This window comes from Bos indicus, chromosome 24, assembly GCF_029378745.1.
Source record: "Bos indicus isolate NIAB-ARS_2022 breed Sahiwal x Tharparkar chromosome 24, NIAB-ARS_B.indTharparkar_mat_pri_1.0, whole genome shotgun sequence".
Taxonomy (NCBI): domain Eukaryota; kingdom Metazoa; phylum Chordata; class Mammalia; order Artiodactyla; family Bovidae; genus Bos; species Bos indicus.
Genome location: NC_091783.1, coordinates 26,394,131 through 26,538,309, shown reverse-complemented (window position 1 = coordinate 26,538,309; position 144,179 = coordinate 26,394,131). Strand labels below are relative to the sequence as shown.

Here is a 144,179-nt window from a genome sequence, read left to right as displayed (position 1 = left end):
GGGGTCCTTATAAGCTGGAGGCAGGAGGGTCAGTTAGAGAAGGAGAAGGGACACAAAAGCTAGAAGCCTCTAGAAGCTGGAAAAGCCAAGAACTGAGCTCGCTCCTCCAGCCCCGAGCAGGAGCTCAGACTTTGATTTTAATCCTGTAGACCCATTTCAGACTTAGGACTTTCAGACCATAAAATAATGAGTTTGTATTGCTTTGATCTACTAAATTTGTAATAGCTTGCTGCTGTAAGCAATAGGAGACTAATACAATGGGTTATATTATTTGGTATAAGAGAATAAATCAAGTATAATATTGAGAGCTCAGGCTCTGAATTCAGACAGATGGAGTTAGAATTTGCTTCTATGCCTTTTGTCATGTAAAAAGAATCTTTCAACAATGCAGGAGACCAGCTTCCTTCTCTGGGTTGGGAAAATTCCCTGGAGAAGGGAATGGCTACCCACTACAATATACTTGGGCTTCCCAAGTGGCTCAGCAGTAAAGAATCCACTGAGGAGGCTTGCAAGAGCCACAGGAGACATGGGTTCAATTTCTGCATTGGGAAGATCCCCTGGAGAAGAGCATGGCAACCCACTCCAGTATTTTGGCTGGGAGAATCCCATGGACAGAGCAGCCTGGAGGGCTACAGTCCACAGCGTCGCAAAGAGTTGGACACAACTGAAGCAACTTAGCACACACGTGCACACACCCTGGGCTAGGCAATTAACATTGTCCAGCCTAAATGTTTCTTGTTTATAAAATGGATATTAAAGTAGGGCTTTTGTAAAGACTACAGGAGGTATTTATAAAGCACTTTAAATAGTGTCTAAGTCTTTAGCAAGGCCCTGCTTCTAACATTAGCCACTGTGATCACATATTATAAATACATTAGCACAAATTTTTTGCCAGGCATTCAAGAGAGGTTTGGTTTTTTGTTTTTTTTTTTTTACTATTTTCAGGTGAGAATTGGAACCACCTTGTCTGGGTAACTACTATTATCTCTTCATTGCTGTGAAGGGAATGAGACTTCAGAAATTGAATTGAACCAAGTTATCCTGAGCCATTCTCACAATTTTATGGTTAAATATGAAACAGAAGATAGAAGAGCTGATTCTGAGAAATATGATCCATCTATAACATCGCAAAATGGAGGGAAGAACAGATTAAATTGTGACTTGGATCACATTTTTTTAAAATATTCCTTTCCAGAAACAAAAGCATAATCAGGCAATTTGTAGTCAGCTTTCTATTATAGATACCAAATCATAGTCTTGGAAAGCTTGAAGGTAATTGACTTTTTATTCATTTTTAAATACCTGAAGTCATAACTTTAACCTACCTTATAAAACAAATGTGGCTTTTTATTTTCACATCAGGATATTTTTAAAAGGTTAGTGTGAAGTGCCTATAAATATGCAAAGATTTCAACAGCTAAGACAAACATCTCAGTAAATAACTTAATTGAGCTGTGAATATTTAGTGATTGAAATCCGATTACTTTGTGGCTTAATTTGTGTACTGCTTGACTGCTCTGCAGTTTCAGGCAATTTAACAATGTAGACAGTATATGAAGATGGAATGTTAAATAGTGAGTGAGACATTCAAGGCAAAAATGTCTTGAGTTGTGTTCATTTTTTAAAGCATCTCGCTGAGTGAGATGCAGGCTCGATGTAAAGACTCCAAGTAGGCAGATTATATAAAAGTCAGGGAAGGCACAGGTTCTTTCCCCCCACATCTCTGGATAATTAGTTTTACCCTCTTGTTGAATTTTGGTGCCTATTAGGCTCATAAAGATTAATAACATGGCGCACAAAATCACCTTCCCTCCTGTAAACTGCATTTCTCTCTATGACTGCAAATAAGAAGAATCAGTGAGTTTTTGTGATGATCTAATGCTATCAGAAGACACATAGAGTACAGGCCCTTCTGAGAGATCCCTTGTCATCCTAAAACCCAACTAAATGGGATTCTGATATTTCATAGAGCTCTATTCCCATAAACAATGAATTTTAAGAGATTGATAAGTTGGGTCAATAAAGAAAACAAATTTAGATATTGTGTGCCAAACACTGGAGTTTCTCTTCCATATGTCTTTTAACAAGCACATTCCAGAATACTGCTCCTGTTATCTGTTTATTTTATTCTACCTTCAAAATAAGGCCATCAGTCTGTCGCTCTCCACCCTCTGCACTCACACCTAAACCACTTGGATTAATACAAGAATCCCAATGTTTCTACATCGATCTCATTCCCCCACCCCAATTCCGTTCTTCTCACAGAAGTCAAATGAGCCCTTCAAAACCTAGTTATGTTACTGTCATCTCAAAACCTGTTGATGTCTTCTTGGGCAGTTATAGAAAAAAATGTCCTTACTCTGAGCCTCAGGGTCCTGACGTTTTGACTAGTGCTCACGTCTTTATTTACATCAACATATCCACACATAATTATTTCAATATGTAGCCAATATGACAGTAAGCTATTTCATACATCTTTGGTCGTACTAAATTATCAAAATCTGAATCAGCACTTCTCCATCCACATCGGTCACATGTCTAGCCATCAACAGGCACATGTAATGCTTATGTGGAAGTCACAGTTCTAGAAAACTAATCCATTAATATCGATGAAAGTATTAAATGATGAGAAACATAGGTCACTAAATAATTGTTTCCTTCACAAACTAGAAAATATTTTTCCAGAGTCAGAAAAAAAAAATCAAGTAAAAGCTTTCCTCCAAATTGTTAAGTATTAATTTCTAAGTTAAGTATTTTATGTTAATATAAATTACTCTTAGCAATTTAATAAATTCTAATATCTTAGATTTAATAGTTGTTCTTTTGATGAGTATTGCCCTTTTGCTTTGTAATGATTACATAATAATGTAACAAATTATGAAGTTTCAATACAAGTATCACATACTGAATGTCTTTACCAAGAAGTATTTCATGAAAACCATTTTTGGCATTTATAATCAAATTAATGCGACAGTAAACTCAGCAGCAAGTTCATAATTACTGTGATAAATGTGGAATAATTGTAGGAGCCAATAACATCTATTCTTTGAATAGTGTAACTTAGCTATTGAAGGGACTTAAAATGGATTTAAACATTTTCTAATTTTTATTGTCAATAATTTAAAAAGACAGAAAGCTACAAAAATTGATTGCAATGTGAGCAAAACTACACACAATTAATTCTGCCCTAAATTATCTTGTTGTCTGGTTGATTATACCTTTTCGGCTTTTATATTACTGAGAACCAGGCCATTGTTCAGTCATGAAAGACTATTTAAATTCAATATTTTTAAATGGTCATTTGGACTTACTAAATAAAATCCTGAATGCCAAGGTCTAAATTGCCATAATCATGTAGCAACTGACTGATGGGTCATCTATTCTCATAGCAGAAATATCTCTTCAAATTAACCAGTGGTCACAGGCACAGACAGAGGAATTTAAGTATAATTCCACTTACACTATACCCCAAATGCAGAATTAACATGAATCATTATTTTCTGAAATGAGGAGCTGTTGTTGGCAAGTTACTAGAAAAGAGCCAGGTTATAAAAGTTCAGTAAACTTTGCTTTCTCATTGCTTAAAATGTTTTAGCTCCAGCCTGGTTAAGCTGTGTCTTGAGTTCTTGATAAAACAAGGTTATCTTTGTCTGTAATTCAGATGTAACTTCACATTTCAAGTAGAGACTGCTTTCCTAAAAGCCACCTGACACTCCAGGCTGCTAGTGTTCTTTCCCTTCATTATAAATACACAATCTGATGAAGTTATCTTTCCCTGTGGTCTTGGCCTAGGTAAGTTTCATTATCACTCTTCCAGGTATTTCTGGTTTGATTCTAATATCTTTTCAAGCTGCTGTTCAGCCTTTTAGATCTTCAAACGATATTTCTAGATCCTTCTCCATTTCTGTCTCCTATCTTAATTCCCACTTCCTTTCCAGGAATTATCTCAGTCCTAAATTTCTGCCTATGATCATTCTTTCTCCTTTCAATAGGTTTTTGTGATATTATAGAAATAACATTCCCAAGATCAATATGTTCATCCAGATACACATGAATATACTTAATATTCCTGTTAAAATATATATATTTTTTATATATAAATATATATATATTTTATATATATATAAATATATTATTTATATATTTATATAATATATATAATATATATATAATATAAATATATATATATTTATATAAATATAAAAAATATACCTGTTAAAACAGGTATCTTGGTTTTCTTCACATGGTGAGGAAGAAATAAAAGTTCCAGTGTCTACAAAGCAGTACTTCTCAACCCCGGTTGCACAGAAGAATCACATGGAGGGACTCTGATCAGACCTCAGAGATTCTGATTTAAATGGCCTGGGAGGAGACCCAAGCATCTGTATTTATAAAAGTAATTCTAATGTACATTCCAGCATAAAAACCCACCCTTAAGTGTCCGAGAAGCCTCGAGTAAGGAAATTACTACCAGCTCAGGCACCATGGAAAGGAAGTGCTGAGAAGAGATGTTGTGAAGTGGACTTGCCTGGGAGGAAGGATCGAGAATAGCCAGGGAGTCTGGGAACCAGACAATGGGGAAGGCTGTCTATGTTAGAGCTTGAAGGCCCTTTGCAAGCAATTTATACTAAGAATTTAAAAGAGAATTAGAAACATAAAGACACAAAGTGGGTATTTAGTGACAAGCTAGCAGCAGGACTTCCCTGCTGGTGCAGTGAATACGAATCTGCCTGCTAATGCAGGGGATAAGGCTTCCATCCCTGGTCCAGGAAGATTCCACATTCTGAAGAGAGACCCATGGGCCCCAACTACGGAGGCCCGTGTGCCTAGAGCCCGTGCTCTGCAACAAGGAAAGCCGCCGCAATGAGAAGCCTGAGGGCTGAAACAAGGAGCAGCCCCCGCTCGCCGCAACTAGGGAAAGCCCTCACAGCAACAAAAGCCCAGCACAGCCAAAATAAATAATTGTTTTTTAAGAAACTAGCAGCAAAGTATAAATCAAAACACTGGATCAGGCCAAAATCAGTTAAAATGTACTTTTATACGTTAAACAGAGATAATAAACCAACTCTTGACAAGACACATGGTCAAAATTAACATGCAAACAAGTTAATGTTTAAAAAACCCTTCTCTGAATCCGAGAAAGAAGGGATATATGTATATGTATGGCTAATTCATTGTGCCATGCAGCAGAAACTAGCACAGTATAGTAGAGCAATTAGTTAGTTAGTTAGTTAGTTCAGTCGCTCAGTCGTGTCTGACTCTTTGCAACCCCATGAATAGCAGCACGCCAGGCCTCTCTGCCCATCACCAACTCCTGGAGTTTACCCAAACCCATGTCCATTGAGTTGGTGATACCATCCAGCCATCTCATCCTCTGCCGTCCCCTTCTCCTCCTGCCCCCAATCCTTTCCAGCATCAGAGTCTTTTCCAACGAGTCAACTCTTTGCATGAGGTGGCCAAAGTATTGGAGTTTCAGCTTCAGCATCAGTCCTTCCAATGAACACCCAGGACTGATCTCCTTTAGGATGGACTGGTTGGATTTTCTTGCAGTCCAAGGAACTCTCAAGAGTCTTCTCCAACACCACAGTTCAAAAGCATCAATTCTTTGGCGCTCAGCCTTCCTCACAGTCCAACTCTCACATCCATATAATAAAAATTAATAAATAAATAACCCCTTCTCTGGACCCTGTGACTACATCTATCTAAATAGGTAAATGTAGTCTCTTCCGCTCACTGCCACTCTGAAGCCACCTTCAACCTGATCAATAGTGACTCTTTATTGGTAAATCCCATGGGCTGCTTTCAGTCATCTTGCAGGGACTCAAGCAGGTTTTGACAGAGGTAACCATTCTCTGAATATTCATTGGAAGGACTGATGCTGAAGCTGAAGCTCCAGTGCTCTGACCACCTGATGCAAAGAGATGACTCATGGAAAACACCGTGAGTCTGAGAAAGACTGAAGGCAAGAGGAGAAGGGGACGACAGAGGATGAGATGGTTGGATGGCATCACTGACTTGATGGACATGAGTTTGAGCAAGCTCCGGGACATGGTGAAGGACAGAGAAGCCTGGCATGCTGCAGTCCATGAGGTCACAAAGAGTCAGACGTGACTGAGCAACTAACAACAACAGCAAACCATTCTCTCAAACTCCTGTCTTTCCTTGGCTTTTGTGACACCATCTTACATGGACTAGCCTCCCGTATCTTAGAAAATCTTACTATTATTTTCCTTTGGTGGTTAACCTGTCCCTCACCATCCCATTCTTATAGCTCTCAGGACTCCATCTTTGGCTATAACCACAAATCACACTTTATCCAGGTATTTCTGTCAACTCTGATGGTTTCAGCAACTCTCAAGAGGCTGATGATGTAAACATCTTTGTCTCCTGCCCAGATATCTAGTTCAAGCTCTAAAACCTGCATGTTCTTTCATAGTTTTCCCAGGTACATTACATGCAATATGCTCAAAACTGAATTCATGATCTTTATCTCAACTTTTAAACTTTTATTACCAGATTCCTTTAGTCATTGTAGTCTGAAATAAGAACCCATCCTTCACTTTCTTCCTCTTGTGCCCTATAAAATACATCATTTTACTCCACAAAAAATGGTCTGAAGACAGCTGAGAGCTTGTTAGAGGTGCAGAATATCAGTCCTCACCCTAGACCTAGCAAATCAGAATCTAAAGTTTTTGCCAGATCCTTTGTTTATTCTTATGTAAAGTTTTAGTAGCATTGCTCTGCAATTCACACCTTAAAAGCTCTCTAACCCAGCTCCCACTCTTTACCTCCACCCCCACAATCATACTCCAGGACCTAACTAAAATGAGCTGCATATCACAACACTTGGAAATTTTCTTTTAAGTACCCACACCAGGTTCTACCTCTGGAGATTCTGATATAATTCATTAGAGTGGAATTCAGGAATCAGTAATTTTTAAAAACTCCCCAAATTGTTTTACTGTGTAGCCAACACTGACAGCTACTTATTTAAACTATCATCACCCTTCAAACAGACTTTTTAGTGAAAGTGTCAGTGTGTTAGTCGTTCAGTTTTGTCCGACTCTTTGCGACCCCATGGACTATAACCCACCAGGCTCCTCTGTCCATGGAATTCTCCAAGCTAGAATACTAGAGTGGATTGCCATTCTGCTCCACAGGTTCTTCCCAACCCAGGGATCAAACCCAGGTCTCCTGCACTGCAAACAGATTCTTTGCCAACTGAGCCACCAGGGAAGTCCCTTAAACAGATTATTATAACATGATAATCTCCTAAATGGTCTCTCAGTCTTCTGTTTTTCCAATTCTCCTTATTCGCAATAAAGTGATCTTTCTTAGAAGCTGTGTTTCAGCAGTTAATGTTGACTCCAGCACTAAGCCCATACCCTAAAGCGTGACAGACACACCCTGCAGTATTTGTTCCCAATTCATTCAGCCAAAGTCATGTCTCACTATAACCTCTCCTCCCCTTGTGCTCTTCTGCATCACAGTCCGACTGAATTGTTTGCAGTTCACCAAATGGACCGTGGTGTTTGTAATTGTTTCTGCTCTTTTAACAGCTATACTGAGGCATAGATGATATGCAAAGCACTGTAAATATTTAATCTGCACAGTTTGATGAATTGGACATTTTCAAACATTCATGACAGGCTTCCCAGGTGGTGTAGCAGAAAAGAATCCACCTGCCAATGCAAGAGACACAAGAGATATGGGTTCGATCCCTGGGTCAGGAAGATCCCCTGGAGAAAGAAATGGCAACCCACTCCAGTATTCTTGCCTGGAAAATCTCATAATTATAATGTTAATAATTCTTTATAGTCAAAGGATTGAGTGGTTTGATCGCCTTGCTTTCTCATGATCCAACAAATGTTGGCCATTTGATCTCTGGTTCATCTGACTTTTCTAGACCTAGCTTGTACATCTGGAAGTTCTCAGTTCATGTACCGCTGAAGCCTAGCTTAAAGGATTTTGAACATAATCTTACTTGCATGTGAAATGAGCACAATCAAATGGTAGTTTGAACATTCTTTGGTATTGCCCTTCTTTGGGATTGGAATGAAAACTGACCTTTTCCAGCCTGTGGCCACAAGCTGAGTTTTTCAAATTTGCTGACATATTGAATACAGCACTTTAATAGCATCCTCTTTTAGGATTTTCAATAGCTCAGCTGGGATTCCATCACCTCCACTAGCTTGGTTTGTAGTGATGTTTCCTAAGGCCCACTTAATTTCACACTCCAGGATGTCTGGCTCTAGGTGAGTGATCACACCATCGTGGTTATCTGGATCAGTAAGACCTTTTCTGCACAGCTCTTCTGTGTATTCTTGCCACCTCTTTAATTTATTATGCCTCTGTTAGGTCCTTACTGTTTCTGTCCTTTATCGTGCCCATCCTTGCATGAAATGTTCCCTTGATATCTCCAATTTTCCTGAAGAGATCTCTAGTCTTTCTCATTCTATTGTTTTACTCTATTTCTTTGCATTGTTCACTGAAAAAGGCCTTCTTCTCTGTCCTTGCTATTCTCTGAAACTCTGAATTCCGTTGGGTATATCTTTCCCTTTCTACCCTGCTTTTTGTTTCTCTTCTTTCCTCACTATTTGTAAAACCTCCTCAGACATGTACTTTGCCTTCTTGCATTTGTTTTTCTTCAGGCTGGTTTTGTAACATGTACGTATGTTACAAACCCCTGTCCATAGTTCTTCAGGCACTCTGTCTACCAGATCTAATCCCTTAAATCTCTTCATCACCTCCACTGTATAATCATAAGGGATTTGATTTAGGTCATACCTGAATGGCCTAGTGGTTTTCCCTACTTTCTTCAATTTAAGCCTGAATTTTGCAGTAAGGAGCTGAGGATCTGAGCCACAGTCAGCTCCAGGTCTTGTTTTTGTGACTGTATAGAGCTTCTCTATCTTCAGCTGCAAAGAATATAATCAATCTGATTTCGATATTGACCATTTGGTGATGTTCATGTGTAGAGTCATCTCTTGTGTTGGAAAAGGGTGTTTGCTATGACCAGTGCATTTCCTTGGCAAAATTCTGTTAGCTAGCCTTTCCTACAGGAAATCAATCCTAAATGTTCATTGGAAGGACTGATGCTAAAGCTGAAGCTCTAATATGTTAGCCACCTGATGCGAAGAGCCAGCTCATTGGAAAAGCCCCTGATGATGGGAAAGACTGAAGGCAAAAGGAGAAAAGGGCAGCAGAGAATGAGATGGTTAAATAGCATCACTGACTCAATGGACATGAACTTAAGCAAACTTCAGGAGACAGTGGAGGACAGGGAAGCCTGGCATGGTGCAGTCTATGGAATCACAGAGTCAGACATGACTTAGTGACTAAACAACAACAATCAAGGGATACTGGCCAAATGGCATCTGACTGATGCTGTCCATTAGTGGTATTAATAATCTTCCATCTTTCACTCAAGCAAGAACGCGAATTATTGTAAGATTAAAAATTCACTCAGTCTTTTGATGCTGAAAATTTAGAGACTTGGACACATCTGGTTAATTCACAGAACTTTTACTTTTCATCCAGATGGCCTGTCATTATAAATGTTACAACGTAAACACAACAAAGCGTGAACTACTCGAGCTTCCCTAAATGGACCTCGAAACACTCATCACTCTTTCAGAAGTGTAACAGTGACTGATACACTACCATCTTTTCTGTGATGTCCTATAATTAAGTGAACATGGTCTCATTACAAAGATATGAAACTAGGAAATAGAAAGTTGAGATATCTAAAGTTGATTGCTTTCTGAAGAATCTAGAAAATGGAGAAATACCACCGGTGTTGCAGGCCCCTCTGGGGACTGAGGAACTGATGGACAATGCAAGCACCTGCATGTTTTAATGTTTTAGTGTCTTAGTGTTTCTGTTCAGATATTCCCCCAATTATACAAGAGTTTAGGGTCCAGCCTTCTCCCAGCAGTGAGACCATAGGTCACGATGTCATTATATCAAATAGTAGCCAATAATTTTTTTTGTTTTCATACAGACAGCTTGAAATGTAAATATGATGAGCTTTATTGCTCTTCAGACACATTTAGTATTTATGGGCCACATTTCCACATGAAAATGGAATAATAATACCTGCCCATGTCGATACTCTTAAAGAGCTACCATCAGCAGAAAAAAAAAAAAAATCTATCCTCTTACTTCTTTGGGGTAGGAACTTTCATTTTAGCTAATAAACATTTTATACTGATTAAGCTTTTAGTCACATGCATCATCATTGTGCTGGGCTTAGTCACTCAGTCATGTCTGACTCTTTGTGACCCCATGGACTGTAGCCCGCCAGGCCCCTCTGTCCATGGGATTCTCCAGGCAAGAATACTGGCATGGGTTGCCATACCCTCCTCCAGGGGATCTTCCCAACCCAGGATCAAACCTGCATCTCTTACATCTCCTGCATAGGCAGCCAGGTTCTTTATCACTAATGCACCTGGGAAGCCCTCATGGTTAGGATGAGATAATGGAGTTCTATGTGAAGCACCGATAGGCTCCTTTAGAAAATCAGACGGATTGTAATTGGGAATTATTGAGATATTTTGCAGAACCATGGAGCCTTCTGGGTCACCTTCTGCTTGTTCTTTGGGACGAGCCATTCACATGAAGCAGCTGGAACTCCAAAAGGATATTTGACTGGTAAATTGACTTGATTGATTCAAATTTGATTATATACTGGAAACACATTTAGTTCAAGTTAAGCACATTAATATATATCAGTTAGAATAAAGACCCAAATGCTCCTTTGTTATTCATTAATGAAACTTAATTACTTCAACAAAACATTAATGAAGAAAATATATTGGCTTGCATAATTCACTTGGAAAAATTAATTAATTATTGTATTAAGGGCAGCCTGTTCCAAAAAGTAATTACTGAGGCTTTGATGGAGAATTGTTTTATGTTATTTATTTAGCAAGCTGTTGTTTACCTTTTTCATTTTACATTGATTTGTTGTGCATATTGTTTTTTTCTCCTACAGAAGGAAATTAATTTGAATGGATGACTGTAAGTATGTACTTATAATTGATAAGGTAGCTACATTTTAATATAATGTTTACTAAATTCAACATGCAATACAAAGATAAAAGGATTATTTAGTGGTAATATCCTACACAATTAGATTTTCAACACAATATGTGACAGATAATATTCTTATTTAGTAGGTAACTAGAAGGCAGAAATGGGATAAAATAAACTTCAGCAAGTTAGCATCAAGGCTTTCTTTTTCACTAGGCAAAGTCATGATTTGTAATTGTTTTAACACAGAGGTGCCAGATATAAATATTTAATAAGAAAATTTAATGTTTTTTAAAATGCAGTATCAATGGCTATATGAATGAATAATTTAACATAAACCTGAATCAATAGTTTAGAATTCTCATTTTCTTTCGACTTCTGTTTTCTTCTGTGACTTTGATCTACATACTAAACCTCATCGTATCTATTTATGTAAAACAGAAATATTAACAGAAAAATTCTTGATTAGGGTTTACTGGCTAATGACTTTAATTGGTTTGACAATTAATACAATGGTAAGATGATTATTAAGATGATCCTTAATAGAATGTTCATTAAATTATCTTTTCATTAGCTGCAACTCTGAAAGAGCAAGTAATTTGTTTTAAATTTATAAACAAGTGATCAAAAGCTACCCTTCTTTTAGAAGATAACTCATTATCCACTGTGAATAAATGAAAGTGTTTCTACATTGAATTGCTTCAGACAGACTTTCATTCCATTACAGGGTAGATTATTTTGCAGGTAATGGCCAGGCCACTTGCATAATAGTACCATGTTTCATTAAGATAAAAAGAAAAAGATAAAACCTGCAGGATTCACGTTCCAAAATAAATCAGCCCAGCTCTCAGCTGATGGGCTTCAGCTTTTTCATTACCATATGGATATGATGGATATTTTTCAGAACCTAGTTTAGACAAACTGCTCAAAAAGAAATGAGTTCTCCTGATCAAACCAAAATTAAGGTGAAAATTGATGTCCCTTTTCCCTCCCCCTCCCCGTAGAAATATTTAAGAAGAAGAGACAATTATTTCTCAGAACTGTTAAGTCCTCTGAGGATTTGTCTCCTTCATACATTATGCAGTGACTATTTCAAACTCAGCCTATCTCTGAGGGGTGAAAGAGAGAGAAAATAAATGAAGGAATGCCATCAATATCATTCTTCCTGGAGACAGAAGGCACGTGCGTGCTTGCGTCTCTTGTCTCTCTTATTTCACAGAAGCAGATAGCTCAAATCATTTATTTAAACATTACACTTCTCCACTTTATTCATTTCTCAAGTAACCACCGGATGGCAGCATAGGACGATAAATCAAGATTGATTCCTAATTCAGAAGCACCCACCAGAGGTTATTAATCAGGCGTGACTTCTTTCGTGCCTAACACATGGAACTGGTAACAGATTTATTCAGAGCGAAAACCTGTGTGGTATTTAGTCCCACCGCGCGTGGTTGCGGTCACACTTTACCAAGTAATTTCTCAATTTAGTCCAGCAGAAACCATAGCTGAATCTTTCATACTGTAGTGTTCCCGTTGGTAACATGAATTTGTAGTGAGAAATAGGAGAGCTTCACAAGAAAATGTGAAAAGTCCATAACGGCCTGAGAATTTGCTTTTTAAAAACCCATTCCAGGTTTCCTGTTTTCAGCTCCGTGTCTCTAGCTCATAAAGAGGGAAGTAAAATGTACAAAAATCCTTTTGGAGTATATCAAGTGATTTGGGCTCGTTAACACAGGCTTTTTAATAGTCCCATTATCTTCTGCAGAACCGGATATAATTTATCTTCAGACTGGATGAACCAGCCAGTGAGTTTTAGGGATTGTTGATTTCCCCCCACCCACCCCTACCCTGAGTCTCAGGATGCCTCAGAGGGTCCTCCACTAACTGTTTCTCTTCTGTTTGGGAGCCATTTTCCTCATTATCTTGGCTCTTCTCCCTCCACTTGGATGCCTTTGTTTATCAAAGATGCTTGGGTCAGCTCTCCCTCGGGTCTTAGCTCTGAGTGCCACGCCGCCCCACCCCACCCCCACGAGTTGGACCACTTAGACGATCGTGACTGGCCATATTTTTTCTTGCTGCCAAGCTGTTCTTTGAGAGTTTACACCTTTTTTTTTTTTTTTTTAATGAATGGAGATATAACTGACATATAGCATTATAATAGCTTCAGATATACAACAAAATGATTCAAAATTTGTGTATATAGCAAAATGCTCTCCACAGAAAGTCAACATCCATCAACACACAGAGTTACATTTTTTTTTTCTTGTGATGAGAACTTTTAAAGAACTCAGGTAATTCTTTAAAGCTTAAAAATTGCAATATTTTTTAAAATTAAATTTAGAATCCCCATTCTATATTTCCTTGTTTTACATGTATTTCCTATTTACTCACATGCCTACATAACAGCATTTTCATTGGAATATTGTGAAGTACTACTTCCCAAGGAAATGTTTCTCAAGAGGAAGTCTACTTGAGGCATATTATATATGATTTCTTTTGGAAAGAAAGAATACATATTAACACATGAAGTCTCTGAAAAGTTACACAAAAAATAATTATTTCACCGTTTATAAATCCAGCTTTTTAAACCCTGCTATTAACCTGCATTAAGAAACGCTGACTTAGAACATATGAACCAAATCATTAAGATTACATTTCAAGATCTATAATATCTTTTACATGCAAAACTGGCATTTGACCCCACAAATACTGAGATTCCAATTCAATTAGTTATTAATACAGAATATTTGTTAACATTGAAAATACCATCAAATTCCTGAAACAACAGTTTTGGCTTATTTTAAAAGTTTCTCATGTATCTTAAATGATGTAAATCACTCAGTTAGCTTAAAATAAACCTTCTGTATGAAAATTGTGCCCTGTGGAACTCTGACTCGACCTGTGAAAAATCATCTAATTTAGCGATATATATTGCCATCTAGTGGCCATGTGTTAAATCACAGTTTGAACTCAAAAAGAAGTGGCCGTTTGGCTGGAAGCTGTCATACACGATAATTATATTCAGAAATAGATTATCACTAAACTTTCCTGGTGACTCAGACGGTGAAAAATCCGCCTGCAGTGAGGGAGACCTGGGTTCGATCCCTGGGTTGGGAAGATCCCCTGGAGGAGGGCATGGCAACCCACAGTCCATGGAGTTGCAGAGAGTCCAACACGACTCCAAATAGAAAAAAAAAAAAAAATATAATATATATATATATATATATATATATCTGTATGTCATCATCCCTTTGCTGTCTTTTATAACTTCTTGGACCCAAATGCTTTTAGGATATGTATTTCTTCCAGTGAATGCTGTTAACATGTTGTATCTCTTTATGTTTATGAAACTCAGGCTTGGTTATATTCCAGTGATATCTGCTCCTCATTTTCCCCAGACTGAGCACACTAAACCAGCCAGTTCAACCCCAAACGTACAGAAATGTAAGTCCACTCTCAGCCACATGCTCGGTACACCAGGCATGCAGGAGTCGGCTTGGAGCCTCAGGTGTTGGGGACATTATGGAGCAAAGATTTTGATAAGACAATAATTGTGGTATGGCCTTAAGACATGGATTGGTTGTTGATCCCACTCACATTTGAATGTGGAATGCAAGTTGTTTGGGGGCATTTTCATGGGAACAAAATGGTTTTCAGTTGGAGTAAGTGAGTGTTAGTCACTCACTCACGTCTGACTCTTTGCAACCCCATGGACTGTAGCCCACCAGGCTCTTCTGTCCATGGGATTTTCCCAGGCAAGATAATTGGAGTGGGTTGCCATTTCCTTCTCCAGGGGGTCTTCCCAACCCAGGGACTGAACCCCCTATCTCCCTCATTGTAGGCAGATGCTTTACCTTCTGAGCTACCAGGGAAGCCCTGTATTTTATTTTTTCAGTTGAGGGCTCTGGATATAATTGTGTGACCTTCTGCTCAAACTACTCACAACTAGCCCCTGGGAGTCTCCCCACACAAATACCAAAGGGCTGAGTGACAGTGGTAACACTCAAAATGATGCTGACCCAGTATGGATGACTTTATTTATTGTATCCAAGAGTGTTACCCTCCCTTCAAAGATAGACTGAGTATCTTCCTTCATTGTAGCCAGTAGTAGTAGGGAGTGGAGAGAGAAAGAGAAAGTAGAGTTTTTACAGCTGGCTCACTTGGAAAGAAGTTCAAAAGTACCTGGGGAAATAGATGCATCAAATATCAAACGAGAGGGGGGAAAATGCATGTGTGCTAAGTCCCTTCAGTCGTGTCCAACTATTTGTGACCCTGTGGACTATAGCCTGCCAAGCTCCTCTGTCCATGGGATTCTCCGTGTAAGATTACTGGAGTGGGTTGCCATTTCCTTCTCCAGGAAATCTTCCCGACCCAAGGATTGAATCCACATCTCTTGTGTCTCCGGCACTGCAGGCACATCTTTTACCTGCTGAGCTATTGGGGAAACCCAAATATTCTCATTAAAAGCCTTCAGTTCTGATATAAGGGGACTGATAATTTGAGTGAGCAGACCTGGAAATTATAAATGAAAAGCCACTGTGAGTAGAAGTTCTTGGGGTTCACCTTGAAACCTCAGCTTTGATAGAAAGATCAAACGCAGCTTTTATCTTTTGGGACACGAAGCTGTGTGGATGATGAAATTTTGCTATCATAAGAACAGAAACGACATTTAACTGTGATAGTTCAGACTGATATAATTTGGGGATGATATGTATTTTGTTATTTGTACTTTCATGTCAATGTTTATATTCTTGAATAATGAGTTTGCATCATTTTTATTATGCAATACTTATTTTTTTAAGAAGCCAGAAACATAAAAAGTATAATGGAATAATCAAAAATATTCACAAAACACAAGCACTAGAAGGTTTATCATGATATTAGCAGTTATCATCTCATGTGGCCTTTACTATTTTGGCATGATTTTTTCTTCATTTTTATTTTATATTGGAGTGTAGTTGATTAACAATGGTGTGTTGGTTACAGGTGTATAGCAGAGGGATACTGTTATCCCCATACCAGTATCCATTTCTTTTTCAAATTATTTTCTTATTTAGGTTATTGCAGAATATTAAGCCAAGTTCCCTGTGCTATACTGTAGGCCCTTGTTGACTATCTATTTTAAATATAGTTCTTGGCATGTTCTTACAGGCTGTCAAAAACTTAAAACACCTTATCTCTGTAACGTTTACTCTTTCTTCGTTAAAAGTCCTTGGTTGGTCATTCTCTCAAAATGACCCCTTTATTCTCAAAGGTCTTATTTGAACAAATTTTCAGCCATGAAGCACTTCTTAGTTAATTGAAAAGGTAATTGAAAGTAAAAACCAACTTTGAAACCTACTTGTGAGGATATCTCATAATTACAACATTAATTGGGTTGATTAAATCAACACAATGTTGAAAATTATCTTCACAAAGACAATTCCTATGTCCACATATTACATTTTATCAGAAGAGAAAGATCATTCTTTGACAATGAAAACCATAAGAAATCTCCAAAATAGGATTTTAAAAATGAAGGCAATGATACTAGATATTTTAAATTGCACTTTAAAAAGCAGAAACCACTATTCCTTGTTTTAAATTGATAGCAAACAATTTTATGACGAGATCAAATGTGATACTTGAAGTATATAAAAATTTAAAGATATTTACCCACTGTACAGGGAAATCAAACATAGCACCATAAGATATTCTATATAAGCATTACCCAAGTCAGAAAAATTTTATAAATATTTTTATGTGCAAGTTCTCTCATTGAGCCTGAACTATTAGGATTTAGTATGTTACTTATAACACAATGGGGGATAAAACTCAACTTTCAGACAATAAACAATGTGTTCTTTAATTTTTTTTCATTCCTTAGCCTGTCTGGCAAATGAAATGCCAGAAAGTGGGGAGAAACATGGGGAAAATTGGCATCATTTGGGTACTTACAAACTCCGTAGACTCTAACATCAGAGACAGACTAAGAAGATCCAAACTCTCCTTCCTACCTAAAAACATCAAGAAAACAACCAGAAGTTATCTACACCAGCTTTGTAAGAGTTCTGGAAACAATGGTTTGTGATGTGGCAAACAGCCAACCATGGAAAAGCCATCTCCAAAGTGGCAGGAAAGTTTTTTGGGGATTTTGGGGAGGAGGGGGCAGGGGGTGATCATTTTAAATTTTCCATTTTATTTCAAGTGTATTTATAATTATTCAAGTAATATACACAGATGGTGTTCTAGTAAAAAAAAAAGTCAAACCTTCTAAATAAAGTGAAAGTTCTGTCGAATCCTCATATAGTCATATTCTCATTCTCAGAAATAACCACTAATATAGCCTACTTTCTGCATGTCTTGACTTTAGTGTATTAACTTACAAGCATACACATATCCTCTTTTTTTTTTAGAGTAGCTTTATAGTAACTATGGAAATCAAGCAGTGTACATCCTCCGAACTTGCTTTCCTTTTTCAAAGTTGCTTGAACTATTCAATTTTCTTTTCACTTCCACATGAATTTTAAAATCAGATATAATTTTTCAAATGTCCATTGGGATGTGGATTATAATTACATTTAGTTTATAAATCAGTTTGGGGATAATTGACATCTAAACAATATTTAGCCTTCTGATCCATTAACACAATATATTTGTCCTTTTATTTTTCTTTAAAATTTTTGTGCAGTGTTTTTCAGTTATCACTGTACAGGACATACATGTACTTTGCCAACTTTATCCTTATTTTTTTTTTTTTTTTAGTGCTATTGTCAATGACTTTGTCTGGATTTCTACCTTTAACAATTCTGGTAGGAAAGATGTATTGGTAGTGCATTCTTTCAGCTTTTGTATATCTGGGAAAGTTTTTATCTTGCCTTGAATTTCAAAATGTATTTTTGCTGAGCACAGAATGAGAATTGACCTTTTTTTTTCCCCTTCATCATGGTAATCTTCTCTGTATCATTTCAATTTTTTAGTATACGTGCTGCTGAGGCAAGCAGTGTGGTGTTTTCCATCCACCCTCACCTCCTGCCTGGTGCAGTGGCAGACTTGGTCTTAAGCAGCAGCAATCCAGTTCCCACATCTTTGGACTGGAGGGAGCAGAACAGACTTTATTTGTAAGTTACTATGTACATGCTGCTTAGTTGCTCAGTCGTGTCCAACTCTGCCACCCTGTGGACTGTAGCCGGCCAGGCTCCTCTGTCCGTGGTATTTTCCTGGCAAGAATACTGGAGTGGACCGTCACTTCCTCCTCCATGGGATCTTCCTGACCCAGGGATCAAACCATGTCTCCTGAAGCTCCTGCATTGGCAGATGGATTCTTTACTGCTGAGCCACCTGGGAAGCCCCAAGGTATTGCATAGGTCTGTTCTAATCTGGTCGGAGGATATTTGAAGGGCAGAGTCACTAGCCTCTGTCTCACATAACTTGGAATTCAGGCAGGGTCAAGTGCCAGACTCCTCCAAAGAGCTACAGGGGGCTTTAGCTGCTGAGCTACCAGGGAAGCCCCACAAGGGGGCTACAAACTTGCAGACACCTGGAGTTCAGAGGTTATGGACAGACACGCACTAGACCATCGAAGGCCTAAAGGAGAGTCTGGAGTGAGGCTCTGGGAAGTCAGGACGTCCAGAAGCAGCTGCTTATAGGGGACATTCCAGCACATCATGTACATGCCAGATGACAAGATGCAGGCTCAGAAGAGTCATGAGGAGACCTTAAGCTTTCACTTTGTGCTGATCCACGAAGGACTATCTCAACAAAAAGCTAGTCTGAAAAAAAGGAGAGATAGTTGCTGGGTTTTTTTCATTTTTTCTTTTTGGTGTATTTTTGTTTGTCATTGAGATATGACTTTACATCTGCTGAAATGGCTACAGTCAAAAAGCCTAAGATAATAAGTATTGGCAAAGACGTAATGAAATCAGAACCTTCATACACCATTTGTGGTCATGTAAAATGGTACAGCTGCTTTGAAAAACACTTTAACTGTTCCTCAAAAATTTAGACACAGAATTACCACATGATCTGGCAATTTCACTCCTAGCTATATAACCAAACAAAATGAAAGCATATGTCCACTTGAAAATGTGTACATGAATGTTCATAGCAGCATTATTCATAATAGCTAAAACGTGAAAGCATCCCAAATGTTCATCAAAGATAAACAAAATGTGTATAGCCATACAGTGGAGTATTTTTCAGCCATAAAAGGAATGAAATAATACACATGCTACAATATTGCTAAACCTTGAAAATATTATCTTAGGTGAAAGAAACCAGTTTCACAAAAGACCACATATTATATGGTTCTATTGAAATAAAACATTCAGAACAGACAAATCTGTAGAAACATAAAGTAGTGGTTAAATATGGATGAGGATACAAGGGGATTGTAACTAATGAGTATAGGATTTCTTTGGGGGAGTGATGAAAATTGATTGTGGTGGTCGTTGCACAACTTTGACTATAATGAAAACCATTCAATACATTTAAAGTAGATGAATTGTATGGTATGTGAATTACATCTCAATAAAACTGTTAAAATAAGTAAGCTAATTGATGAGCAGATCAATAAATAAGTAAATGAAGAAAACTGATTCAGTTCAGTTCAGTTCAGTCACTCAGTTATGTCCAACTCTTTGCAACCACATGGACTGCAGCACGCCAGAATTCCCTGTCCGTCGCTAACTCCCAGAGCTTGCCCAAACTCATGTCCATTGAGTCGATGATGCCATCCAACCGTCTCATCCTCTGTCGTCCCCTTCTCCTCCCGCCTTCAATCTTTCCAAGCATTAGGGTCTTTTCCAGTGAGTCAGTTCTTCGCATCAGCTGGCCAAAGTATTGGAGTTTCAGCTTCAGCATCAGTCCTTCCAATGGATATTCAGAACTGATTTCCTTTAGAATGGACTGGTTGGATCTCCTTGCAGTCCAAGGGACTCTCAAGAGTCTTCTCCAACATCACAGTTCAAAAGCATCAATTCTTTGGCCCTCAGCTTTCTTTACGGTCCAACTCTCACATCCATAGTAGAGATATAATGAATTTTTTTTTAACTGAATTGATGCAAATGTAGCAAGAAAGAGGAGTAAAGTAACAAAAAACAGATGATACCAAAAGAGAACCAAGCTCCTCTGTCTAAGGGATTCTCCAGGTAAAAATATAGGATTGGGTTGCCATTTCTTTCTCCAGGGAATTTCTCCACCCAGGGACTGAGCCCAGGTCTTCTCCATTGCAGGCAGATCCTTCACCATCTGAGCCACCAGGGAAGCCCATGGTATACTCTTAGCAAACTGTCTAGTAAAAGAAAGCTGGTATAGCTGTAGCACTATTAAACAAATCAGAATTTAAGGCTAAAAATATTATAAGTGATACAAAGAAACACTTCATAATGATAAATCAGTTAAACAGAAAGATTAAATTTTCGTAATTCCAAATATGTACAAAATTGTCAAAAAATTTAAAAGACAGGCAAACAATCATAGTTGGAAGTTTTAACATACCTCTCTCAGTACAGATGTGTGATACCATGAGCAAACCAAATTTGAGGTTAAAAAAAAAAAAATATTTGAAGAGCCTAATCAACCAAATTGACCTAGTTAAATTCAGTCGCTCAGTCATGTCCGACTCTTTGTGACCCCAATGGACTGCAGCACGCCAGGCTTCCCTGTCCATCACCAACTCTCAGAGCCTGCTCAAACTCATGTCCATCAAATTGGTGATGCCATCCAACCATCTCATCCTCTGTCATCCCCATCTCCTCCTGCCTTCAATATTTCCCAGCATCAGGGTCTTTTCCAATTTTTTTTTCCCATTGGAAAAAGGGGAAATGATTGACCTAACCAACATATATAAAACTTTACTTTCAGCAACTTCAAAAAACATATTCTTTTACATTTTGAAAAGCAGCTAAGTAGAATACTCCAGTTTTTAGACCAATTTCAAAAAACAAAATGTATTGTGCATTGACTTGAGAAGTTTTCTATGTGATTTTCAGCATTATAACTACTTATGAACAAAAAAACATAGTAGAAATTGAATAAACATTCTGAAGGAAACAAATCGATGTATGAATTTAAGCATCTCCATCTCTTTGCTCCCTCATATCTCTACGGCTCTGTGCCAGTTCCTGAATTTCTGGCCTTAGGCTACTTAATCTACAAAATAAAAATAATAACATGTCAGAATAGAATTATAAACCATCCAACATGTATTCAATAATGTTGGTTTTCTTTCTTCCTTTCTTCTTCCCAATTATCTAAAACAATACAGATTCCAGTTATAATCTTAAATTCATCTAGATAGAGTAGTTACAGCAGGAAATGTGATGTGTTTGCTATACAGATGTAAGATGTTACATATGAAAAAGTACATATAGATGAAAAAAGAAAGAGATGTTGTTTAGTCACTGAGTCATCTCTGACTCTTTTGCAACCCTATGGACTATAGTATACAAGGTCTGCTGTCCATGGGATTCTCCAGGCAAGAAAACTGGAGTGAGTTGCCATTTTCTTCTTCAGGGGTCTTCCAGACCCAGGGATCAAACATGCATCTCCTGCATTGGCAGGTGGATTCTTTACCACTGAGCCACTAGGGAAGCCCTGAAAGAAATGTATCCCTCAGTAAATCATTACGTAATTTCCATCACCGGACCTTCAGTATGAACATAGAAGTCTAAGTCAGTGGTTTTCTACTTTTCCTCTTGAAATTCATTAAAAAATAGAGCAAAATAAGCATGAACCCATGAAGCTCTATTTTGAGTGAAACCAGGAGACACCCTATAGTAACCCCCCCGTGGTTTCCCACTTGCCAGCATCTACATCTTTGTGGCATCCCTCCCTTTGAATGCATGCTGGACTTGTGATTTGCTTCTAGCAAATGGAACATGGCAAAGGTGATGATATGTAACTACCATGATGAGGGAGTTACAGTAAGAGACTCCAGTTTAGCAGACAAACAAGCAGCTGGGTTGAAGAAGCCCACATGGCAAGATACTGGGGAACTTACTTGGCCTGAAAGACCCGAGGGCAACCTATAAAGACAATAGTCAGCAAAACACAGTGATTGGCTCCACAGCCGTGAGGAAATGAAGTCTGCCAACAACACAAAAGAGTGTGGAGGTGATGCTTCCCGATCAAGCCTCCAGATGAGAGCACAGCCCAGCTGACATCTTGAGCGCAACCTTGTGAGACCCCAAGCAGATAACCTCTCTAAGCCATGCTCACACTCCTGCCCCATGCTACTGAGATGACAGAGGGGGGTTGTTTTAAGCCTCTAAGTTTGTAGTAACTTGTTACACAACAATAGAAAATGAATCCACAGATCTAATTCTCAGGCAACAAAATATATACCACAGTTACTAAAAAGCAGCAGAAGTCAAGTAGAAACATTCCAAGGAAGAAAGAAGCACTGAACTGAAAGTGTCAGTAAGGGAAAATCTAAGAATATACCAGTTGCACGTTCCTTGAAAGTGAAAGTTCATCCTAAAGTACAAAAGCTTTTGAACTTGTTAAAAAAATTGTATAGGCTCTGGCGTCAACAGTTACCTTCGAGGAACCAGGTTAGTTCGCAGATGCAAGGAAGACAGGATTATAGAAAGCACAACATGGCTGCACTGTAGGAAGAAGCTGAAGGGCATCTTCAGCGGCGAAGGTGATTGTTTTCTCCCTCCCATCCTCAGGGACCTCCTCATCTAGCTGACTCAATACCTTCCCTTTTGTTTAATGCTAATGGAATTTATTCTTCTCAAAGAACAGAAACATCATTAGCTGCCTGGAAAGAGTCAGGGATATTTTAAGCCAATAAAAGAAAACTAATCATCTATCACTTTAGGGCATAAACAATACATGACATTCCTTAAAACAAAGCCTCTTCACCCAGGTGCTGTGCCACTCAAGTGGTTAATCATTAAATAGTTTTTTTGTTTCTTTAGATCCTGGGACAACTAGGGATAAGACGCCAAATTGTCAGGTGGTACAGTGGAAAAGACTCTTCCTGACAACGCAGGAGATACAAGAGACATGGGTTTGACCCCTGGATCAGGAAGATCCCCTGGCGTAGGAAAAGGCAACCCACGCCACTACTCTTGCCTGAAAAATTCCATGGTCCAAAGAACCTGGCAGCCTATAATCTATGGGATTGCAAAAGACTCAGATACAACTGAGCCGCTGAGCACACACACACAGTGATAAAAGTTAGGGATCCAAATGGAACGTGCTAATTGATGCCCCTTGATGTATTGGTCGGAGTCCAGATACTAAGGTCACTCAACTCACTGTCAGGGCCTCTCCAGTATCGTAAGTTAAGGGATTCTAGAAAGTGATGAAGCTGGGAATTCAAACCGAAATCTCACTCTAGATGTGGTCATATTAAATAATCAGACAAATGCTGACATTCACTGAACACTCTCTCAGTGCCCGGTAGAGTTCTAAGTACTTCACAGGCACTGGCTCAGTTCAAGCTCAGAGCAGTCCAGTGAGGTAGGCACATCTCATAGGTCTCCCCTGATTAAAAGCCACCAATGGGTTCTCACTTCGTTCAGAGTAAAATCTCCCACAAGAAATTTACAAGAACTGTATATCACTTCCAAAAGAATACTTTGCAAAATTCATCTGAAAAATTTCCAGGTCAAGAAATCACTCCAGCTTGTCATGTAATGTTATTGTTAAGGAATAGAAAAGAAAGCTTCCCATTAAAATTGCCTCAAATAACATAACATATTTGATATCACTAATAACTGTCCATTATTCCTGCCTCAAATGTCGTAGTGAAATACACTTGGAAAAAAATCCCCACTGTCCAAAATGCAGGGATTCTGAAACTGCCTAAATTTGAAGGGGAAGGGAAAAAGTCACCTCATCAATGAATGAGGTATGAGGTATGAAATGAATGTGGTCAATATCTACATGTTTAGAAAATCTTATTTTAGGAAGAAGGGCTTCCCCAGTGGCTCAGCAGCAAAGAGTCCACCTGCAATGCAGGAGCCGCAGAAGATATGGATTTGATCCCTGGGTCATGAAGATCCCCTGGAGGAGGGCATGGCAACCCACTCCAGTATTCTTGCCTGGAGAATCTCGTGGACAGAGAAGCCTGGCAGGCTACAGTCCAGAGGGTCACAAAGAGTAGGACACCACTGAAATAACTTAGCACTCATGCATGCAAATTTTAAGTAGAAAATAAAGGAACAGGGAAAAGCACCACTTATGTGGGTCTCTATTCTGAAATCTTAACCTTGTTAATTTTAAAATAGAATTTTAGAAATATAGACCAGAGCCCAAAACTGGAATTTTCACCTAATGTTGACAAGGTATGAAAAATAAATTAATTTTCTCATGGAAATCATCTCCAGTACATTTATTTGATTCATGTTTGGTATAAGCAGCAGCAGCAGCAGTAGGAAGAAAGCACTTGTAAATAGCTATCTACCACACATGAGCTGCACTGTTTTTATGGTGTGTGAAATAAAGCATTTGGTTTTAAACAGAGAAGAGGAAAGGGGGAAAAAAAGAAAACAGTAAGTTAACTGCGAGTTCAGGTAGAGCTGACATAATTAAGAATAAAGTGGATTTATAATCACTCTATTATACACTAGTCACGTTGGATGCCTTTCTAAAATTATCTAAACATTATTTGGGCACATAAAATAAGCTCAAAGATAAAATTAGCTCTGTAGTAAAGCAACTGGATGAATGCCTGATCTCTTTTTATAGTGAACGTCAGTAATCATAATTAAGGTGATTTTTAATTTATAATAAAAGTTAGATAAATTGCCAAATCTAATCTCCTTGAGATCCTGGCTTTAACCTGCCGAATCATCAAGAAGATGGTTCTGTATGTTTGTTTGTCTGATAGGCTCCTTGGATCATACATATATATGTCCTTTACCTTTCTTACTAGTGTGAAAACTTGTCGGACTGTTGATGTACAGATAAATCGAAAACCTACTGTGGAATATGGAGAGCCCAAATCATGACATCGGATTAGGAAGGACATGCCGGCTCTGTTTAAGAGGAATATTTTTCAAGCATTGTAGCAAAAATGGATCCACCTGGGGTGGAGACAAAATGTTCAAAGATGAGGTAAGCAGGGCACACATCAAATCTGAAATCAAACCAGGCTCGTGTCTGTAAAGACATGTTAGAAGACAAGATTTAGATTTCCAATGTTAAAAGAGAACCAAGATGCCAAATGCTGATATTGGCAACTTCGGCTCCCTGAAACACTTGCTGGGTCACGCCTTTTTGTATACTCCTTGTGATATTCCAGAGTCACTCACGTGGGCGCCTCCATGGTGACACGTGAAGGAGGGCATCTGGCAAAGCTAGGAGGCCACTCAAATCTAACTTGGGGAGGCTTTATAAGACAAGGAGAAAGAGGAGCCAGCGGGAGAGGAGGCGGGCAGGAAGAAATGAGAAAGAGGGAAAAGCTGAGAAGAGAACTTTAAAAAAGACAAGAAAGTGAAGAAGGAAGAGGAAAAGAGGAGGAAGAAACCCCTTTCTATGAGTCCATCTCACCTGCGGAGTAGGAACTGTTGTTCTAATTCACGTCTCTCCTCTTCTGAGAGCCCACCAATGGGCTCTTGCCTTATTCAAAGCAAGACCCCAAACCATCCTCATAGGTTCAGAGCCCAAAGTGACACCTCCTCTTCAACCTTCCCACCCTTCCTCTCTTGCACTCAATTTCAGCAGCACCAGCTGTATGGAGCACATCATCAAGCAAAATCCTGCCTCAGAGCATCTGTTAGCTGTCTCCTTTCCCCAGAACATTCTCTGCCCTCCCCTGCCCTCTCAACAGGGCTTTCCTCATTCACTTCCTCCACGTTGTTGCTCAAATATCACCTAACCATATAGACCTTCTCTAACCACTGTTTAATAAAATAAAAATCTCCCATATTTCTGTATGCCCTTTTTCTGCTTTTCTTTTTTCTTTACATCATTCATTGCTGTGTGGCCTGTATTTCTACACATATTCTTTATCTATCTCCACTGTCTTCTTGGGATTGGTCATGAGAGCACAGACTGGCCATTTTATTCACTGCTATATCTTTTAGCACCGAGAATTGTGCTTGGCATGTGGTACCTGATCAAGAAATCATTGTAAGTGATTTAGTGACTGACAAGGAAGGAAGGGAGGGAGGGAAGTGGGGAGTGAAGGAAGGGATTTACTTTAGACAATCAACTGGAGCACAGTGAAATTAAATACTTTGTTAGGGTTACATGGCAAGCTAAATACTTTTCCTGTAATGAGCCAATAAATCTTTGTAGAAATTTAGAACATACATTGCATCAAATTTAAACCTGATGTTTTCTTTGTGTATACATGTGTGTTCCTGTTTTATTTTCTTGTGCTTCCCTTTGGCTCATCTATCAGGACGGTAATCTTATTCCGTCACTACATCTTTGGTGTAAGTGTTGGTATATAGGTTGGAGTTAGAAAATTAGTCTACTGAAAGCCTGAAATAGGCTTCCCAGGTGGCTCAGACAATAAAGTGTCTGCCTGCAATGTGGGAGACGCTGGTTTGATACATGGGTCAGGAAGATCCCCTTGAGAAGGGAAAGGTGACCCACTCCAGTATTCTTGCCTGCAGAATCCCATGGACAGAGGAACCAGCAGTCTATGAGATTGCAAAGAATCGGACATGACTGAGCAGCTAACACTTTCATTATTTCACTTTCACAAATCCGGTCAGAAAACAAGCTAGAGGCACTTACAACTTTTTCAAGGATGAGCAAAATAGCTTGAAAAACTTAGAGTGTACCCTGGATCTGAAGATCTCAGGGAGAGAAACCCTTCCTTCTGATCCTCAATTGCTTGAAGTAGCATAAACTCTCTGAAACTTGGACAGGATCCATGAATAGATGAGTGAAAGAGAACCCTCATTTTAGTCTGAAAAAAAAAATGTTCATTTTTATTTTATTATGGTCAACCAGCTAACTAAGCTGTGTGGGAAGTGTGAAGATAAAGACAAATTATTAATTAGTTATGAAAAAAGTTGACATATTTTCTACATCTGGATTTGTGATCATGCATATTAGCTGTATCCTAGGTTTACACATATACAACAGAATTCTTTCGAAATCATGTAGGATTTTTCTGAATCAAGGGGGTGAGGTGAATAAAGCTTCCTTTTGAAGAGTACAGTGTTTTGAGAATTGGACTGAGAAAAGTATTCAAGTTTAATTCTGAAGACATCAAGTTAAAAGTACAGAATAAAAAAATGTGACTAAACCAATGTGCTTCTAATAAAATTCAGATCACCTTTTTTTTTCTCTCTACTTTGTTTTTTTTTCTTTCTATGCATAATAGATTTAAGCAATTTTCTTGTATTTCCCCAAATAAACATATTATTCTCTATCTACTTTACTATGATGATTTAAAAAAAAAACACAAAAATTTTTATGTATCAGGAATCTTTGTGAAATTGCACTTTTGCTTGAAACCTGTCACATCACATCAGAGAAACTCTCATAGTCTACAAGCCAGAATGCCAGGGCTGCAACCAGTAATACGATTCACCACCACAGACAATTTATTTCTATACAGGAAGTGCATCTAATAAGGTAACCCGAAAATCTGTCTTTTATTAATAATTTTAAAAATGCGTAGACACTATTTGTGGTAGACGTATTCTAGATAGCTTTTACAGACGAGGTTTTTTAAAAGCAATCTTGAAAAGGAATGCATTAACTAAATGGGCCAAAAGGTTCTTTTTCTTTGATGAGAGCTAAGTCCTTCCTCAAAAAGTTTCTTATGCTCCAGTAAATTAAACGTAGAATATTCTCATCACCCTTGCTGCTAATCAAGACATTAGCCATATAATACAGAATTATGCGGTGCCTTCATAACTAAAACTTTTATACTACACTTTTTAACAGCATTTGAGGAAGGGAAAGGGGCATTTCCTTTGAATATTCATTTCAAGGGGCATATTCATTTGAATCCTGAATATGGATTCAAAGTTGTATATATTTCCTGTCATTCTACAAAGTGACTTTGTGAAGCAAAATTTTGCTAAATGTTAAACTTGAAAGTTTAGTATACTAGATTAAAATACTATCCACTAACTAGTTCATAGACTTTAAAAGTAAAATACTGTCCACTAACTAGTTCATAGACTTTAAAAGTAAAATACATACGACTGTTAAAACAACATGAAGAAATTTTCATTTTTTTTCTGCTGCTGCTGCTGCTGCTACATCGCTTCAGTCGTGTCCAACTCTGCGTGACCCCATAGACGGCAGCCCACCAGGCTCCCCCATCCCTGGGATTCTCCAGGCAAGAACACTGGGGTGGGTTGCCATTTCCTTCTCCAATGCATGAAAGTGAAAAGTGAAAGTGAAGTCGCTCAGTCGTGTTCGACTCTTAGCAACCCCATGGACTGCAGCCTACCAGGCTCCTCCGTCCGTGGGATTTTCCAGGCAAGAGTACTGGAGTGGGGTACCATCGTGCAGTTAAAAGAAAATGTTAAAATATTAAAATGAAAATAAAATGAATACTTTCCAACCAAAAAAAAATTGTGTAGACACATATCACACAGCTTGTATTTACTTTATGTGTTTTAAAAAGATAACAAAATCAATTTTAAAATATGTGGGAACTTAGTAACAAATATTCAGATTTCTTCTAGAATATTACATCCATTAGCTTTCCCTTACATAAATTACTAGCTTATAATATCCCACATGTATGTTTCCCTCCCATTATGGTTCTGCCGTGCACAGGAGAGAGACGGTTATATAAGACATAGGTTGCATGTATTTCTGCCAATGTTTATCTTGTTTCTAATGGGCTCCAAAGAGCCTTCTGCTTTTGAAGTTACATGTTAGAACAACAGTGTGCTTCTCTGGCACAGCACATGTGTTTGTGCAGCTGCAGGTGTCTTCAGGTTTTGCTCAAACACAGCAGATGTGTGAGTAACTGAAGGGTGTGTCCTCCATTTTACAGATACTTAAAAGCGCCCCGGATTCTGGGAATAAAAGGCAAGGGCAGAACACCAAGCCTCTCCTACCTTGAAGACTCATGGAAATCACACCTGAAACCAGTTTTTCTTGAAGAGAAGTACGTCGGGTATTTTTTCCAATGTGGTGTTTTCTCAGGTTGACAGGTTGATGTACCGTCAACCTATGTTTGGGTATACGGTGTGGTATGGTTAAGTGTGAGCACAGTGTTGTACAGCAGATCTCTAGAGCGTTCATCCCCCATGATGGAAACTCCACATCCATTGAACAGCAGTTGCCCCTTTCTCCCTCCATCCCCAGCCCCCAGCAAACACCATTCTACTCGCTGCTTTTGTGACTGTGGCTCCTCTCCATACATTACATACACACGATCGTGCAGTACTTGTCCTGCCGTGTCTGGCTTATTTCACTCAGCATAATGTTTTCAAGGTTCGTCCGCGCTGTAGCACACGGCATGGTTTCCTTCTTTTTTTAAGGCTGAATGGTGTAGCTGCTGTGAGAAAGATATGGTCGTTTCTCAAAAATGAAAAACAGAACTACTGTATAAGCCAAAAAAAACCCTGAAATCATGATCTTGAAGAGATAACCTCAACTCTCATGTTCACCACAGCTCTATTCACAAGAGCCAAGAGGCAGAAACACCCAAAGTCCAGGGACGGATGAATGGATAAAGAAAATATGGTGTATACTTACTTCCCTGGCTTTCAACAATTACCAGTTCCTTGTTCAAATAGTACCAAAAAACCTCAAAACGTCTCCAGAAATTCCAGAAAAACATGTGTTACTTTTCTATTTCCAATTTCTTTTTGAAGTCATTATTGAGTCAAGGTGGCAGAAAATAAGCCTCGGTCATTTGGGATTTGACCCTCAGCTCTTTTCTGGGGTTAAGCCTCATCACTCCTGCAGAGTACTAAGCGGCACTGAGTAGGAAGAGAGTCTGATGGTCGGTCATCAACTCACTCAAGCACTCAAGCAGTCACTAAGGAAACTTCTACTCTGATCATGGTCACCTGGGTGCCTTAGACTGGAGTCTCTAGGTGTTAATGTTCTGGCACACTTACAGAGTAGCTAATAAACACAGAAGGACTTAGTTGCTTAAATGAAATGGCAGTTGAGGAATAAAAAATACTATCAGAAAGAAAAACATTCTGTAGAATTGTGTATTATGAGCACAAATTACAGATGGGAAATAAACGTCTTTCCCCCATTCTCCTTTTCAGCTATATAACCATTAACTTTTGTATTGTATTAAATTCAACTACATAATTTTACTTCCTGTATACCTAACATTCATAAATGTTTTACTAGATACAGTGTTCTGGAGGAGGGCATGGAAACCCATTACAGTATTCTTGCCTGGAGAATCCCGTGGAGAGAAGACCTTGGTGGGCTATAGTCCATGCGGTCACAAAGAGTTGGACATGACTGAAGCGATTTAGCACACACAATGTTCTACATGCTTTAAATATATTAACTCATTTAATCATCCCCATGACTCCATAAAGTTGGTATTGCTTTTTTTTTTTTTTTTTTAGAGATAAGAAAACTAAACCTTCCAGAGGAGACAGCTTTTCTAAAGTCACACAGCTAGCAAGTGGCAGAGCCAGGATTCAGATTCAAACAATCTACCTTCTGACTCTAGATTCCATGCCTCTCAGCCACTGTGACCCAAAATCTAACCAAACCAAGTCTGCCGAACACTTGGAATTTATCCAATATTTTGCTGTCACAAACAAAATTCAAGGAACCTTGTCAAAGTTAAATGTTTACTCACAAAAATAATGATCACAATAAAAATTCTTAAAATTGAAATCTTAGATTAAAATTGAAAGATTTTGCTACAACCCACACATTCTTTAAATGGGCAGTCTTACATTTGTGGGGAAGCATAAGTGTGTGTGCACGCACGCACACACACACACACACATACACACACCAGGGGAAAGATTTGCCGTGAAGTGCACATAACTAAATAATCCATTTGTGGTTAAAGCTGGGAGGGCATGCATCCTATAAGTGACAGACCAAGAAAGAAATATCACCTTTTTTTTTTAACTCATTTTTTCTTGACTACACTGCTCCTCCAAGCAAGAATACTGTATTACTGTATTAACTGTGGAACATTCTGCAATCACAACCTTATAATACTTCACCCAGTCAAAATCAGCTGATAGACAGACACATAGACAGTGAGCAGACAGCTAGATATTTGGAAAGCTGTTCTCTAAATAGCACTCTCCTCCCAAATAGTATAACAATGTTAACAATTTGGTACTGATCCCTTCTCTAAAGTATTTCCCTGTAACTAAAGTGAATCTATTATTGAGGATTTGTTTCCATGCTGGTCTAAAGTACAATTTTGTAAAAAAAAACAAAAACAAAAAACAACCTAAGAAAATCCCAGTATTCACTACTTCTTAGTTCTCAAAAGGAGGTATTTGTGGCTCTAGGAGAAATCAGGTGTGAGGAAACAAGCAACTTTTGGTCTTAACTTTATCTTGGAGGTTTTGGAGCCTCAAGAAAAAGAAACTGGCACAAAAGCAGGTTGTTAGACCAAGTCAATGTCATATTTAATGAGTGTTGGGAAGAAAACATTTGGATGGGGGCATGCACTCATGTATGTACATGAAACCAGCAACAGGGTATATTTTCTGGGATTTTCTTAGTTGGGTTGTTTTTTGTTTTTGTTTTTTTTACTTTTGTGGGAATACTGAGGCAAAGCAGAAGGAAAACTGGTGCCAGGGTTACTGCTGAGGATGACTGTCTAGTGCATGTTGAAAAGTATTAATTAAAAAAAATGCTACCTAGAAGCAAACTTAAAAAAAAAAAAAAACCTAAGTTTAAAATGCTCTGGAGCTAACTAAAGCATAAGTATACCAATAAATCTAAAATAAAGGTGAGTTATTTTTAAGATTAACCTGTGCTAGAGTTACACCATTCTGGCTGTGAAGGCTGTCCTTTATCCCAGTTTATCTGTAGATGCTCAAGAAAAAATACTCTAGGTTGCCAAACCACAATTTGAGAAGTTATGCTGCTGCTGTTAATCTATTACAGGATTTGGGTGGTAAAATAGAGAAGCTGGACACTATATTACCTTATGGAAACATGCTTTAAATAACATGTTTTAAAAACCCAATGAGAGCAAGTCACTTCTGAGTTTCTTGATCTCTGTTGACACTGCGCCTGACTCACCTCTCCTCCCCTGGAATAAGACGTCAGTTTCCCTGTATTGTGAAGATACCATAGTTGGTTTGTAAAGCACTTTGAAGAATAAGCACTGTGTGACAGTGCTAGATATTATGTTTGGGGGGTTCTCTCCTTGATTCCTTTCCCCATAATAATGAGTTTTGTTTGGGGTTGTAATAAGTTATGAATTGCATGGTTTAGATAATCATAAATATTTGATCAGCTGTCCCCTTGAACAAAAATCGTGGCGCTTCCCCCCACCCCGTTTTTTTTAAATTCTGTTGCATCTTTGTAGTATTGTAATTGTATTTTATGCCTGCTTTTTATATTAAAAATTAAATAAAAGAAATTAAGACATAAAAAAAGAAAAGAAAAGAAAAAAAAAATAAAGTACAATTTTGCAACACGACCACCTTGGAATAATTTAATCTCTAAAAACAGCAAAGACAAGAAATAAAATTAACATTGCTTTATTACACACCTCATAGCTGTAAATACTGCTTTACACATTAAATGTTTGCTTATTTTAACCTGCTATGCTTCTCTAAAAGCAAAGTAACTTCTTTTAAGAACAAAATTAAAGCTCTGTTAAAAACGTTGCAAAACCTCACTGCATTTTTAGACAGATAGTTAGCTGCTTCCTTACAAAAATAAGAAAAATGATCTGTACATTGCCATAGAAATTCAAGCACATTCACTGGAAGAAAAGTGAAAGCTTCAAAATGATATATCCTTTCACACTAAAATAGCCTAATTTTCACCTTACATATAAAAGGAAAGAAGAATACTCTTTGTTAAAAATGTTTACATTAAAACTAAGGCTTTAAAAGGAAAACTTCTCTTTAGCATGTCTAAGAAGCTAGATTTCAGGAGCAAATTAGAAAACAGAAAATGGAGCATCAAATTCACAGACACCCGTTCAATGGAAGACCTGCTATCTTAGAGAGACCCACCCAGAGAGCCATAAGAAATCCCACGACTCCCATGAACGCTGTGTTTGTCCTGCACAACCAGTTCGGCCAGTCCTGAAAACGCCTTCAGACTCAGCAGGCAGTCAGCTCTCTTGTTTCCACACTCTATATAAGGTGAGGCTTAGAGAAAGGCTTGATGACACTTCAGTGATACTTCACCAAAACCAAATGGCAGCTGCCACTGGCCTAAGGAAAAAAAGGGGAAGAAAGGGCCTGTCCTAGGACAATTTAAGAAGCAAACAATGTTGCTTTTACTCCCACTCATGTCCTTTTGGTGGCCTCTCTCTTTGCCCTTGAAGGCCTGGGTTTTCATGTTCCTCTATGAGCAAATACCCACTAAGGCATGCTCTCTCCTGGAGTTCCCTGTGTTCCTAAATGACCACATGATCTTTTTCTTTCATGAATTCAAAATTCTTAATTCTTCTATTATTTTAAAAATTTTAATAAAGCAAACTCATAAAAAGTGTAATTCATACTAAAGTGTGATTGATAGCCTGAAGTATTTGCTGGGTAAGTGTTACTGACAAGGTTGGGAGAGAGATGAAAGAAAGTGGGCCTGATGGCTGATTTCCTTGATTCATGCCTATGTCTCCTTAAAACCTGGCAGTGGGGGACTTCCCTGGCGATCCAGTGGTGAAGACTTCGCCTTCCAAAGCAGGCGGTGCAGGTTCAAAGCCTGGTAGGGGAAGTAGGATCTCATATGCCTCGTGGCCAAATAAATCAAAACATAAAACTGAAGCAATATTGTAACAAATTCAATAAAGACTTTAAAAGAGGTCCACATCCAAAAAAAAAATTTTTTTTAAATAAATAAAACAGGGTAGTGATTAGGAAAATGACATTTTATAGTTTCCAGATTAGAACCCACTGCAGAAGTGATAGATTTGGGATCTTAGGACAGTCACAACTCACTTATGTAAAATTTTCATGCCCTCCCCCAACCCCTAGCTCCCTTTACCTGTTAAAATCTGACTGAGAGAACATGGTTATTTGGCTCTAAACTTTTCAAAGTGTTGATCTGTGGGAGACATAAAGAAAATGGTGATAGAAGATTTATTTTTACCAGAATTAGGTTAAAAGAAGTTTTTAATATTAGCACCACAAAAAAACATTTCATCTCTGGAAACCTGCCACCGGAAGTCAAGGAGCCTTAGCTGGAGGGAAACTTAGCCAGTCAGGTTTGCTCCCAGTTCGTGGATAAGAAAAGAGACCAAAAAGCAAATCTACAGTTTCACCTAATCCCCCTCTTTCCACTGAAACCAAAAAAGCTTAATTAGCTGTATATGATATTAAACATTACATAAATGTACATAACTATCTCCTGATATGCTTAGTTATCATGCAGCACCTAAGAACCAAACATAAGTTCTATTTTTTAGACCCTGTATTCCTATCAGAGGACACACCATACCCCAGCCACCGTTAAAAGTAATATCTTCTCCTTTGCTTTTTCACTTTGTTTTAGATGTTGCATTGATTAATGGTTATACAACTATTAATCAATAAATGATATATATGTGCAGAACTGGAGAAAGCAATGGCACCCCACTCCAGTACTCTTGCCTGGAAAATCCCATGGGCGGAGGAGCCTAGTAGGCTGCAGCCCATGGGGTCGCTAAAAGTCGGAGACAACTGAGCAACTTCACTTTCACTTTTCACTTTCCTGCATTGGAGAAGGAAATGGCGACCCACTCCAGCCTGGAGAATCCCAGGGACAGCAGAGCCTGGTGGGCTGCCGTCTATGGGGTCGCACAGAGTTGGACACGACTGAAGCGACAGCAGTTAGCAGTATGTGCAGAACAGTGCTACTATAGAACATTGCTACCTCCTGGGCTAACAACAAATCTGCCTCCAAAGTCAAATAAAGAATTTTTTCTTTTTTTTGGCAAGAGTCGGGGTGGGGGGTAGGTCCCAGTTCTTCATAGTTGCAAAATTTTTAAATTAATTTAACCTTAAGTATTTTCTTTCAAAATTTTTTTCAACTGGTGATACCTATTATTTGTTGTCTATTTTTTTAAATTTCATTTTATTTTTAAACTTTACAATATTGTATTAGTTTTGCCAAATATCAAAATGAATCCGCCACAGGTATACCTGTGTTCCCCATCCTGAACCCTCCTCCCTCCTCCCTCCCCATACCCTCCCTCTGGGTCGTCCCAGTGCACCAGCCCCAATTTGAAGTAAGTATACAATAATGTGATATTAGGTTTATCATAAGAGTAGATGCTAATTATTTAAAGTTTAAACATCCTTGCCTTGGGGAATTTTACAAGGCTTTCCAGAGGTTCTAGCACATGAACGAATTTGAGAAGCACTAATTTAAGCAACATCTTGGAAGATGTTAAATTGCACCTAAGGTTTAAGTTTCCTTCCCTATATTTGTTTGATTCTTTCTAGCACTGTGTAGTATTTACCTGCTTTAATAAGGAACAATGTATTTTATTTGAAAATAGTAGTAAATAGAAATGCCTGTTAATACTCATTGCTACCATAACTACAAAGGGAGTGTTTCTTCAGATTGACTCTATGGCATAATCACAGTCCATCTAAAAATAAGGTACTCTAATTGCAAATGACTACTGTCAGTAGAAAAATAAAGAGCCACATGTGCTAAACATGCAAATGAAAATATGAAAGTACAATTCTCAAGAGGAGAAAAGCAACTTTTTCTCAGTAAAATTTTCATTACTGACAAGTTACCAAGAGTAGTCCTGAATCTCAGGGAAAGGTCCGTGGAGCAAAAATGGAATTTCTAGTCCAGAAAGCTGTTCTACTATATTCATTCAAGTACAAGTTTCTACTATTGGACTAATATTTAACCAATGCATTTACTGAAAACATATTTGTAAATGAGAGATGGTCCTTTATAGACCTTAAATCCAATGCTATAGCATGAGATTTCCTGGTTGACTATTTACTCAGTAATAAAAGAGGGAAAATCTGTTCTAACATTTTTAACTTCCTAAAAAAATCAGTGGCAAATTGCTTGAAAGTACAAATCAGTAGATAGCATAATTTTAAAAATTTAGAAAAATTCATAAATATTCATAATATCTATATATTGCTAGATATATAGAAATAAATTGAATTTTACAATATCTCTTTTAGAAAGATGATGTCTGACAAAGACGTATCTAATTGTAGCACTGTAACATTATCTCTTTGTGCATGTTTCTGCTAAGGCAGCAAATTTGGCTTCCAAATTATTTAAAAAGTCAAGGCCGTCTTCTTCCTGCTTTTCACTGCAGCAACCCACAGAACCGGCTGGAGACCCTCTTCCTTCATAGTTGTACGTAAGGACGTAATCTTGTGATGGCATGTGCTCTTCGTCCTGATTACACAGATGCAATTTCTGTAAAAGAAACAAAAAAAGGGATTGTAATATTGTTTCAAACACACTGAAACCGATAAACATAAAATTTATTTTTATTTACCTTTTATGTTTAATTTTTAACCAGTGTGTCCTCTAATGGATTCCTACATACAAAAAATGCACATGGTTGGTCTATATCACAGCCATACCACAAAGTCAGTACATTCTACATTTCTAGTAACCCATACAAATTAAAAAAAGGTATGCACGTTATATTGAAGTATATTTAAATTACTAATGTAATATTTAAAATATGAATTAATATTTCATTTAATTATTAAGCACAATTAAATTATTATTAAATTAAGGCTTAATTTAATAAATTTTAAATCTTAAAAATTTAAGATTAAATTCTTATCCCTAAATTTTGTATCACCACAAAATGGTGAGAATATGCATAGTTATTTGGAATTTGAGCTTGAATAGTTAAACAGTCCTGATCTGGAGTTATAGCTTAGTTTGTCAACTAGCTATATGAATTTGAGCAAGTTACTGAACATCTTTAAGCCTCAGTTTCCTGATTTCTAAAATAAGAATACAGAGAATGACTATCTCACTGGATCATAATTAAATGACAAAATAATAATGCATGAAAAACACTCTTATTAAACAGCCAGCACATAGTAAATGTTCAATCAACATCAACTAAAATTGCTATTTTATGCAGAAATAATGTGGGTAAGGATTACAACACTGTCTTCAGAATCAAGTTTCCAAGAGAGCCAAAACACAGCAAGATAAAAAGATGCACAAATTTTCAGTGAAATTTAAAGATAATCAAGATAACCTACACTGTAAAAAGTGGGCCAGAATAGAGGCCAAGTAATCAGCCATATTTTTCCTGGCTGGCTGTCACTAGTCTGTCTGTGAACTTGTCAGACTCATGAACTCCCTCCCTTTCTCACCAGTGTACCTGTCCCTTCTCAAAACCAGCACATACTTCCTTGGCTTATGTTAGCAAGTGTCTCTTTATGACCGTTTTAGCATCACATCCCATTATAGACATTTACATTGGAGAACACCTCTAAGAGTGTTTCTTAAGCTTTGCTCCTCCTCAGTCAACCTGATCTCATATGGTTACTGGCTGTCTAGAAACAGAAACGAGATTAACTCAATACCAGAAAGAATACTTAATCCAATGGCTCTCTACTCAGGTTGCACATTTGAATCTTAGAGGAGATTAGAAATAAAAAAGAAAGAAAAGCCAAACCAATTAAATCAGAATCATTCAATGTGAAGCACAGCATTAGCACTGTTTAAAAGCTCCCCAGTGAATTCTGAGGTGCTGCCATGACTGAAAATCCCTTACTGAACTTCATATCTTTTACATCCTTGCTTTCCTCTGATTAGCAACCACTAAACGTTTGGATGGTGCATAGCTCATTATGGGCTTCTCTGGTAGCTCAGATGGTAAAGAATCTGCCTGTGATGTAGGAGACCAGGGTTCGATCCCTGGGTCGGGAAGATACCCTGGGGAAGGGAATGGCAACCCACTCCAATATTCTTGCCTGGGGAATCCCATGGACAGAGGGTCCTGGCTAATTTGCATGGTGCTTTTACATGAAAAAAAAATGGTTCAGACAGATCATATTATTTCATTTTCATTCTAGAATTCTGTACAGATGCTTTGCTTTCACAGAGAGATGCAGAATTGACTTGGGGATTTTTGTAATTGTGAAGAATGAGATTTCCCCCTCTATTTTTCTATATGAAAAGAGTTTGTGAGATAAACACACACCTAAAAGTGAAATGTAACTTTAGTGAGGAAGAGTAGACTCCTCCAATTTTCATGAGATTTTAGAAATTAAGAGAAATGTGACAGATGAAATAAAATCTTTTATCTTAAGTAATGAAATAAAATCATAGAGCAGGGGCAAAAATAGCCAGAGAGTGAGAGAGAAAAGATACATTGGAGAATACAAAAAAGAAGTTTCTGAAAATAGATGTTAATCTCAATTTCCTAAAGTTCTCCACTGGGACATTTAAATTGTAGAGACAGAATGCTCAGGGAAACTCACTTCACCAAGACGGGGTTGAGTGAAATTTTGCCACTCGGAGTAAGTGTATCTGGAATTCTCCACCTCAACAGTGCCTCCTCTGCAGGAGTCCAGGGTGTGATGATGCCCAGCCCCGCGGCACGACTCCAGTGTCTGCTGTCCTCCTTTCACCATTTCAATGCTTTCCTGCCCTCCGTTTTTGACTCCAGATCCCATAGTGCCACAAAAGCCCTGGTTAGCGTTGTTGACTGTCTGGGTCATAAACCCATTGGCAGAACACTGAAAAAAAATAAAAGAAGACAATTCATATCCGTTGAAAATGGATTCAAAGTAAAGTCAAAAGGAGGCAAAGGAGAAAGCTTGTTTACTTCTAAATTTTTTATTCATTTATTCATTCATTCAACAGACATTCATCATTTTCAATTGTGTGCCCAGTCAGGATGCAAAAATAGAGACATGGTCCCTCAGTGGCCCCAATGAGCTCTTACTCCAATGAAACAGAAAAACAATTACTCTAGGAAAATGATTACCATGATGTATAGGTGAACACATCAGAGGGCTTCCCTGGTGGCTCGGTTGGTAAAGAATCTTTGTGCAATCGAGAGACTTCCTACAATGCAGGGCACCCAGGTTCAGTCCCTCAGCTGAGAATATTTCTTGGAGAAGGAAATGGCAACCCACTACAGTATTCCTGCCTGGGAAATCCCATGGACAGAGGAGCCTGGTGGGCTACAGACCATGGGATCACAAGAGTCGGACATGATTTAGTGACTACACCACCACATACGTGAACACAGAATGCTAGAGGGACAGAGGAAGAGTATGAAAATTCAAGCTCAGAGAAACTAAGTGGGACATACTGGGGAAACTCCAAGCCGAGGGACTCCTATTGGAAATGGGAGAATACATTATCTGCAAGAAGATCTAGATGCAAACACAAATAGACTTCCTCGAGGGTTCTCAATTACAGCCTGTTGAGAATGGTTACCACAGATGTTTAGAGAGACAGAGAGAAGCTGGAGAGGTCATAAAAGGCTATGCTAAAATTTTTTAGAAAATCTTGAAGACTATCAGTTCAGTTCAATTGCTCAGTCGTGTCTGACTCTTTGTGAGCCCGTGGACTGCAGCACACCAGGCTTCCCTGTCCATCACCAACTCCCAGAGTTTACTCAAACTCATGTCCATTAAGTTGGTGATGCCATCCAACCATCTCATCCTCTGTCATCCCCTTCTCCTCCTGCCCTCAATCTTTCCCAGGATCAGGGTCTTTTCAAATGAGTCAGCTCTTTGCATCAGATGGCCAAAGTATTGGAGTTTCAGCTTCAACATCAGTTCTTACAATGAATATTCAGGAGTGATTTCTTTTAGGATGGACTGTCCAAGGGACACTCAAGAGTCTTCTCCAACACCACAGTTCAAAAGCATCAATTCTTTGGCACTCAACTTTCCTTATAGTTCAACTCTCACATCCATATATGACTACTGGAAAAACCACAGCTTTGACTAGTCAGACTTTTGTTGGCAAAGTAATGTCTCTGCTTTTTAATATGCTGTTTAGGTTGGTCATAACTTTTCTGCCAAGGAGCAAGTGTCTTTTAATTTCATGGCTGCAGTCACCATCTGCAGTGATTTTGGAGCCCCCAAAAATTAGTCTGTCATTGTTTCCAGTGTTTCCCCATCTATTTGCCATAAAGTGATGGAACAAGATGCCATGATCTTAGTTTTCTGAATGCAGAGTTTTAAGCCAACTTTTTCACTCTCCTCTTTCACTTTCATCAAGAGGCTCTATAGCTCTTCTCTGCTTTCTGCCATAAGGGTGATGTCATCTGCATATCTGAGGTTATTGATATTTCTCCAGGCAATCTTGATTCCAACTTGGGCTTGATTCAGTCCAGCATTTCTCATGATGTACTATGCATATAAGTTAAATAAGCAGGATGACAATATATAGCCTTAACGTACTCCTTTTTCTATTTGGAACCAGTCTGTTGTTCCATGTCCAGTTCTAACTGTTGCTAGCTGACCTGCATACAGATTTCTCAGGAGGCAGGTTAGGTGGTCTGGTATTCCCATCTCTTTCAGAATTTTCCACAGTTTATTGTGATCCACACAGTCAAAGGCTTTGGCATAGTCAATAAAGGAGAAGTAGATGTTTTTCTGGAACTCTCTTGCTTTTTCGATGATCCAATGGATGTTTGCAATTTGATCTCTGGTTCCTCTGCCTTTTCTAAATCCAGCTTAAACATCTGGAAAGTTCACGGTTCATGTACTATTGAAGCCTGGCTTGGAGAATTTTAAGCATTACTTTACTAGCATATGAGATGAGTGCAATCGTGTGGTAGTTTGAGCATTCTTTGGCATTGCCTTTCTTTGAGATTGGAATGAAAACTGACCTTCTCCAGTCCTGTGGCCACTGCTGAGTTTTCCAAATTTGCTGGCATATTTAGTGCAGCACTTTCACAGCATCATCTTTCAGGATTTGAAAGAGCTCAACTGGAATTCCATCACCTCCACTAGCTTTGTTCATAGTGATGCTTTCTAAGGCCCACTTGACTTCACATTCCAGGATGTCTGGCTCTAGATGAGTGATCACACCATCGTGATTATCTGGGTTGTGAAGATCTTTTTTGCACAGTTCTTCTGTGTATTCTTGCCACCTCTTGTTAATATCTTCTGCTTCTGTTAGGTCCATACCATTTCTGTCCTTTATTGTGCCCATGTTTGTATAAAATGTTCCCTTGATATCTCTAATTTTCTTGAAGAGATCTCTAGTCTTTTCCATTCTATTGTTTTCCTCTATTTCTTTGCACTGATCACTAAGGAAGGCTTTCTTATCTCTCCTTGCTATTCTTTGGAACTCTGCATTCAAATGGATATATCTTTCCTTTTCTCCTTAGCCTTTTGCATCTCTTCTTTTCATAGCTGTTTGTAAAGCCTCCTCAGACAACCATTTTGTCTTTTTGCATTTCTTTTTCTTGGGGATGGTCTTGATCACTGCCTCCTGTACAATGTCATGAAGTTCCATCCATAGTTCTTCAGGCAGTCTGTCTATCAGATCTAATCACTTGAATTTATTTGTCACTTCCACTGTATAGTTGTAAGGGATTTGATTTAGGTCATACCTGAATGGTCTAGTGGTTTTCCCTACTTTCTTCAATTTAGGTCTGAATTTGGCAATAAGGAGTTCATGATCTGAGCCACAGTCAGCTCCTATTCTTGTTTTTGCCGACTGTATAGAGCTTCTCCATCTTTGGCTGCAAAGTATATAATCAATCTGATTTCAGTATTGACCATCTGGTGATGTCCAGGTGTAGAGTTTTCTCTTGTATTGTTGGAAGAGGGTGTTCGCTATGAACAGTGCATTCTCTTGGCAAAACTCTGTTAGCCTTTGCCCTGCTTCATTCTGGACTTCAAAGCCAACTTTGCCTGTTACTCCAAGTGTTTCGGAGAAGGCAATGGCACCCCACTCCAGTACTCTTGCCTGGAGAATCCCATGGACAGAGGAGCCTGGTGGGCTGCAATCCATGGGGCCGCTAAGAGTCAGACCCAGCTGAGCGACTTCACTTTCACTCTTCACTTTCACTCTTCACTTTTGTGCATTGGAGAAGGAAATGGCAACCCACTCCAGTGTTCTTGCCTAGAGACTCCCAGGGATGGGGGAACCTGGTGGGCTGCTGTCTATGGGATTGCACAGAGTCGGACACGACTGAAGTGACTTAGCAGCAGCAGCAGCCAGGTGTTTCCTGACTTCCGACTTTTGCATTCCAGCCTCCTATAATGGAAAGGACATCTTTTGGGGATGTTAGTTCCAGAAGGTCTTGTAGGTCTTCATAGAACCATTCAACTTCAGCTTCTTCAGCATTATTGGTCAGTGCAGAGACTTGGATTACCATGATATTGAATGGTTTGCCTTGGAAAGGAACAGAGATCATTCTGTCGCTTTTGAGATTGCATCCAAGTACTGCATTTCAAACTCTTTTGTTGACTATGATGGCTACTCTGTTTCTTGTAAGGGATTCCTGCCCACAGTAGCAGGTATAATGGTCATCTGAGTTAAATTCACCCATTCCAGTCCATTTTAGTTCACTGATTCCTGAAATGTCGATGTTCACTGTTGCCATCTCCTGTTTGACCACTTCCAATTTGCCTTGATTCATGGACCTGACATTCCAGGTTCCTATGCAATATTGCTCTTTATAGTATTGGACTTTACTTCCCTCACCAGTCACATCCACAATTGGGTGTTGTTTTTGCTTTGGCCCTGTCTCTATTCTTTCTGGAGTTATTTCTCCACTGATCTCCAGTAGCATATTGGACACCTACTGACCTGGGGAGTTCCTCCTTCAGTATCCTATCTTTTTGCCTTTTCATACTGTTCATGCGGTTCTCAAGGCAAGAATACTGAAGTGGTTTTCCATTCTCTTCTCCAGTGGGCCACGTTTTGTCAGAGTTTGAAGACTATGGGGACTCAAAATAGGGAATTAATAACAGGCAGGGGACTTTTTGCTTTTGTTTTTGCAGCACTAGGTCTTAGTTGCGGCAAAAGGAATCTTTGTTTTGGCATGTGGGATCTTTAATTGCAGCATGTGAACTCCTTGCAGCATGCAGGATCTAGTTACCTAACCAGGGATCCAACCTGGACTCCCTGCATTGGGAGTGTGGAGTCTTAGCCACTAGACCACTTGGAAGTCCCAAGTGACATATTTTTTCTAAATAATATTAGACAACAATGTGAAAGACAATATGAAGGAGACAAGTTTAGTGTCATGGATATCAGAGAAGTCAAGAATAATTCTAGGTGAAAAATGACAAGGATAGAAACCAAAGTAGAAACAGTGACAATTCAAAGAAGAGGATGGACTCCATAGAAAGCTTACTGGTGGTTAGATGGATGAGGCAGCACAGGGAAGGTCAGGAGTTATTCCTATGTGTCCTGCTTGTGCAGCTAGACAGACGGCATAATTCACAGAAATGAAGGATGCACTTGTGGGTGAGAGGAGGGTGAGCAAGTCAGTTTTGGACATGGTAAACTTGAGAAACCTGTGGTTATCCGAGATGAGTATATGAGAATGTGGTCTGGAGCTCGGGTGAGAGACCTGAGCTAAAGTATAATTCTGGGAGTCATTTCCATGTAGCAGGAGCTGAAACCATGGGAGTAAGTGATCTCATCCAGAGAAAACTGCAGACTGAAAGAAAACAAGCTAAGAATAGAATGACAAGAAAAATCATGTTTTAAGGGGTGGATAAAGGAATTAGAGCTGTGACAGAATTGATCTGGAATAACCACTGAGATAATATAGAACTAAACAGGCATGACTCTGAAGCTAAGAGAGGATTAGGGTAAGGTCAATGTTGCAGAAAAAATCCAAGTAGGGTAAGAACTGGCTCAAATAAAGTAAGCACCCATGAGAGTCAAGTAAAAAAGTGGCCAGTGGTGATCCTTGTCAGGGAAATTTCCAGAGTGCTGAGTGAACAGGACTATAGTCTTGGAGAAATTGAGTAAAAATCTTTCTCTCAAAAAAATCAGTTTCAAAGAAAAAGAAATACGGAAGGATCTAGGGGGAGTCAGAGTCAAGACAATGTTTGAAAATGGAAAAGATTTGATTAAACATTAACTTAATGGTGGAACTGCACATCAACCCTCCAGGTCATTGGGGAGAATTTGAGTTATAGCAAATCATAATCTTGGTGTATCAGTCCAAATTGTAAACCTTCACTTTCATGACAACACCCCCAGTATAAATAGGTACCATTATGTCATCTTCTTACCAATTTATGTTTTATATTTAATAGGCAAAGTCTCTATCAAAGCAAGAATTTTCAAGTTCAGATGATTTACTGAATCTGAAATAGATCCATATATCTTATTTCACTGCCTAAGGAAAAAAATACAAGTAAAGAGAACTGAAAAGTAGCCATTTGGTGGCACTGCTACCCTACATTTTCCGCTTAGGTTGTTGCTACAGTAAAATTCTATTACCAAAAAAAAACATTCTTATTATCAAATCCTCTTAATAGCATGATTTAATCATTATAAGTACATGTTCAGAGATCATATTTTGAAGCTAGTGAAGGGGAACTGGAAATAAACTAAAATCAAACCTGAACCCACAGTGCCATTTCACATTCTCTCTGATCTTGGTTCCTTCCCACCCACCTCCAAGGACCTCCCTGAAGTTTGTTCTCATGGGGCATCAGCAACTCCTTCTCCACATCAAGGATTTTCAGATTTACTTTTTCAGTTTTGATATTTCACCCAACTCGTAACCCCATGTGAATGCCTTTGACTTAAACTCAGATCTGAAGTTACCACCTTTACTCATTGCATTAAAATAAGTTTACATACAAACCGTGAAATATGGTTGCATTTTGTAAAAATATGCCTAAAATTATACACTGGTATAAAATTAATAATTTCAAGTCCTTTTGAGAAGTGCTAGTAACAGAGAACAGGTAAATGGGTGTGAGTATGTTATAGTGGAGCAGCTAATCAACGCCACCAACTCCAGCATCAAATGGCAAAGAAAAAACAGTGAGTGCAACTCAGTCATTCCATTCCTAGACATAAAATAAGAAGTTACTATGAGTAAAATAGGGATAAGAAATATTTTAAATGTATAAATAAGATTGTTTACCACCAACCATGGTGTAATGGTAAAAGAATCTGTCTGCCAATGCAGGACATGCAGGAGATGTGGGTTTGATCCCTGGATTAGGAAGATCCCTAGAGGAGGAAATGGCAACCCACTCCAGTATTCTTGCCTGGAAAATCCCATGGACAGAAAAGCACGGCAAGCTAGAGTTGATGGAGTCACAAAGAGTCAGACATGACTGAGCACTAAGATTGTTTACTTTTAAATAACAAAATAAAAAGTAGAGTCAATGTGACAGAAGCTATAAGCCAGGGACAGTGACTTTATATCAGGCCTTTTCTACATCTCAGGGTGAATATAGATATTTCTTATCAACTGTTTTTCTTTCACTTCCTTTCCACCGTCAGACAAAATCATAACTCATCTATGTTTGACATGCCTGCATGAGATACCCTGTAATATTTCTCCATTTATAAAATAGATTTAGTCCCTAGTCCTTGACTTATACTCTCTGGGCTTCCCTGGTAGCTCAGCTGATAAAGAATCTGCCTGCGATGCAGGAGACACCAGTTCAACTCCTGGGTTGGGAAGATCCCCTGGAGAAGAGATAGCCTACCCATTCCAGTATTCTTGGGCTTCCTTGGTGGCTCAGTTGGTAAAGAATCTGCCTGCAATGTGGGAGACCTGGGTTCAGTCCCTGGGTTGGGAAGATCCCCTGGAGAAGGGAAAGGCTACCCATTCCAACCTCCTGACCTGGAGAATTCCAAGGACTGTAAAGTCCATGGGGTTACAAGAGTCGGACACGACTAAACGACTGCAACCCCATCGACTCAGGCCTGCCAGGCTCCTCTGTCCATAAGATTTTCCAGGCAAGAATACTGGAGTGGATTACTATTTCTTCTTCTAGGGATCTTCCTGACCCAGGGATCAAACCCACATCTCCTTCATCTCCTGCTTTGGCAGGCGGATTCTTTACCACTGCACCATGGTTGGTGGTCAATAATCTTATTTATACATTTAAAATATTTCTTATTCATCCATATTTCAATTTTCCCATAATCATTATTCTAGAAGAGTTATCTAGCTCATGCTGAAACTACCAAAAGATCCCAATTATTTATCCTCCCCAGTCCTATGTCTTCCTGATCTTGTTGGTCAGCATACCAGTTCAGCATCACACTACTTACATTATGCCACCTTCATGCAGAAAAGCCATGACTAGCTCTCCCTTATCAAGAGAATAAATCTAAAACCCTTTAGTGTGGCATATAAAAGTCTCATCTCCCACTGCTTTTTTATTACATCCTCTTCCTCCAGAACCTAATCCAAGTGTCAAATCTCTATTCCAGAACATCATTTCTTCCATTTTAAATCAATTTGTGTACTATTTGTTGAATAATCCCTAAACTTTGCCATCTCCTTTTTTCATTCATTAGGCTGTTGTTCATGTCTTCACTTTCAAACCCTCCCTATTCTTTAAGTTACAGACTAATCTGTGAATCTTCCACCAGGCCTAGAAAGGCGATCTCTGGTTTGATCCAGAAATCATGAATATACTTTGCAGCACCAGTATCTTTGAACTCCACCTGTACCCTACCAAACTGGTGCTGTTTACTGTCATGCTCCTATTTAGTTTTCCCACAAGAGTGGATTCAATTTTTCATAAAGTGAAATCTTTTTGAGGGAAGAATATGCCTTATAGGAACTCTATATATTTCCCCAAAAAGAGAAGCATAGGCCCAAGCACTGCAGAGATATGTAAGAAAAAATAGTGGCAGTCATCTTCCAATCTAACCCCGTCCCCCACACACATACATTTTTTAAAACACATATATCTTTTTTATATTTTCTTAGTTTATCTTGAGAGTTCTCAGCAAGTTTTTCCTATTATAAATGGTCAAAGAGTGAGATAAACAAATAATATCTGAAAATACACGTTGTAGAGAGCAGTCAAAAAGATTGCTCTTATAGTAAATTCACAACATCAAAGCAGTAGTAGTAAATCATAACATGAGAGGATGGAAAAAAGATAACTAAAACAATATATCTGGTGTAAGATGTTTAATAAATGCCACTACATAAGTCTTTGAATATTGGCAGATAAATTTACGCCTACAAAATCTGACCAAATTAAGAATATAAATTAACTCCTAAATTTTGTAGTAACTTCATAAAGATGAATTAAAGAAATTATGGAAAATACTCAGACATAAATATCCGTTTTTTAAAAAAAAATCACTTACCACCTTATCATCTCCAGGTGCTTCTGTGTTTGATATAATTAGATTTTGCTGGGCCAAATCGTCTGGAAAAGCTTTTTTATTTCTGGCACTAACAATTCCACATACTAAAGTTAGCAATATAGCTGAGTTAAAAACAAAAACAAAAGTTTAACATGAGCAGAATAAAATACTCATCTTTTATTTCTTATTACCTAAGATACACAAGAAGAAAATAAGACACCGAACATCTAAAGTAATAGGCCATGATTTGGCTTACTTTTAAAATTTAAAGTAATTATATTTATATTTTGATTACAGCCCTCTTTAAGAGTTTGAATTCCACCCACCATTTAAGTATTTCAAATCATGAATTTTTTTTAATTAATTATATTTATTTAGACAAAGACTTTAAAGAGATTTACTACTACTACTACTAAGTCACTTCAGTCGTGTCCAACTCTGTGCGATCCCATAGACAGCAGCCCACCCGGCTTCTCCGTCCCTGGGATTCTCCAGGCAAGAACACTGGAGTGGGTTGCCATTTCCTTCTCCAATGCATGAAAGTGAGAAGTGAAAGTGAAGTCACTCAGTCATGTCCGACTCTCAGCAACCCCATAGACTGCAGCCTTCTAGGCTCCTCCATCCATGGGATTTTCCAGGAAAGAGTATTGGAGTGGGGTGCCATTGCCTTCTCCAATTAAAGAGATTTACTGACTCACAAAAGAATGGTTTGCCAATGTGAAAATATAACAAAACAGACTTCTCCCCCTACCACTGCCCACCCCAGAATAGAGTTATCTCCCCAGGTATCTTAATTAAACTTACTTTGTACCTTGCATATTCAGAATTCTCATTCTACCTCATAATTGTATGAAGCTAGAATATGTGATAGTAAAACTAATAGCAACAGCAACCACAATTCTTCACAAGGTTCAATAAGCCCTCATACCAAGGACTGCAAACCTACAGCCCTGAATCCAGCCCACCATGCTGTGTATCACTCATGAGCTGTGGTTTTTATATTTTTAAATGACTGAAAAAATTCAAAAGAATAATAGTTTATTACATGTGAACACTGTATGAAATTCAAATTTCAATGTCCATAAATCAAATTCTAATGGAACACAGTCATGCCAGTGGTTTAAGTATTTTCTATGGCTGCTCTCTCACTACAAGAGCAGATGTGATTGGTTACAACTGAAACCAGATGGCCTGCAAAGTTTAAAATATATACTATCTGGCCCTTTATAGGGGCTTCCCCTGGTAGTTTAGACGGAAAAGAATCCACCTGCAATGTAGGAGACCCAGGTTTAATTCTTTGGGCCGGAAGATCCCCTGGAGGAGGAAATGGAAAGTGGACCAACCGGTTACATTGTGGCCCCTTGTTACTTTTCTGGCTCCATTTCTTACTCCTCTTCCCTCATCCCCTACTCTCAAGCCACTTCAAGCTCCTTGCCTTCCTTGATTTCTCCAAGCATTCCCTCACCTTAGGGCCTCTGAATTGACTTTACCCTCTGACCCAAAGCTCTTGGCTGATTCTTTCACCTCTTTCAAAAATCATCAAGGATAACCTTCTCACTTAGGCTGGCCCAACCACCTACTGAAAATGACCATCACTAACATCCAACCTCACCCTCACCCATACACACTCTACCCCACTATAGACCCTAATTATTTGGCTCTACTTTTCCCTCCAGGGTGTTTATTTATCACTTTACTGTCACAAGGAAGACTTTGTTTTGGTTTGTTAATTTTCATCTGCTTTGTCCATTGATGAAACCCAAGCACCTAGACACTTCCAGTATATAGTAGGCACTCAGCATATACTGGGCTTCCCTGATAGCTCAGTTGGTAAAGAATCTGCCTCCATTGCAGGCGACTCCAGGTCAGGAAGATCCCCTAGAGAAAGGATAGGCTACCCACTCCAGTATTCTTGGGCTTCCATTGAGGCTCAGCTAGTAAGGAGAAGGGAAAGGCTACCCACTCCAGTATTCTGGCCTGGAGAATTCCATGGACTGTACATGGGGTCGCAAAGAGTCAGACACAACTGAGTGACTTTCACTTTCTCTTTTTCAACATATATTAGAACTTATTTTGTTGAGTTGATGAAAAACAATGAACACATTTAAAATGTACCATGCACTGTTTTAAGCTCTTCATATGCATTAACTCAGTGAATCTTCAGTATTACTCCCATAAAATAGCTATTATAGGGCTTTCCTGGTGGCTCAGTGGTAAAGAATCCACCTGCCCATGCAGAAGACGTGGGTTCAAACCCTGGTCCAGGAAGATCCCACATGCTGTGGGACAACTAGGCCCATGAGCCACAATTACTGAGCCCATGCTCTAGAGCCCGTGAGTGCCAACTACTGAGCCCACACACCACAACTACTGAAGCCCATGCCCTAGAGCCCATGCCCCACAACAAGAAAATACACGCAGTGAGAAAGCTGGGCTCTGAACTAGAGAGCAGCCCTCACTCACTGCAACTTGAGAAAAATCCCCAAGCATGCAGCAACGAATGCCCAGCGCAGCCATAAATAAATAGATAAATAAAACTTTTTTTAAAATAAATAAGAAAATAAGCTACTACAGTCATCCCCTTTACAGAGGAGGAAACTGAAGCACAGTAAAAAGTAACTTGCCCCATATAACATGGCTTAAAAATAATACAGCCAAAGTCCAAAACCAGACAGTCTGGTTCCAGAGTCTTACTCTTAACCACTAGTCCTATCACAGAATAAAGGAACAACAGCTAAAATAGGCTGAAGGATTGGATGGAAATGAAAAGACAAGAAAAAAACATGGCACCATTGGAAACTACACAACTGGTGAGAAGGAGGTTAACAGAATTTAAGAAAGCTGGCAGGGTACACCTAAGAAGAAATACTGCTGTGATTTGAACATCTCCCACAAATCTGTAACTGAAACGAAATGATGTAAAATGCAAGTGGCTTTTGGTGGACTTGCATGTGGCAGAAGTTTTTAGATTGTTTGATTTGACCTTAAAAGGGGTAATACGAGGACCAAGAAATAAGAGCTACACCATGACGGGTTCGACACAATCTAAGGAATTTTCAACAGTTCTGTCCCAGTATGAAGTCTCTGATCTCCAAAAGGATCTTGCTACCTCTCACAGAAAGAGGCAATCAGAACTCAGAAAATAACACAAAAAGAATTTGTAAAGGGGACTCATGTCTGATGGATGGTTGGTCAAGATTTGTTTTTAAAGACCTTTCCTTGCACTCATATTTGTCTTTTATGTTAACATTGGGTAAGTAAAGGGACTTACAGAAAAGTAGTGCTATGCCCAGAAGTATGGCAAGGATCGCCCATTTGCCGAGTATCACGTCCGCGCTCCGTGCAGCAGCCCGGCATTGAACGGGGTTAGTACAGTCACAGAGGTTCACTCTCAAGGTTTTTGTTGCAGATAGCCCTGCTCTGTCTTTTACAGCAACAGGAATGAAATATTCTTGAAATTGGGCATTTTTCTGATATGCAAGACGGGCAGCTGTATCTGAAAGAAAAAAAAGGAATTATATTTTTAATGAACGTGGATTCCTCCTTTAAAATTTGTTTTACCACTTCTATTTTTTAAAGATATCATTCTCGAAGAACCACCTGCACGTGAAAATGGATGAAAAAAGATGACGATCTTCAACCTTTTCAAGCATTAATATCACCGTATATATGTCACCCACTGTAACTTTTTCAAAGAGAGCCTTAAAGAAATAACTTGGCATTGCAGTGACCCAGTAGCATTTCAGCAATATTTAACATCCCCTTATCTCTTCCCTTATCAACAAGCTAATGATGCTAGATTGGCTCTTGACATACACTCTAAGCATTTCTCTAAAGTAGCAGCTTACGATACTCATAAAAAATTAACACCAACAGTTACACGTAACAGATGTCCTATGTTGATATTCTTTTATTTATTTACCTCCTCGTACCTGTCCACTGTCTTTAGGTATAAGACAGTGTTTCAAAACACAACAGACCCTTGGTTAATAACGCCTTCCCTCTGGAAGTAATCTCAATACCAGAAAGCTAATGAACATCCCCCAGGCTAGGTAGGCTCACATCAACATGGATATAGTTATATCCTAACAACACAAATTTATACAAACTGTGATATTTCCCCCATGATCTTGTTACCTTATTTCAATGATCCATATTATCAACTGGCCAAAAGCTCCACACACTTTCAATGGCAATGACAATATTTTGGGTTTTGTAATAAATGAAATGACAAAATACTGCAATGTACCTCCCGGAAGTGATCTGTAATGTTTAAGTGTTTCTTAAATGCACTGTTAGAGCTAGTAAGAACTTCAAAGATTTCTGGCTGTACCTCAGACCCAAAGCTCCCCAGAGGAATGTGAATTACCACTGAGGGTTATTTGGAACTTTTGCAGGATTATATTGTGCTGTAAGTAAAACCTTTCAAATCCCTCTCGTCCCTCAAGACCGCAAGCTGAGCCATATCCATGTCTTATTCATTCATATTAGTGCAGCAGCCTCTGACTTTCCTTGCCATTCAACTCTGTCCTCTTCAGATTACCTTCTAATTGTTATACCTGTCACTTCTTTAAAGACATAAATCCAATACAGCACTGCCTTGCATGCACACTCTCAAAGGTCAGTCTGGCTGGTATAGAAGGCCCTTCACCACCAGATTCCATCCTTCCTCCTGCCAAGCTCTCGGCATTCCTACTAAAACCTTCTAAACACCAATGCTTACTTATTGTCCTGGTATTTTCCTTCTTTTATGTATATTTGTTTATCAAACATTTATTAAGGAGTTAGTATCTACTAAGCACTGGACTAGGTGCTGGAAATACACAGATGGGTTAGGAATGTTCTGAGGAAGTCATGTAATAGAGTAGAAATGTAAACAGATAATAATACAACATGAAGATTATATGTAGACAAAATAGGTCAATATTAGGTTCTCCATAAATATTATGAATTAATACCAAGCTAGAAGTGGGCGGGCTTCCCTGATGGCTCAGTGGTAAAGAATCCGCCTGCCAAAGCAGCAGATGCAGATTCAATCCTTCCTTCTCAGGAGGATCCTCTGGAGAAGGAAATGCAACCCACACCAGTTTTCTTGCTTGGAAAATTCCATGGACAAAGGATCCTGGCGAACTGCAGTCCATGGGGTCACAAAAGAATCAGACATGACTCAGCGACTAATCAACAACAACAAAGAAGTGGGAAGGAGGTATTCTAGGCAGAAGGAACAGCATATGCAACAGTCGAATTGCATGAAAGAGCATAGCATAGTAACAAAACAGTAGTGATCTATGGCTGTAACACAGAAAATTGCAGCCTCTAGAAACTACCATTGTATGAGGTTGCACTGCAGGCTTCAGTGGCTGGCCCCTGTCCATAGCCTACCATGTTTCCTTCCAGAACATCACAGAGTGCTTTTCCATATACCCAGATAACTCATTTCCAGAGTTTTTTCACTAAAATTTAAGGTGCCCATCTTCTGTTTTTTCTTCATCTTACTGTAGTGACTTCAAAAACACAGCAAAATCAATTTGTTTTAATAATAAGTTGCCCCTGCTAAGCTTAGTCATTTCAGTCGTGCCCAACTCTGTGCGACCCCACAGACGGCAGCCCACCAGGATCCCCCATCCCTGGGATTCTCGAGGCAAGAACACTGGAGTGGGTTGCCATTTCCTTCCCCACTGCGTGAAAGTGAAATTGCTCAGTCATGTCCTACTCTTAGCGACCCCATGGACTGCAGCCTACCAGGCTCCTCCGTCCATGGGATTCTCCAGGCAAAAGTACTGGAGTGGGTTGCCATTGCCTTCTCCAAAGTTGCCCCATAGTTTAACAAAGATTTTTGTCTTTGTTGTAAATGCAAATATTGCCTTCATAAAAATTATGAGTTTTTTTTTAATTTTATGTATTAATACAATATATAACACAGGCCCCATACAGTATTTGCAAAAGTTAAAGTTAGCCTTCTAAAATCTGTTCATGAGAATCCATTTTACATTATGCTTCATGTGAATAAAGCAGTAAATCCATCCTCAGTTATTTCAGAGCATACAAATCATTATTTTTCATAAAATACCATTAACTCTGGTGATCGTCCATAGTCTGTTGATTTCTGGAGAAGTGTTTGCCAAGCTGAAGTAAAATGGAGCACCGTTGATGGAACTGTCATGATCAATAGCCGAAATGTCAACATAGTCCATGTTTCCTTTGCAAATAACTAGATAATCTTGAAGTATTTCTGGTGGGTTATCATTCACATCTTCAATGCTAACTGCGAGGGTTCCAGTACATGATCTACCATCTAGGAAGAAAGAAAAAAAGTTGAGTGTAGTTCACAGTTTTTTAAGGGAAAAAAAAATCAGCTAGATTCTAAATATGCATGGACTTTTTAATTTTTTTAATTTTATTTATTTATTTTTGGCTGTGCCAGGTCTTCATTGCTTGCACGTGGGCTTTCACTAGTTGTGGCAAGCCGAGATCACCCTCTAATTGCACTGCACGGGCTTCTCATTGCAATGGATTCTCTGGCTGCAGAGCACAGACTCTGGGGTACATGGGCTCAATAGTTGTGGCACACAGACCTAGTTGTCCCACAGCATGTGGGATCTTCCCAGACCAGTACCCTGCATTGGCAGGCAGATTTTTTTTTTTTTTTAAACACTGAGCCACCAGGGAAGCTCCTGGGTTTTTTTAAATAAATAAACTGATAATTAGAGAAAATGGCAAAGAAGAAGGTAGATGGATAAATGAAACCTGTAGAGCATCTAAAATGACTACTGTGCTGTTGATAGTATCAGATATAACTGCCCATAAACCTTTAACCAGAATTTTTACCAAAAAATAAAAATAAATGTCTGAATTTCAAACTCTCTAGTTCCTTGGGTTCCTTTTGGTACAGATGTCAGAAAGAGTAAAGTGACCATAGAAAAACTTTTCTAATCCTGGTACATATTTTAACCATCTAGGAAGATTTAAAAATATATATATATATATATGATGTCCAGGCTCCTAGATCAGGGATTCTTAATTCAGTTGGTCTCAGATAGTGTCTATACCTTGAAATTACTTTTAAACATCGCCAATTATTTTCATAGTTAGCCAGGGTTGAGAAATTCTGGGTTTCCTTAAGGAACAGAATGTAAAGAAAAAATCATTTTAACTCTATAGTCAGCTGAGCTATTTAATGATTTAATTTAAAAAGACATAAAGAGATCTAGAAGAGTCTGGTGAGACCATTTCATCTAGTCCTAGACTTGAGTTTCATCTTGCCCTCTGACACAGAGATCTATAAGCTTGTAAGATGTTGCCATGCTAGGGACATAAAGATAAAGAAGGCATGGTTTCATGCCACCAAGCAGTTTCACCTTGTTTTATGGTTAAGATAAATAGAAACAATCTTTAAAGTAATTTCTAAGAACTCTGTCTACTTGGTGGCTCTGATGGTGAAGAATCTGCCTGCAATGCAAGAGACCTGGGTTTGATACCTGGCTTGAGAAGATCCCCTGGAGAAGGGAATGGCTATACACTCCAGTATTCTTGCCTGGAGAATCCCATGGATAGAGGAGCCTGGCAGGCTACAGTCCATGGGGTCACAAAGAGTAGGACACGACTGAGCGACTAAGACTTCACTTTCAACACAAGAATATGGGTTTCTCAGGTGGCGCAGAAGTAAAGAACCCACCTGCCAATACAGGAGACACAAGAGACTCGGGTTCGATCCTGGGGTCAGGAAGATCCCCTGGAGAAGAAAATGGCAACCCACTCCAGTATTCTTGCCTGGAAAATCCCATGGACAGAGGAGCCTGGCGAGCTATAGTCCATAGCGTCCCAAGAGTAGGATAAGACTGAGCACACACACACACACATATAGCACAAGAGTAATTCTGCCCAGAAATAACTGCAGTTTATTCTCTAACTCTTCTATAACATCCCAGATGAAAACTCGTGTTTTACCTTGATCTATTGCCAGGACTGTAATATTATACAAATCATTTTTGGGAGTTATAACCTCCCTGTCCAAAGTTTTGTAAGTCTCTACTGACCCCGAACCTTCATTAATGGTGATCCACTCTTTAGGATCATGCAATATTTTGTACCTGTTAATAAAAAATAAAAATGATTTTAGCACTATAAAATGTATTGATATATTAGTGTCTCAATCATTACAAATACATTGTAAGTATGTGGTTATAGATTTCTTTGTACCTTAAACCACTGGAACTTTTAGTTTCAGGGTCATATGCCTTATAGCCACTGATCTTTGAACCCACTGCGGAGTTTTCTTTAATCCGTATATACTGGACTTCAGGGCTGCATTCAGGCCCTTCATCCTGATCCTTCACATGAACTGTGACCACAGCTCTGTTCATGGTTGTCATCCTGAGTGCAACATCTCTAGTAAATGGAGCTTCATTGGCCACTCCAATTTCCAGGACCACTTGATGGCTTTCTTCATAATCCAGTGGCTTTCAAAAAAAAAAGACAAGTATATCAACATCAGTGTAAAATACATTAGGTATTTCAAATAAGTGAACTTTTGTCACTATGAACAGTGCTGCATAAATTCTGTGCTCCCATTTAGCCAATATTGACTTTCATCCTTCACTAAAGAGAGAGGTAATTTTTCACTATGATTTTAGCAAAAGAGGCCTTAAAATTGTGGAATCCAATTCCTAAAATATTTCTATAGCTCATTCTTACAAAAGGAAAATATTCTGAACCTGAAGATAATACAAAAACAGGACAGAATTCTGGCCTTGTTTAGAAGACGAACTTAAGGGTCATCTGACTCATGGAGAATGTTCAACTTACTATTAATATTTTCCACTGAAAAGGGCTCTTATAAAATTAGATGTTGACCTGAAACTGAGATGGTGCAGTGATTTTATCTCTGATAGAAACCACATTTCAAATGCATGTTTGAATTGTCCTGTAAGGCATGCAACTGAGCAATCTTTATTTAAGCTTTTCCTTTTATCAAAATCCACACAGGTTCTCATTTCTTCTTAGAAATCTTCTTTGGCTTTTTGCCAGTTCCTTCTTTGTTGAATAAAACTTTTACCCCTGCTCATCATCTACTTGCATGAAAATTTCATCTTTGACAATTCGAGAATTATACTTTGCTATCACTTGTAGTTTATCCAAAGAAATTCTCACAGTGAAAATGCAGAGGAGGTGGTGCTTGGAGTAAAGAACTCGCTTGCCAATGCAGGAGATATAAGAGACACAGGTTCAATCCCTGTGTTGGAAAGATCCCCTGGAAGAGGGCATGGCAACCCACTTTATGTTCCATAAGGTGGCAAAGAGTCAAACACAACTAAAGCAACTTAGCATGCATACACCCAAGAAAAACATAGGTGCTAATTGGTACTATTATTATCATCATCCCCATTTTACAAAGCAGGAAAAAGAGAAGAGGAGATAAATTGGCTTTCCCATGGCCAAAAGAAACCCATTTGCGCTAGAGTTTGAAGCCATGTAGTCTGGTTTGAGTCCATATTCCTAACCACACCACTATAATTCTGCTTAATTGATTCACCAGCCTGTGAAATCTTTTGAGCCAATTCTTTAATTACAGCTGATTTTTATACAGAAAATCAAGCTAAATCTAAAAAACACTATTTTACTGTACTGAAAAACTAAAGCACTTTTCTTTTTTATTGAAGTATAGCTGATTTATAGTGTTGTATTAATTTCTGCTATACAGATAGTGATTCAGTTATACATATACATTGTTTTTTACATTCTTTTCCATAATGGTTTATCTCAGAATGTTGAATATTATTCCCTGTTTTATACAGTAAGACCTTGTTGTTTATCCATTCTATATGTAATAGTTTGCACCTACTAACCTCAAACTCTCAGTCCATCTTTCTCTTCTCCTCCTCCCCCTTGGCAATCATGTTTGTTCTCTATGTTAGAACAATTTTTCTTTGATTCTTTTTCTGCTTATTAAATAACCACTGGCTAAATATTAAACAAAATAAAAACTGAAGAGCAAAATTTTTCATTTAAACCTTTCTCCACATCTGAGTATTATCAAGTTGAGATACTAATGTGTTGTGCTTTGTTGCTTCGGTCATATCCGACTCTCTGCGACACTATGGACCATAGCCCACCAGGCTTATCTGTCTTTTACATCTCCTGGATTGGCAGGTGGGTTCTTTACCACTAGCACTAACTGGGAAGCATACTAATACTAATCCAATAAGAAGTCAAAAAAATTTCTGAATGTTAGAATCTGCAAAATGCATGTGAAACTCTTTTTGACTCTTTTATTAAAAGCCCAGAAAATGTATCACCAAGAGAGAAAAAGGATTGATATCTGTTTATTTGTTGCTAATGAACACTATCTCACAAATTACACGTATTGCTATGGTCATGCTGAGAGTTAGAGCATCTGCTGGTGATGAGAAATGGATAGAAATTTAGAAAACAGCTGCTGCCCTGGAGAAAGTGCAGTTTGTTTGATCTAGAGTCACTTGCTATAAGCCTTAGAGTTTGTTTATGTAATTTTTAAGGCTCAAGCTAGATATTGCCTTAGTGGATTAAAGTCTCCAATATTAGAAATCTGGTGAGATGAAATAATGATTATTGAAGAATTATGAATTCTCCTCAACCGCAGGGTATCTTTTTGTTTCATCAATTGAAAAAAATGTCCAAAAATATTCCATAATATCCCTTACCTGCACTAAGATGCTAACAACTCCCCAGAAAATGTAATGTGAAGATGGAACTAAAGATGCTCTATGTTAAAATGACCAAGGGAAAAAAGTCACAAAATTGAAAGAATAACAGTGAATATTAGTATTAAATATATTATTAAAAACAACTATAATACAGCTGGGAAAAATATGACTAAGCAGTAGAAGGGGGTGACAGAGGATGAGATGGTTGGATGGCATCACTGACTCAATGGACATGAGTTTGAGTCAACTCCAGGAGACAGTGAAGGACAGGGAAACCTGGCATGTAGTTCATGGTGTCACAAAGAGTCAGACACAACTTAGCCAATGAACAACAACAAGTTGGAGTCAAAGAAACATAGGCTCAGATTTTGTCTCTACTACATCCAAGCTGTGTCACTTTGTGTAGGCTTCTTAATGTATCTGAGACTAAGTTTTCTCTTCTGTACAATTCTCAGAATGACATTTAACATTAGCGCACATGGTAAGTGCTGTAAACTACAAGACAATTTTCTTTCTTGTTCTGGGTCAAGAACACAAAACCAAGGGTCTTTTGAGAAAGACCCTTTTCTGCCCTCATAACATGGATCCTAGAATGTAGTAGTGGAACCAACAGTACAATATATAGAACAAAGAATATGTTTACTCAGTGCAGTTTGAGGTAATACTATATCTCATCCTCGACATCACCTTTTAAAAAGATCAACTACACTCAGGCTTATATTCAAAAGAGAAAGAGTGAGAACAATATGAGCTAATAAATTATATCATTTAACTATTGTTAAAGGAATTGGAAATATTTATCCTAGACAAGGTAAGTCTCAAAGGACATAAAAGCCTTTTCAAAGCATTACACCTGTTCTGTAAAGCGTTAGATATAAAACCTGGTCCAAGACATGGGTTACAGACAGAATAATTTAGACACAGTATAAATAAGACCTTCTGAGGATCAGAGCTCTCCAGACATGGAATAAGCTGCCAGTGGAGATGTGGAGATCCTTAATAATTGAGAATGTTCAAGCATAAGTAGGTGCCTAATAACTGATAACAAAATTATACAAGAAAGACAGCATGAAAGCAGAACTGCTTGACTAAATAGATTAAGTTCTCTTACAACTTGTATAGTGTATAATCTGAAACCATTTAATTGATTAAACCACTAATTGATTAAAACTTAACTTGCCTCTTCAATATTCACAAATCAATGTGATATACCACATTAACAAATTGAAAGATAAAACCCATATGATTATCTCAATAGATGCAGAAAAAGCTTTTGACAAAATTCAACATCCATTTATGATATTAAAAAAAACCCTCAGAAAGCAGGCATAGAAGGAACATACCTCAACATACTAAAAGCCATATATGATAAACCCATAGCAAACATTATCCTTAATGGTGAAAAATTGAAAGCATTTCCCCTAAAGTCAGGAACAAGACAAGGATGCCCACTCTCACCACTACTATTCAACATAGTTTTGGAAGTTTTAGCCACAGCAATCAGAGAAGAAAAAGAAATAAAAGGAATCCAGATTGGAAAAGAAGAAGTAAAACTCTCACTGTTTGCAGATGACATGATCCTCTACATAGAAAACCCTAAAGACTCCACCAGAAAATTACTAGAGCTAATCAATGAATATAGTAAAGTTGCAGGATATAAAATCAACACAGAGAAATCCCTTGCATTCCTATACACTAATAATGAGAAAACAGAAAGAGAAATTAAGGAAACAATTGCATTCACCATTGCAATGAAATGAATAAAATAGGAATGAAGCTACCTAAAGAAACAAAAGACCTACATATAGAAAACTATAAAACATTGATGAAAGAAATCAGAGATGACACAAATAGATGGAGAAATATACCATGTTCATGGATTGGAAGAATCAATATAGTGAAAATGAGTATACTACCCAAAGCAATCTATAGATTCAATGCAATCCCTATCAAGCTACCAATGGTATTTTTCAAAGAACTAGAACAAATAATTTCACAATTTGTATGAAAATACAAAAAAAAAAACCTCAAATAGCCAAAGCAATCTTGAGAAAGAAGCATGGAACTGGAGGAAACAACCTTCCTGACTTCAGGCTCTACTACAAAGCTACAGTCATCAAGACAGTATGGTACTGGCACAAAGACATAAATATAGATCAATGGAACAAAATAGAAAACCCAGAGATAAACCCATGCACCTATGGACACCTTATCTTTGACAAAAGAGGCAAGAATACACAATGGAGAAAAGACAATCTCTTTAACAAGTGTTGCTGGGAAAACTGGTCAACCACTTGTAAAGAATGAAACTAGAACACTTTCTAACACCATACACAAAAATAAACTCAAAATGAATCAAAGATCTAAATATAAGACCAGAAACTATAAAACTCCTAGCGGAAAACATAGACAAAACACTCTCTGATGTAAATCATAGCAGGATCCTCTATGACCCACATCCCAGAGTAATGGAAATAAAAGCAAAAATAAACAAATGGGACCTAATTAAAATTAAAAGCTTCTGCACAATGAAGGAAACTATAAGCAAGGTGAAGAGACAGCCTTCAGAATGGGAGAAAATAGCAAATGAAGCAACTGACGAAGAATTAATCTCAGAAATATACAAGCAACTCCTGAAGCTCAATTCCAGAAAAATAAGCAACCCAATCAAAAAATGGGCCAAAGAAGAAGACATACAGATGGCTAACAAACACATGAAAAGATGCTCAACATCACTCATTATCAGAGAAATGCAAATCAAAATCACAATGAGGTACCATCTCACGCCGGTCAGAATGGCTGCTATCAAAAAGTCTATAAACAATAAATGTTGGAGAGCGTGTGGAGAAAAAGGAACCCTCTTACACTGTTGGTGGGAATGCAAACTAGTACAGCCACTATGCATTGGAAAAGACTCTGATGCTGGGAGGGATTGGGGGCAGGAGGAGAAGGGGACGACAGAGGATGAGATGGCTGGATGGCATCACCAACTTGATGGACATGAGTTTGAGTGAACTCTGGGAGATGGTGATGGACAGGGAGGCCTGGCGTGCTGAGATTCATGGGGTTGCAAAGAGTCGGCCACGACTGAGCGACTGAACTGAGCTGAACTGAACAGCCACTATGGAGAACAGTGTGGAGATTCCTTAAAACAAATAGAACTGCCATATGACCCAGCAATCCCACTCCTGAGCATACACACCGAGGAAACCAGAATTGAAAGAGACACATGTACCCCAATGTTCATCGAAGCACTGTTTACAATAGCCAGGACATGGAAGCAACCTAGATGTCCATCAGCAGATGAATGGATAAGAATGCTGTGGTACATATACACAATGGAACATTACTCAACTATTAAAAAGAATGCATTTGAATCAGTTCTAATGAGGTGGATGAAACTGGAGCCTATTATACAGAGCGAAGTAAGTCAGAAAGAAAAACACCAATACAGTATATTAATAAATATATATATGGAATTTAGAAAAATGGTAATGATAACCCTATATGTGAGACAGCAAAAGAGACACAGATGTAAAGAACAGACTTTTGGACTCTGTGGGAGAAGGCAAGGGTGGGATGATTTGAGAGAATAACATTGAAACATGTATATTATTATATGTGAAATAGATCGCCATCTAGGTTTGATGCATGAGACAGGGCACTCAGGGCTGGTGCAATGGGATGACCCTGAGGAATGGGACAGGGAGGGAGGTGGCAGGGGGTTCAGGATGGGGGAACACATGTACACCCATGGCTGATTCATGTGAATGTATGGCAAAAACCATCACAATATTGTAAAGTAATTAACCTCCAATTAAAATAAATTAATTTAAAAAAATAAAAGCAAAAGAAAAAAAAAACTTGCCAAATTGTCAATTACTCATTATTTACTGTACCTTTACAACAGACAAAACACCTTCATTAGTTGCTTTGTCTGTAGTGATTTTGAAATGTCCATTTTCATTGCCCTTTAAAATAGTAAAATTGGCTCTCCAATTGGCAGTGTTAATCAAATCCTTATCTTCTACGGGTATTCTTAGAATTTCCACATTGACCGTGTTTTCCTCGACTGATGCTTCATACTGAAACAGAGAGAACTCATTAAAACCTTATCTTATAAGGGAAACTTCTACAAAGAAAGTAAAACACGTCTTTCACTCCAAAAGTACTTGTTCTTAAAGCTTTTGCCTAGATTATTTCAAAACATGAATCATGAAAGCATTGTTTTATTAAGAGTTACTTTTACATGAACGTAGAACTTTGATACAAATGAAGACTAATACCATAGCCTTTAACAAAAGAAAGATAATATAAATACCAATATGAATAAATAGATTTATATGCCGTATGTTTCATTTTATTGATAAAATAAGCATAGATACTTCGAAGGATGATAAATACTTTAATTCCAATTAAATTAGAAACAGCAATAGAGATCAATTTTGATATTATCTACTTACGGCATTCTGTCTGAAAGTGGGCAAATTGTCATTTGAATCTTTTACTGTTATGATGCAAGTCGCTGTACTCATCAATCCAAAAAACTGGCCATCCATATCTTGTACTTTCATTATCAATGAGTATTTGTCTGCAACCTGAAAACAAAGGAAGTATGTAATTAGTTTTGAAAACCTTTGTTTAGATGTATAAAGGAAACCACAGTGGTACACACTTCTATTAATGTGTATCCATGCTTTTATTTGATTTCCCTATTTGTATATACCCAAAAGCATGGTAGACAGGAAGAAGGCTGAAAGTAGGCAGAGCTTCAGTGACAAAGATCCACAGTAAGAAAGTAGATTTACATTTTAGGTTGCAGGTAATAGAAGGTTTTATGGGCGTCATATGGGGAGTACAAAATAGGAACATTTGAGTTTTAGAAAGAATGTTTTTAAAGAAGGTTGAACACAATTGGGAGTGAACTGAGCTGGGATTCAAAGGAACCTGTTGAAGTCTCCTGAAACAGTCCAAAGCTGGGGCCTTGGCAATAAGGACAAAAAGCAAGGGTGATAGGAAAGTTATTTATAAGTCAAAATGCGGTTTGACTTGAGAACTGATTGTATGCATAGTTACGAAAGAAAGAGGGGTTGAGGATGCTGCTCTGGGGTCCTACTTAGATGGGCAGACAGAGGTATCACCAACCAATACAGGAAGACAGTGGTTCCTTGAGGAGAAAAGTACTGGCAAGGTTGGCAAGGAGGAGTGAAAAAAAATGAGTTTTTCCTGGTGTATATTGAATTCTATATTCCTGTGGGAAATCTAGTAGAAGCAGAGCAGCTTCCCTGATGGCTCAGTGGTAAAGAATAAGCCTGTAATGCAAGAGACTCAGGAGATGCAGGTTCGATCCCTGGGTCAGGAAGATCCCCTAGAGGAAATGGCAACCCACTCCAGTATTCTTACCTGGAGAATCCCACAGACAGAGGAGGCTGGTGGGCTACAGTCCAAAGGGTCACAAAGAGTCTGACATGACTGAGCACACACACATACACACACACGGGAAGTCTAAGGAGAAATGTCCAGAAGACAGCTGAATAGATAGACCTATACTTAAGGGCAGCTCAAGGACTGAAATACCAATCTTGGAGTCAGCAGTAGCTGGACAGTGATTGAAATTATGGCAAGAATCAAATTTCCAGGGAGAGAGTGAGTGAAAGTTGCTCAGTCGTATCGGACTCATTGCAACCCCATGGGCTGTACATTCTATGGAATTCTCCAGGCCAGAATACTGGAGTAGGTAGCCTTTCCCTTCTCCAGGGGATCATCATAATCCAGGGATCAAACCCAGGTCTCCCGAATTGCAGGTGGATTCTTTACCAGCTAAGCCACAAGGGAAGCCCAAGACTACTGAAGTGAGTAACCTATCCCTTCTCCAGAGAATCTTCCTGCCCCAGGAATCAAACCAGGGTCTCCTGCATTGCAGGTGGATTCTTTACCAACTGAGTTATCAGGGGAGAGAATAAAGGATGAGAAAAGCAGAGGATGTAAGGAACACTAGTATTTCATGCTTAGGAGAAGTAAGAAGAGTAAGCAAAGGACAGATGCTCAAAACAAAAGATCAGGGAAGCAGGAGGAGAACCAGAAATCCAAGAGAAGAGAGAGTTTTCATAATTGCCAGCAATAGAGCTTTAATAATTAACCACTGGATTAGGCAGTTAGGTGATCGCTGTTGACCTCTGAGAATGGAGTTTGCAGATAGTGTGCTGATGCTGCAATGGACTCACTGGTTTGTGACACAATCACCTTTGTTGCCTTCTCTTCATTTTACTCTTCTTTAGCCACTCCTTTTGTTCTTTTATTTTTCATCATTTTCTATTTCCCTCTATCCCTTCTTTGGTCTTTATTTTACTCATCCTTCTTTTACAGTGGAAACTAACATTCCCATCCCAAACTATTCCTTCCAAAGGCTCTGGAACTCTCTGAGACCCTCCTCTAAATGAAGTTTCTTCATCTCCCTTTTTGATTTCTTTACTTCCTGCATTGTCCCCTATAATACATTTCATGGTTGTTACCCACAAAATCCCATTCGATTTTTTTTGATCAAGTGAGCAAATCTGGGGTTTGATCCCAAATCTGTATCTTACAAGCTGTGTAACCCTAATTTATTTATTTACTCTAGGTCTCATTTGTCAATATTGAAAAACTAGGAAAAATGTTTGTTTTTACTTGATTACCACATCCCACAGATACAAAAATATATTCATATAATTCCTTTCAAACATTCCCATTTGTTATGACCATTGTGTGTTTTATCACATAGAATGTCTGGGCCTCCATGGTGGCTCAATGAAAGGATCTACCTGCCAACGCAGGAGACACGGGTTCGATTCCTGATCCCGGAAAATCCCACATGCTGCGGAGAAACTAAGCCTGCAGCACAATTACTGAGCCTGTGCTGTAGAGGCCAGAAGCTGCAACTACTGAGTCCTTGAGCCCTAGAGCGTGTGCTCTACAACAAGAGAAGCCACTGCAGTGAGAAGCCTGTGCACCACAGCTTGAGAGTGGCCCCTGCTCACTGCAACTAGAGAAAGTCCATTGGCAGCAACGGAGACCTCAGCACGGCCAACGATAAGCAAACAAATAATAATAATAAACAGAAATTTATTCCCTAGAAGTTTGAGAGGCTAGAAGTCTGAATCGAGGTGTCGGCCATGCAAAGCTCTCACCAAAGCCTTTACAGGAGATACTTCCTCCAGGAATTTCTGGATATCCCCTGCCTTTGCATGGCCTGTGACAGTACAACTCCAATCTCTGCCTTGATCTTCCCAAGGCATCTTTCCTGTATATCATCTTAACCAGGCCATCTGCTTATGAGGACTCAAGTCATCTTAACTGATTATGTCTGCAATTCCCCTATTTCCAAATAAGGTCACATTCTGAGGTACTGGAAGTTAGGACTTTGAGATATTGTTTGGGAACACAATTTTACCTTTAATGACATAGATAAGAGATCATTTCTGCCTTTCTATAGCAAACCGGATTTGAAGGGGTAAGAATGAGAGGGGACCAGTTAGGAACTCATTGCCATAGTTTAGGTAAGGGTAAATTTGTGTCTTGTTCTGAGTTATTAGCAATGAACATTGACAGATGATACTGTTAGAGAGAAATGGACCAGACTTTCCTGTAAATTGAAGACTAAATAAAGACTACATCAGTTATATAAAAAAAAAAAGTCACAATCCCACAAAAATAAAAATAATTATAAATAAAAGCTTTGTAATTTTTTTATTCTTTTTGATATGTTCTCACCATCCCTCCCTTTTGCTCTGGGATCAAATACCATTGATTTGTGTTTTAATATCTCTCCCAGTCATATTGATCCTTCCATTTATGTTATTCTAGTTTTAGTAGGTACCACTGAAGTGTTCTAATAAAGCTACTTTGTACATGTGAAACCGATTGATCTGCTTTGGTCAATAATGCAAGACTCTGGAGTAAATATGGGCTGATGAAATGCATAAGAGCAACAATGAAAGATCAGAGAATACAGTGCAGTAATTTGACCAGGGCAAGTCAATCCATCCTTCTGACTGTCACCTTTCTCCTCCATAGAGTGGATGTAATCCCTACCTAATCCAACAAAGAAATTATCAAGATGAATTAAAATTATGCATAAAGAATTTGAGCATCAAGTGCTATACACATAACAATATACTATTAATATCATCCAAATAGTGCTGCAAATTTTTAACAGTCCATCTACTTTATCTTAACTAATCTTTTCCTGATTAAAAGTTGTTTTTTTTTCTGTTGTTGTTTAGTCATTAAGTCGTGTCTGACTCTTTGCAACCCCATGGACTGTAGCTTGCCAGGTTACTCTGTCCAGGAAGAACATTGGAGTGGGTTGCCATTTCCTTCTTCAAGTACATATCTATAATAACAGGATAGGGATCAAGGTATAATTTATACTCATGAAACAAGCAAAACTAATTGTCCTACATGAGAACTGAGCTGGAACACTGAGCTAGAACCAACTAGTCATACACAAGAACTAAAACAATATTCAATAATACCAACTTTCATAAGTAATATCTTTTTTCTCACTCCTTCTGAATACTAATTGATTTTTACTTCTCTCTCTCATGGTTTCTCTTATATAAGGAAATAGAAATCATATTATAATAAGTCTTAATAATATAGCCAGGAATTCTTATTGTCTTATGCCTAAGTAAAATAAAATGAGAAACTCTTAATCCACCAGCTTCTCAGGTAGCTCAGTGGTAAAGAATCCACCTGCCAATGCAGGAGACACGGGGGATTGTAGGTTCAATCCCTGGGTCGGGAAGATCCCCTGGAGTAGGAAATGGCTACCCACCCCAGTATTCTTGCCTAGAAAATCCCATGGACTGAGGAGCCTGGTGGGCTACAGTCCATGGGGTCACAAAGAGTCAGACATGACTGAGCGTGCACACATGCCTAATCCATAGGATAGCAAATTATAGTAAATTGGAGGTGGTGCGTTCAACCCCCAGTAAAATAATAAACCTGTAGATTGTGAAAGTTACCTCTCTGTCCAAATAATGAGAGACGGTGGTGATCACACCCGTGCTGGGATGCACAGAAAACAGCCCAGGTGATCGTGGTGTCTGCTCCAAAATGCTGTACTTCAGGCGTGTGTGCATCGTGTCTGGTTCATCTCTGTCCGTGGCACAAACCACTCCCACTGTAGTACCTACATGTTTGTTTGTTTTAAGAAAAAAGGAGTCTTTACTTTCCAGAACTGCAAAATATGTTTAGGCGTAGCTACACTTCTCAAAGTCTAACATTGATAGTGGAAACCTCATTTAAGTTGTATTTCTTACCAGCAATATTCCATCCTTACATAGTACTGGTGAAGATGACTTCAAATTTATAACATGAAATACTTTAATGCTAAGAATCAAGATTTACTTTGTCCACAGTTTAAACTATTTGAAAGTAAATTTACTAAAAAACATATAAATAGCATCCAAGAATAATTTCAACACATATTCCCACATATCAAAATATGGAGAGATAAACCATATCTCTAAAGTAAATCAGATTTTTCAAAAATCAAAGTCTTGATTAATAATTAATCGAGGCTGACTTGGAATATAATTGGATAGATGATCATGTTGACCTTTCACATCTCAGTCTCTCCTTTCTATGATTTTCTTTTTGCTAATTCTTGAATTGCCTCATTCTTTCGCCAGATTAGTATCCAAGCCCCATTGCTGCCAGCCCTACTTAATCTTATTTCATACTATTTACTATTTAGGGAGAATTTAAGTCAACTGTTGCTTCAGTTGGAGCTACTGGTATTTTTCATCAGTATGGAAAGTAAGAATATTGCTCTGGAAAAGGATTTCAGGTATCAAAGAGGACATACATGTGGCATTTTAAAGTGTAAGAAGAGTGTTCCCATGAAATTATAATACATAGATCCACTTTGCCTAGCCCTGTATGTGAGGCTGGCCTGAGGAATAATATATAGACACATACAATAATATACATATATACATATATTCATTGAAATTTTATATTTGAGGATATAAAAGCAAATAAAAATATTAGTGCAAGAAAGTATTAATTTTAAATAATTTTGTCATTATATTTTTAAACATTATATATGTGTATATATTTGTGCTTAAACATACATGTGTGTGTGTGTGTGTGTGTATATATATATATATATATATATATATATATATGTAGCCTGCCAGACTCCTCTGTCCATGGAATTCTCCAGGAAAGAATACTGGAATGGGTTGCCATTTCCTTCTCCAGTATGTATATAAATATAGATATAAATTTGTAGAGAATTTCCAAATACATATTTATAACAAAAAGATTTTTTCAGTGGATCAATATGAAGACATGAAGTAATAATCTTATTATAAGAAAATAAATGATCTTCTCATAAAATACTATTTATAAGCTTTATAAGATATAAATTTTCTTTCTGCAATTTCACTGACAGGAAGACATAAACACTATTTTAAATCTCTGGATATAGAACACCTTTACTTATTACATAAAATCGTCCTAAAATCTTGACTTGGAAATTCTTTTCCACAAGTGCTATACTTCACTATTAGCTGAGCATCCTTTGCCCAAAGCATCTGTGTGTAAAACAAATTCAAGGAACACTGTTAGACTAATACAGTTTTAACTGGTCTGAACCTACTGGTGTGAGATGCTTAAAGCATCCTGGGTTAATCTGGGCATCAAAGTGTTTGTCCTCAATTTTTCTCTGTTACTACTAAAGAGAGAGAATGTTAGAGAAAGAATCTAAAATCAATCATCCCTCTTTGAAAATAGAAAAATGTAACAAAGTCATAGACTTGAGAGGTTAAAAACATTTTAAATCATCTAACATAATTAAACTCATTCTATAGATCAGACAACTCAAAGGAACTTCAGTGAGTTCTCACAGTGAAATAATAACAGATTCTGAATCAAAAACTAGGCTTCCTAAACTCCAAACCAACTATTTTCATTTTTTTAATTGTACCATGTGAGTACTAAGAAGGTTAACATCTATGACACCAAATTATCAAAGCAAAACGTAAAAAGAAAGAGCAGCTGTAAGAATCCAGTGAAGATGTAAATAACTATACTAGAAACATTAATAAGCAAGTTCGTAAAGTCCCCTTTATGGTTCAGCTCACTTCCTTTCAACTTTATTGCAAGAGGTAATTCTCTGCTGGCTCTACAATAAGGAATCTGCCTGCAGTGCAGGAGACCCAGGAGACGTGGGTTCAATCCCTGAGTCGGGAAGATCCCCAAGGAGGAAATGGCAACCCATTCCAGTATTTTTGCCTGCGGAATCCCATGAACAGAGGAGCTTGGCGGGCTAGAGTCCAAAGAATCGCAGAGTTGAACACAACCAAGCAACAACAAATACACGAACAATTTTTCACATTTCAAGTCTAGAAGACATCAAGAATGCCACATTTAAGGGCGAACTAAAGTGAAACACTATGGTTTTTCCTCATGTGAGAGCAAGCGTTTAGGATGGAGAACATGCGATGCAAGTTTCTTTAAAGTTATTTCAGTATTCACTCTAAATTGGGAGTAGTAAAACAGTACTTTAAAGAGAAAAGATAAATAAGATTTATTTATTAAATAAATTGTATACTCAGTGGATGCCATTCAACACCTTCCTACATAAAACCTAATTAAAATATCTACACTGATTTTAGTTTTATTAGAGTCTACACTGCATATCCTCCCTTGGAGCTGGGGATAATGATAAACCCACATAATAATAAAATGAAATGAAGTATAAAAGCAAAATATGGTACTAAGCTTGAATAACTGTTATCTGCCTTTATAACTCATTGGTATACCAGCAACACCACAAACTCCTATGTTGCTGTTGTTTAGTCGCTGTCATTTCCAACTCTTTTGCAATCCCGTGGCTCTCTGTCTATGAGACTTTCCTGGTAAGAATCCTGGAATGGGGTGCCGTTTCCTTCTCCAGGGCATCTTCCTGACCCAGGGGTCAAACTTACATCTTCTGCTTGGCAGGTGGATTTGGTACCACTGAGCCACCTAGGAAGCCTATAATATCAAACTCCTATAATACCTTGTAAACTACACATTGATTGAATCTGATGGCATTATATGTATCCAATGAGCCCAATGTCATCTCACAATGATCTGGCATTGAGTAAAAACTCAATCTCTCAAACAGTGCATATAAACATTTAATACAGCATATTTTGCTCTTCAGTGTTGTCTCACCAACTCTACTGCTTTCCGGAACTTCAAAATTATAAACTGCTTCTGTGAAAATAGGATGGTTGTCATTTTCGTCCTCCACTCTGATGGGCAGTGGGAGAGGGAAGTCTGCTGAATATCCGTCTGCAGTTGACGCGTAGGCAATCAGCTGTAAAACAGTGAAAACCAAACTGAACAGTCCATTTTGAAAGATTCCAGCAAGAAAGAATTCTATGCTTTATCTAATACCTTCTCTGCAAATCTTTTCAGTAATAAATCTTCCCAAAAATTTAATACTTCTTTAGTTATCAGAGCATTGAAGGTAGAAAGACTATAACTATTAATATTATAGTTCAAAGTATTCAGTGTTTGGTAGAAGTGGCTACACTTCAAATAAAACCTAGGTCAGAATACAGAGTGTCAGAGAATACTCAGGCCATTAGACTAAGGAATTAAATGTGAATATAGCAGGGTGGATTATAGTCTTTATTCTCCCCATAATCATAAAATCATAAATAGGGAGAAACAAGTCACTTCACTGCAGTGGGAAAAATCCGAACTACATCATCTAAATAAAGCAAAAATTACCAAATTTTGTCACTACTAAGCCCCTTTATTATTTTACCTCATAGATCACATATTTGTAAGAGGTTTTCTCATAAAACCACTACATTTACTTCTGCATTACTGGTTAACCAAAAGCAGTGTAAAATCAAATAGAACATATTTCTCTTCAGCATGTTATTATAACACTGAGTTGAAAATTTTCCAGCCAAAAGCAAAGTGTCACGTGGTGACCATCAGTCATGTTTTACTTATCCAGCATCTCTTCCTTTTTCTTTTAGGAAGAGAAGCCCTCTTTTCTATGGAGAATCAGCTCCCCTGAACCACAGGAATAATTACATAACCCCAGAGCATTTATTATATCATGCTGAAAATTGTCTGAATTATTACACTGAAAATTAAGTGACTTATTGCCCATTGATGTAAGGAAATGGCATCCCACTCCAGTGTTCTTGCCTGGAGAATCCCAGGGACGGGGGAGCCTGGTGGGCTTCTGTCTATGGGGTCGCACAGAGTCGGACAAGACTGAAGCGACTTAGCTGCAGCAGCAGCAGCATCCTTATCAGTATACTGACTTATTGTGCCTTGTTTGGGCTTGATCTCCCACTTTTGCTACATTATGTAGTTCTCAGATATCATCAGATAGTCATACATGCTGAAGAAAGACCAAGAAAGAAAGGGGGAAAAAAAAAAAAAGGAGCAAAAGAGGGACATTGGAAGACAACTCTTCCAATCAACTGTGGCCATGTCCTAGAGAGAGGAGAAAGGACCATGACCAGAGAGAGAAGGAAAACCTCAGAAACAAAACCAACTTTTGGAAATTTGCTGGAATTTACATCCAAATGCAATTAAATTTCTTGGCTTCACTTTAGGTTTACCTAACAGAAGTTGAGATAAAGAGCAGACCAAGCATTCCAAAATATTATACAATCTATTTCCTTCATCTTTAAGATGCCCTCAAAAAAGACAGTGCAGAAGATAGGAAAGAGTAGATGGAGTATCAGAAGAAACATAGTTTAATCACTTAAAAGTCATGTGTATTGATAAAGCTCCTACATCAAAAACGTCATATTCTTCACGATCCACAGGCTGGGTACAATACAGATTTCCAGTGTCTCTTTCTATGAAAAACAAATTTAAAGGTTCCTTGTCAACTCCACGCCCACTTATTGAATAGAAGATGGTATAGTTCTGTGCAGCATCAGATTGAACCTAAAAGGAAAAAACATATGTAAAAAATTTTTCATTAAAATGCTGTTTTTTAAATACAACTTACATGTTTACATTGTTTATTAAAGAGATTATTTTAAGAATAATCACCTTTTTCACTTCATCAACCTGCAAAATGGTAACAAACTATGATAATTTGGCAAAAGATTTTTTAAAAGCTCCCAAATTTAATGAAGACAATGTTCAACATAAAAAGTAACCAAAGAAAACCTAATTGAAAACAAAAAGGCATAGGATTTTGGCAAAGGTAGAAAAAAACAATACTACCCGTTGTGGGCAGGGATGAGGCAAACAGGAACTCTCATATCCTGATGAAAGGAACGTCAATTGGAATGTTTCTTAGGGAGATGAATTAACAAAACTGAAAAGAATGACAATAAACAGAGAAGACTCTTCCTGGCAGAGGAAACAGGAAGTGCAAAGTGATCAGACCAGGGCTATGTCTGGAGTGTTCAAGGAAGGCATTGTGTTTGGAGTAGAGAGGACTAAGGGAAAAGAAAGTCGTAGATGAATGCAGTAACAGGGCAATGGCATAAAAGAGATTCCAAGGATGTTGGCTTCTTCTCGGAGTCAGACTGAGAGCCACTGGAGAATTTAGATAATAGTAATACCCAATTTCTGGAGTTCTGGTAGCTCAGTGGTAAAGAATCCCCCTGCCAATGCAGGAAATGTGAGTTCCATCCCTGGGTCAGGAAGATTCCCTGGAGAAGAAAATGGCAACCCACTCCAGTATTCTGGGAAATCTCATCTCATGGGCAGAGAACGCTGCAAGGTGACAGTCCATGGCGTCTCACAGAGTCGGACATGACCAAGCGACTAAACAACAATATCCAATTTATATTTTATTTATTTTATTTTATTTTATTTAACTTTACAATATTGTATTGGTTTTGCCACCAATTTATATTTTAGAAGGCTAATTCTTGCTGTTCTGTTAAGATTAGACTTGGGTAAGAAGTAAGGGAAGAAACAGGAAGGCCATTTAAAAGTTACTGCTTAAAAAAAAGTTACTGTAAGAATTCAGGAGAGAGAATTGTTTGTTAGACTAGCATGGCAGCAGCAGCAGTTGTGAAAAGCAGTTAGATTCTGGATCGAATTTGACGACGCAGCCAGCAGGATTTGACAATGGATTGGCTGTGTGGTGTGAAGACTGAAGTCAGGGATGTCACCAAGTCACAGGAAGCTAGTATTCCCCGATGTCTATTCTGCCCATCTTCCTTAATGTTAGAACTTACAGCTGAACATAAGATGGTCCAGAAGAAAGATTTTTCTATCTCCCTTGCAATTAGGTATGATCATGCAAAAAGGGATCAATGGGATTTAGCAAAAAAAATAATATTGGGCTGGCCAAAAACGTTTGTTAGGGTTTTCCGTAACATCTCATGGAAAACCTCAAATGAACTTTTGGCCAACCCAACACAGGTGAGATTCAGACTGTGCTCTAGAAAAGTGGAGGTGTGCGTTCCGTCATTTGGACACAAGGATGAGTGTCTTGAACCTGAAAGGATGGCCAAGCTTAAAAAGGAAGAAGCCTGGGTCCCCGGCGATTTCTCAAATTAGAATCTCTGTACTGGATCACACTTTGACATGAAATGACTAAATCTCTGTCATACTTTATCCCCTATAATTTAAGATCTTAGTAAAACGCAGCTAGATTCTTATCCTATAATAATAAAGGAATTACAATTTTAATTGTAAAGAATGGTAGATATGGTAAACAGGGGCTGAACATCTATTTCATCTGGAGAAGGACATGGCAACCCACTCCAGTATTCTTGCCTGGAAAATCCCATGGACAGAGGAGCCTAGCTGGCCACAGTCCACGGGTCACAGAGTGGGACACAACTGAAGCGACTCGGCACGAACGCAGCAAATTCCTATCTATTAATTCCTTAACGAGAAGTATGCTCTCCACATAAAACCTTACCAAACAGACTCTACTGTGGTAACAACTGAAAGGATGGAGCCGCCATTAATTGAGATGGGAGGACATTTTTTATAAGAAAATCCAAATGTTTGATTTTTGTATGTGAGGTTTGATGTGTCTACTTAACATCCAGGTGGAAATCTTAATTAGGCATTTTGGGCCAGAGATAATGAAGTTTTAAGTTTCCAGTGTATAAAAAGTACTTAAAGCAATGAAGCTGGATGAGATCACCGAGAACATGAATATAAATAAACACGAGACAAGGTTCATAGATGAGCTCTCCAAAGTTTAAGACTGAGGGGTTGGGCTGGTGGGGAATAGGGGGAAGTGGGAGTGAGGATGAACCAGCAAGACATACTAAGAAGGGGTGGCCAGCAAAGAAGGTGGAAAACTGGGCGAATGTTGTCCCGGATGAAGAAAAGGAGAGGTCGGCTAAGTCAAATGGACATACACATCAAGGAAGTGAGGACTGAGAGGTGGTGACCAGTTTAACAGTACTAAGGCCGTGTTTACCTCTGATCAGTATAACTTTGGTAATCAGAAATCAATTTCTTAATAGGCCTCATCAGTGCTTAAAGTACAATTACCTAAAAGAAGAAACAAAGGGACGGCACTGGGTAGAGTTTCCTATAAGCGAGAAAGACACCGGAAGCATGGTTAAAATCGTAAATAAGTAGGACCCAGGGGGCACCATTAGCATTAAACATTGACCGGAGTAATGGAAATTTAAAGGAAAAACACAAGCTCCATTCCATAGCTCCGCCTCAGTCATTATTTTCATTGCATACTTATTATTTTCATTTATGAAAAGTAAATCTGACCCTGCTTTAAAAAGACTTGTTTTTCGGAAGAAGTTAAACTACCCAGCAGAGCACAAATGGCCGGTTCCAGCTGGACCCTGTCTGCCTTTCTGCCCCGTCTCCCTGTTCCACTCCCATCATACACAGGAAGGCTAAGCTTTTGAGAGCTCCTATGAGGAACCATGCTTGGTTTCACCTCTGTCCCTCTTTCTCCTTCTGCAACACTTTACCTGCATGACACTCTCCCATCCTTCAGCACTGGGCTTAGTTGCCTCCCCCAGGTCTTCTTTTTGTTTTTACCACTTGTCATCTCAGGACATGGTACTCACCCCGTGAATTCTCCAATCCATTCCCATCTCAGCGCTTATCACTTAATGTTACAATCATTTGCCTACTTCTATCTTCCTCACTAGATTAATAAACTACATGAGAGCAAGTTTTAGTCACTCAGTCATATACAACTCTTTGCGACCCCATGAACTGTAGCCCTCCAGGCTCCTCTGTCCATGGGATTCTCCAGGCAAGGATACTGGAGTAGGTAGCCATTCCCTTCTCCAAGGGATCTCCCTGACCCACGGATCAAACCCACGTCTCCTACACTGCAGACTGATTCTTTACTGTCTGAGCCACCAGGGAAGGTCATGAGGGCAAAGGCCATGCCATGCTAAGTCACTTCAGGTGTGTCCAGTTCTATGTGACCCTATGGACTGTAGCCCACCAAGCTCCTCTGTCCATGGGATTCTCCAGGCAAGAATACTAGAATGGGTTGTCAAGCCCTTCTCCAAGGGATCTTCCCAACCCAAGGATCAAACCCATATCTCTTAACTCTCCTGCATTGGCAGGCAGTTTCTTTACTTCTAGCACCACCTGGGAAGCCCAAATGACTAAATGTATTTCTAGCTTAAGTACTTAGAGCAGTTCTTTCAACAGGACAGAATAGGTGCTCAATAGCCAGCTGCTAAATGAATGAATTAACTAATAAAGATCATTTAATGGCTATAGGGGAGAAGGCAATGGCACCCCACTCCAGTACTCTTGCCTGGAAAATCCCATGGGCGGAGGAGCCTGGTAGGCTGCAGTCCATGGGGTCGCTAAGAGTCAGACACGACTGAGCGACTTCACTTTCCCTTTTCACTTTCATGCATTGGAGAAGGAAATGGCAACCCACTCCAGTGTTCTTGCCTGGAGAATCCCAGGGACGAGGGAGCCTGGTGGGCTACCGTCTATGGGGTCGCACAGAGTCGGACACGACTGAAGCGACTTAGCAGCAGCAGCAGCAATGGCTATAGAGTCTGTACTATATTATAATTATTAGTTTTTCGTGATGTTCTAGTTTTTCTCATTATTAATTTTTTAGTGATTTTACTCTTCATGAATATCTTCAAATCTGTTGATTTTTAAATGTTTAAAGAATTATTAAAACCTGAACAAAACAGACTCTTGGAACTAAAGCAATCCCAGTCAGAAGGAATGGAAAACCTACCTGTTGAAGGAACAAGGGGAAAGGTCCCAGGGAATTCTCCTGCATCGAGCAGGGAATAGGCGCCCATCTCCTTTTGGAACGCCTGAGAACAGTTTCTTTAGCGTGTCTTTTCCTCAATACCTGAATCGAGAGAAAAACAAATAAAAATTTTAAACAAAGAGCATCACAGCCTACTTCATTGTAAAACAGTAGATGGACCAGTCTCCAGTATGTCAATGCTGAACCTAAAGACCAGATAATATGGTCTTCTCTGAATTAGGTTAAAAAAATGTAACCAGACTTTAAAGGCTTCATGAACCAAAGAATTTCACTTTGTATACATTTCTATATTAATCCTGACCAAACTTTCAGATTAGGAAAATCATCACTGTACTTTCAGTTCTTTTGTTCTGTCCCAAAATGAAACAGAGAATGCATCCTCTTTCTAACAAGCTATAGACAGCTCTTGTTCTTTCTGCTAAAACCTCATATCCCAGGTGAACCAGAGTGAGATCATGCATTTTCTTCGTTGCCTGAACACTCTAACTCCACTGTCCAATAAGGAAGCCACAAGCCACATGTGACCATTTAAGTTAATTAGAATTAAGTAAAACATATATTCCATCCTTCAGTTACACTAGTCACATGATAACTGTCAGGAGTCATTAATTAATTAATGTTGGGTGACCATATCACACAGTGCAGATTATAGAACATTCCCATCATTGTTGAAAGTTCTATTGGAGTTTTTAGTGATTTCCATTTCATTTCATGGTATAGTAAGGAAGATGCGGTATTTCCTGAGAATTACTTAATGATACATTAAGCAATTATTAAAGTGCTAAGCAGAAATTTATTAAGTGACTTTTTCATTAATATAATACACTTCACACTGATTAGTTGTAATTCACTACGGCCTTCCTCTTGATGTAGAATCTAGAACTACAGTGAATAATCACTGGGTGATGGCTAATACCATTCAGACACATACATACTACAGGATTTCCGTCCTATTTTAACATCAGAATGACTGTGGCACTTGAAATCAGCCCCTTATTCACTGGGAACTACTGCACTCAGCCTTAATTTAAAATATACCTATTGACTCTGGGTCAGGGGTAACTGAGCAGTAGTAACAGAGGTAACAAAAGGGACTGACTCATGTCCTTAAGCAACTGTGGATAGGTTGTTTGCACTAATGAAAAATTACCAATGCTACAACAGAGGGATTACCACACTGACACAGGCAGGCAAAAGCAAGTAGACTTTGGAGGTGGAAGAAGCCTTCACAGAGAGGTGCCATTAGATCTAATAAAGCCAGATCCAAAGTCAATGTCTAACCAATGTCGAGAGGGGAAGAGGAGGGAGAAAAGGAGACAGGGAGGAAGGAAAAGCAAACAGAAAGGGGAAAAAAAGAAGAGGAAAATAAATCTTATTTATCCTTTTCTTTGCAATTTTTAATGAGAGCATTTAAATGAGAAGAAAAACACGCCTGAAAACATCAATGGACTTTGAATACCTTCTTCTGATATTCCAGGAGCACAAGAATCTCTTTCTGTGTCCGTTTCTTTGTGTCAGAGAGCCGTATGGTGAAAGATCTTTTCTCGTCAGACAACACAACAGCGTGGGCTGTGTATACTGACCCATCTTCTAGAACTCTGAAATCAGGATCACTGGACTGGATGCGGTCTACAGACCCAAGGCACTCTTTCAAATTAACTGCAAGTAAGAATTTTCAAAAGTAAGAAACACATGAGAAAAAGGGGGGGGGGGAAATGTTCTAATAATGTATACAATCTTCTTTAAAACCCTGAAGTGGAATGAAATGAACCAATCAGTCTGCATTTAGCAAATATCTTAGCCAGCCTCTTTACATGTATTTTTTAAAAGTGATCATTCTTCTTCTGTTAAAAATGATAATTCTGGATTGCAAATTTGTTTTAAAAAGGTACTTAAAACTTTTATATTCTTCTAAAAGGCTTATGAAAATGATCTTCCTATTGAAGACAGATGCATGTTGCAATCAGGACAAAGCTGAACTACACACCCCCACACACACCTGGATAAACAAACAGAAGTTTTTCTTAACAATATAGTAAGTCTTCTAAGATACACCTGTCTTCAGCCAGAAATTATACACATGAACCCAAAGAGTGACAGAGTATATGAGTTTGGCAAATAGTCAAATAAGAAAAATCTTTAAATTCTTCTTGCCCCACCCCAACCTCACTAACTCCCCTGGGGACCACAGTTCTCTTTGCTGTTCCTTTCTTTCTGGGGCTTCCTATTGAAATTCTGAAATTCTTCTCTCCCTGGGAATCTTCCCAAGTGCAAAGTTATAAAATACAAGTCTCATACCACTGTTTCAATATTATATCTAAAAGTATCAAATGCATCCCATTCTTCCACTTATCTGCCTTTACAGAAACCAAACTGATAGCCTAATACCCACCTAAGTAATATCCTCTCAAAGAATTCACATGTTACCCATGTGTAGTGTTTTCACTTTAATTCAAATCTGTCACAGAGGGAAACGTTAAGTCAAAAAAAAAAAAAGAAAACTAAACATCTTTAAAAGTGATGATATATTTCCCTTCTGTTCACATTTTTACCAGAGTGATAACCTCTGGTCCATTTCCCTAGAGGAACATCCCTGACCTTTCTTTACATCCTTTCTTTTCTTCCTTCCCAGGAATGGGACACTTTTTGAAAAAGTAAATTTGGTATCTCTGGGACAAGCTGTATCTCTCAACAAAATCATGATATTTTCCTCCAATATTCCCTGTACCATGGAGAAATTCCATTTGAACAGAGCTGCCTGGGTGTTGGGAAAGTTTGAGGTTCCCAACTTCTCATTGGGCAAATGACTGATTAAACCCAATTTTGAAAGGAACAGCACACCGTGTTATATTTCCCACCGCAGCCATAGCATTGATAAAAATTCTGCTCTGACTCTCTGAGCTCTTTACCTATGTCTCTCAAATGCTTGGAATCCTGGAGTAATGAAAGGGCTACATTCTACATATAATTATTTACATAATTTTTACTGTTAAAACATAAATGACTACAAAAGCATGGATTAGAACATTTGCCTTAGAATCAATGACAGAATTCTATAGAGTTATAAAGAACACAACATATATTTTAACATATCGTGAATTATATCTAATTATATGTACATTCGGAGAAGGCAATGGCACCCCACTCCAGCACTCTTGCCTGGAAAATCCTATGGACGGAGGAGCCTGGTGGGCCACAGTCCATGGGGTCACTAAGAGTCGGACCCAACTGAGCAACTTCCCTTTCACTTTTCACTTTCATGCATTAGAAGAAGGAAATGGCAACCCACTTTAGTGTTCTTGCCTAGAGAATCCCAGGGACAGGGGAGCCTGATGGGCTGCAGTCTATGGGGTCGCACAGAGTCAGACACAACTAAAGCGACTTAGCAGCAGCAGCAGCATATATACATTCAGGCTAATTCCAAAAGCAAACATTGGATAGTATGCTCTTTCCAGCATAAGTAAATTACATTTCTGTTTTAAAAACATTGATTTGAAAGTGCTCACCTCTTCCAATCATTTTGTCTGCCTCTAGTTTGGAAGGTATATTAAATATCTCCTTTTTGCAGGCTTCACAAGCAAAACTGAAGACCTAAGGAAAAAAATGGTCACATTAATACAGTATAGAATAGAGAACAAAGTTTTAGATATGCAAAATAAATAAGTCCTAGAGATCTACTGTATAGCATAGTGCCTACAGTTAACAATATTGTATACTAAAATTTTTGCTAAGAGGATAAAACTTAAGTGTTCTTACCAAAATAATAACAATAAGTGAAGAAGGCAAGAGAAAACTTGGAGGTAATGGATATGCTTATGGCATAGAGCCTGATGATCTTGCAGCTACATACTTATCACCAAGCTCATCAAGTGGTGTGCTTTGATATGCATGGCTTTTTGTGTGTCCATTTCGCCTCAATAAAGTAGGGTTGTTTTTTTTTTTAAAGAATTAAGAACAAAGCCATATGATCATCTCAATAGGTGCAAGCAATTGACAAAATCCAACACTGATTTACAATTAAAATTTTCCAACAAACTAGGAAGATAAAGAGCATCTAAGAAAAACATCATGATTAACAGAGAAAGACTGAACGCTTTCCTCTGACGGAAGGAACAAGACAATGATGCCTGCTCTCACCACTTCTATTTAACCCGTACTGGCGCTTCTAGCTTCTAGCCAGGGCAGTTACACACACACAAACACACACACACACACACACACACACACACACACACACACACACACAATAAAAGGCATCCAGATTGGGAAAGAAGAAGCAAAATAGTTTCTATTTTCAAATAATATGATCTTGTATTACACATAGAAAATCCCAAGGAATCCACTAAAAGACTATCAAAAATAATAAATGGTTTCAGCAAGGTTGCAGAATACAAGGTTAATATACAAAAACTGATTGCATTCCTATCCACTAGCAATGAAAAGAATCTGAAACTGAAAGCAAGCAAACAATTTCATTTACAATGGAAAACCCATCTTCATAGGTCAAAACACATATTCCCAAAAGTCATCTGGCAGATTCAAGGTACTCCCTATCAAAATCCCAAATAGTTTTTTTTTTTTTTGCAGAAATTGAAAATCAATCCTTGAGAAAATGCAGGGCACTGCAAGACCCAAATTAACTTGAAAAAGAACAAAGTTGAAAATTTTCCCAATTTCAAAACTTACTACAAAAATACAATAATCAAGGTAGAGTGGTCCTAGCATAAGGATAAACATATAGATGAATGGAATAGAACTGAAATTCCATAAACAGGCCTTTATGTTTAAAAAAATACATTATTGTCTGGTTTGCTGCTATTTATTTTAATATTTAAAATACATGATCATAAGAGAGATCAGACTTCTACTTTTTCTTCATACTATCTTCATAAAATGAGTTAAGGAGAGTTCCAGTTTTTTTTCCTATTCTTTGAAACAATTTATAAAAGGCAGAGGTTATCTGTTCCATATATTTATGGAAGAATTCATCACACAGGTCTAGGCTTGATATAAGGGTGTGTGTAAGTGGAGACATTGGCTTCTAATTCAATGTCTTTATAAGTCTATTTAGAATTTGTACACCTCCTCAAATGTTGGCAATTTGTACCTTGTAGAAAATTGCCTAGTTTTTGTCTCTTTTCACATTAACTAGAATAATATATAAATATTATTATTTATTTTTTAAGACTTCTATCCTCTCCATAAATGTGTCTGTTTTTATTCATAATATTGTTTTATTTATGCCTTTTCTATTTTTCACTTGTGCAATGGTAGCAGGTTTGTCTGTACTTTCAAATAATAGTGTTTGGTTTTGTTAATCCTCTATATTGTTCGTTTCATTTTTTAAAAAACTGTCCCTCTTAAGATATATTCTAACTACACTTGTATTTTAATAAAAAATAAAAGGAACACTAGGGCACTTGCCTTAAAGCTATAGTTTGCCTTAAAGTTATAAAGTTTTAGAAATAAAACATTACTATTATTTTCAAAGCTCCTATTTAACTCTCCCCAGTTGCATTTTCCTCCCTGATGGAGGGACCTCTCCATATTCAAGTAAGCTCTAACGGATGATTTTTTTTCTTGGTAAATCATTTACTTCCCCATTTCTGCTTAATTGTATCCCATGTGTATGTACCCCTAAAGAAGACTGGTTCATTTTATCAATTTTAAGCTTTACATATATATAGTCGTGCGCTAATTGTAAGCAACTTGATTTCTTTGCATGAATTATGTTGTGTAATTTATCCATGCTGAATATATAGCAGCAAGGTCATTCGTCTTTGTCTCTGTATAATAAACATCACTGGAAATGATATACAATTAATTTAAGGTGAAAAGAATGCTATAAAGGAAAATGCTATTTTAATTCCTTTTTACGAGCCCTTTTAGCAAATGATATATTAACCATGTCCAAGTACGTACCATTTATAATATAGAATAGCTAAAGTAAATGAGCAGACAGAAGTATCACCAACTAATACAGGAAGAGAGCACTTCCTTGAGGAGCAGAATACCGGCAAGGTTGGCAAGAACAGTGAAAAAAATTAGTTTTGCCTGGCGTATATTAAATTTTATATTCTTGTGGGAAATCTAGTGGAAGCTGAGTGGCTTCCCTGATGGCTCAGTGGTAAAGAATTCACCTGTAGTGCTGGAGACTCAGGAGATGCAGGTTTGATCCCTGGGTCAGGAAGATTCCCCCTAGAGGAAACGGCAACCCACTCCAGTATTCTTGCCTAGAGAATCCCGTGGATAGAGGAGCCTGGTGGGCTACAGTCCAAAGGATCACAAAAAGTCTTATATGACTGAGCACACATACACACATGGGAAATCTAAGGAGAAAGGTCCAGAAGACAGCTGGGTAGATAGACCTATACTTAAGGGCAACTCAAGGCCAGATATACAAATCGGGGAGTCAGCAGTAGCTGGAGAGTGGTTGAAATTATGGCACGAATTGGATTTCTGGGGAGACAGTGAGTGAAAGTCTCTTAGTTGTGTTCGACTCTCAACCCCATGGACTATACAGTCCATGGAATTCTCCAGGCCAGAATACTGGAGTTGATAGCCTTTCCCTTCTCCAGGGTATCTTCCCAATCCAGGGATCAAACGCAGGTCTCCTGCATTGCAGGCGGATTCTTTACCAGCTGAGCCACAAGGGAAACCCAAGAATACTGGAGTGGGTAGCCTATCCCCTCTCCAGGGGATCTTCCCGACCCAGGAATCCAACTGGGGTTTCCTGTATTGCAGGCAGATTTTTTTACCATCTGAGCTATCAGGGATGCCCTAATATAAGGGATGGATATTGTGAAGGATGATATTCACATATAAACTTCAGTTATGCTATGTTTCCTGAAATATAAAGAAATGTAATGCTATGTTAGTGAGACTTGGATATATTACTGAAAATAAAGTAGAAAAAAAATAATAAAACCACCATTAGATGACAAACTTTTAAAGGTATTTTAAGAATAACTGGTGACTGCCCAATGAAAAATACAAGATACAAAAAAAAAATGTGTTCATATTAATGAATTCTGGATTGACTGAGTTATAAAAGAATTCCTTTTAATGAGGAACCCTCTAGAACAACTTTAAATATCTGATTGAAAGAACCTAGAGTTGTAAGCAACTTCAAATTAAAATGTAACAAATTAAGTTTTTTTTTTTTAAAAATGATAATATAAAGTATTGTCTATAAAATGATAGATATATCATTTTTTTTAAAAAAATGATAATATAAGTTTTTTTTTTTTTAAATGATAATATAAAGTATTCCCCAAACTATGTCTAGTTTGGGGAAAATATAAGTTTTGGGGATAATATTTGTAAGCAACTTCAATATAAGTTTTGTCTAGTTTGGGGAAAATATATGTTTTGGGGATAATATTTGTAAGCAACTTCAATATAAGTTTTGGGGATAATATTTGTAAGCAACTTCAAATTAAAATGTAACAAATTAAGTTTTTTTTTTTAAAAATGATAATATAAAGTATTGTCTATAAAATGATAGATATATCATTTTTTTTTAAAAATGATAATATAAGTTTTTTTTTTTTTTAATGATAATATAAAGTATTCCCCAAACTATGTCTAGTTTGGGGAAAATATAAGTTTTGGGGATAATATAAGTTTTGGGGATAATATAGTTTGGGGAAAATGAATTGCTTTGTTTCATTCCACAGTACTGTCCAAATTTAATTAATCATATTATAGAAAGCTTATCATACAAATCATCAAATCCTCAAGGAACTGTCTAATGCCAAGAGAGAAAGAAAACTAACGGTGTACCTCCCAGTATTTCATTTTTATACTATTGCTCAATTTTAGAGTGAATGCATGAGCTACACTTTCTAAAATGACACCGTTCTCAACAGAGGAAAAAGAAGCCAAAGAATAGGAGTTTATAGAACATCTGAAAATAAAGGATATCTCCTTGAGCATAAAGATCACAGAATTTTCAATCCATCATTTCTCCTGTGGACACTAGCTGTCTCCAAGAGAGAAATCTTACCTTTCAAACTCTTACCACCTTGAATTGTTAAGATTTACCTTTCTATATTCTCAATGCTTTGATGAGTCTACTAAATTTCTTTCTATCCAAACTCCATAAGATGGGACCCTAAATGGGAAGTATAATTAGCCACAGGTCACCAGAGATACCATATATGGCATAGCAACTGTCACAGGGATTACAACAGGACCAAAAAATGTGCATGGCTTACACATATTTAGTGACTCAGAAAGTGCAGTAGAATATAGCTGTATCTCAGTATGAACACCAATAACAATAACCTTCTTTGAAGAAGGTAAATGAAGATGCACTGATGTAAATAAATATAACTCTGACTTCCTAAGCACACAGTTTAGAAATAAGCTAGTTCTCCTCCTTTATTTGTCCTAAGCTTTTTTTTCCCACCAATGCAAAAGATAATAGAAAGTATTATACTCACTTTTATCTTAAAAAGGTGAATATGTCAACTGTTATCAAGAACAGCAATAACCAAAAAGTCTGGGAAAGGAGTCATATTATTCTCATTATTTAATGCTATAAATTCTGGGAAAAGACACAGCACATATAGGTTGTCAACACAGGTTGCAGGTAGAATTCCACATACTTCAAGGGGGGAAGTATATTATAAAGGAAAATGCTATTTTAATTCCTTTTGAAGAGCCCTTTTAGCAAATGATAGATTGACCATGTCCAAGTACATACCATTTATAATACAGAATAGAAAATGTAATTCCCAAAGTGGATTTGATATGGCAAACAATATTAAATACATGTAAAAGGATCTCATTACTTATAATAGAGGACAAGACATCTGAGCAACTGAGCTAATGCGAATTAGTTTTCACCATTCCCAACAATTTGTGTTGCATTAAAAAGAGAAACATTTTAAGAGACACTCAGTTCTTTCAGTAGTAATAGGAAGATCTGACATGGTTCTTTTCTAAATTCTCCCTCTCCTTTCTTCCCTCCCCCCTCCCTTTCTTTGTATATGTGTAAGGAAACATGATTAGGATTTGCAGTTAATTGTAGCTGTTTAGGGCCTTCCATGGTGGCTCAGAAGGTAAAGAATCTATCTGCAATGCAGGGGACCTGGGTTCGATCCCTGGGTTGGGAAGATCCCCTGGAGAAGGGCAAGGCAACCCACTCCAGTATTCTTGCCTGGAGAATCCCCATGGACAGAGAAGCCTGGTGGGCTCCAGTTCCTGGGATCTAAGAGTCGGACATGACTGAGCCACAGAGCGCATTAAGTAGCAGTTTAGAGTACACACAAAGTATACTGAGGCTAGAAGAGTGGGACAGGGATGCAGATTCAGATGAGAAAAGTGAAAAAGGGTAGATCCCACAAGCTATGGGGCGGTTGCATGGGAAAGTGAACATGTCAAAAGTTTCCGTTCATGTGTTAAAGACCTGCTTTGAAGAGTTCTCACTTTAAACAAGGGATTGTCTTTGAGAGCGCCATTAAGGGTTCCATAAAATGAAAATTGCGTTTCCAAAATGCTATGCCCTTAAATATTAAACTGAAAAGTGGAGAGGTCTTAGGAGTCAAAGGAAATACAGACATAAGATGGTCAACAAGAATTCTCAGGATTTCCCTGGTGGTCCAGTGGTTAAGACTCTTCTTCCAATGCAGCAGGTGTGGGCTTCATCCCTGGTCAGCGGAGCCAAGATACCATTTAATCTAATCTTTAGGAAATTATTTTAAAAAATAATCCTAAACAAGAAAATCGTATACTAAAGTTGATGTTATCTCTATTTAGATATACAGGCACCTTCTTGCCTTGCCACACCCCAACACCAGATCCACCACCCCCTGCCACCCAGACAGTTCCTCCAATTCCACACCCTCCCCTCCAGCGAATACATGGGAAATCTTGGGAACTCAGCACCTCCACAGTTTCTTCTCTCCGTTCCCAAATTCCTTTCTCAGAGAAACCACAGAACACTAAATTCATGCTTTTAAACAGATTAGCTGGAAACGCTTTGAAATATATCAGAAAAGAACACATTCTGAGAGCAGTTCTCATGTGTAAAGTCATGTCATCAGCTCATTTTTTGGGGAATAGCTGCCAGGCAGATCGACCTGCCCATTTATGCGATGCTTTGTCCATAAATATATCTTAGATCATAGCTACCAATCCTTTATTCATAACTCGATGATTCAAACAGAGGACAAAGCTTGCACCCACTCGCCCTGCTTGGGGGCAGAAGAGCAGTAAGAATCCAACTAATCTGAATCGACCGGCTCTCGAGCCAGGCTGGTCCCTCTCACCACCCGAACGCACGCGCGGGGAAGGCGAGGGTCCGAGGCTCCTTTCCAGAACACGCCTAGAACGCCGCTCAGCGGGATCACACCGTCAGGGTTCCCCACTTTCTGCTTTGTGTCTCCCGAGTTCGAGAACTGTCCCAAACTTCCTCTCCGGGTGAATCTCATCTTGGATCTCAGGTATCTCAAGCACAAAAGACCACAGGCTGGGCTCTAGGCTTGTGCAATCCTCCTTGGACCCGGACAAAGTACCACCCAACCCCACACTCCTACCCCAACATTCCTCTCAGTCTGATTCTATCTGCTCTGCCCCACCGCACCCCACTCCCCCATCACACCACCGAACCCCAACCTCCAGCCCTAATTCAGCCGTCCACCCTCTGACGCCCCAGGTACACTCTGCCCCCGGTCGGGTGGCTCACGGAGGTGGACCACTCTGGTGAGTTACTGAATAGCCGCGAACGAGGCAAAACCTGGAAGCCGCTTTTCAGGGATAACTCAACCCCGGGACCCAGGGACATCGCTCCAACCCCTTCACCCACCAATGTCCCCAATCCCAAGGGACCCCGGAGTAACTCACTCCATGTCCGATTCTTTGCAACAAACACCATGGACTGTAGCCCACAAGGCTCCTCTGTCCATGGAATTCTCCAGGCAAGAATGCTGGAGTGGGTTGCCATTGCCTTTTCCAGGGGATTTTCCCGACCCCGGGATAGATTCCCGGGTCTCCTGCATTGCAGGCAGATTCTTTATCCGTCTGAGACACCAGTAACGCCCTGTAACTCACTCAGGGATCCTCAGAAACCTAACCAAACACTCTTCTTCCCTCTTTACCCAAACCCACCCCCACCACCATCACTAGGAGCCAAGAAAGGAGCGCGAACCCCAACCCCGGACCACTCGCGGCGGCGCAAAAGGGAGCTCAGCGAAGCCAGAGCCCAACCCCTGTTCAAACAATCGAATAAGTCCCAAATAAAAACCTAGGTCCAGGTGCATCTCGCTAGGACGCGTTTCCTCTCCTCATCCCACCGAGCCCGAATTTGGCTCGTCCGTGCCCGGCAAGATTGAGCAGAGGCGCGGACGTCCCCTTTCGGTCGTCTTCGCCCGCATCGGTCCCCCAGCAGGACCACAGCCTATCCACCATCACCCCCTGCTCCATCCCGACTCTGGGTAGGTCCCACCCCACCCGGGCTCCACTCACCACGAGGGTCAGGAGCAGCTGCCTGCAGAGGGCTCCGCGCAGGGAGCTCCGGAGCCGGGGCGCAGCCATCGGGGCGCGGGGCCCGGGAGGGGAGGATGCGGACACCGCGTGGGATGCAGGAGACCAGAGGCCGCCGAGGTGCAGGCGCGCCGCGGGTGCGCTGCTTTCGGCTGCTCGTTAAGTCGCCCGGGCCTCTTTCAGGCTTGTCTTGCCCGAGAGCGTGTTCGCTCCTGAGACGGGATTGGACTCTGGAGACGCCGAGCCGCCCCTCCTTGTTATTTCTCAAGTTTTATCACCGCGAGAGCCGCCGTGGGAGCTGCCCGAGCCTGCCCCTGGGCTTCTCGGCGGCCTGGCGGGGTGCTCGCTCGCGGGAAAGCGGTCCAGGCCACCCCCTCTCGGCCTGCTCTCCCACGCCCCGCACCCCGCGGCTGCCCCGCCTTCCGCCCCGACTCCTGGGGCGTCCTCCTCGCAGACGCCGCTCTGCGCATTCCCACTGCAGAACCCCGAACCGCCTTCAGGGATCCCTGCCCCAACACGGGCGCTCCTGGGTGCCAGGAACACTGTTGTCACTGGGTCGGCGAATCCTCCCTCCAGCTTCTGATCAAACGCTGAGCGAAGTCTCTTCCCAAACTTGACTCCCTCGATAAAATAAAGGACGCAGGAGAAATTATCGCCAGTGGCACGAATAAGCTGACACTGGGTACATCAGAAATTGAAAGCAAATTAAGGAAATGCTGACATCTCACCATTTTCACACACCCCAAATGTGAGGGATTAAGCGCAGAGCTTTCATGTCCGGCCGATGATGTGGTCTTATTTGAACCTTGTAAGAAAGAATTTGTTCTTCTTATATGAAACAATTGATTTGAGGAATTACCTGGTAATTGTACTAAGATGCAGTTTTTCGGTTGGTGGTCAAAGAAAAATTCACCACACAAAAGCTTCTAGTCTAAAATGAGGCTTCCAGATTCAATATTATTTAACAAACGTTCATCAGGGCCAAGAGTTGCACAGGCACTGGAGGAAAGGCAACAACCCAGATCCCGCCCAAAGCAATTCAAAGTCTAGAAGGGATTAAAGGTAATGATCATTGCCCAGTATGCTAAACCTTTTAATAAAGAGGTAGCTTATAACATTAGATTGTGCATGCCAAGTCGCTTCAGTCATGTCCAATTCTTTGCAACCCTATGGACTGTAGTCTGCCAGACTTCTCAACCCATGGAATTCTCCAGGCAAGAATACTGGAGTGGGTAGCCATTCCCTTCTCCTTTCTTGGGGATCTTCCCAACCCAGGGATTGAACTGAGTCTCATGTCTCCTGCATTGGCAATCAGGTTCTTTACCACTAACACCACCTGAGAAGCACCCTAACATTAGGGCACATTCCTGTACTTCTCTCTAGACTGGGTATTGTGTTCTCTAAGCCTCTACCTACTAGACTCAGGATGAACTCCCTCTTGGACATGTGTTGTTGCTTCTCAAAGTCTGTACACAAATTCCAAGGTCAGGATTCTCAGGCAGTGCAGATTATTCAGAGAAGGCACTGTGACCTTCATTCACCCCATGGTCACCCCCAATAGGCTATTTGTCTAAGTCATGGGTTTTCCTAAAGTCTTGGGCTTTCCTGAACTACTAGGCCTAAGCTCTCAGGATGCAGACACTAAGCTCAGTTTCCTAGTCCTGTCTCTGAGGCATCCAAGGCTCCTACGCACTCAACAGAGACTTTGTCTCACCTCTGGAGGCCTCTGTATGGAGGAGCTCTTCCAGTCTCAGAGAAAGTTCTCCACACTTGACTCCAACTATTTTCATCTCCCATTCTCCAGACCTTCACCCTGACCATGACCTCAAGAGCGAGCCTCTCAAAGTGTTTTCTGGCCTCAGGTAGACTGTAAAACATAAGCCTGGACCATAGCTCTCATCAGAAAGGAAATCTACTAGCCCCTTGATTTTTAACCCTCAGCCTCCAGGGCTGAATAATGCTTGAGATAAGAACCAACAGAGAAAAGGGGAAGGGTAGGAGCATGTTTGGGGTTAAAGCCATAGAAATAACCCTAGCGAAACTCTGGAGAATCTTATGAGGGCTTCCCACATCAAGGAAACAGAAAGAAGTTTCTTCAGAACCATGGATGGAAGAACTCCTGAGCTGGGAATTAGGTTAGAAAGATAGTCTCCTAACAAACCAGGCTGAGGAGTTGAATTTCGTCCTGGATGAGATGGAGAGCCAGCCACTCAGTCTGTAAAATGATCACTTTGGGTGAGTTAAATGGGCTCACTAACTTCATTAATGAACCTCTTTCTGCCATTATATGGGTTTTCCTTGTTCAGTTGCTAAGTCATGTCCAACTCTATGACCCCATGGACCGTAGCGCCCCAGGCTTCCTTGTCCTTCACCATCTCCTGCAGTTTGCTCAAACTCATGTCTACTGAGTCAGTGATGCCATCCAACCATCTCATCCTCTGTTACCTACTTCTCCTCCTGCCCTCAATCTTTCCCAGCATCAGAGTCTTTCAGTACTTTCAGCTTTGTCCACTAGAGTCTGACCTGATTCCTACTCTCTTCTATGTGACTAAAACCATAATATAACTATCATATACTGTATAATTAAGCCGATTGTTAAACCTACTGATTATATGACAGCTACTCTGAGCTTCCACGGCTAGCTTCTACAAAATAAAAGTTATAGGGATTTATCCTAGAAATGCTGAAAGAAAGCATATGGGTGATATTTTCTATTTGTATTATAAAATTCTAGGTGCAATATGAATACTGAATAATTTCTATATGGAGTATTAGTAACTATCTTGGAATTTCCTGTTTTGCTAAGGCATATATCTGTCCATCATGTGTATATTAGCCTAGTCCCAATAAAAAGCAATGCATTTTTATAATTTAGAAGTGAATCTTCATGGGCAGTTGTGTTTATAACATAACTATGACTTGAAGATAAATTGAAACTGCTTTTATTTTTCCTATGAAAATTATAATTGTAAATGAGATTATTGAAAATGTATTTAAAATATGAGCTTTGGTTTGAGTATGGTTAGAATCAGAAATGCCTTCTATAACAGCATTAATTTAAAATCATCACAAGACATTGCAAACCATAAAGAGTTATTCTAAAATATCTTTATTTCAGTACTCTACCCCAAATTGCAAAGTCAGTTGGAAGTCACTCCTAAAAGAATAATGTGCAAAAAATAGAAAAGAAATATTAGTTTTCCTTGTTATCTTCTTAATTTGAGGAGTGAGAGCAATAATTAAATAGATCAAAAATGGAAGGTGAGCTTATGCTAACGTATAAAATGTCAGAGATCTAGGTAAACTGTCAAATTTTTCAGTAGAAAGCATATTTAAGATCATTAGGAAGAGTTCTCCATAGCTAAGAGAACTCTCTAGCCACAGAAAGGATCATGACCCTAGGAGCTGGGAGCTGACACCTGGCCCACTGAGAAGGCTGCCTTGCACAACTCCATGCCCACAGGTGCTGGTTTCTCACACCCACTCTTCTCAGTGGTTTAAATAGGCGTGACACCCCAAATGTAGATCTCCTCACATATCCCTGTAAAACACGACCAGAACAACTGTATGATAGTTGGCACAAATTTGCTGGTAAGGGAAGAAATATTTACGAAAAGCAGACAATACAACTGAGTGAAAGTTTCACGTTGAATAGTTCTGCTAGTGACACAAATGAGCTCTGCCCTGAAACATTAGCTCTGAGGCATTTGTAGAATATTGTTTAGGATAAATAGTCACTGTGATAAGCAGTATCCAAACAAATTGCTTATTGGAGCAACAATGAGGAATACTAAACAAATATGTATTCAAATGCCAGGAGCCTTCCCGGACTTTATTTTTAGATAAATTAGCTCCCCAGGATTATCTCCCCTTAATGTGAGCTTCCCACGTGGTTCAGTGGTAAAGAACCCATCTGCTAGTATAGGACACACAGGAGACGTGGGTTCGATCCCTGTGTCGGAAAGATCCTCTGGAGGAGGGCGTGGCAACCCACTCCAGTATTCTTGCCTAGAGAATCCCATGGACGGAGGAGCCTGGCAGGCTATGGTCCATGGGGTTGGAAAGAGTCGGACATGACTGAGCACACAGGAATGCACCCCTTAATGTGTACACTTGCTGTTTTGCAGAAGGCTCCTCCCTGGTGCTTGGGAGCTGGACAGTAGGATTCTCTCATCCTTGCTGCCCCTTTCCTCCAAGAGTAATAAACTCTGCTACTGCCATGCCAGCCTCCAGGAGAGGACTCTGCTTTCCTGTTACCACATTTCTCTAAGTGTGACTGAAGTTCCTCCACTGAATTCCCAGAGCATCACTAAGAAGAGCTTGATTTTGGCGATCTTTTAAAAAGACTACTGGAGACAGTTGAAGTCAAGAGTAAGCTATAATATTTCACTGCTGCTCAGGACAAGAGCCATCCCAGGGCCTCCGTCTGCCTCCCTCCCCTCCTGTCTTCCCCAAGGCAAGCCACCCCTCCAAGCTCTCCTTTCACCCCTACGGAAATGCTCCAGGAAGCAATAAAAACCTCAAAACTAGACCACAATGAGCCCTGGTCTTCCGGGGAACAGCAGTTTACCCTTTCTCGTCTTTCATGCTCGGTTCTTAATCTTGAGGATTAATCTCTACAGAGAGTGATTGACAGTAGGACTATCCATTTCTTCTCAGAGAAAACATTGCCCTCCACAGAGGTGTGGCCTTTTGCTCAAACTTTGCATCAAATATACACAGTTTGAGCACTGGTACATCTTTCAAATTCAGAAATATTCCATTTAAGCAACAACCTTGTCAATAGTTCAATCCAGATAGGGTGTGCCAGGTTCAGAAATGCTCCCTTTCAGTCTCCCCTTACTTAAGAAATGATTCAAGCCACTGTGACAATGGTTTTACTCTTCCTCCAGGGAAATCTTCAGAGGCCTTGACCAACAGCCTGTCTTCTGCAAACAGGCCTCTCAAGGAGAGAGGAGGAGTGGTCTCCTGATGACTTCACGCTAGGCTGGAAGGAATAGGAATTTCCACACAGACAGCAACTCCATTGTGTGAATGATGACTTCTTACAGTAACTGGAGGAACCCAGTGTAACAAAGCCCTGTTACAGGACGAACTTGGTTCCTCTCATCTTAGAACCTTCCCATAATCCTTTGCTTCATTCAGAGTGAAGATGTCCTCCCACTGGGTGAGGCTGTAGTTTCTCCTGTATGTTCTCATGATGCCAGGAGCTCACTGTGTGTGTGCTTCTGTTGTTCAGAGGGCGTTACTTGAGCTCCAAGGCTACAGGTGTGAACAGGCCACCTTCCAGATCCCATGTGTCATTCACCTGATTCATTGCCCCGTCAGCCTTCTTTCTTCCCAGAAGTTTAGGAGGACCATCCCTCAAAATCAGCTGGGGGAAGGGGCGGATCCCCAGCTCAGGAAGCTCACTCAGGAAGAAGGAAGCAGCTTTTCCCACCAATTCTCTATGGGCAGTCAATGATTTACTTCAGCAATTATTATTTATTGCTATTAATCATTTATTTTATTGATTATTCATTATCTACTCTTGAATGGCATTTACTCAAGATTTATTCTTCTTAATTTTTTCTTTCTCTTTTCAGCCTACTCAGTTTCCCAAGCCCTTCTGTATCCAGATGAACAGTAGCTTTCACCAATTAGCTACTTAGTGTTCACTAAACAGGCCAAAGCCAAGGTTCTTTTCTTGCATTGCTTTCAAGGATCATAATTGCATTTGCCTTTCAGTGTTATAATAAGCTACATATTTTCCTAATTGACAAGTTCTAGTTTTAACTTGCAGGGCTTCCCAGACGGCTTAGCGGTAAAGAATTTGACTGCCAAGCAGGAGACACAGGTTTGATCCTTGGGCCAGGAAGATCTCCCGGAGAAGAAAATGGCTACCCACTCCCGTATTCTTGCCTGAGAAATCCCATGAACAGAGGAGCCCGGCAGGCTACAGTCCATGAGGTCAAAAAAGAGCTGAACACAACTTATTGACTAAACAACAATATTCCCAAGATATCTGACACTAATGTCACCCGATATCAACTTTTCCTTTTCATTTGGCACACTGGGAATAAGGTTTTCTCTCTCCAGAGAGATATTGGAAAGTGATAAGCACACACATTTATGTTCAGCCACATTCCTTTATCATAATATACAAAGTGTTCCCTGAGAACAGATGGTCTGAGCCTTGCTCTGCTAGTCTCTCTCAGCAATAGTTTTCCAAACTTTTCTATTCAAAGAAGCAGGAAATCCTGTGTAATGGCAATTGGCCAGGAATATGCCGGGTTTTTTTTCCCCCCAAGTTTGTCCATGGCCCTCTAGCTTATTCTTCCCCTAATCCTTTCTTTTAATTTTGAACAAGTGGACGCAATGTTCTTTAGTTCACAGTAAACCTTTGTACTTGGCCATTGTTGAGGCAAAATCAAAGAGACCTTTTTGGCAACAACATAGTATTAGCAAAATAAAGAAATTCCCTCTAAAAATAACAGGGATCCAAGTCAGCCTCATCTGGGTACTCTAACCCCATCTATTTAGAGACTGTAACTGAAGTTTTAAATTGCCTGTTAACTTATTTGACATAATTGTCCTGGGGTAGGTAGGTATTAAGTCTCTAGCCTCTCCATCTTGTGAATGTGTAAATTTTTAGAAAAGATTTTTCCTTTTACATCTGAATTACATAGGATAAAATTCATAGACATTAAGCACTCACTTCAGTAAGTTTTGACAAATGTAAGTGTACAAGTTTTGACCAGGTATGCTGTGCCTAGTCACTCAGTCGTGTTGACTCTGTGACCCCAAGGACTATAGCCTGCCAGGCTCCTCTATCCATGGGGATTCTCCAAGGCAAGAAACTGGAGTGGGTTGCCATGCCCTCCTCTAGAGGATCTTCCCAAACCAGGAACAGAAACTTGACCATGTATATATGTATGTAAATGTGTTATTAATACCATCATTTATGAATAAAGCTGCTGTGAACATGTGTAAGTCTTTTTGTAGGCATAGAGTTTCATTTCTTTCCCGTATGTCCCCAGTAGTAGATTACCTAGGACAAAAGGCATCATGATGTTACTAAATTTGTACACGCCAAAAGTTGTGTACATGAACTTAAAAACAAATCCAGCAGAACCTCAAGTAGACTACCTTCAAATTTAGGAACATCATCACCAGGATCAGTAGTTCTTGCAGTGGCTTCTCTTGTTTCTGAGCACAGGCTCGCGAGTACAAGGATGTCAGCAGTGGCAGCACGTGGGCGCAGTAGTTGTGGCGTGTGGGATCTTCTCCGACCAGGTATCAAACCCATGTCCCCTGCATTAGCAGGCATTCTTTACCGCTGGACCACTGCGGAAGTCGGGAATGTAGACGCTTTTGACTCACTCTGAAATATGATGACAGATACAAAACCTAGGAAATGATGAGACTGATGTTGCAAGAATTCAGGTCTCTTGGTTTTCCTAAGATGCAAATTCCTAACCTCTTTTCATCTACAAGTAAATCATTTCTCCATTTTTTAGCCCTCTTTTTAGCACTTATATACTCTATTTAATCAATACTTTAAAAGAAAGACTCAGGTCTGCTTTTGTATACTTCATCAAGTTTTTTCATGGTGAGCATGGTGAAATATATTCTGGTTTCTGGTTCATTTATTACCTGGACTGTTGTTACCTATATTTTTTTATTCTTATTTTCAAAGTCTCTCCCCGGATTGCAGTTAATTATGGAAGAAATCTATATCAAGGAAGTATTTCCTCCACAGACTCATTTAGGTCTAGATGTTTCCTATCTTTGGTGAAATATTCATGGCTAGCAAGGTTCTCGGAGAAGGCAGTGGCACCCCACTCCAGTACTCTTGCCTGGAAAATCCCATGGACAGAGGAGCCTGGTAGGCTGCAGTCCATGGGGTCGTGAAAAGTCGGATATGACTGAGCGACTTCACTTTCACTTTTCACTTTCATGCATTGGAGAAGGAAATGGCAACCCACTCCAGTCTTCTTGCCTGGAGAATACCAGGGACAGGGGAGCCTGGTGGGCTGCCGTCCATTGGGTCGCACAGAGTCGGATACAACTAAAGCGACTTAGCAGCAACAGCAGCAGCAAGGTTCTAATGGCTCTGTTTTCCTATTTCAAGGCAAGAGTATTTATTCTAACTCTTGGGGCTTGGAGTTTTAAGTGATTTCCAGTTTTTTCAATTGATTAAGACTTTGCTTGCAATTGACACAATTCTCACCATTTACTTAGATGCATGACGTCATGGGGAAAAAGAAGAAAAAGATCAGGTATTTTTTGGTATTCATTTCACTTAGACAACCAAAGCTATCATGTGAGACTTTTTAACATCATAACACAGTAAACACAGGACAAAGATCGGTGTTTCCATGGCCTTCACACTAAGTACTGCAAGGCAGTATCAGGATATAACTTTCAAACCTGTGGTTTAAACCACAGGTCCCTTTGAGATACGTCTGCTCATTTCTACCTGGATGTTAGGGGTTTTGTTTTTTTGTTTAATATTCATATGTTTATTTATTTATATTTGGCTACATCGAGTCTCGGTTGTGACCGGCAGGCTCAGCAGTTGTGGCATGTGGGCTTAGTTGCCCTGTGGCATGTGGGATCTTAACTCCCTGATGCCAGGGATCAAACTGGCATCCCATGCATTGGGAGGCTGATTCATAACCACTGAACCACCAGTAAAGTCCTTTTGGTTTTGGGTTTTTTTTACATTTGGGGATTATTTTTCTTTTTTATTAATTATATTTATTTTTAATTGATTGATAACTGTTTTATGATATTGGTTTGATTTCTATCATACATCAACATGAATTAGCCATAGGTGTATATAGTCACAGATGTACAAAACCCTCCCCTTGGGTTTTGGATTTTAAAAAATCTCTTACTTTGGCTCATGGCTTGCCTACTTTTTTTGCTTTTCCATTCCACATTTCCGAGTCTTAAGTGGGACAATAAAAACAGAAGTGTTCTCAAAGCACATGTAATTGACAGTGACGAAGGCATGCTTCCTGAAACCATAAGCTTTCTGCCACTCCTTTTTTAGGAAGACCAAACAGACTTGATACCCAAGCTAGTTTAAATATCCTGGGAAATGGGTATTTTATACAGGTCATCTAGACAGATTCATGTATGGATGTGAGAGTTGGACTGTGAAGAAAGCTGAGCGCTGAAGAATTGATGCTTTTGAACTGTGGTGTTAGAGAAGACTCTTGAGAGTCCCTTGGACTGCAAGGAGATCCAACCAGTCCATTCTAAAGGAGATCAGCCCTGGGTGTTCTTTGGAAGGAATGATGCTGAAGCTGAAACTCCAGTACTTTGGCCACCTCATGTGAAGAGTTGACTCGTTGGAAAAGACTCTGATGCTGGGAGGGATTGGGGGCAGGAGGAGAAGGGGACGACAGAGGATGAGATGGCTGGATGGCATCACCGACTTGATGGACGTGAGTCTGAGTGAACTCCGGGAGATGGTGATGGACAGGGAGGCCTGGCGTGCTGCGATTCGTGGGGTCATGCCTCAGTGACTGAACTGAGACAGATTTACTGAGATGTGAGCTTGGAGATCTGAATGATAAAGGGGACCAGTAATCTGGAAGAAAAGCATCCCAGTCTGAGAGAATATAGAGTGCAAAAACCCTGGATATCAAGAACAAGTTTGTCTGTTCCGAGAATACAGAGACGCCAACAGGTGCTGGAGAGGAATGAAGTCTGCTAGCACATAACGTAGTAAAAAAGAAGCAACAAAGGGAAAAAAATAAACTCATAAGCCCTGTTAAAGAGTTTAGGTTTTATTTTAAATTTCATCTGCTCATAAAAATGTATAGAAACCTCTTAAAAAAAAAAAGGTATAGAAAGATTTTTGGGTAATGGTGTGGGAAGGAGGCATGGTCTGATTTATGCATTTTATAAATCAATTATGGCTGCTGTAAGAAACTAGTGATGAAATTTAGATTTGTGATATAACTTGAAATTAGACTTTGTAGGAGTCATCAATAGATTGGAGATGGGATGTGAGAGAAAGAGAAGATTCAAAAGTGTCAGACAAGGGCTTTGGACTAAGCAGCAGTATGAACACAATGAATAAATGAATGAAGGAAATGGGACAGAATTTGGCTTAAGATACGAAGGGTTTTATTTGGATGTGTAAATTTGGACACATTTGGATGTGTAAAGTTTGAGGCAGGTATGTGGAGCTGTCAGCCTAAGCAATTTGAAATTGGGTTCTAAAATGTTCCGTGGGACTCAAAGTCTTCTGCAACATCATTCAGGTCTCTGTTATGCAGGTTTTTCTATGAAGGGGGACAGAAAAAAAATGAGGCAATAGCTGAAGAACAACTTGAGGTAAGTAATTGTATTCACATGAAAGAAGAAAATTACAGAGTGGTTAAGAACGTAGATTCTGGAGTTTGGTTAGTCTGGTTCTATCACATCCTAGTACCACTACCCTGAGTAGTCATTTAACACTTCTGTCTCACTTTTCTCATCCATAAAATGGGAATAATAATAGTTCCTAATTTGAATGAGTGTAAAAATAATTAACATATGTAAAGTCTTTACAGTATAGCACATAAAAAGTACTATATCCATGCTAACCATTACTTCCATTAAGCATTTTTATTTACCATCCAGGAAAGAAAATGATTCAGGCCAGAACAGATTATAGATAATGCAGGAGAGGTTTGGGCTTCCCCAGTGACTCAACAGGTAAAGAATCTGCTTGCAATGCAGGAGACATAGGAGACTCAGGTTCTATCCTTGGGTCAGGACGATCCCCTGGAGGAGGAACTAGCAAGCCACTCCAGTATTCTTGCTGGGAAATCCCATGGTTAGAGGAGCCTGGCAGGCTACAGTCTGTGGGGTCCCAAAGAGTCAGAAATGACTTAGCGACTAAGCACACACACACACTGGAGAGGTTTAATTTCTTGAACAAAGATCTTGAAGCAAAAGGGCATGGGAACCAGTGTATTATTGGAGAGGTTGATTTAAAGGGAAGGAGAGAAATTCAACCGTTATAAAGGATGGAGGTCAAATTACATGGTATAGTTGGAGTCTGGTAGAGTTGGTGGTGGAAAGATATGGGAGTTCTCTTCTGTTTTTATTTTGCCTTTATAAGCAGATGCAAAGTTATCTGCTAAGTGCGGAAGGTCAGTTGAGACCTGCAGAGAGTATGTGTAAAATAGCAAATTGACCAGACCAGTCTTTTGAATTATTGACTCTACTAAACAAGAAGTATTTTTAATGTTGTGAAAATCGTACACATTTCATACTTGTAATCTGGAACTTAAATTTCATGAACAATACCTACTATTCCCATTGTAACACACAGTGACCATTCTGTTCATCGCCTTCTAATTCATTAATAATGCAGGTGATCATTCTTCAAGTTAACTGGCTGTGTTCAACCCGTTGTCTGTGTCTCACTGTTTGAAAAACCCTGAACTTGGGTAACAGGGCAGAATTGTGAGAGTCAGCATGGTTAACTGGTTTTTTTTTTTCTTGAGCCGTGTTCAAGTAAGATTCATGAAATAGTTGGCAAATGGGGTTTATCCAGTGATAGGGTTTTACTGAGTAATTACAAAGACAGAAAGGGAAAGTTGAGGTTATTATGGAATGTAGTAATGAATAAGTAAACTGAAGTCAAGAAAGGAAGGAAATGGTGAGAACAAAAAAAGAATGAAAAAGTAGAAGGGTTTTGCAAGAGACTGAAAATTGCCAAAATGTTATTGGAAGAATTCCTAAAGGAATTCAGGCCCCAAAAAAGGCAAAAGAGAACTTCTTAAGTAATTGAGTTTTAGGCACATATCCAGACAACTATATAAATCAAAGCGTCAGTAGAGTTCTTGGGTAGACTTGTGCATTTTGTCTGTTAAAGACATTTTATCAGGGACACTAACCAGCTTCATGTTATCCTGGAACCAACACCAGACTAATCCAACTGCCCTTCCCAGTCCTTGACGTACATTCCCCCACACCACAGATACTGCAATGCAATCTCTTTGACTTGGAGGACGTTTGGAGATCAGTGATAAACCAAGACTGAATTACCACTTCACTCATATTAACAGGGTCATAGAAAATTATACCAAAGTGACTAGATATTTAATCTGGTCTAGTGTGTTAAGCACTCAGTCATGTTCGACTCTTTGCAAGCCCATGGACTGTAGCCTGCCAGTCTCCTTTGTCCATGGGATTTCCCAGGTAAGAATATTGGAGTGGGTAAGCCATTCCCTTCTCCGGAGGATCTTCCTGACCCAGGGATAGAACCCAGGTCTCCTGCATTGCAGGCAGATTCTTACCCATCTGAGTTACCAAGGAAGTTAATCTAGTCTAACTTCTAATTTTACTGAAGAAACATATACCCAGAGAAGAAATTATGTGATTTAGCTAAAGATGCAGATGAGTTCCAAAACAGTTGAGATAAAAATTCAGAATTTGGACCCATATTCCTTTTTCTTAAAAATAAAATTTATGGAGATAATCTGTTAAAACCCAAAATGGTTGAAACTCATTGTGTTGCTTTTTTTCTTTCCTGCTTAAATGTAAAGATGCACTGCTGCTGCTGCTGCTGCTGCATCCCTTGAGTCGTGTCCAGCTCTGTGCGACCCCATAGACAGCAGCCCACCAGGGTTCCCGTTCCTGGGATTCTCCAGGCAAGAACACTGGAGTGGGTTGCCATTTCCTTCTCCAATGCATGAAAGTGAAGTCGTTCAGTCGTGTCCGACTCTAGCGACCCCATGGACTGCAGCCTACCAGGTTCCTCCATCCATGGGATTTTCTAGGCAAAAGTACTGGAGTTGCACTGGCAGGTTTTAAATTATTATTAGTCTTGTAAGAAACAGCACCCAATTTCTAAAAATTAAACTGTATCCGCAAGTTAAATCCTGTTCTAGGAAACTATCCAAATTCTTTTATTGTGAATAGTCAATGAACCATATAAAGAGTTTTGGAAATAATTTTATTAATTAGAAGTTTTAAAATTATATTTATACTCTAAAACATTTCTATATGCGTCATGCAAAAAGAAGGAATTTAAATTACTGATGCTTATATGGAAATGTTGTGTAAAGGAGATATTAAAATAATTAGAAAATGACTTTTTCAGCAGTCTTCTCAAAGTCTTAACTTCGTGTCCATGGTAGGAGGAAGTGATAAAGCTTGGCTTACCACAAATGAGCAATTTACTTGGTTCACAGTTGCACTCATGCAAATATTTGAAATAGTTCATTTGGCATGTCTAGAAAATTGATTACTTTTTCTTGGTCCCTAGCCAGCATATGAAAATTTAATGATAATAAAATTTGTGTGTTAAAGGACTTCACATGTGGCACAGTGGTAAAGAATCAGCCTGCAATGCAAGAGACTCGGGAGACAAGGGTTGGATCCTTGGGTTGAGAAGTTCTTCTGGAGGAGGAAATGGCAACACACTCCAGTATTCTTGCCTGGATAATCTCATGGACAGAGGAGCCTGGTGGGCTACAGTTCATGGGGTTGCAAATAATTGGACATAACTGAGTACACACAATGTAAAATTTTAGACCAAAAACATGAGTATACTCTATTATGAAACGATAAAATTTTTTTGCTTCAACTCAGTCATTTACTGTGAATGTGTGTTCGTTGTAGCCTCGATGTTGTAAGGCTAAGATTTAAAGATTTTTTTTCTTTTTCTCAGAGGTCTATAAATCTCCAAAAGCCTAAAGTCCGTGAACTTTTGTTATTTATTAATTTCCCCCGATTTTACAATAAACTCATTGTAAAATGGAAACATAGAAACATAATGAAGAATATTTCATCTGAGATTACCACTCAATATTTTAGTATATTACAGTTTTACATTTATGAATTTGGAATTATACTGATCTAGAGATTGTTCTATTTTTCTATGAATACTATGTTTTATATCTTTTCTTATTTAAATAGCCTTCAAAATAAAATTTTGCTGTTGCTGTTTAGCTGCCAAGTCATGTCCAACTCTTTAGCGACCCCATGGACTAGCTCTTACTATTCTATTATCATCATCACAACTACATTTATTAATACATTGATGAGTCAAGCATTAAGAAAGAATCTTTACATGTATTACATCATTTCTTCCTATTTTGTCCCCATGTTATACATAAGAATTCTGAGGCTCCCATGACTTACCAAGGTTCCTCAGTTAGTGGAAACAAAGTTGGTATCTGGATTCATGTCTTTCAGAGTTAGGGTCCATGGTCACCACATTTGTAATCCTCAATTATAGTACCTTGTATCACAATAATGTATTACAAATCATTTATTTTCCCTTTATGGGACATTGAGCTTACTTCCAATTATCCACATATCTCACATCACTGAGCTAAACATCCTTTGCACCATTATCTCACCTTGTGAGGATAAATTTCTTTTACCTGATTTGACTGGTAATTTTGCACCAAAGTTCGGTAGGTTGACCCCATCACTCTCCTTTCAACTCTAGCTTTCACAGCATCTCATTCCCCATGGCTCCACTTCATGTCCTTGGTTCTCAGAAATTTTCCAGTTGGCCCACTTCCCACGGGAAACATTCTTTAAGCGAAAGTCTTGACTCTTCCCCAAGTACCTGTCCTATTTCATAAGGCCCTCTGAAGCTCCCAGCCATCGTGGTTATCCAGCAATCAGTGCCTGTCACCCTACCTGTCACAGCTTCCAAGTAACATCATAACCCTGCCAAGTATCTGCCACTTCATAGACAGAGTCACCTGTCTATGCTCCTGGTGCTGACCTCCTTGTCCCATTTGCCTCTGGAGATTTGACAACTCTGACTTGTTCTGGGAATATATACAACATAATTTGCATGTATTTTATTGGCTAGCAGCGTTTATGTAGCAAAATTAGTTCATTGTTATTGAGTGTTTACTTAGTACCTTCATCCCACGATCCTACCTTAAGACTTTGCCTCCAGTTCCCCTCCATGTGGTTGGCAAGAATCACAGAGCAAAAATTCATTCAGAAATGGCTAATTAACTGAAATTATGGGATTTTACAAACTCACATGTGTCAACTTTGATATAGTTCCAGCATTTTGCACAAAGCAGCTGATATGAAGAAGCAAACTTAAAATACTTGTTTCATAAGCTTCCAAATAATTACCTAAACCCAGTTACCAATCCCTCTCTGTGGTTCTCAGACTTTAAAGGCTGTAAAAGTGACCTAGGAAATTTATGAAAAAGCACAGCCTTCCATACTTCTCAACAGCCTGTCAACCCTGTGATTCTAATTCAATACAAGATCTTTATTTTAACAAACACCATGGGTGATTCCGAAGCAAATGATCTATGAACCCACATTCTAAAAGATAGCGCCAGCAAATATTTCAGCAATTTGCCGAAATTTGCTACTCTTTGTCAACTGTGACAGGATCAGCATTTTACTCCATCCTCATTCCTACATTCTAACATAACTAAGAGTAGGCAGGCAACCAGCAGAAATTCGAAAGCTCTAACCTCTTAGCTTTGCACAGATTTTCTGCAGGAGCACAAGAGACAACTCCACCATGCCTTGTCCTGCGCCAAGGTGGACCCCGAGCATAGCTGATTCAGCTTGCTCCTTCTCACATATGAGCACAGTCTGTATTAGGAAGGCCTTCCGTGGCGGTACCGGGAAGACATTAGATGACTGTATGCAAAAAAATGAACAAACAAAATTGTGATTAAAATTCTCAGAAAGTTTGGCAGTTTGGAGCAATAAAAGGATGTGCCATGCAGGCAAAAAAGAGAAACTGAGAATTCTCGAGTTTCATGTAATCACGAGGATACTACACAGGAAACTCAGGAAGGCCTGACTGGATATGGTAACACAGGTTATCTTTACTCATAAGGAGTTCAAAGTTACCAGAGTAACGTGGGTCTCACAGAAGAACGGGAATGAGAGATGCAGACCTACACAGATCTCATACAATCTTAGAGCTTTGTTATGCACGGAGGTAGAAAAAATGATGGTTCTAGGTCCATAGAAGGAAGCATTTTGTCCTCAGGACATTACTGCCTAAGGGGACGACCACGGCAAAATCTGGGCTTGAGATTTCAATCAGGAGCCCAGCAAAAGGCTGGAGATGGAGATTAAAGGAAAGCTTGTTGTCAAAGTCAGATTTTCCACTAAAAAAAAAGGGAACCAAGATAAAGCCAGTATCAAAATGGGGATCCCTAAAAGCAAAAAGTGATTACATGGAGACCCCCAAATGCAGACTGCACTGAGCTGATGGCAATTCCCTGTAGGTTCCCCCTGTTGAAGCAGTATCTTATAAGGAAATCTCTAAGATTTTGCTTCCTTTTTTGCTTCCCACACCAGTGTATGACTTATGAGGAATTTTATCTGCTTTTCGTTTAATTCTGAAAATCGATCACACTGATTTGTGGGCTATGAATGATTTAGCTTCTTGACTACCAAGAATGAGCGACCTGGACACTATTACTAGCCGTGATGTTCTCAAAGACTATCACAGGTAAAACACTGATCAAGCTTCTGGGAAAAATATATGGGAACATCGTGGCAAGATGTCAGCTAAAGAGAAAGTAGAGCCTGAATCTATGATTATTCCCAACTATGGCATCTTCCTCTCCTATGATAACAGCAGCAGGTAACATACATGTGTGCTTAGTCGCTCTGCTGCTAAGTCGCTTCAGTCGTGTCCGACTCTGTGTGACCCCATAGACGGCAGCCCAACAGGCTCCCCCGTCCCTGGGATTCTCCAGGCAAGAACACTGGAGTGGGTTGCCATTTCCTTCTCCAGCTTAGTCGCTCAGTCGTGTCCAACTCTGCGACCTCATGGAATGTAGCCCACCAGGCTCCTATGTCTATGGGGATTCTCCAAGCAAGAATACTGAAGTGGGTTGCCAAGCCCTCCTCCAGGGGATCTTCCCAACCCAGGGATCAAAACCCAGGTGTCCAGCATTGCAGGTGGATTCTTTACCATCTGAGCCACCAGGGAAGCCCAACACATATATTGAGGGCTAACTTGGTGCCAGGTCTTTTCATGAATTTCTTTTAATTCTGACAACTATGAAGCAGACTCTTTCAGTCCCTGGAGGAGGGGAGGGCCTGGCAACCCACTTCAGTGTTCTTGCCTGGAGAATCCCACAGACAGAGGAGCCTGGCAGGCTACAGTCCATGGGGTTGCAGAGTCAGACTCAACTGAAGCAACTTACCACCCATGTAGACTCTTCCAACACCCTCAGTACAGGTCATACAAATGAGGAAACTAGACTCAAAGTCTGAGTGACTTCTCCAATCCCACAGCCAATAAGGGAGGGGCTGGGCATTTGCATCAAGACAGTCTTTCTGGAGTATTTGCATTTAGGTTACCACGGCGAATACCAGAGTCTTAAACTCCCAGGCAAGCAATTGCTTGCCTCTGAGGAAAACCATTCCTTAGCAGAAGAAGCTAGAAGAACAGCTAAGAATAAGCTTGAAGGAGGAGTCTTAAGCACATGTAATTTTCCCAGGGGTCCAGAATTAGTGCCCATTTTAAGAAGTGAATGTTCTTCTTTCCATCCAATTTGAACAAAGTTTCATATTATTTGCAACAAAGCAATCCTTTGCAGATACTTCAGCAGTCTTTGCAGTGTGTGTTCTGAAACACTGGAAATAGAAGACTCAGTCACTGGATGATCATTACAGAGAAACATATGCTCAGCTGACAGATATTCAAAAGTCAAAAACAAAATAACAACAACAAAGACAATCCTTCCATTATCTTATTTTCTTAATTGATTTTTGTTAACATGAAATGGGTTATTAATGCAACTTATTTAAAATTGTTTAGTTCTATTAGGAGTGCCTTTTGGGTGGACCACTCTGAGTGACTTTCATGCTTAAAAACCATTTTTTATTCAAATGTCTTACAGCCACCCCAGGAGAACCCTAGAAAAGGAGTTCTATTTATTATCCCCCATTTTAGATGAAGAAAACCAGACATGGAGAAATAATGCAACTTCACCAACATTCCATAGCATCACAGTCTTTAGAACAGTAAAATTAGATAAATGTGATGGTAACAACCGAAGACCTCTCCAAATCAACCTCTAAAATTCTAAAATGTGTAGAACAGGATTCTAAAAGAGCACCACTTCTTTAAGAAAAACACCATCCCATAAGCTCATATCAGACATATGATTAACAAACACACTGATTTTTAAAACTACCTGATTTACTTTATCATAACTAGTCATGCACAAGAATTTTATAAATAATATTGAGAAACTGTATTTTTGACTGAGCAGCAATGAAACTATTGAAAAGATAAACAGATTATTCAATAAACTACCCAATGTTAATTCTTAAAAATAATTGGTATAAGCCAATCTTGTGAATCCAAAAGCAGGCATATTATTAACTATTCTAAATATTAGAAATATTTTTAAATGTCCAGTGGTTAGTATAGATAGAAAATTCATTGATTGAAATCAGCTGTGAAACCTAGCCTGGAATTTGGTTAGCTATTAAGTTTAACTTTGTCTTATTAGTTCAAAATTTAAACAGTTTGAACCACTTCTACATTCATTAAAAACTTTACTCTTATAATATTAAAAAAAAAAAAAACTTTACAAACACATAGATGTAACTAGCCATCTCATCTAAAAAGCTATTTTATTCCTAGACAGCTTTCAAGATCCCTGCATTTCAAAGCTTATTTCAAAAACCATCACTATTTTGCATTTATAAACTGGATCTTTGCAATAAGGAACTATAAATATACTACTGGGCTTCCCAGGTGGTACAGTGGTAAAGAATCTGCCTGCCAATGCAAGAGACGCAGGAGATATAGGTTTGATCCCTGGGTGGGGAAGATCCCTGGAGAAGGGAATGGCTACCCACTCCAGTAATCTTGCCTGGGAAATCCCAGGGACAGAGGAACCTGGCATCTACAGTCCATGCAGTCACAAAGAGTCAGACACCACTGAGCAACTGAGAACCAAACAAATATACTATTATATACTAAATGCCCACATCCCAATTTTAATTACAGTATTCCTTTTGTTAACATAAAATGCTGCATCTAATAAAAGCATGATACATTTCTACAATTTAGTGACAAAATTAAAGGGTCTTTGTAGAGAAGATAATGAAGCAAGCACCAAAACAGTTCAAACAATAAAATCAACATTACATTGATTTTAAGAAAAGCCAAGAATATATAGGTGCTTATATAAAAGAGAAACACAGAACTTCATACGAGAGGAAAGAGAGATGGCTCTTAACTATATTTAGATTCTTCGGCCCAAATAAAAACTTTTAAGAACACAAAGAAGATAGAGACAGAGAGAGAGAGGGAGAAGGGAATGAAGGGAGCAGAGGGAAGGTGAGAGACAGAGGCCGAGGGGGCGCTGGAGAGCGGGACCGAGGAGACCAAAGACCAAAGCCTCACAGAAATAAAAATACACTCTTGAAGCATTTTTTAAAATGTAAATGTTTGGAGAAGGTGAATAAAAGAGCAAGTGTAATTCAGTGCCAGATTTCACAAAGAATACAAGGTAGAAACTAAACTCCACCAAAATGGAATTAGAATAACAGTCAACACTTGCTTTATGAAGACAGGTCATGTTACAAGACTAAGACAACATCAAGAATGCAGTATAAACACTTCAGAATGTTTAGGAGAACAGCAGTCTTTAAGTACCATACAAATGATTAATGAATCAGGTAACTGAAGATTACATTAGAGCAAGGTCTCTACAATTTTCCATTTGGTTCTACGTCAAGTAGTCTATGATATACACATGAATTCCTTACACTGTATTGCACTATACTTGGTTGCTGTCATTATACCCAAATGTAAACAATAACGCAGACTTTCTTGTCTATCTGCAGGTGTCCTTAGGTGGCAGTAAGTAATTAAACAATATGAAAAAGCCAGGAAATTTGTGTAGCTATTTACAGCATCCCTCGGTGAATGCACATTTGGCTAAAGAGATCCCAACAAAATAAAGGGGAAAAGCCCCCAATATAGCATCTTCTATGTTTAAAAAAAATCTTAGCTTATAAAAACAAAAAAAGACGATAAACCCATTGGCTTTTGTAGACCATCTAGAAGGCACTCATCTCTTCATGCATGTTTCCGCAAGTGTCCTAAATTTGGGTCCCAGATGATCCAAAAATTCAAGCCCATCTTCTTCTTGTCGTTCGCTGCAACAGCCCACAGATCCAGCTGCCGATCCTCTTCCTTCGTAGTTATAGGTCAGGACATAGTCTTGAGCTTGCATATGGGTGTTATCCTGATCACACTGCTGGACCTTCTGCCAAGAGGATAAAACACAACATATTTTATTATTATTATTTTAAACACCAAGACTTACTAGCATAAAAATAATTGCTTTGATTTACCTTTCATTGTTTAATTTTTAACCAGAGTGTGTCCTCTAATGGATTCCTACGTATAAAAAATGCACATGATTGGTCTGTATCATAAATCACACCATCAGTTAATTCACTACATAGCAGGTTTCTAAAAGTCACACATGTGGCAGCAAGTATGCAAGCATTTGTTTTAAGTTATCATTGTTTTCCCTTTCCAGATTATGGCTAATGTGAAATGCATTCGTACAAGTGAACCCGAATGCATGTGGCTCAAAGCTTTCCCAGATAGGCAGAGTGACTGCAGGTTGGAGTTGCCTCGGATTCCACTGTTGGTCTCTAAGACCTGATTTGTCTGATGGGAAATGGTAACACAAAGCCATGAGAAAAAGAATTTAAGTATCATCTTATTCTTTCAGAAAGAATGAACAACCAAACAAAATAGGAAGAAAAGTCAATACCCATTTAACCTCTGATTGCAATTCAACCAAAATTAAGGAAAATCAAATTTCTAATGAGTAGATTAATTGGGTGAAAAATCAAGATCATAATCATTTCATAATCATTTAGAAAGCTGAAAAGAAAGCAAAACAGATTTATGGGAAACTCACTTCACCAAGACGGGGCTGAGTGTAAGTATACCACTCGGAGTACGTGTATTTGCAGTTGTCGGTTGCTACTGGTCCTCCCCTACAGGAATCCAGAGTGTGCTGTCCACCTTCCTTACACCGTTCCAGGGTGTGATCATGCCCGGTTTCCTGGCAGGACTCCATGGTCTGGTGCCCTCCTTTGACCATCTCGATGGTCTCCTGCCCTCCATTCTTCACTCTGGATCCCAGGGTGCCACCAATTCCATGAGCGGAGCCACCCACAGCATGGGTTGTGAAATCATTTGTGGAATACTGGAACAAAACAGGTGGCATTGGGGAAATACAGAGAAAAACAAAAAATGAGAAAAAGAACAAATCAAGCAGATAATGCCATGAATTTTCGTGCTAGGAGGTAAGCATTCCAAGGGCTGGAACTCAATCTGTCTTGGCAACCTTGGGTACCTAACTACCTTAATTCTACTACTTCACTAGGTAGCTTCCAATACAGGAAGCCAACTGCAAGATGTCAAGTGGTCTGAGCCTTGAGACAAGTCAGAAAACCTGATGTGTACTCCTTTTTTAATAACTTCTTAGAATACTGTACAACTTCATCTGTGAAATCCTTCCAGCATCTCACATCTCAGGCTCAGGATTCCACACTATTGTCTAACACAGACTAACGCTGCTTAAATTCATTCCCTTCACCTGACTAGAACAGAAACAGAAATAATAATCGGTATTTTTATTCAGTGCCTAATTGAGTTCCCTTCAACTGAAACAAAATTAACAGAAATAACAAGTTGCCATAAAAAGCGGCAATACTAAATCCTTGTCATCTAATTAACTAAATCCTTGTCATCTAATTAAATAAAGACAAATCAGCAGAGAAAGTAAGAACACCAAAGCTCTGGACACTAACTTTCCATGTTATGTTTCTCTAGGAAACTCTAAGTTTCATTTTTTCTAATACCTTCCTAGATGCCAACATCCTTTTGTTTTCTAGATCCTTCCTGCTCTAATCATCAATTACATTTTGGTAGGGAATTTATTTGTTCCTCCACATACTGGGGCTTCCCTCATAGCTCAGTTGGTAACGAATCTGCCTGCAATACAGGAGACACCAGTTTGATTCCTGGGTCAGGAAGATCCACTGGAGAAGGGATAGGTACCCACTCCAGTATTCTGGCCTGGAGAATTCCATGGACCGTACAGTCCATGGGGCTGCAAAGAGTTGGACACAACTGAGTGACTTTCACTTCACTTTTTTCCTTCATCCACATACTAGGCTGGAACTCAAAGCTGAAGCAGTGCAATCACCTGTTAGCATGATTGCTTCATATATTTGACCACAGGCTCCTCTCTAACCCATAGTAGAGGCTGAGAGCCTCCATTAAAGTTCTTCCCACGATGATCAAAGCCTGTAGTCATTTTATGGCTGCTGCCAGAAAAAAAATTAAAATTATTATGCTGATGATCCGTGAATAACTAAATGAAACCCTTTTACAGCACAACCGGCAGCTTCAATATATAAAAAAGACAGGATTTAAAGTTGAAGCAGTGACACACTTGAAATAGGGGGGGAAAAAAATAACAATATGCCAAAGGATTTTACTATTAAGTAACATTACATGGCCAAATTGAAATGCTACATATCACCATGGGATCAATGTCATTTGATTTGTCCCCTGCAACTGATGACATGTTATATATTGTAAGCTATCTGATTTCAAAAAAACTTTTCCCAGAAAAGATCACTACAGTTGTTTAGGCAAATTTATTGTTTGAATGTATTCTAATATTTTGGCTGAGCCACGTGGCAGGAGGGATCTTAACTCCCTGACCAAGGACTGAACCAGCACCCCCTACAGTGGAAGCACAGAGTCTTAACCATTGACCGCCAGGGAATTCCCTATCATCTGTACCTATTTTGAAAAGACAATTTACCACTTTGTCATCGCCAGGAGCTTCAGTGTTTGACACAATGAGGTTCTGCTGAGCTAAATCATCCGGAAATACTTTTGGCTTTTTGTCTGCCCCAGTAGTAGCCCCACAGACCAAGGTGAATAAGATACCTGCAGAATAAGAGAGATGACTTTGGTTTATCATAAAAGATTATTATGAATTTATGACGACAAATAGAAAAACAACTTTCCAGAAAACATAAATATTATTGCTTGAGTCAAAGCAGCATCCATTAGAAAAGCCTGCCTTAAATGGATATGCCACAAACAAGGACACGCTCAGTGCTGCACTTGTGTTAAATTTTATGTCTGCACCAATTACAACAGCACTAATATGATACCTACATGCACGTTCAATATAAGAATTAAATATGTGTGTGTTAAATAGAAACGTAGCTATATACAAATGAGCAGCCATAGATAACAGTGTTGATTCTGAGAATGTGTCCTGAAAGTTATTTTAAAGGTTATCTTTTAAATTCATGAAAGGACTTACAAAATAGCAATGCTATGCCCAACAATATTGCAAGGATGGCCCACTTTCCAAGTATCACTTCTCCGTTGCTAGTCCTCGGAACTGGCGGAAGGCTGCAGTCATTTGGGGTAACACAGTCACATAATATCACCACTAACTGAGTGACGAGTGACTGGCCAAGTCTATCTGTAACTCTGACAGGGACTGTATATTTTCCAAACTGGAGGTCATTCAGATAGGAGAGACGTGCTGCTGTATCTGAAAGGAAATAAAACCATGACTTATAGATTGCCATTGATTTCTCCTGAACATAAATAACTAGTGACAGGATATTCAGCATTATTTCCATACCATGGATATTCCTAATGGGAATGGCACAATTGCTACACGATTGTAAGTGTGCATGGACAAAGTCTTTCTGATCATATACAAGTTTGTTTATGCTGCCTCGTTGTATAAACGTCTTTTGGCTTTTGTAATAATATATTTTATCTGTCCATACACAAGTCCTTCTTATCACAAATAATAGATTTGTTAAGAGATTGACTTTTATCATATCTTAAAAAATTTTAATATGACCAAAATTTTAATTTTAATGTATCTTCTTTTATGCACGATTCATCAGAGAATTTCATAGTCTGAATTCCGGATGTTTCTCCTTACTTTATTTTCATATATTATGCCAAACCATGAACTTACTATCAAGGCATCAGTCATATGCTGGAACTTCTTCTCATGATCCTATAAGACACTGGGACCAACCTTATATTTTTTGCTTTTGATGTTTTTTTTTAAGTCAAGAGTGGATATTTTATCCAGATCAAAATCCAACAGTCTTGGGGACAGAGCCAAAAATATACTACTTTACATATAGATTACACATGCCCATGCCCAAGAATAATCCTCCCAAGTTAGCTGGCCCAGTGTGACATTTTTATTATTTCATATTTGATGCTCTAAATGTAAACCTTCAATACTTGGGTAAAAAAATAAATCATTGAATTGAGTCAATTTTAAAGGAAAGCATGATTAACCCGGTGTCCATGAATGTGTAAGAAATAATAATATGACTAACAAAACCAAAATTTATGATCCAAAACATACCACAGTCTATTGGATTGCCTATCTTGTTTACTTCCCCCTATAATCCCATTTTACATATGAATAAATGAATGCCCAAGAAGAGTAAATAGCATAATGAGACCTAAAGGCTCCTTAGGATACAGTCTTCACTTAGCATTTTTCAGGCTTTGGACTATTTCACAGCCCAGCAAAACTTTAAACTAATACAGTTTTGACCAACATAATCCTGTTAACATTTCACTGTACTAAGTAGGAATTTTGTTTTAATTACTGCCTCTTTTAACATTATATAAAAAAGATGTGATATTATGACACCAAAGTAGAGAGGTCATCTAAATATAAGGTTGCTTCTCAAATACACATTCATTGGTATGCTAAGTCGCTTCAGTTGTGTCCAGCTTTTTGCGACTCCATGGACTATAGCCCTCCAAGCTCCTCTGTCCATGGGATTCTCCAGGCAAGACTACTGGAGTGGGTTGCCATACCCTTTTTCAGGGGATCTTCCCCAGGGATCAAACCCATGGTTCTTATGTCTCCTGCATTGGCAGGCACACTCTTTACCACTAGCTCCACCTGGGACTCACTGGAATGCTATTTAAAAACACTGAAAATTTTGTCTGTCAGTTCACAGAGCAATTTATAATAGGAAATCAAGAAATATTCACTGAAAGCATGGGGATGAAAACCATTCAAGGGCATTTTAAAGGCAACCCCCATTCAGTTTACAGTAGATGAAGGTTAGGGTTAGGGTCATGAAAGCTGCAGTGACAGGACATGGTGCACAGGTTGTGCAGTCAGGAGACACAGAACGTGCTGGAAAGTTATGAGCTGATGTAAGGAGTGAGGCAACGGTGGCACGGAGAGAAGTTCCTTTTGCTTTTGCCATTCTTGTCACCGTGGATTTTAACAAAGGTAATCCTTTGTTAAACTTTACCTTTAACAAAGGTAAAGTCGGAAGTACACACTGGGACCAAGTGGGGGAAGAATCCCACATAAAAAAACATTAGATAAGAAATGGTCAGAAGTCAACGCAGCACAGAGAAGATTTAATACAGTGGACACCGTGATGTGCTCCCAGATCCCCCCCAATCAGGGATGTATTGTCCCAGCTACTTGGGAGGCTATCAGCACCACCAGGGACTGGGCCTTCCTGCCAAAGGTCATGCCCCCTTGGGCACCCCAAATCACAGACAGAGTCATGAAAGAGCACAGAACAGATTGGCCATTGAGGAATGGAGATGACTCATGCATTAGTCAAGGCTGTCCTTTGGCCTGAGCTGCAGCTTGAGTTCTCTGTTTGCTCCACTCTGCTTTCTTTCCACTCACATATACTGATGCCAAGGAAACACCTTGATAAACATTCAGCCTAGAAAGACTGCCTCAGCGTCCGCTTCCCTGGAACACACCTGCAAAGGATGGGGATTCCCTTCTGACCAAGGAAACCACCGTCATGTGAAACATCTGTGTGGCTGGGAGGCACACAAGCCTGGCAGTGGTTCTATCAGATCTAGTCTGGTGGGGTCGGGGCGGGAGGGATAGCAGTGTAGCATGGGAATGAGAATTCACGCAAACCGTAGGGAATCCTGGCACAGGACTGACCAGAAACAGGCTCTTCCCACCACACCAACGCTGAGAAACTCACGTTCATTCGTTGGTGGTTACCATACAGCAAATTATTCTTCTATATTTTAGACATTTTGATGCTGAAAACGACAGAGTTACATTTAGAAATACATACCGTTAACCTTTGTCAGTCTCCACATTCTAAGTACCTCTGAATCAGAAACACCTTCCAAACTGAAGTCAAAGGGTGGGCCGTGTATGGGTTCATCAGGATCTACAGCAACAATCTCGGCCGATGACATGACGGTTTTACAGATGACCACCGTCCGCTGACGTATGACTGGGCCGTTATCATTCACATCCTCAAGAACAATCCCCAGGACTCCATTACATGTTCTCCCATCTAGAAAATCGAATATGAAAATACAATTTCTTGATTATTGAGTTTCTATTAGGCAATTACACATTGAAAATTACACATTATTAGGCACTTGTACCATAGAAATGACAGGAACAGGCACAGTCCTAGGTTACATCGCTAAGTTACGTTAAAAGAAAGACATAATCCATTTCAAAGATGTTGTACAGAAAATAACTGCTTTTTAGATTTGTCGCCCATTCACTAAAAAGCTGCAATAGACATGGAATTTTTGTAGAGGTGAGGTTTGACAGATTTTTCAAAAGAGGAAGGAAGAGAGGGCCAAAAAGGGCATTTCTGGTATAGTCAAAACACAAGGAGATTTGACAAGGGGGGAGATCACATGCACAGACCTATGTTCTGGACACAATGAAAGGGAAGGCATGTGGAAAGCACTTAAGGTTTGGGGGCAGGAAAAGTAAAACGGGTAAAAGGCATAAGATATGCATGTGGAAGATTAGAACAAAATTAGTACACAGGAATGTTTAACACACAAAAGACCCCAGAAGTGGGAAATCACTTGCAAACCTGAATAATCACTCTGAGGTAGCCTAAGGAACCCATCTATCAATACAGTCAATAAACTTACTGAGTAATTACTTTGTACAGAGCACTGCAGTGGAAAACCTGGGAGATTCGAAGATGAAGTGGGCATGGGTCCCGGCTACAAATGAGTAACACAGTTGTGAAGCCTAAAAGTGAACATAAATCCAGGACTTGTGTCTCTAAACTATTTTTTCTTTCTGCTTATTAATAAGGAGGGCATGGTTATGAGGAGTGGAAAAGAGGATGAAATAAACTTGTGCCATCTGCAACCTGGGGCTGTGTCTCATACGAAGCTGCCCTCCTAAGGAGAGCGAGGAGACCAGGCAGAGCCCTGCAGCCACTACCTCAACCCCACAACAGGATCCCTTGTATTTCCAGGGTCATCCTGGGCCAGGAGCCATAGCCCATCAAGTTAAGAAACTGGTGCTGAACTGGGGGCCACAGAAAAGGACATGGTGGAAGCAACTACAAAATTGCTCTGGGGTACCCTTATGGCAGAAAGTGGAGAGGAACTAAAAAGCCTCTTGATGAAAGTGAAAGAGGAGAGTGAAAAAGTTGGCTTAAAGCTCAACATTCAGAAAACGAAGATCATGGCATCTGGTCCCATCACTTCATGGGAAATAGATGGGGAAACAGTGTCAGACTTTATTTTTTTGGGCTCCAAAATCACTGCAGATGGTGATTACAGCCATGAAATTAAAAGACGCTTACTCCTTGGAAGGAAACTTATAACCAACCTAGATAGCATATTCAAAAGCAGAGACGTTACTTTGCCAACAAAGGTCCATCTAGTCAAGGCTATGGTTTTTCCAGTGGTCATGTATGGATGTGAGAGTTGGACTGTGAAGAAAGCTGAGCACCAAAGAATTGATGCTTTTGAACTGTGGTGTTGAGAAGACTCTTGAGAGTCCCTTGGACTGCAAGGAGATCCAACCAGTCCATCCTAAAGGAGATCAGTCCTGGGTGCTCATTGGAAGGACTGATGCTGAAGCTGAAACTCCAATACTTTGGCCACCTCATGCGAGTTGACTCATTGGAAAATACCCTGATGCTGGGAGGGATTGGGGGCAGGAGGAGAAGGGGATGACAGAGGATGAGATGGCTGGATGGCATCACCAACTCGATGGACGTGAGTCTGAGTGAACTCCGGGAGATGGTGATGGACAGGGAGGCCTGGTGTGCTGCAATTCATGGGGTCACAAAGAGTCCAACACGACTGAGTGACTGAACTGAACTGAACTGATAGTGGAATAGAGGAAAAGTCTGAAGTTGAAGGCAAGTCAATACCTCCTATTTAATATCCTGCAAATTAAAATTCCAGAATGAGCAAGGTTAATGTTTAAAGGAAAGCCAACAAAATCACTAATCAGAAGATTAATTCACTCTATGCAAGATAGCTTCAAATCATGAATATTTACTATCTTCAAAAACATAAAGTTAACTGTTTAAATAAGAATGCAATTGACAGCCGAAATTCCAGTAGAAATAACCTAATAATCATCTAATAGGGACTCTAGAAGAAAAGGATAAATAAAATGGTAGGGAAGCAATATTTAAAGAAGCACTGGTTGAGAATATCCCAGAATTAAAGAAAAACATGGACTTTTTTTTTTTTTTTTAATGTTCTGATCTGACTGCACTGCTGGGTGAATAAAACTAAATTCTCAGCATAAACACTGAATTAAAACTATATACTGAACATAACCTAGGGACTACAAAAGTTATCTGGATGTATGACCTACAAAAAGACAATAGACACTAAAATAAGCATTGGCAACAAGAAACGCCAAAGGACGATGGAGTATCACTTGCAGGGTACTGAGGGAAAGAAGGAGTTAACTCAAAATTTTAAAGCAAGTCAAATGACAAAATCAAAGATGAGGATGATATTGAAATATTTTTCAGAACAATAACACTGACAGGGTTTATCACCCACATCGCACCACTGAAAGAACTAGTAAAGGATACAGTCCAGCAAGAAGAAAAGAGAACTCGAAAAGAAATGAGATACAAGAAACAAGGCAACTACCTCTCACTATGGACAACTCTAAAAAAAAAGACAGAAAGGTAGCAGGAATATACGCAAACATGTATTTTATCTGCCTGACAAACTTTCCTATTAGGACAGAATACTCTCTTCCCTCAGATTTTCCTGGTTCTCATGCTGCGTGGTGTTTTCCTGATCTCTCTGAAAATACGGATTGCAGAACACGATTTGGGTCCACACACAGAGGTGAAAGCACGTCTTACTGACTGAATCTGATTAATTGTAATGGCTTTAAAAATTGACCTCTGCAGTGTTTGCTGTTCTACCACTGTAATAAATGCTTGAATTCCCCTTTCATGAAATGTGTAGAGTTGTTCAATAAACCTTTTTTTTGCACACTGTGATCAGTATCGGTATAGAATATGTCAACCAAAGGTTTTAGACATCTAACTCAGTGTCTCACAGCTCTGTTCTTCATGTGTTAGTAATAAATAATATTATTTTATTTACTGGAGTATATGCATGTAATGCTCACCTTCTAATATTAATATAATTCTATAAGCTTGTGTGCATGCCAAGTCCCTTCAGTTGTGTCCAACTCTTTGAAACCCTATGGACTGTAGCTCCTCCGTTCATGCGATTCTCCAGGCAAGAATTCTGGAGTGGATTGCCATGCCCTTCTCCAGGGGATCTTCCCAACCCAGGGATCAAACCCGCATCTCTTATGTCTCTTGCATTGGCAGGCAGGTTCTTTACCACTAGTGCCACTTGAGAAGTCCTGGTTCCAATTCTATATGGGTAAATACCAATTTCAAAAAAGTCCTGGAAGGTGGTCCACAATTTATGTGCATGACACTCTCCTGCTAAATGCTTTTACAAATCTGAAAGCACACTCCTCCTCCCAACACTGTGAATCTTAGAACAGAAGAAATGTAAAACTCAACTACACAGAGGAGACACCTGGGTGAAACTGCCAACTGAGGTTAGATCAAGAAAGGAAACTGAACTCAAAGCTTAAAAAAGACCTATGTTTAGAAGAGGGGAAGGCAGTACAACTAAAAACTACAGCGATATGAGAGGAATGTGTGGAAAAGTTGAGACATTGAAGACTTGAGGGAGAATTTTTAAAAGAGGAAGAAGCAAGAGCTGTAGGGAAGCCGGAGAGAGGAATTTAGCATAAGCCCAGAGATCAGTCGGATAAGGCAATGGCACCCCACTCCAGTACTCTTGCCTGGAGAATCCCATGGATGGAGGAGGCTGGTAGGCTGCAATCCATGGGGTCGCTAAGAGTTGGACACAACTGAACAACTTCACTTTCACTTTTCACTTTCATGCACTGGAGAAGGAAATGGCAACCCACTCCAGTGTTCTTGCCTGGAGAATCCCAGGGATGGGGAAGCCTGGTGGGCTGTCATCTGTGGGGTCACACAGAGTCGGACACGACTGAAGTGACTTAGCAGCAGCAGCAACAGAGATCAGTGCTCACAGAAGACAGATTTCTCATATGGAAGCAGGTGGGGTGGGGAAGGTCCAAAGGGAATGAGTTGATATAGATTTTTTTAAAAGGTAAAGAGCAAAAACAAATAAACAATAAACATACTTTAGTACAATCTCAGTTCATATTAAAAAAAAAAAATACGTGGAGTTACCCTGACCAGCTTCAAAAGAAATGAATGGAAAAGACCCCATTACACATTTATTTTCTACCACAATGATGATACAGAGCCTCTCTAAACACCATGAAACATTTGCTCTCTCGCTTATTTTTATCTCCTCTGCAACAGAGGAAAATGTGGAATAAAATCATATCCAAAATCTCTCATTCCAGACTAATTTTTATCCCATCAATGAACAAATCATTTGTCAACTGCAATATAAAATGTAAAAATAATGGACTTCATATTCATATTACTTCTCTTCTTTTCACCTGACTTTGACCTAAAAGCATATCTTGGCAAAGGGACAAAGGAAGCTGAGGTCTTTAAAGATAGTCTTTAATTGGATGAAGTCAAATTAACAATGGTTTCAACTTTAGCAAATCAATCAATGTATATGAGCCACTTCTCATTAATTTAGAAAAAGCTGAAATGCCTAAAACGTCTTCCAAAATCACTTCTAAAATCTTATTTTGCAAGCTATGGTATAATAATTTATGTTTACTGTAATTAACATTTATTTTACAGAGGCACAAAGTTCAAGTGTATGTTACAGTAAAATTATATTTTATGTAATAAGAGGATTCCATTCCTGATCTTTGTGCTCACATTCCAATTTTGCAGGGCTCATGCTGCTGCTGCTGATAAGTCACTTCAGTCGTGTCCGACTCTGTGCGACCCCCATAGACAGCAGCCCACCAGGCTCCTCTGTCCCTGGGATTCTCCAGGCAAGAATACTGGAGTGGGCTGCCATTTCCTTCTCCAATGCATGCATGCATGCTAACTCGCTTCAGTCTTGTCCAACTCTGTGCGACCCCATGTACAGCAGTCCACCAGGCTCCCCTGTCCATGGGATTATCTAGGCAAGAATACTGGAGTGGGTTGCCATTTCCTTCTCCGTGCAGGGCTCACAGAAATGACTTTACATTTTACATGATTTTGTGGATTCACAGTATTTGTTATTCTAATTTTATAGTATCAGAATACTAATCCCCAAGTATTGTTAGTTTCCTGTAGAAAGATACAACGTTTTTAGGATTGTGTGTGCTGAGTTGCTTCAGTTATGTCTGACTCTTTGCACACCATGGACTGTAGCCTGCCAGGCCCCTCTGTCCATGGGATTCTCCAGGCAAGAAACTGGAGTGGGTTGCCACGTCCTCCTCGAAGGGATCTTCCCAACCCAAGGACTGAACCAGAATCTCTTATGTCTCCGACATTGGCAGGCAGGTTCTCTAATACTAGCGCCACCAGGGAAGCCCTTTTAGGACTGTCTATGAGGAAATAAAGTATATTATCTCTATAATGAACTTTCCTGCTGAAGTGAGTATTTTTTAAGATATATGAATAAATAAATTGAAACTGATTTTACTAAAGTAATTTTCTTCACTAAAATGAATGGTTATTTAATTTTAATAAAGTACAGTCATATATTTTCTATGACTAAATTATTTTATAATGCTGCTGCTGCTAAGTCGCTTCAGTCGTGTCCGGCTCTGTGAGACCCCATAGACGGGAAGCCCACCAGGCTCCCCTGTCCCTGGGATTCTCCAGGCAAGAACACTGGAGTGGGTTGCCATTTCCTTCTCCAATGCATGAAAGTGAGAAGTGAAAGGGAAGTCGCTCAGTCGTGTCCGACTCTTAGCGACCCCATGGACTACAGCCTACCATGCTCCTCCATCCATGGGATTTTCCAGGCAAGAGTACTGGAGTGGGGTGCCATTTCCTTCTCCGAAATTATTTTATACTTACATACAAAACTGAAGGTGCTACTGGAAAGCAAACTTGAGTTAATAAATTATAACCAACCCCTCAATACTTGTCATCTGGGGAGCAAAAAACTTTGAATGTACATTGTTAATTTTAAAACAGAGGCTGCACATGATTGAGAGTCTACATAGCCAGCTTAAACACAAAGTCCTTACCTTTGTCTGAGGCAATGATTGAAATATTATATACACCACTTCTGGCTTCTCTATCGAGTCTTTTCAAAATTGTGATTACTCCTGAGTTTTCATCCACATCGACCCACCCTTCTGGATCACTTGATTTCTTATACCTGTGAATAATGACGAGTTAAAATAGCAAAACAGATCATAAGTCAAATTACAATCCTAGTATCAAAATAAATTATACATTTTAAACAGTGAAAGTTGCTCAGGCGTGTCTGACTCTTTTTGACCCCATGGACTGTGGATTTCTCCAGGCCAGAATACTGGAGTAGGTAGCCTTTCCCTTCTCCAGGGGATCTTCCAACCCAGGGATTGAATCCAGGTCTTCCCCACTGCAGGCAGATTCTTTACCAGCTGAGCCACCAGGGAAGCCCAATGTATACAGAAATTTTTTTTTTCTTTTCTAAGAAAAAAAGCATGGTCAATTTGACGTCCACTAAAATAGAATTACAAGTACCTTATGCCACTGCTACTTCCTGTTTCCGGGTCGTATGCTTTATAACCAATGGTCTTTGTTCCCACTGGTACGTTTTCTTTAATTCGAACAGTTTGTACCCGAGGGTCACACTCAGGGCCCTCATCCTGATTTTGGACATTAACAGTGACTGTTGCCATGTTCGTGGTGGATCTGGAAGTACCAGTATATGGAGCTTCATTAACTACACCAATTTCCAGGGTCACCTGCTGTTTTTCTTCATAATTCAGTGGCTACAAAAGCAAGCATGTTGAAAATGAGATCAAGATGCAGTATTTGGCCATGTGAACTAGTGTGTAACTACTTAGCTTTGGGAATGTGTACTAAGTGCTGGCTCAGGAAGAGTCATGAAAATACTAAATGTATACCCGCAAATGTGCTGATTCAGTATTTGGGTAGAGCCAGCAAAAAAAAAAAAAAAAAAATCCCTCAATTGCAAATTTAACACAATATCACAGGTCCTAATGGCAATTTCAGATCGTATTTAATGAACTATTATTATTTGAAATATTACTTTTGGGACTCCATGCCCCAATCAACAGTAACTTACTATTCCATCAGTTTGGGCACAGTTTATCCTATCCACCTGCGATGAAAACAAATATCTATATCTTGTTTAAGGTAGAAAAGGTGGGTCAAATTTTATAAGATGTTTTTAAGAGACAAGAAAATAGAAAGATCATGGGCATTACACTTTCTTTTTCTACCTTTTCTACCCCTGCTACTGGTACTGCTAAGTCGCTTCAGTCGTGTCCGACTCTGCGACCCCATAGACTGCAGCCCACCAGGCTCGCCCATCCCTGGGATTCTCCAGGCAAGAACACTGGAGTGGGTTGCCATTTCCTTCTCCAATGCATGAAAGTGAAAAGTGAAAGTGAAGTCGCTCAGTCGTGTCCGACTCTTAGTGACCCCATGGACTGCAGCCCTCCAGGCTCCTCAGTCCATGGGATTTTCCAGGCAAGAGTACTGGAGGGGGGTGCTATTGCCTTCTCCGCTGGACCCTCTTAAATAAGGCGCTAATCACATTCGTAAGGACTCCACCCTTATGATCTAGGCCCCTCCCATACACTCCACCTTCTAATACCATTGAAGTGAAGTGAAGTCATATCCGACTCTTTGCGACTCCATGGACTGTAGCCTATCAGGCTCTTCCGACCATGGGATTTTCCAGGCAAGAGTGCTGGAGTTACCCTTTTAAAAATGGGTAGTACCAACTTTAATAGAAGGTGTTAATTTTATTTTGCCTGATTCATAGCTGTATTGAAAATGGGTGAAACCATTTCCCAGAAGACAGAATTTTTTTTCCTTTATTTTTTAATTGGAGGAAAATTGCTTTATAATGTTGTGTTGGTTTCTGCACTACAACAACTTCAGAATCAGTCATAACTATACATACATCCCCTCCCTCTTGAGCCTCCCCTCCCTCCCTCCCCCCATCCCACCCCTCAAGGTTATCACAGAGTGCCAAGCTGGGCTCCCTGTGCTGTCAAGTCTTAGATTTCACAGAGATAAATTTCCTTTCTATAATGCCAAGGATTAGGGCAGGGTTGGATGAAGAAAGAAACAAGATTTAAGGGACAATCCCTCTGCTATTTGAAGCAGAAATTAACCCACAGACTGCAGCTAATTTTCATCACAGTAAGAAAAACCAATCATCATTTTTAACCCATTCTCCTTGTGAATGAAGAAAAGGGAAACCAGAAACCCAGGATAGAATCATGTTCTAGTAAAAGATGCAACAGAACCATAGGCTCCTATGGTTTTGTCCAAAGCCAGAGCTCAGATGACTTTATGGGTTAACTCTGCCACCTGAATTAGCAGTGATGTCTCCTAAGATAATCAGAGATTATTAGAAAGAGGTTTTGGAAGTATTTACATTTTGAATGGTTGAGGACTCCTGTTCCAAACCAGGAAGTAAAGAACATAATGTACACTGTATCCAAAAGTAAAGATCTATAAAACAGCTTCCCTATGAGTCTGACCAAGAATAACTCATTATTTGGGAAATTCAGTAATGAAGTAGCAGCTCCTTGACACAGCGATAGAAAGAATGGACTAGGAAAGCCTGGCAGTGTCTCACTGTTGCCAAAACTGTGCTGGCTTTTTAATTGTTAAGAGATAACTGGTTAAAACAAAAAAAGGAAAAAAAAAAAAAAAAAAAACCCAGAGATACTCGTTACAAAGTGGGTACTATATCTTATTAATTGAACATACATATATATAATAATTCTAAACTATCATATCTTTTCAAAATGTTCCCCAAAATGAGTACAATCATCCCACTATATACATGAAGAACACAGCATTTACATTTACTTAACTGTCTATTTTAGATCTACATTTACTAGAATTCCTTTCTTTTCATCAAGCTCTAGTATACTAATCTTTCATATTATAAGCTGCAAATAACTAATCTACTGATTTATTCTTACCTTAACCACACACAGAACTCCTTCATTGGTTTGGGAATCTGTTACAATTTTAAAATTTCCATCTTCATTACCCTTTAAAATGGTATAATTGGCCCTCCAATTAGCAGTATTAATTAAGTCCTTATCCCGAACGGCAACACGTAAGATTTCCACATCAATTCTATTCTCCTCCACTGATGCCACATACTAAAATAACAAAAAATGACAAAAGAAGTTTAATTAGTAACTCTCACAAAAGCAGAACATCATGTAAAGTAAGCCTGGCTCTTCTAATTTCCAAAAATTATGTTTGAAAAGTGTAAGTGAAAGTTGCTCAGTCGTGTTGGACTCTTTGTGACCCCATGGACTATATATACCGTCCTGGCCTTGAGTGGAGTGGAGTGGGTAACCTTTCCCTTCTCCAGGGGATCTTCCCAACCCACGGATCAAATCCAGGCCTCCTGCATTACAGGCGGATTCTTTACCAGCTGAGCCACAAGGAAAGCCCAAGAGTACTAGAGTGGGTAGCCCATCCCTTCTCCAGGGGATCTTCCCGACCCAGGAATCAAACTGGGGTCTCCTGCATTGCAGGCGGATTCTTTACCAACTGAGCTTTCAGGGAAGCCCAAAACTATATTTACGTGATTTTAAACCCTAAGTCCAAACTACTTAGATATGGCTGGGAATACTTCATTTGAAATCATGGGGCATGAAGGGAGATGTGCATATTTAGCAATTAACTCTGCCTTTTACATTTTCTTATATTAAAATCACACACTTACAGAAGAACGGGTGAATGTTGGCAAGTTGTCATTCACATCTTCAATATTAATGATGCAAATTGCAGTTGTCTGCAAACCAAAATACTGACCATCCATGTCTTGCACTTTAATTTTCAGCTGGTATTTATCAATTAGCTGGAAAGAAAGTAAGAATTTAATTACTGAGTGAAAGTAACATTATAAATGAAATCATAACTTATTCTATAATTTTCCCTGCATTGAAAATTTAAGAAGTACACTATTAGACTTTATAGTTTTCATATACTGGCAGAGGAATAATTTCCACATACTAATTTTCAATTAATTTATGCAAATATAATAGTTTCTCAAATTTAAAGTGCTACTCATAGAATCAAGTTGGTTTCTGCATTACTTAACAGAAAGAAAAAATATTGTCATAGCCACTTAAAATTGCCTAGTAATTAATCAAAATCTTTATCTCCTATTCAAAGTACATTCTTACATTCAAAAATACATTAACAGTGACTCTATACCAGTCTTATAATAAAGCAATAACATATCCTCTTGTAAAAGTGGTGGATTTTAAATATTTACTTGACATTTATTAAAAGATCATTAAATTAGCATAAGAAGAAAGTTCTGGGGCTTTGTAAAATTTTCTTTTTTCTCTTCATGGAAAATAGTGTCTTTTTTTTAAGGATTTTCCATTCTTTAGAGATTGCAGACTCATCACTAGTTTAAGTGATGAGTCTTTCTTGAGATACACAGATAATGGTCTCATCTGTCACAAGTATTGAGATATTGAAGGATTAACAGCATCTCTAATAATAATGCCACCTAGACTGAACATTAGGAAGCTTGGGTTCTATTCCCAAGTTCAAAAACAGCAAATGTAATCTTTGGCAGTTGGGAAAGTCTTTTCCCTTAGTTTTCCTCTTCTGTAAAATGATAATAATAACATCTTTGCTAAGTAATTGACCTTTTATAAGACAAAAAATATATAAAATACTTCCTAACCTTCCATCTAGAATAGTTGCCATTCTCTTAAAAAACCAAATTGAACCGGGGTCTCCTGCATCGCAGGCAGATTCTTTACCAACTGAGCTATCAGGGAAGCCCTTTCCTTCCTTTAGACTTCTTAAACTTTCTAGTCCTCATGCACTGGACTCAATATTACCTAAAATAAAACTATTAATAATATTTCTCTCAATGGCTATAGTTGTTACACTTCTGATTTTTCCTGATTTACTCCTCTCTCATAATCAATCACATATGTAGAGTTGAAACAATTAATGGTCTTCTTTTATTCAAAATTTTTAAAAGCTCAGACTAGTATACTTCTAGGAGGAAATATGGATTCTATTTGTAGCAAACTATGATTTATTGGGAATGATCAACTGGCAGATAACACAAAGACAGAAATGAAGGTTGGGACTTAAATATCAACCTATCATTATCTTCAGATGGAAGAAAAGTTCTGATGCTTAAAGAGATTAAATCGTGGAAGGCCAACAGAAAAAAAAATCAGAAACCTGGGATCAGAACGTGAGTCCAGAGCTTTCTTGGGTAAAAGAACTCTAAGACTCCTTCATTAGTCAAATGTTCTCAAGTGTTTTATCAGAATAATCTATTTAAGACTCGACGATAAAAGAAAATTTGGTTTATAACCTGCTCTTCCTGAGCATCCAAATTCCATGAAGAATCTCTATAATCTGTAGACCTGTGACAGCAATCCATTCATTTAGCAAATGATACCCCATTCTTCACTGGCACGTGCATGCATGCATGCTTGCCCAGTCGATTCAGTGTCTGACTCTTGTGACCCTAGGGACCATAGCCCACCAGGCTCCTCTGTCCATGGGATTCTCCAGGCATGAACTCTGGAGTGGGTTGCCAGTTCCTACTCCAGGCAATCTTCCTGACCCAGGGATTGAACCCACTCTGCATTACAGATGGATTCTTCACCCCTGAGCCACCCAGGAAGCCCCTTCACTGGCACAGACTCATTTTAAGAATGTATAAATTATAAACAGTAAAAATGAATTAAAAATAAAAATTAAAATAATAGAATTAAAATAATAAAATTGAATTTAAAAATTGAAATTTTACTTAGGAATGTCCTTGCAAATGCAGTAAAAATGATCAATTTTAACCACTGTTATTAAATCTCAGCCTTCAGTCCACATGAAAAAATGGGAGGTATATATAAAAGCCCTTCTGCATAATATTATATGATTTTCTTCCAAGGAAAAGTACTTTCAGGATTGTTTGATTTAGAAGCTAAGCTGTTTTTACATAAAAGACACCTAAGGTTATTCAATTTGGGATCTGGAAGACATTTTGACGTACATAAGGCAAATCTGTCACTTAAAGAAAAGGCTATCTGATGCAAATGATCGACTGGAGCTTTCAAGCAAAAATAAGGATTCTAGAAAACTTTTATGAACTACTGTGGTATTAATGGAGATGAGTAGGAGATTGTTTTAATATTGTTTAATTAAATGTGTCAATATTTGGAGGATCTGCATAACTCGGTGAGCCAGTACTTCCCATATGACCAGTGCATGATGTTACAAGACCTCACGTGGTAAATAAACTAGTCACTTTTAGTACAAGACAGTGGATCCTGATGTGACAAAGTATGAAAGTTCACAGACAAGGCTTCTTAAGAGTGCACACTGCAAAAAACATTTACGAACCTACCACCTGTCAAGCTTTGGTGTAGTATATCAAAGAAGACTATCCACAATGATCTGGAATTACTATTAAAACACTCCTTTCTATTCTAACTTCAGGTCATCTTGGATTTTCTTTATATACCTTGACTAAAACGATATAGCAGACTGAATGCAGGATATATGAAAACTAATCACTCTTACATTAAGTCAGGTATTAAACAGATTTGGAAAATGTATAATAATGCTACTCCTCATTCAATTGTTTGTTTTGGAAATGTAGTTATTTTTATAAAAATATTATTTATATTAACATGTAATATCTTAAATGGGTAAGTAAATATATATTTTTTAACTTCTATCAGTTTTAAACATTTTTGGATTAAACAGTGATAAATATAAGCCACATAAACAAAAGCCTGGAATTGTCAATAAAATTTAAGACTGTAAAGAGCTCCTGAGACCAGAAAACTTGCAAACCACTTCCTTAATCCATGGGAGAGGAAATGAAATTAATACAGAGTTTTAGGAATCAAAGAGAAACCTGACAAACACATATTACTATATTTTAAAATTAAGGATTATAAATGTAGGAAGTAGGCCAGATAAGTACTATAAGAATTCAAATAAATAAATGCTAACAGTTGAGTAACAGTTGAATAACAAAATGAGTAATTACTAAACTAGGATAGCTGCAGGGACAATGGATAGATGTGAATATAAGATCATTGTGGAGCTAATATCAACATGCTTTGGAAAGTAATTTGACTTGGAAGAGGAGACATCAAATACAATTTTGAGAACACAAAGCCAAGGTGAAAATAGAAAAATCACTAAAGGAAAAGAATATTCTAATGTCATGTTAACTAAAAGCATGGGAAAGAGAGCATGTTCAGAAGGAAAGAAGAATTCTAGATATCCTGCATCTTAGGTAGCTGTGAAATGTTCAAATAAGAATTCCTGTCAGTCAACTGAAAATGTTGAATCAGAGATCAGCAAGAGATAAACTTTCATTTAATCTATGTAAGGGGAAAATGTAGATGAGATTGCTAATGAAGTTACACAGATAGAAAGAGAAGCATTGTTATCTGTAGATAAGAAACTTCCACAAATTCCAAGTTTTACTGTACAATTACAACATTTCTTATTTTTTTCCAACTACAAATATGTTTATATTAGGAAATTTGATTTTATAAATCATATAATTCAGGAGAGAATGAATTAGCAGTTCAAAATCAGCATGCTGCAAGATTAATGACCTCCATCAACCTACCTAAAATAATTTTTGTTAGATTCACAATATGCTTTTCAAAAGCTTATCTGCAGGTGATAATACAGAGAAACATAGGTACTACCAAAAGAGCCAACTCATTAGAAAAGACCCTGATGCTGAGAAAGATTGAGGGCAGGACGAGAAGGGGACGACAGAGGATGGATGAGACAGTTGGATGGCATCACTGACTCAATGGACATGAGTTTGAGCAAGCTCCAGGAGGTGGTGAAGGACAGGGAAGCCTGGCGTTGGCATGCTGCACTCCATGGGATCGCAGAGTTGAACACGACTAAGTGACTGAACAATAACAAATCAGGTTTTATTTGTTAATATTTGTTACCTCTCTGTCTAGCTTAGATGACGATGTGGTGATCACGCCTGTAGTTGGATGCATAGAAAAGAGGGTGGGTAATGCTGGAAACTGCTCAATGATGGAGTACTTCAGACGCGTGTGGAGTGTGTCAGGCTCATCTTGGTCTGTTGCACAAACCTGTCCCACGGTAGTACCTACATACACAAAAATCCTCTTTACTTTCCAAAACCTTTACAGTTTCAACTTTCCCTTTGACTCCTATCTATCACAAAAAAGTTTCACACGACAAAATTAATAATAAGAATAGCATTTGTACATTTTCAGGATTCCATATAAAGTATCACTTCTTTTTAAATATCCCAATGTTCCAACATTTTGAAATTTGGTGACCATATCCATATTTACTACGTTTACTGTATAATTTTATAAATGTTGATAATATCCCCCCATGGCCTTAGTATTTCTTAACTAAAGAATTCCAATTATTCTTTAAGCTTTTTCTATTTATAAGCCTGCACTTAAATTGATCATATGGGTCAGTTTTGCTCTGAAAATTCTTAGCTTACTTAGATCTTTCTAGAGGAAGACTAAAAATCTAATTCTAACTCCTAGTTGAAATGGTCCATTTTTCAAGAGATTAAGAAAATTTATTCTCCAAGACCTTTTTAACAATGCCCAGAATGCATGTGTGCATGCAGGCTAAGTCACATCAGTCATGTACAACTCTTGCGACCTATGGGCTACAGCCCAGCTGGCTCCCCTGTCCATGGGATTCTCTAGGCCAGAATACTGGAGTGGAAAAAAAAAAAGAATACTGGAGTGGGTTGCCATGCCCTTCTCCAGGGGATCTTCCCGGTACAGGGATTGAACTCACATATCTTACATCTCCTGCCTTAGTAGGCAGGTTCTTTACCACTAGGGTCACCTGAGAAGCCCAGTGATGCCCAGAATACAGTCTATCATTTAATCACTATAGAATATCAGCAGGTCTCTTCAAGGCTAAGACTTCTACTGCTCAATAACTTCTTTTCAGAAAAAAAATATTCTTAGAATATTTAGAAAATATGGCCTCTTCAAAGTATTTATCTCACACAGAAAGGCAAAATAACATTGAGGCACTGTGCTTGGCATTCAAGGTATACTGCACTTCACTTAACCTTGTGTGTTAATATCTCATGTTACAGATGAAGAAACCAAAGCTTGTCAAGATAGGAAACTTGCCCAAGGTCACAGCACACAGCTAGCAAAAGGCAGAGTAAAATGCCTCCCAGAGCCACCCGTCTGGCAAGTCCCTTGCTCTTGGCAGCAGGCTATGCTACCTCCCAGTGGCCAGAATGAAAGTCAACTCATGAACGGAAACACTAAGTTGCCGTGCATTGCCAAGGTGGGGACTCACCAACTTTGCTGTTTTCAAAAACTTCAAAACTGTAACTTGTTTCTGTAAAAATTGGGGCGTTATCATTTTCATCCTCAATTCTGATGACCAAGGTCAATGGATATTCTGGAGTATATCCATCCGGAGTTGTTGCGAAGGCAACTAGCTGTGAAGAGAGTAACATTGAAAAAAAAAGCGAAAATAAATTATGGTTCAAACTTGCTTATGCTTTGCCTTTCATTTGGAGACTGTTGAGCATCACAGTGTGGGTTTTACCATTTGTTACTACTTTTGAATGTGAGCATAATCTTAATGCCACAAGAGATGGCTAATTTCATGGTGTACTATAGCATTTTATAATATAGCTAATATAATAACATAGATAAATTCAGTTTCCTCACCATTCTGTATTGTTGTTCATGAGTATAATGGTTATTATTATTATTTTCTTGAAAGGATCCTGAGAACTATTTTGTTTTGCTTGAAAGTTTCAAGTGCATGTATTTTAAATACAATTCTCTGGATCTTTTATAACTGAATTCTTAGGATTCCAAACTCCCCAGGTGCAGTCAACTGAGATACTATTTTATTTTCTAATTAGAATTTTAGCCATATTGATGGCTATATTTAGATAACTGTCTTCATAATAATTGTTTAATTTAAAAAGGGGAGTCAGAAATGGACCAAATGGCCATACATTGTGTCTAGAATGCAATTGATTCTTTTGATCATACAATATCAATTTAAATTCCATATTATCTCCTAACAGCTGTCATAGAAAGAACAGACCATCACAGGTACTTAGAAGGCCATGTTGTAGTAATTTTAAAACTAAAGAATTAATTCATCCAAAAACATATAACTAAAGTTGAGTTAGGCAAAATGACCAGTTCCTGTGGGAAATTCAATACAACATTAGGTTAAATTCTTACATAGTAACAGTCATCCCACAATGGGAGGTTGCCTAGATGATGAAATGCCTTGTTATCCTAGTTAAGCACTGTCCACGCTCCTTACTCGCTCACAAATTAATTGTCTCTCATTGCAAAGGTTCTGAGGCTTAACTTCAGAGCTTGACTTATCTCCTATGGCATCACTCTCAGTACCATAAAGAGGTTCACAGATCTTTTCTGCCAAATAAATAACTACTTTCAAAGTGGTGCTCTTTTTTCTTTTGAAAACAGAAATAGTAAAACCGTAATTCCCAGAACAATTTAATAAAACTGAAGACTATTTATTTTATAAAATTCTTTTTGCTTCCAGGCAACTATCAGGTCCATACAATACTACCAGAGCACAGATGAGAAATTCAGGAGACAGAAAAGAGTAATTGAATTGAGGAAGAGAGGCAATATAGCCAAGCTTAATGTTACTAACACAATATGTAAACGTTACCTCAAATAATGGATATGTTTCACGATCTATAGAAGCAGTACAAAACAGGTTTCCAGTATCTCTCTCTACATAAAATAAATTGCGAGGTTCTTTGTCAACTCCAGGCCCACTTATGGAATAGTAAATAGTGTAGTTTTGGGCTGTATCAGATTGAATCTAGAAAGTAGACAATATATACATAAAAGACAAATTTTGTATTTCAGCAAAACTTTCATCTACATATTTACGCAATCACATTGATATTTTCATTACAATAAGTAATTACCCCCTTTAATTTATTACTATATATGAATAAAAGACAGCAATAGGAAAAGGAAGCCTAATAACTGAGAAATTCAAGAGCAAGGCATGAGGAAAATAATGAAGTAGCACCTTAGTTTTCCAGAATAACTAACGAATACTTTCAAAGGCTACAGGTACCTACATGGATCAAGCATTCTGGACTTTTCTTGTCTTAGAAAACAAAGTATTCTGAGCATGAAAAGTTATCCTTTTATCAATTGTTTTAACACCTGAAGTTTTATTTTATCTAATGTAATATTTGAGACACTGGATTTAACGTATACTATCTGCAGGGCAAACATCTGGAAAGTGATTTCCTTAATTAGTTTTCATTTCTCAGCATTGTCTTTATTATAGGGGTTGAACAGGATGAAAAAGAGTGAAAATATCTTGGTGAATGTGCTACTTTGATATTTGATTCAAAAAGAAAATTTTCTCTGGGATTTCCCCAGTGGTCCGATGGTCAAGACTTTGCCTTCAAATGCAGGGGGCACGTGTTCCATCCCTGGTCAGAGAACTAAGATCCTACATCAAAAAACATTTTTTTCCAAAGTATTTTCATCCTCTTAGTAGGATCCTGACTACCTATCAGAATGACTAACAATTATTTTCAAAAAAATTTTTTCCCAACTTTAAAATGCTCTTCTCTCGGTTGCACTGTATTTATTGGTGGGCTCTAAATAAGGTATCTCTCTCACCGATTAAAGAATTGGTGGAAAAGAAACCTAAGAGCTAGACTGAATGGTAGTGACCACTGATAGTGGAGAGAGGCACAAAGATTTGCTGAGGTTCCCACTGAAAGTTAAAAGAGAAAGAGAAAATGTGGACCCAGTGTGATTTAAACAGTGAACTCGAAAAGAAACCATGGAAAGGTGTACCATCTTTCCCTTTCATGGCATTTGACTTTTTATCGACAATTTCATCCTTTATTATGGAAGATGTTTGCGGGTTTTCTAGACTACGTCCAGGCTCTGAGATACACTTGAAGATATGAAAATCCACTGAAGAAGCACGTGTTTGAGAGTGCTAGATGGGCTTCACAGCTTTATAAATGGCTTTTGCATGACTACAACTGCAAAAAAGTTTAGGCAGGTATAGAGAGATGTATTTATACCATATATTGAAGCATATGATAGACACACTCATTCACTTATATATTCATATATACACATTTTAAAAAATAATTGCATACTTATTGTCCAAATTTTTAAAAGAGATGGAAACCATAGACTCTCACAGTGAAAAGAAAGTAAATTGTACCTGTTGAAGAAAAAGTGGGAATGGACCCAAGGAATTCTCAGGCACTGAGCAAGGAATAGGAGCCCATCTTCTCTTGGCACGTCTCAAAACTTTTTCCTGAGAATGCCTTTTCTTTAGTACCTCAATTTAGAAAACAACAACAACAACAAATAATCAAGTCAACAGCTACTTTATTTTTAAACCTGAAAAGTGATACATCTTTCTTCTCTCATTATCTCATGAGGATTAGCTGGGGAGGCGTAGGACCACGGTAGTGCTTGAAAACTAAACAAAATGTCAATACCACTAAAAAAAAAAGAAGAAGAAGAAAGCCCTGCCCTAACTGTTATCTCAGCAATCCTCTTGAGAAAATAACTTGGTGGGAACATAGAAGAGAGAGAGATGGAATCTGAAGCCTAGAAGCAAAACTGGAAAAAAAAAAAAAATTACTGTTGCCACATTGCCATGCAGAAACACAGGAGAAGAGATATGCAAAGAACGTTAAGTGGATAGGTGCCCTTCTAAATTCAGCATAAGCATCTTCCACTCACCAGCAGCTAGGAAGAGCCAGGGGACCAACAGAGAGATCTGTGTCAGAAGGAGGAGAGAAACAGGGGGACAACTCTCAGACGGCCGTCATGAGTAATGGCCAGGGGCTGAACAGAAGTCATTTTGATCTTGGGTGTCACAAAGTCAAATGCGTGCATGAGATCCGAAATTTAACCTAAAATACCCTTCCATTTTCTAAGATTAAAAATTATGCCAAGATACATGAAACCTATCTCTGAAGGCCTCAGGTGTCAGAGCATAATTAACCACATGATGACCCTAGTACCGCTGCCCGAATAGGACATCACAGTAAGTCATTAACATGTCATACGAGCTCCTGAATCTTTAAAAGCTACATACTCCAAATTACATATGAACATCTTAAGCAATAATGTTTATTGTTTTGGATACCTACTCCACAGTGAAGATCAAGAAACACTGTTCCATGTTTAATCTCAAGTTCTCATTCTGTCCCATATGCCAACTTCTCCTTTTATGCCCCAAATAAAAGGAAATTATAACCTGGGATAACCTAGGTTGAACCACTCTTTTCCATTTCAACAGTTAACTTGAGTCATGGTTTTCCTTCTTCTTCAAGCTAAACTAACCCCATCTTTTCTGATTCACATCTTCTCTGGTCATGTGAGTTACACCTGAAGAAGTCAATTCATTATACTTCATTTTTATACTTTGGCATACCTTTGTTTGATGTTCTAAAAGGACAAGTATTTCCTTCTCTTCTTGGGTCTCTGTGTTGGAGAGCAATATGGTAAAAGAGCTCTTCTCTGAGGACAAAAGAATGGCATGTGTTGTATAGACTGAGCCATCTTCTAAGATTTGGAAATCAGGGTCACTTGAGTGAATGAGAGTTGCAGATTTAAAGCACTCCTTCAGGTTAACTGTAGAAAATGCACAGAGCAATCATTTGTGAGCTAAATCAAAGCAATATGTAATTTTAACTGTAAGCTATGCATTTGAGGTGGAACAATCAAAAACTCTGACTACATTGACACTTGTAAATTTTGCATTTTTTAAAAGGACATATGAAACTACATGGTTAATTAAGTTGTTCTTAATTAAACATATCCACCATGTCTTTTACCGACTTCACATCCTTTTAAAAAAAGAGACATTTGTTCTTAAAGACATGTAAACTCCACAGTTTGAATATTAAACTCACACCAAAAGAAGTTTTTCTATATTAGCTGAAACTAGCCACAGAGCAACACAATAAAACACATAAAGTAAGTTAAATAGAACCTAGAAATTAAAACTGGAAGTTATTAAATTATTACTGAACTCTTTGCATCTGTTGTTAAATAGTCATCATATTCTGTCTCTACATTGATCCAATCTTTAGTTATACATTTGAGTTATATGAAAAAAATTAATTGATAAAAAAGCAATGAAAATGTTAGTCACTCAGTCATGTCTGACTCTTTGCGACCCCATGGACTGCAGCCCACCAGGCTCTTCAAGTCCATGGAATTCTCCAGGCAAGAATACCAGCATGGGTTGCCATTTCTTCCTCCAAGGGATCATCCCCACCCAAGAATCAAACCCCAGATCTCCTGCATTGCAGGTGGATTCTTTACCATGTGATTTTTACCATTTTTTTGCCATATGATTCGTCATCATCTTTACCATTCTTCCCCACCAGAGAAGCCCATTAAAAAAATAAAGGTGGAAATAAATGTCAGGAAGATGCCAAAATAGTTTAGGATAAAAATCCAAAAACAACACCTTTAAACTCAAGAAATAGTATCAATACTATTTCTCAATTTCAAAGACATGTTTTGACACATACCATAACCTACCTCTAATGTAAATATTAGTAATTACTTCATTAATCAAATTAAAACAATTTTATGTTGTATAATCATGTCTTTCAATAAAGAACAATATTTCATTCACTGGATTGACACCACATGTATTAAAATGTATTACAATGTATTGTATTAGTTTTACCTATTAATTCCAATACAGTCACTCTTCTAAAGATTACACTAATTTTACAAGATCACAGCAAATTAGGATTTATTGCATACTTCGGCAGTTTCTTACCTCTACCAATAAATTTTTCAGCATCTAGTTTAGCAGGAACATGTAGTGTCACTGTTTTGCAGGCATCACAGGCAAATGTTAAGATCTAAAAAAATCAATATTATGCATGAAAAAGAGCCTTTTCATGTGTACACAGTTTGCACACATTTGTATAATTATAAATCTGTTTATAAAATTATCAAAATAAAATACCAAGCATATAATGGGATTAAGAATTCAGAAAAAAAAATTGCATAGAAGAATAAAACCAATAGAGAGCCATGGTTCCCTCCCTCACAAGGCATGTAAACCCAGAGAATTCCTTATCCTCTTGGGCTTTGTTTCCTAGTCTGAAAATGGAGTTAATAATGGAGAAGGAAATGGCAACCCACTCCAGTATTCTTGCCTGGAGAATCCCAGGGATGGAGTAGCCTGGTGGGCTGCCATCTATGGGGTCGCACAGAGTCGGACATGACTGAAGCGACTCAGCAGTGGAAGTAGCAGCAGTAACGACATCCTTTTGTGGGAAAACACTGGAAACTATTAGGAAGGCAGCACAGACATGTAAAAATAACAAAATAAAAACAAATCTAATGAGTCAGCAAATCATTTCAATTATCTGTGAACTGCCTATGAGATGTGGTACCAAATCAAAAATATCCTAAAGAAAAGCCCAACACTTTTAAAGACAAGCCCTGACTCACTGCCATGCTCCTGCTGCTAAGTCGCTTCAGTCGTGTCCGACTCTGTGCGACCCCATAGATGGCAGCCCACCAGGCTCCCCCATCCCTGGGATTCTCCAGGCAAGAACACTGGAGTGGGTTGCCACTTCCTTCTCCAATGCAGGAAAGTGAAAAGTGAAAGTGAAGTCGCTCAGTTGTGTCCGACCCTTAGCGACCCATGGACTGCAGCCTACCAGGCTCCTCCGTCCATGGGATTTTCCAGGCAAGAGTACTGGATTGGGATGCCATTGCTTCTCCGACTCACTGCAATGGAATGATTTAAAAATTATTTACCTGTGACCCCACACATACAAGCACAAGACTTTGAAATATGAACTTATTTTGAACTTCTCATTAATGAAAATTAAAGTCAGTGTTAAAAATATTTCACTTAAAAATGTAAATGATTTAGTGATATATGGTGAATGAGTTCCAATACAATACGTATCTGAGCCCACTGAAAATAAATTCGGTTCTCTCTGAAACTATAAAAGGATGCTTCTGAAAGATTGAGAGTTTTTTTTCCCTATATTTTTGCAAAGGTTTTTGGCCAAAAGCAAAATAACTAACGAGCATTTACATTGTTATTTACAAATCTATAAACATAAATTAAAATCGTCAAAATTGGAATGAAAATTTTTATCTCCAAAACACATTAAAGACCATTTAATTATCCAATTTAACTTGTGTATGAAGGACTAAGCATGGCAGAGATTACATTTCAATTGGAACTGAGCAATGAACATAACCAAGGGACTGTACTCAAATAAAAATATTGAGAAATAAAAAGATGAGAAGAATTCTCACTGGTTGCCTAGCCTAGAGCAAATAGGAGTAGGACATGTGAAGAGCCCAGCTCAAGGTGACAGGAAGCACACACCCACTGATTCATTCAACTCATGTTTCTTGGTTGCCGCCTGGGTGCCAGGCAGTGTTCAAAGGCTACCACAGTGAACAAAGAAAACTCCTTGACTTCACTGAGATTATTTTATAATGAAAGACAAAAAGTCAATACACAAATGCACCAAGATCACATAACGCCATGAGTAAGTGTTACAAGAAAAGTAAAACAGGGAGAGAGGGTGATAAAAGAAAAGACCAGAATGAAACAAGAAAGCAAACCAATTCACTAACCAGGGGAGAGCCTTCCAAGTGGAGCAAAAGCCGCGCCAAAGGCCCTGAGAGGCGACTTCACCTGGTGTGTCAAAGGAACACAGAGGAGCCCGTAGCTGTAAACACAGGCTTCCCAGGTGGCTCAGTGGTAAAGAATCTGCCTGCCAAGCAGGAAACGTGGGTTCGATCCCTGGGTTGGGAAGGTCCCCTGGAGAAGGGAATGGCTACCCATTCCAGTATTCTTGGCTGCCAAATCCCATGGGCTGAGAAGGTTGGCAGGCTACAGTCCACGGGATCACAGAGTCAGACCCAACCGAGCAACTCAAACAACAAACAACAGCAGTAAACACAGAACAGGAAGAGTGACAGGACGATATTGAAAAGACAGTCGTGGGCGTATTAGATAGGGTCTAAAGGACCACAGGGACGAGTACAGTTTTATTCTGAGGGCAAAGAGAAGCAACCGTATGTTTAGAGACTATGGCATCACGTTGTGAGCATTTACATAGACTCATTCAGGTGGCCACGGGAAAACAGACGGAAAAGTGAAAGTGTTAGTCACTCAGTCGTGTCCAACTCTTTGTGACCCCATGGACTGTAGCCCACCAGGCTTCTCTGTCCATGGAATTCTCCAGGCAAGAATACTGGAGTGGGTTGCCATGTCCTCCTCCAGGGGATCGTTCCCACCCAAGAATCAAAGCTGGATCTCCTGCATTGCAGGCGGATTTTTTGCCATATGATTTTTAGCATTCTTTGCCATGTGATTCTTCACCATCTTTACCAATAGCCAGGCTGCTCTGTCCATGAAATTCCCCAGGCAAGAATACTGGAGTGAGTAGCCATTCCCTTCTCCAGGGGACCTTCCCAACCCAGGGATCGAACACATGTCTTCCGCATTGAAGGCAGATTCTTTATTTTCTGAGCCACCAGAGAACACACAATAGACGACCAGAGTGGAAGCAAGGAGACCCAATGGGAGGAATCTAAGAGAGGAGGGGTGGTGACTCGGACTAAGGTAAAAATGATGGAAAAGGTGAGGATGGCCAAATTAAGACAGCATCTCAGATAACAGCGTCCTGGACATCCACTCATTCATTCAGCAAATATTTATTGAATGTCTAGTATGTTCCAGACACAAGCAGCAAACAGGGTTCTCATGAAACATTCAAGTCAAGGGTAAGACATTTACAATTTCAATAAAGGAAGATAAAAGCTATGACAGGGAAATTCAGGGTGCTTTGGGAGAGCACTGGGAGCCAGCCCCTTCTAAGGGACAGGTGAAGAGGGGAGACATGTTAGTCACATCCAAGGAAGGCAGAGCTTATATGTTCCCAGCACAGGAACTGCATGTGCCCAAACCCAGAGAGGCCACAGACCTGAAAATGCCATTTGCCATGGTGATGTATATAGCACAAGAGGGAGAGGAACTGAAAATGGATTCAGAGAAGCAGGTGTGGGAGAGAGTCTGAACAGCCTTCACACAGTACACTCATAGATCTTTTTTTTCCTAAAGATAATAAGAAACCAAAAATTTGTTTTAAGCAGATAAATGACATAAGCAAGCTTTCCAGGTAGCTCAGCTGTAAAGAATTTGCCTGCAAAGCAGGACCATGGGAGATGTGGGTCCAATCCCTGGGTCGGGAAGGTCCCCTGAAGGAGGACAAGGCCACATACTCCAGTATTCTTGCCTGGAGAATCTCATGGACAGAGGAGCCTGGTGGGCTACAGTCCATAGCGTTGCATAGAGTTGGACCAGACTGAAGCAACTTAGCGCGTGCACACACACACACACACACACACACAAATGACATAAGCAACTTTCTATTGGAATAAGGTAACTCTGACCAGTGTGACAAATGAACTCGGGGAACAATTTTCTTTGCCAAGAAGGGCCCTAGGGTGTTCAGTCAAATCCCTAGGCCAAAATTAAAAATAACGGATACGTGTTTTTAAACCATCCTAAAACATCTTATAAGGAAGTCCTAGGCAAAAACTGAGGATTAAGATGGAACACAGGAGTAACCAGAAAAAACTTCTAATCTGAAAAGATTAGATTTTGGTTTTTTGGCCTCAAATAGGGGAGCAAAATCAAAACATGGACCTGCCTATGATCTAAGAGAAGAGCCACTCATGTTAATCTGGACTCCCAAATGCAAAACCTTCACTGTAGGTATGAGCTAGAAGTGAACTAGCCTCGCATGGACTTGTGAGCCACACTCATGTCATTCAGATGTTCTAGCCACTAAGTAAGTAGACTTAGAATGTGATCAGCACCATGGTTGCTGAAAACCATTTGGCCAAATTCAATAACCATTCTTAAACTTTTTTTTAAAGAAAAGAGCCCCCAATAGGAATTGATAAGTGCTATTTCAATATGAGTTTTATTTTACATTATAATCACATCACCAATAGAAAAGCCCTAACATAGCCTCACTAAACTCAGAAACAAGATGGACTTCCCAAGGGTCATCACCTATAGCTAACATTACATTAAAGTATATTAGATATATGAATGAAAAGAAGAAGGTAAAAGTAAAAATAACTATTTGCATTTGATATGACTATTTATCTGGAAAACCCAAGCAAATTAACCATAAAACAGTAAGAGAATTTTAGTAAGGGTGCAGAAATAACTGCTAAAATACACAAATCATTAGTCTTCATCCACATAAAGTCAGTTAAGCAATATATTGGGAAAAAAGAAATCATTTTCAAAAGTGGTAAAAGAAAAAAAGTTAGAATACCAAAAAGTAAACTTAAGTTTATGTGAGAAAAATCTGAAAATATTTCTGAAGGACACAAAAGAAGACTTGCACAAAAATAAATATGTATCATTATTTTGAATAGAAAAAAAAATCAACAATGTAAGTATATCAATTTACACAAAGTTAAATTATGAAGGTTATGAACCTAATAAATCCCAACAGTACTTCTTTTCCAGAACTAGACAAGCTAACTTAAAAGATCATAAGGAAACCCAGAGATTGTCATAATGAGCAAAGGAACTTAAGTCAGACAGGAGAAAGAGTGTATGACATCCCTTATACACAGAATCTAAAAAGAAATGATACAAATGAACTGACTCCGAAAACAGAAATAGACTCACAGACTTAAGAGAACAAATTTATGGTTGCATAAACTGGGTGGGAAGGATAGTTAGGGAGTCTGGGATGGACATGTACACACTGCTATATTTAAAATGGATAACCAGACTTCCCTGGTGGTACAGTAGATAAGAATCTGCTGTCAATGAGGGAGATACTGGTTCGATCCCTGATCAGGAAAATTCCACATGCCATGCTGCAATGACCGAAGCCCGGGCCCAGCGACAAGAGAAGCCACTGCAATGAGAAGGCCACTCACGACAACGAAGAGCAGCCCCCTGCTTGCCACAACTAGAGCAAAAGCCCACCATGCACAGCAGGAAGACCCAGTGCAGCCAAAAAAAAAGAATTCAGGCTTAATGGATAACCAAGGATCTACTCAATAGCACAGGGAACTCTGTTCAATATTATGTGATAATATTGAACCATCCCCTGGATGGGAGGGGAGTTTGGGGAAGAATGGATACAGGTATATGTATCACTAAGTCCTTTTACTGTTCTCCTGCAACTATCACAACATTGTCAGTCAGCTACACCCCAATACAAAATAAAAAGGGTTTTAAAAAATGAAGGGATAATTGCTATGTTTTTAAAGAGGTCATAAGGAAAAAATAAACAATTAAAAATAGAAAAATTATGAAAAAGAAAAGCAGTGAAAGGATATTAGCTTTAGCTGACAGTGAAAGGTTTTACGAAGTCTCAGTAATTAAAACAATGCAGCATTTGGTATATCAACAGAAGGAAGTGCATACAAATTGGAAAGGAAGAAACAAAACAGTTTCTATTCACATTTGTTACAACCCATATAGATCATAAGGTTGTAATTTTTTGTTACATTCACCAACCATCTAAGAGCTGCTACTTCTCCACATTCTTGCCTACAGAGCCTGTTCTCAAACTTTTGGACATCTGCCAAATGAGAAATGACATTTCAATGTAGTTTTAAAATTCATCTTTCCCTATTATGAGTGAGGCCGAAATATTTTGAGACATTTTTATTACTTTATGGTTTTTCATGTTAATGCTGGACTTGATTTATAAGAACTCTTTATCTATTGGTAGATTAGCTTTTTCATAAAGGCTCCAATCACAAGATGAAATTGCATTAAGGAATGACTTGAATTTAACAGTGGAGATCCCTGACGACCTTAGAGAAGCTTCATTAGGTGTTTAGGCAGAAAGTTACTCAGTCATGTCTGATTCTTTGAGACCCCCTGGACTGTAGCCCACCAGGCTCCTCTGTTCATGAGGATTCTCCAGGCAAGAATACTAGAGTGGGTTGCCATGCCCTCCTTCAGGGAAACTTCTCCACCCAGGGATCAACCCCAGGTCTCCTGCATTGCAGGCAGATTCTTTACATCTGAGCCATAGTGGAAGTACATTGAGGTGGACGTGGAGTGCAAATGTGTGAGGTGAGGCAAGACTAGGAAGTTGGGAGCTGGTTCATGGAATGGTGAAGGATGACTTGGGTGCATGGGGAGGAAGAGATTATGTCCCACAAGCCATTTGTATTCAGTAATGCTTCTCTTCTCTACACGTCTATCACACATGAGGCTCACAACCAAAAACCATCTGAGGCTGGCAGGGCTCTGCAGACGTGCACAGGAGCCTCAGAAGAGCTGAAGACACACCAACCCAACCAGCAAAAACGCAGCAGGATGAGGGGTGCGGCCAGAGTCACCCCACTTCTGGCTGACGCAGCTTTGAAGCTAAGAAAGGTCAAAGAAAGACGATTATTCAACTTTAGATTATTCCCTATATCTGCTTTTTCTAAAAAGAGTCTGAGAAGACACACAGAAACTTCTGTTAGTATATCTGTGTTAGTTGCTCAGTTGTGTCCTACTCTTTGCAACCAGGTGGACTGTAGCCTGCCAGTCTCCTCTGCCCATGGAATTCTTCCGGCATGAATACTGGAGTGGGTTGCCATTCCCATCTCCAGGGGATCCTCCCCACCCAGGGATCAAACCTGAGTCTCCTGCATTGGAGGCAGATTCTTTACCATCTGAGCCACCTGGGAATATTTATGGCCTGTGCATTTCATTGCCTGAACCTAATCATGCTTTTTTCCTTCAAGGGCAATGGTTCAGAAAGAAGTGTCCAAAAAAAGGGGGGATGGGGGAGTCGACTTTACTGAGAATCTAATCAAAATCGAGACATTTTATGACAGTTATTTACATATTCCATTCTCGATTTCCTCGACAGTTAACTGTTAATTGCTGTGTACCTGGCCCTTTGTGTTATTAATGTGCCCCAGGAAATGAGTTAAGGTTTGAAGTCCATAAGGAAAGCCATTCTGATGATAGCAACGACTACAATTTCATTCATTAAAAATTTCAGGAATTCCGTGAAACAGGACAGCGGTAGAGTAAAACTGGATATTTCACGCCGCCAGTTCCACCAGTCCCAGAAGGAATTCCCCGACTGTCTGTTCTCCAGTTTCGTCCCCGTGTCCTTCAGGTTTGCCTGGAGCCCTAATGCCTGCGGCTCAGCTTGAAAAGGCCACTACAGGCTTAGCCCCCTTGCTCTTGGTCTCTGTGACTTTTCTTCTTCCAGGGTATCCCGGGAGCTCTATCTGGGGAACCCCTGGTCCCACACTCTCTCAGGGGCTGCTCCCCCGCTCTAGATTCCGTGCCTGCAGCCCCCTCCCCCAAAGAGAGCCCGGGCTTTTTTGCCCGGGGGTGGCGGGGTGAGGGTGGTGGCGTTGTCCTTTCCAAATAAGGCCACCCCTACTTTCTCTCAGAGCTTTGGGGAGGTGGGCTCGTAGATACTGTGTTTCATAAAGTGGAAAAAAAACTGGAGCTGGAGGGCGGGGAGGGGCGGGCGGTGGGAGGAAGAATCCGGATGCCTCCGAGGCGACCATTTCCCCAAAGTTTAAAGGGAGTGAAACCTCACGTACGGACCCATAATAGAAACCTTAACTGAGGACCATTTGGGAGCCGTCTACCATTTTCACGCGCAGAGGGTCCAGACCGCCCGGTCTCCGCGCTTCCCTCCCCTTCACCCACAGCCTAAGATAAATTCCCCAAAAGGCGCCTAGACCTCTCTTTCACCCCAGGATCGGCGGGTTTGGTCGCGTCCGCCCAGCGGCTCGCCTGGTCGGTGACCGGAACCCGGCCCTGAGCCGGCCTGGACTGTCCTCCCCCTCGAGGTGCGCGGGCTGGAGGCGCTCGGAGGCTCGTACCCAGGGGCCACGGATTTGCATGGGCGTTTGCAGCCGCTACCGGAGACACCCTCCTCCTCGTCCCCTACGGGATCGCAGCGCCCAGGTCGCCGTCCTCTGTCCGCCCTCCCCCACCCCAACCGGCTGCACTTTTGCAGCCAGCCCCAGGCGCCAGGAGCCCCCGCCTGGCTCGCCACCCACAGATCTCTGCTCCTAAAGGTGCCCTCTCTCCCACATCTGTCCGTGCGCCCTCCGGGCCCAGTGTCCAAGGCGGCCACTCACCGCGAGGGTCAGCAGGAGTTGCCGGCAGAGGGCCCCGCTCGGGGAGCCTGGGGCTCGGGCTGGCGCCATGGGAGGACTCCGGGGCAGGTCGCCGGCCGAGGCACCCGGAGGCCGGGGGAGGGAGGGCGCGGCGGGGCGAAGGGCCGCGGCCGGGGCGCAGGAGTGCGAGGCCGAGGACCTGGCGCGCGGAGGAGCTGCTTTTCTTCTCGGTTTTTCTGAAGCTCCAGCCTCTCAGCCCAAAGGCTTTTCCTCTGACAGAGGGTGGGGTTTCCAGGCGCGTCCGAAAGACACCGATCGGCCCCTCCTAGGTATTTTCTTAAGTCTTCATTTCTGGAAGAACTCAACAGGTGGGAACTCCCTTTCGCCGCCACCCTTTTACCTGCGCTAGGTGTTTCTCACCAGCGGACGCCACCTATATGCCCCATCTCCCCCCCACGCCCCGGTGTCCGCCTGGAGGATTAACAGCTGGCCCTGCCCAGCAGAAGCCCTGACTGTACAAAGACTCACTCTCCAAGCGCGCCGGGCCGCGGAAGGGGGCGAGGACCCGTGCGCGCTCCCGGCCCGACTCCGCCCCGCGAGCTGTGGTCAGTTGCAGACCCGCAGAGGCCGCCGGGGAGGGAGGTGGAGAGGTCGCACTTTAGTGTCACGGCTGCCTAAGGCCCACCTAGTAGAGGGTTGGCCCCAGGGGGACTGGGCTTCCCTGGTGGCTCAAACTGTAAAGAATCCGCCTGCAATGCAGGAGACTTGGGTTCGATCCCTGGGTTG

At 39.3% G+C, this 144,179-nt stretch overlaps 2 protein-coding genes across 6 annotated transcripts; both read right to left on the bottom strand.

The window, feature by feature from the left end:
* Positions 1–31,506: 31,506 nt before the first annotated feature.
* DSC3 (desmocollin 3) lies at positions 31,507–88,143 on the bottom strand. Of its 2 annotated transcripts, XM_070778774.1 has the most exons (17): positions 87,712–88,143; positions 79,746–79,830; positions 77,699–77,898; positions 76,201–76,320; positions 71,817–71,972; positions 70,221–70,365; positions 67,016–67,182; positions 62,474–62,608; positions 61,910–62,095; positions 55,528–55,787; positions 55,276–55,418; positions 53,399–53,623; positions 50,600–50,824; positions 47,329–47,450; positions 38,514–38,771; positions 36,557–36,599; positions 31,507–36,474 (listed from the first exon to the last, which is right to left on the bottom strand). In XM_070778774.1, exons 1-16 carry the CDS (start codon positions 87,778–87,780, stop codon positions 36,573–36,575), a joined length of 2,523 nt encoding a protein of 840 aa, XP_070634875.1. In that variant the 5' UTR covers positions 87,781–88,143; the 3' UTR covers positions 31,507–36,474; positions 36,557–36,572. The 2 variants fall into 2 exon arrangements, with proteins under 2 accessions (XP_070634875.1, XP_019842506.2); XM_019986947.2 differs by lacking the exon at positions 36,557–36,599 and having other exon boundaries at positions 87,712–88,136.
* Positions 88,144–105,546: 17,403 nt separating this feature from the next.
* DSC2 (desmocollin 2) lies at positions 105,547–143,925 on the bottom strand. 4 transcript variants are annotated; one of them, XM_070778773.1, is made up of 17 exons: positions 143,415–143,925; positions 135,055–135,139; positions 133,690–133,889; positions 132,463–132,573; positions 130,921–131,076; positions 129,547–129,691; positions 128,178–128,344; positions 123,929–124,063; positions 123,168–123,353; positions 120,718–120,968; positions 120,234–120,367; positions 113,881–114,108; positions 111,081–111,317; positions 110,568–110,695; positions 108,645–108,935; positions 108,064–108,109; positions 105,547–107,975 (listed from the first exon to the last, which is right to left on the bottom strand). In XM_070778773.1, the coding sequence occupies exons 1-16, from the start codon at positions 143,481–143,483 to the stop codon at positions 108,074–108,076; spliced, it is 2,559 nt and encodes an 852-aa protein (XP_070634874.1). In that variant the 5' UTR covers positions 143,484–143,925; the 3' UTR covers positions 105,547–107,975; positions 108,064–108,073. The 4 variants fall into 4 exon arrangements, with proteins under 4 accessions (XP_070634874.1, XP_019842498.2, XP_019842497.2 ...); XM_019986939.2 differs by having other exon boundaries at positions 132,463–132,582; positions 143,415–143,924; XM_019986938.2 differs by lacking the exon at positions 108,064–108,109 and having other exon boundaries at positions 143,415–143,924.
* Between the last annotated feature and the right edge of the window lie 254 nt (positions 143,926–144,179).

What these genes read in the sequence shown, in the direction of transcription:
- DSC3 (XM_019986947.2), bottom strand. Translation starts at nt 87,780, where the DNA reads ATGGCTGCGCCCCGGCTCCGGAGCTCCCTGCGCGGAGCCCTCTGCAGG. An exon ending in TCCTGGAATATCAGAAGAAG is followed by an intron (nt 76,321 to 77,698) that starts GTATTCAAAGTC and finishes CTCTCGATTCAG; the next exon opens with GTATTGAGGAAAAGACACGC. An exon ending in AGTCCTGGCAATAGATCAAG is followed by an intron (nt 53,624 to 55,275) that starts GTAAAACACGAG and finishes CTTTCTTCCTAG; the next exon opens with ATGGTAGATCATGTACTGGA.
- DSC2 (XM_019986936.2), bottom strand. Translation starts at nt 143,483, where the DNA reads ATGGCGCCAGCCCGAGCCCCAGGCTCCCCGAGCGGGGCCCTCTGCCGG. An exon ending in AACTCCTGCTGACCCTCGCG is followed by an intron (nt 135,140 to 143,414) that starts GTGAGTGGCCGC and finishes TGATTTTTTTAG; the next exon opens with ATCTTAACATTTGCCTGTGA. An exon ending in GGGCATAGCATTGCTATTTT is followed by an intron (nt 110,696 to 111,080) that starts GTAAGTCCTTTC and finishes CTTATTCTGCAG; the next exon opens with GTATCTTATTCACCTTGGTC.